This window comes from Corvus kubaryi, unplaced genomic scaffold (assembly GCF_017639235.1).
Source record: "Corvus kubaryi isolate FWS band 111438036 unplaced genomic scaffold, C.kubaryi_AGA036_p1.0 37357, whole genome shotgun sequence".
NCBI classification, from domain to species: Eukaryota; Metazoa; Chordata; class Aves; order Passeriformes; family Corvidae; genus Corvus; species Corvus kubaryi.
This window is the reverse complement of record NW_024581117.1, coordinates 658,741-802,919: the sequence shown is the minus strand read 5'-3', so window position 1 is coordinate 802,919 and position 144,179 is coordinate 658,741. Positions and strand designations below refer to the sequence as shown.

At 40.7% G+C, this 144,179-nt stretch overlaps 2 protein-coding genes across 4 annotated transcripts in view; both read left to right on the top strand.

Annotated features, from left to right (window-relative positions):
* Nucleotides 1-51,187: 51,187 nt before the first annotated feature.
* Nucleotides 51,188-125,804, top strand: SPIN1 (spindlin 1). 3 transcript variants are annotated; one of them, XM_042033691.1, is made up of 6 exons: nucleotides 51,188-51,263; nucleotides 103,882-104,106; nucleotides 112,216-112,264; nucleotides 117,485-117,738; nucleotides 118,709-118,942; nucleotides 121,648-125,804. In XM_042033691.1, the coding sequence occupies exons 2-6, from the start codon at nucleotides 104,055-104,057 to the stop codon at nucleotides 121,845-121,847; spliced, it is 789 nt and encodes a 262-aa protein (XP_041889625.1). In that variant the 5' UTR covers nucleotides 51,188-51,263; nucleotides 103,882-104,054; the 3' UTR covers nucleotides 121,848-125,804. The 3 variants fall into 3 exon arrangements, with proteins under 3 accessions (XP_041889625.1, XP_041889627.1, XP_041889626.1); XM_042033693.1 differs by having other exon boundaries at nucleotides 51,227-51,486; XM_042033692.1 differs by lacking the exon at nucleotides 51,188-51,263 and adding an exon at nucleotides 52,184-52,417.
* Nucleotides 125,805-138,412: 12,608 nt separating this feature from the next.
* The window catches only part of NXNL2 (nucleoredoxin like 2), a 6,917-nt gene continuing 1,150 nt past the window's right edge, over nucleotides 138,413-144,179 (top strand). The window contains exon 1 of the mRNA XM_042033665.1: nucleotides 138,413-138,870. Coding sequence (XP_041889599.1) covers nucleotides 138,569-138,870 — 302 coding nt within the window. The 5' untranslated portion in view covers nucleotides 138,413-138,568. The remainder of the gene's footprint in view (nucleotides 138,871-144,179) is intronic.

Below are 144,179 nucleotides of genomic sequence, written 5' to 3'. Positions count from 1 at the left end.
AACCACATAGAATCCTTTTAAGTTTCATTTTAACATAAAAAGCACCCTAACAAAACTCCTGATCTCAACAACTTCTCTTTTCACCAGTGTCAGTCAGGATGATTTTTTTTTAACCTGGCTCACCACAACTGTAAATTTCAAAACAGCTGTTTGGGGCTCCAAACCCAGTGTACAAAGTCCCTGCACTATGCTTCAGCGGATCATTTGTCTCCTTTCCTTTTTTGAGATCTCCTTTTATCCCTTAAACACATCAGGGTTTTGGCTTTCTTACCGTGTTGAATGGCCCATCTATGTTCAAAACCATCTCAGAACAGCTATTGTGTAATAGTTGTTTTCCACAAGGTTTTCACTAGGTTCTTTCCATTCTTATTTCTGTTTTCCTGCACCTAAAGCATGGATAAAAAGACATAGAAGCTAAAAACATCCTACTCATCCAATGTCTGCTCCACCCTCTAGCTAGAGAATAATCCCTCTATAGAGGGAAGAATATAGGCTTCTGTGGAAACTGTGCAGGGATTGTCTTAAATCGATCACGACAGTGAGTTTAAATAGGCTTCCAGACTTCATATTGAACAGCAGAAACGCATTCTTTTTCTGCTTTTGCAACCTCTACTCTGAAAATATGTACACTGGGAAACCTTCAGTCGAGTGATCGGAGCAAACTGTTAAAGCTTGAATGGCCACAGTCGTTGTGCAATGCCAAAACAAGGAGTCCTACTCATTCCTCCTGCACAAGTATTTGTGCAGCCATGCAATGAAGTCAATCCTGGAACTAGGTGACAGGAAGAAATGAGTAAAATTGTTATTTTTGACCTGCAAAAGTTCCTTATTTCTCTAACATTGTAGTCACACAGACAACTGTGCTGGAACAAGGGAGTGGGTGCAAGTCATGAGTTACTGAGAGTGGGACTGATTTTTCTGACAGAAGGACTGGCTTACATCAGGTTAAAGTATTAACTGAGCAGCAACTTAAGTGAATGAACTGATTCAGCACTTTTTGGAAGAGTCTTCAGCTGAATTACAGATAAGTATTTGATAGAAAATAATTGTGTGAATTGAACAGAAATATTAAAGAAATAATCATTGTAAAATGAGTTGATAAAGCACATATTCCTTATGCAAACAGTTCTTGGGTCAGGGCTGAAGAGATTTCCTGTTAAAGTCTTAGTAATATTTTGTAAGTGTCATTCAAATGGGTTGTTGCAGCTCTTGAGAATAGATAGTCTGAATTTCCACTGAGAGATTTCTGCTATTTATGGAAGAAGTTTAAAATTTATTTAGTCTGAATTATTCATCTCCTAATTGCCTTGGTTCTAATCATGTGTTGCCAGATATATTCAATGTTTCACCACCCTCCTGAAATGTCCCCAGAACACTGTATTTCCCAGCACTTATTCACTTAATCACTTATTCGCTTATTCCAACAATAGTTGGAATCAAATATCAGCATTAGAATCAACCAAGCTTTTATACAGAACCTTGTCCACTGAATATGGAAACTTAAAAGCCAGTCCTTTTTCCTTCAGTCTTTTGAGTTCAGTTGTTTAACTTCTTTTCTAGTGCTCTTGTATGTTTCTTTTCTATTCTGCTTTTAACCAGACAAACAACAGCCAAGTAAAGGATGAGTCTTCATACTTTTGCCTGAATGACTCCACTAATAAATGCCAAATAAGAATGCATACAGAGTTTGTAAGAAGAAGAAAGAATAAATGACCTTTCACTAGCTGCAGGGTCACAGTAAATATCCACAGATTTAACTGTATTTGTACATGAATCACAGTCAAATTCAGCTTAGCTCCTCTTAGCTGTATTAAGTCTGTAAGACTTAAAAGAATAAGCAGTAGAGGACCTGGTTACGTGGACAAGCTCAAAGCTCATTTTACTATTACAAGAGTATATCCAATTAGAAATTTAATCTAGTTTTACTTAGGTTCTTTGACTGCTTATGTTTAGTTGATTCTTTTGTCTGTTCCTGGCATTTTCAGCTTGGAGATGTGTCTTAGTGAATGTAACAAGTTACATACATTTTCTAAGATGCCATTTTCTATAACTGCTGGTTAATTAGTTGCTCAACACACATCTGTCTCGGTTTTGAAAGACAGGTGTCTGCTAAGGAAGGCAGAAGCCTCCCTTGAAGTGGCAGATATAACCCCTTTTTCCTCTAAGTTATTATATTTTTAAATCAAGGGCCTTTAGGCAAAGATGTGGGAAATAGGAATAACAGTTCTTTACTCTATATATATATATATATGTATATAACCAGTCAAACAAAACAACAACAACTATGGCCGTAACAGCAGTCACAAACCCAGTCCCAGCCTTCTCGGCTGTCAGGCTATTTCCCCTCGGGTGCAGTTCCGCTCGCAGCCGGCAGGGGCGCTGGCGGCTCCCGGTGAGCAGGGCAGGTGCGATGGTTCCCCCGCGGCTGCAGGGGGCGCTCCAGAGCGAGCTCGGGAAACACGCGGCACCAGTGCCCTGGGATCCCGGGGAAGGGATGGGACAAAGGCTTCACAAACCGCTGGGCAGCTGATCCCGGGCTCTCAGGAACAGCAGGCTGGAACGGCAGGCTGGAACGGCAGGGACGGACGCAAATCCCGGGTGGCAGGCGAGATGTATCCAGATGGGAGAACCCCACGGAGGCCCAGGCAGGCAGGGCGAGCAGGGCTACAGCGTAGCGAAAGCTCGAAGCAGCAGCGGGGCAGGGCAGCCACAGCTCGGCTTCCAGCAGGGCAGGGAAAGCGGCTTTTGGGGTCCCGGCATTGTTTCCAGCAGGAAGAAAGAATGGCCAAAAGAAAACAGCAGCTCCTTTCTCTGCAGCTTCTCTCTCCAGACGCTCAGAGCGAACTGACCCCACACCCAGCTGTAGACAAAGGAGTAGCCAGGCCCGCCCCACTCCCCTTTTTGTCTTTCTTAAGTACAGCTATTTGTCCCCTAGCAACATGCATATGGGAGAAAATTCCTTTAACAGGAAAAAACTAAGACTAAACTAAAACCCCAACAACATCTAAGATTCCAAACTGCCTCCCAGTGGTCAGAAAAAAAAAAACTTTTAAGAACTGCAAACAAATCCTTTTAACATCTGTCCATATCTCCCTAATAAACAGCTGTTTCAGACCAGCAAATTGAATAACTTTCAGGGTAAAGATGGACTTTAGCAAAGGATGTAAACAGCTCTTATGCAGAGATTTCAATAATCTTAAAATTCATATTTTTAAAACTTGGTCTATTTAATGCTAATACAACATCCAGAATCATATACTTGTGATATGATATCACCCAGATTCTGTCTGTATTGTTCATTAATGCAGTGGGTTTGGTTTGTAACCGGGCGGAAACACCAATTTAGTGTAGTGGTTTGGTCCAAAATACTCATTACTGTTTATCTTCTGTGAGATAAGAATTAGGAGAAATGCAAAGCAGGCACCAAACTTGAAAGAATATAAGGAAGTTTATTAACAGACCTAAAAGAAGAAAAAAAATCATACCACACCTTCAGAACACTTCTTCTCCCCCCACCTTCCTCCCTTCTCCCACTGACAATATAAAAAGACAACCCTTGAGATGTTCAGTCTGTTTATCACTTCCATAATAACCTTGTTCAGTCCATTTAGGAAGAGGAGTCTCTCTTGTCCATGCTATGAAAACATTATCACAATGAGACAGCCGCCCGGGTTGGTTCTCTGCTCGCATGTGAGTCCCTTCCCCAACTTGCAGCTTTTCCCACAACTGCTTTCGAGGGTCCGCTCTTGAAATTACTGGGGTACAATTTTAAGGTTGAGCCGTTCGAAACAAAAGTTCTCTTCACCCATCTCTGGGAGCATTTCATCTCTAAGGACAGAGGCCCTTCTCCTTCCCTGGGAGCAAAGGGTCTTCCTCATCTTCATCTTTAGGACTATCTCTGGGAACATCTCTAGGAACTGAGGTTTTCTCCTTTTCCATTTGGAGCAAAAGTCCTCATCACTTCCATCTCTCCCTGTTCAAACTTCTCATGAAATTACAGCTGCTTCAGCATCTGCCTATCTCAGCGCAGGTGCTTTTGCTCACAAGTTGAACGCTCCACCCCCCATGCCTTCATGAAATTACAACAGGTACTCTAATATAGCATGGCTTCACAACAGAATTTCAGCTTTAAGCACCTCCTCTTTCTCTTCCCTCAGGTTTTCAGCTCTTCACAGCACTAAAAGGGTTAATCTCACCTAGGCCTTGCAGCTGGAATGAAGCTTATCACTGTTGGTCATGTGACCTCTGCCAGACATGGTGCAGCTTTAGCTGAATCTTGGCCGAAGTGGAGAGGGGGGAAGCTGAGCCACTCTGACTGCCCACAGCCCTGCTGGGGGGGAGGGCGGGGGGGGTGATTCCGTGGCTGGAACAGGGCCCATCAGCTCCAGGATGGCCGTGGCCCGGCCCGGCCTGGCCCGAGCAGGGCTTGGGCTGGCCCCACTGGCCCCCGCACGGGGCCCGCAGCCACCTGTCCCAGCACGGGAAATGAGAGAGAGCTGTGGGGGAGGGTTGTCTATTCTTAAGTGTGGATCACAGAGGCGGTCACAATTTTAAGTGGCTTAAAGAATTGTCCATATTCAAACTGGCCAGCTGATAGGTTCTGTCAGGTCCCAGAGGAAGCTGTAAGCACCCCTTTGCAAGAACATCACTTCCGGGACTATGCTTGCTAACCCATGACAATTAACTTAACCTCAGCAAGTACAATGGTATCATTTCCATGGCTGTATACTCTTCTTGTGGATTTTTTGGTACCCATACAGTGCCATATAATTTCTAACCACTTTTTCCATATCCCAACTTGCTAGTTTGGGGTTTTTTTATTTCTCATTTGCAATTTTTCTATTAGTTTGTGAACAACAATATTGTGAGCAACATTGTTAGGCCATTAGCTATACACTCATCAATGCTGGAGTTCAATTTTCAGACCCAATTTACAAAAATAATCCTCACTTGTGCAGCTTCAGAAGAAAGAGGTTTTAGATTTCACTCACAAGTTCAACCCTTCAGATACAAACATTCACTGGTTACCATACATCACACAGGCAAAACTTAGCCAAATGAATGTGGACTGGGATATATAGGACCAGACACTCGAATAGTAAATGCCTGCACTTTGCAGCATTCCTTGTTGCCTACTAAACACCAGAAAAGTAAGTGAAATACAATGTAGAGAAAGACATCAAGTTGAATGGGAATGTGTTTCCAAGAAATTTTATCAGAAGAGTGACCTCTCACAGACACTGGATTATGTTTTCATCTGTTAAATCATGGACAGACCTATTAAACTAAATACATACTAGGCTGTTTATTCATTTTTGCAATCTTTTATTTTTAAAACATGAACACACAGGATCCTGAGAAAGGAAAACCCCAAAACAACACCAGGCTCAAAGCCAGGTTGGAGAATGACAAGGAAAGAAGAGAGAGAGATATCCATAAACTAAGGGTAAACTTTTTCCAAATGAGGTAGTACAGCTGTGGGTATAAGTGCACATTCCACTTGAATCCTTTTCATATGTGTTTTGAGCACAGCCCTTACTGCAAAACAATTTTTTTTTTTTGAATGCTGCATACCAACATGATACACAGCCTCTATTATCTAAATACTCCAGGGAACTGTTAGAACAATTCACGGACTGCTTGTTCTGAGTAACAGTTTTAATTGTTTTCAAATATTGTACTTGGGTTTTTATTCAACTTCTTAGTTATGTTTTGTGGACATGGAGGAATGGAACAGTTGCATAAATACTAAGCACATTTTTTTCACCACAGCTCTACTTGAGCCCACATTGGAACGGAACCCACATTAGGAACAGAACCAAAAAAAAGTTTATTTTGTAGGAAGATAACAAACCCCTTTTTCTTCTACTGTTTTATTAGTCTCATATATTTGAAATATCACAATTGTTCCATATGAAGTGAGGCTTTCTTATCCTTACTAAAACACCTTTCTTTTATCATGCCGAAGTCAGACACAGCCTTCTGCAGTTACAATGAGGAGAGGAACTTCAAGATGAAACTTGGGTGATTCTCCTTCTCACAAGATCAGCAGACGAAGACATGGCTTTGGGTCTTTTTTTTCAGACAGAAGCAGAACTTGGGCTGGAGGAGGGCATTGGCCGTGCCATCATACCTGCGGTACCTCACCCCTCCTTGATGGCTCTCAGATGCCACACCACCCACCTGCATCTTTCTGCAAACCCTTCAGCCTTTTGGGTTTTGGCATGAGAGGTATCTGGTGACAGAAAAAAGCTCCCCGGGAGTCAAGTGCTTTATGAAGGAGCATCCTCTCTTTGGCAGTGGGTTTACACACAGGAACTTGAACTGAGACAGTACTGTTCCCATCATCAGGAAGTCATGTTTATCCATGAATAAGTTAGTCTCCTTTTGGGTTTCTTCAGATGTGACTGACTTACTGGACCTGTGATTAAACAGAAAACAAGAACAAAATACACTGGCTGACACCTTAGATGGCAAGGAGAGTCACACATTACAAATTCATATTCCAGCACACACAAAGAGAGTCTTTAGGTCAACTGCTCTGTCCTGAATTATAAAAACAGTGAACGGGACAAACCACATGCCTACTGTCTTGAATTCTTCCCAGCCTCCCTCATTCAGTCTTTCAACACTGGGAAATGAGGACCCTCCTCTAGGAGACAGTAGTGGAGGAGTAAAGACCTGGCTGTGTTTGAGTCGCATGACCTGACAAGTGCCTGTACTTTCTGATGACAGGAGACAGGATGGTTCCCATCCTGTAACCACAGCTATCTCTTGATGGTGTTGCCTCCTCTACTTCTGAGAATGAGGAAGGGCTCTTTCTTGGCAAGGCTGAATGTACCTGTGGGGTTGAGTGAGGCTGGACAGAAGAGGAACTGTCTGTACATTTATTGTCCCTTTATAGTATGTGACCTGGAACACTGGGCAGCACTAGTAGGGAAAGAAAAAGACTGCAATCTTGTCAGCGCCTGGTAAATCCACTCTCAGTCCTGGTAATCACCCTGAGGTAAACGTTTTCTGTCTTGCAAAGGCATCACATGAGGAAAGACTGCTCCCTGCAAATCCAGACCTGAATTATCCATTCTTTTGTGTTTCTTTGCAGAGGACATGCTCAACATTACAACTCTGCCACTCGACTGTGTAGGTTAATTTTGTGCAGCTCTGTCTCCGGGTATTTTTGTGTTTTTTCTTCAGGTTTGTTGTGGTGCAGGGGGCACTCTGCATGCAATTCAGCTTACCAGAGCAATAGATCTCTGGAACTTTTAAGGATAGGGTGGAGGATGACTGGATAGTGAGTTATAAGTCATTCTCCACGTTAATTGCTCTATCTGAATGTTACATCGAAGGCTTCCCCACCAGTTTCCCTACAGGAGGAGATTCTCCATGCTGAGGAGAGACTAGGAGAAGAACGGCAGAGTATTCAGCAGCATGTTCAGCAACTGCTTTCTATTATGCCAGAGTTTAAAGGAATGTGAACAGTCTGCCGAAATCCTTCTCATGTGACCAAGATCACAGCAACAACCCAGAGCTAAATGAACAACCAAGCTCTTATATGCTAGTACAAAGGCCCAGCTAGAAGAGCATGCTGGAAGTCTAGTTTCAAATATGGTGAATAGGATTTTAATCTCTGCAGGTTGCTCAGCTGGCTGCTTTTCAACTATGGAAAAATATTTTAATTAAATTTCCACCTCACCATATTGAGTGTATTTTCCCTTTTCACTCAATATTTTTCATCAGATCCTTGAAAATTCATCTCTTTGCTCTCTATGAGCTTTAAAAAGCAGAAGGGAAAAATTGCTTCTTTGCCCTATGAAATTTTTGACTGTTGGTTGTTACTTGTATGTTCTATTATTTTGTATTGCAAAGTTAGGATAAGAATGGGTCTCACATACAACAAAACAGATGGGTATTTGAGCTGAATCATCAGAAAAATAAAAATCACAGCAATTGCCTGCAATGCAGAGATTTTGGAAAAGCTAAGGACATAATTATAGCTTCTTATAGAAAGGTCCAGATATAAATTATGCTGCAATAATTTCTGTCTCTAGAGGAAAAGCAGTGGTCTCCTGATTCAGGGCCTCTTAGTTTTTCACACTCAAATTGCTAAAGACAGGCATTTCAGTCATCTGTTTCTCTGCATTAAGCTATGTCTCCCTTTTGGATATAAATAGATTGCTTTATACCTTCAGGTGTCAAGCCAACTCACTACTGTTTTAAATCTGGCCTTGAAAATAAATGGTGTACCCCTATTAATTAAAAATATATTTTAGTAGACACTTTCCAATGTTTGTAACGGTGAAGTTATTTATCATGTTATGTTTGTTACCTGTCATGAAGGGAGAAGTCCTGTTTATGAATTACACATTTTGGTTGTTCTTTTATGTTTTTAATATGTGTATTTTATGCTAGTATTTTTTGAACATATATATTATGTAATATAATATATAATTTTATACTTAACCATGGTAGATATGCAAAACTAGAGCAAAGGTCTTCTGCGTTGGGGGATACTACAGATTTAAACTACACCTAACAGTCTGAGGACCACAAGGACTTAAGGGGACTGTATCTGTATGCCCTCTTCTATGAAGTGCATAATTGCAACGTAACAGCTCCCCTTTGAGATTAAAAAGTTTGTTTCTTATACCCCCAACCATCTGGTCAGAGCAAAAATGGTAAACAGTATCCTTAAATACGACAGATAAAGTGCTTACAAATTCTTAAAGCAAAAGGCACCATTTTCAAAGAAAATGTTCACAAAGTTCTTTACACTTTGCAGTTTGTTGCAACCAAAATGACACTTTTGTCTAAGCCAGAGAAAAACTCCATTTCACTTCGTTGCAAGCAGAAAGGAGTTCCTGAACTTTCTATGCAATGGTTTCCAGCACAGGATAGCATGGAGTTTCCTGGGCAATGATAGAACAGAGTAAACTGGGAACAAGAAGATCAGATCTCCAAAAGTGTCTTTTGCTGCTGGCTGCCTGCCTTTGGAATTCAGATTTTATCTGTCCTCAGAATGTGCTGAGTTCAACAAAGCAGAAACAAAACACAAAAGAGGAGAGGACTACAGTTGAAAGAAATCAAATAATAGATATTTAAATTAAGACTGTAAATGTTATCTTGCTGCAGGGAGAGTCAGTTATGTAGTTCCTTTTAGGAAAAGGGTCATCTCTTACTCTGAGATGGTAAAACAAGTTCAAGTGTCTTGTCAGCAACTGATTACAAAACAGTAATACATAATCCTAACCTCATGGTAGCTAACCAGCTATTTAAAGAACTGCTTACATTTTTAAACAAATCACTCTGTAAAAACAGTGTAAGTGGTGAGATAAGACTGTAGAAAACCTTATTGCAGGGTTGTTTTTTTCCGACAAACATGGATTTTCAATAAAATATTGCTCTTTTTGTGTGTAAAAGTATATTTATTTTTGGACTGAGCAGGGCAGAAGGCTGCCCTCCCAAGTATGAGTCAGACCACAGCAATTTTAAAAGTTATCATAGGTTCAAACAGGAAAAGTTTCAGATGACTACGATTTTCAGACACTTGTTTATGCTGCATATAAAGGTCATTTTAAAGTCTAACTACCCTTGGTAAGGTGGTGGTTTTTAAATTACTATTAGTGTTTCCTCAAACAAAGTATAATGGTAGATGAAAACTGGAGGCTAGCTGATGTATAGGGCTCCTCTTAAATCTGGCCTGGTGACCAGTAAGTTTTGCTTCAGGTCTGTATGGTCACATTGATCATTTCTTCTTCATTGTTTTGTGTGTTTGGTCAGACTGACGATTCAGAAATTAACAAACACACATCCGTGCTTCACCTCCTTTCTCACTGTGAAAGGCTTTTTGTAAGCTTCCTGCATCCAGGGCAGCAAGAGGATTTTAAGCATCTGATCACAGGTACAAATAGGATACTTTTTTAAATCAGAAAAATTAAATAGGATTAGGTTTGTTTGTTTTTATTTTTTTTTCTATTTTGAATCTTGTAGCTACAGGTGTTGTTACTACCATGCAAATTAGCAGTATGTCTCAGTAGTTGGACCTAACCTCAATTAACTATAGTAATGCAGGTACAACAGCATCTTTTTACTAGAATTGTGTGTTGCAATAGCTGCTTCCATGGTAGTGCAAGCTTTTAAAAAATAATTTGCAGCTATTTTCTTCTTAGCAAGTAAGTGCATTCATAGTTAGGATCTTTTGTCTTCTACAGAAAACTTGTATTTCTAATATTCTTAACCTGCATTGTAGTTGGCATCTTGTCATGCTGGAAGTGCTGTGGTTCCACTGATGTTAGTGAGAAGAGCAGAAGAAGGCTATGTGAGACAATGTGATAGGCTGACTGTGACTGCCAGCCTCCTACCAAACTCTCTCCCACTCCCCCTACTCAAGAGGACAGGTGAACAAAATACCAAGAAAAAGCCCATGGGTTGAGATAAGGACAGGGAGATCAGTCACCAATTACCAGCGTGGCCAAAACTGAATCAACCTGGGGAAAATTAATTTAATTTATTGCCAATTAAGAGTAGGGTAACAAGAAATAAAAACAACACTAAAACCACTTCCCCCACCTTCCTCTTCTTTGGGGGCTCATCTCCATTCCTTCATTCCTGACTCTATTCCTCCACACACAAAACACACACAAAAGCCGTGTAGAGAATGGGGAACAGGGGCTGTGGTCTGCTTGTCACTGAAACTGTGGGAAAAACAAAACCCCTCCAACAACATTTTTTATGTTAGAGAGTCAAGGCATTCCTTTATTCTCTAGCCAGGATGTTGTTCTGGCCAGGATGTACCACAGAAATCATCTCATCCACACATAGCCCATCACCTTTACTAGATTTTTCAGGTCTTTTTTACAGTCAAAACTCACAGAAATGAATTGATTCAGTGTTCATTGGTCTCAAGTTGTGTAGTTCTTAGTATTTGGTCTCCTATTGGATCCAGATTTCTTTGCTTCTGATGTTAATTAGATCTTCATTCCCTGATTTTCTTATCAGTCTTTTCCAGAGGAGATGTCCCCAACTCTGCCAGAGGCAGAGTCCGGAGTAGATGTTCCTAGATGGCCGCTGATGTTCTGTTGATGTTCTGTCGATGGCCATCTCTTGTTGGGGCTACTCCCAGTCTGTTGAAATGCTGAGCCCATCAGGCCTCACCTAGAGAAACAATGCCCTGGAAAGAAGCTTCGGTTCCCTTCCCCTGGGGCAAAGATGAACAAACCTGGCTAAAGTCATATATAAAAAATTTTTAAACTGGTATGTTTTCCAACATGCTCATTATGCTTTGCCACTTCTTTCTCATCATGCCCTTTTCTTGCTACAACAACAGGTCCCTTCCATGGGATACATACAGTCCTTCACAAACTTTTCCAATGTGGATCAAAGACTGCTGAAAGGGATATTCCATACCACAAAACAGTATATGGGGCGTGTTGGCTGGAGATGCTGATTGCTTCTTGGGAACAGTCTGGGCATAATTAAATTTTATTTTGATTCAATTATTAAACTGTTTTTATCTGAGCACGAGTTTTAGTGCTTTCTTCTCCTGATTCTCCCCTCCATGCCACAGAGAGTGCTGTAGGGGAGGGGGAAGCAAGGAAGCACCTGCATACTATTAGTTGCCAGCAAGGCTAAACCATGACAGGTGTCCCCCAGGGTCTGCAACGTGAATATCTGCTCCAGCACGCTCCTCCTCAGTGAGCTGCAGGGGGAGAGCCTGCACCACCACTGTCTTCACCACGGGCTGCAGGGCCTGGAGCACCTCCTGCCCTCTTTCTTCACTGACCTTGGTGGCTGCAGAGTCTCACATTTTTCTCTCTCCTCTCTCCCAGAGCTGCTGTGTATCATTTTTAACACTGTAATAAACTCTGTGTTATCACAGAGGTGTCACTAGTGTTGCTAACTGTATCAGGTATGGGCAGCTCTGGGTCTGTTTTGGAGCCTGCTGGTGCTTGCTCTGTCCAGCACCTGGGCAGCTCCTGCTTTTTTCACGAAGACCACTCCTGCAGTCTCCCTGCTGCCACCACCTTGCCATGAAAGCCCAACAGAGATCAATTATTCAGGCTTCAGCCACTGAAACCACCAGGTGCCACCAAAGTTACTCCAGGAAAGTTATTGAAAACTATCAGAATAGCTAAGGACTCTAACTCCCTGCATAAAAAGTAGTAGCATGCTTCTTAATTTCTCTGATAATAACGACAACAGTAATCCTTGCTATAGCAATAACCAGAGGGATATTAATGAGTTCTTCAGGCAAAAATAATAAAAATCAATGCAATTGCATACAAAGGGAGTCCATCTGATATTTAAAATCAATATCTTTTACCCAAGTGGTTGTATACAGTCTACCAGTTATGTGCTACTCCTTCAGATTTTAGCTTTCCTTTATATTTTGTTTCTTTCACAAGGGTGTGTAGGAGATCAATACATCAGGCCAGTTTTAGTCTTCAAAATAAAACTATAATAAACTGACACTGACTAATACACTTCACCAATGGCTAGCCTTATTTGCTCTCCCACTGCATTTTCAAAATTAGTTCTTGATAATTTTGTCTGAAATCAGCTGTAAATGAAGAGTTGATGCCATGCTGATAGCACTGATGGCTGTAGTTCTTCACTGCATTAGTAATTAAGGTTCAGCTCCTCTGGCTGGCAAGCCCCTTGATGAAGAGGAGAGAAGCTGAAATCAAAAGGGGACAACATGCTCCATCCTTATTTCAACACCTTTCATGGTGTTGTGCTCCTGGATCCTTCCAGCACAATAACAAAAGGGTGAGGCATCTCATCTTCACCCAGAATTTTTTATCTGATTTTGGGGGCTGGGTCTCACCAGGCAGCTTTCCTCTTTATTCTACAGAATTTTTCTGTTTTGGTGTCCAGGTGCTCATCTCCCAGGTTTTCTACCTGATCTACTGCTCAGGTGTATTCCTGCACCTTGGCTGTGCAACTGTATTGTAGGTCTCTTTGTAGCTTATCATTATTTATGTATTGATGCTTCATGGCGTTACAAGATGCTCACAGGTTGGTGCCAGTTATGTCATAGCAGTATTACAGTGTTAGAAAATGCTTACATACTGCTATAATATACCCTATTTTGATGTGGTTTTGGCTAGGTTAAATGCATGCAAATACTAATTACATTCTTTTTAGTGTAATTCTATTTTATGGGAAGCAACAGCCTTCTGCTTTTGCTACAATTTATTTCGTATTAAAGATTTGGCTTTCCTGCATTCAAAAATCAGCAAAGGCAAAAGAATTCTCTTTGCTGATTTCCACGTGAATTTAACCCCCAAGTATAATGAATCCTTGAACATACAAGTTTACCAGAGAAATGCTGTCAGGCACTTGCACTCTAACTGTTAATTGGGGATCTTTAACTGCAAAAGCATCATTTTGCTGTGTTGAAGCCCTTGCTCATGCCTCAAGGCCACCAAAAGATGTAGCATAGCATTTGACTTGCTGGGAGTTGTTATCATGCAGTGTAAAAGAATGTAAACAGCAAACCCAAGCGGCACAATGCAAGATAGTGTTTCTATCTACACTGCCTTCTCCAGCAACTCTTTTTCAATTCCCTTTATTTTAAAATATGATTTATATTCACTTGGGTTCCCATTATGCATGTTTATTTTAACAGCACCTCGACTACTCTCTGTTATTACCAGGACATTAAAACCCGAAGTATTTTACTGAAATGAGTTTCATACCAGCTATCAGTTACGTGATATTCCTTCAGCCTTCAGAATTCCTTTAAATTTCCTTTATATTATTAGGATGTATAGGAGACCAATTAGCTTCAGAGTTTCCACCACTAGAATTGACCTGTCTCGCAAGCACGAAAGTCTGTCTTACTTGTTTATCTATTTTTTTGGTATATTCCCATAACCAGCATCTTGTCTTGAAACTCAAAGTTCTTGGCAACTGCTTTGTTGTACATTTCATAGTAGGCAGAGCATGTAATTTTGTATGTCTGTTTAACAACTGCATGTGGTATGTGGCCTTCCAGAACAGCTGCATTTTTTACTGAGACCAAACAGCCTCTCCTACTAAAGCATTATCACAGAATCACAGAATCACAAAACACCCTGAGTTGGAAGAGACACACAAGGATCATCGAGTCCAGCTCCTGGCTCTGCACAGGACAGCCCCAAGAGTCACACTGTCACTGAAACAGCAAGAAAAACTAAAACTCTCAGACATCTTTTCAGTGTTAGAGAATTTAGGCATTACTTTATCCTGGCCAGGATGTTATTCTGGCCAAGATGTGCAATCGAAATTACTTCATCCACACATGCCCAGGTTGTGCAGAAAATCATTCCATCACACAGGGTTCTTTACCTGTTTTTTTATATATTTATGTATACAAACCCCAAAGAAATTCTCATTCATTGTCCCAAATTACACAATTCCTAGTATTCAATCTCCTATTGGTTATTGATCCCTTTGATGCTAATTTGGTCCTTATTCTTTGGTTCTCTTATCAATCTTTTCCCAGACCAGGTGACCGACCGCTCCAGTGGGTAATGTTCGCTAATGTTCCCTTCTCTCCTGTGTATACTCCTAGCCTGTTGATTTTAAGCTCATCAGACCTCGACCAGGCTCGGTGAACAAAGTCTTGAAGAGAAACTTTGATCCCCCTCCCCCTGGGCAAAGGCAAACAAACACCTGAATAAAGTTACCTAAAGAATTTTAAAAGTTTGTGTCATTTCCAACAACACCGTGTGTCCGACAGCATTGTCCAAACACTTCTTGAACTCTGTCAGGCTGGTGCTGTGACCACTTCCCTGGGGAGGCCATTATGGTTGACATCTAACATCATAAACTGTGAGATAACTAGGCAAGTTCATAATGCATCTGGTGAACAAATGGTCAAATTCACAGAGTTTTAGTAAATGGGGTTACACCAGGCTCGTGCTCAGTCACCACTGGGGTTCTGCAAAGCTCGATTTTATGGTCAGTGCTTTTCAATGTTTTTATAAATAATTTGGATGCAGAAGGAAAATGTACATAAGTAAGTTTGCCAGTGATACTAAATTAGGAGGAGCCATGGACTCCCTACAGGGCAGAGAGGCTGTACAGAGACATCTGGAGAGCTAGGCAGTCACCAGCCATTTGAAATTTAACAGGAGGTAGTGCCAGATTCTCTCCCTGGGGCAAGGTAATCCTGCTTATACATACAAATTGGGGGATGAGAGTCCAGAGGGCAGCCCTGCAGAAAGAGATGGTGGGTGGGGGGTGTCGGGCTGATGGTGAATTGAACACGAGCCAGCAGTGCCCTGGCAGCCAGGAGGGCCAACCTTGTCCTGGGGTTCATCAGGCACAGCACTGCCAGCCGGGCGAAGGAGGGGATTGTCCCACTCTGCTCTGCACTGGGGCAGCCTCACCTCGAGGGCTGGGGCCAGTTTTGGGCACCACAATATAAGAAGAGCATAAATCTATTAAGGAGTGCAGAGGAAGGTTACCAAGGTGGTGGAAGATCTCCAGGGCAAGATTTACAAGGAGCAGCTGAGGTCACTTGGTTTAATTAGCCTGGAGAAGAGAAGGCTGAGGGGTGATCCCATCGCAGTCTACAGCTTCCTTAAGGTGGGCAGTGCAGGGGATGTGCTGATCTCCCCTCTGGTGAGCAGCAGTCGAACACGAGGAAATGGAACAAAGCTGCATATATGATTTAGTGTTAGGTAGTCCTGCAGGGAGTTGGACTTAATGATCTTTATGGGTTCGTTCTAAATTGAGATTCTCTATGATTCTAGGGTTCTATAAGCTTCTCACAGGTTGTTAAAATTTAAACCCTGGAAGATGAACACTTCTTTCTAAACTCAATATTAGTTTTGAAAAACAAGGATGTGCCTTTCACTTACCAATTTAAGCCCCCTTAAATTTGGCCTCATGTTTATCACTGTTGCAATCAATACTGCTTCAGAAAAGACACCAGCCTGATAAACCACACTGCCACATTTAAACATGTATCTATGCTTCTACCTGCACACCAAGAGCTTCTTACAAAAAATCGGAGAAAGCTGCTCCAGGTGATAACAGCCACAAAAAATGCAAGTGACAAATCTTTTAAACTGAGAGGTGAGAGTAGCATTAATTTTATCAAGTAATCTCTTGTTTCTCAGCCAAAGATCTATTGTTTCTCAAAGACAAACTCTTCAATGCTAAGAAATACATTTGAGCACATTGAATAATTGTAATTTCACAACTTTCAAATACTATGCATCAACTAATTTCTCTTGTGAATTTTGTCTCCACATTAAGTCTGAGGGTTAAAGCAAGAGCTGGCTGATTCTTTTTTTCAGAAGAATATTTCTTGAAGAAATTTGGGTTTTTTTCAGCTGAAATTATTTTTCTTTTTAATAGGAAAAAAGATCACCTGAGGTGATTTCTTTATGATTATCTATGGAAACTACACTTATCAACTAGTCTGTATGCTTTTTTACAAGCCCATCTGTCGATTTTGTTATCCCAAACAAATTTTGGACCTGCTGGCTTATTCAAATTATTATTTAAATTTTAAAAACTGAATTTCTAAAAATTTTGTGAAAGCAATGACTGAAAACAGCAGAAGCAGCAGAAAAAGTTTACTGGTACTCCTTGGCCCGGATAAGACTCCACCATGATACAGAAAATAATCTCAACGACCCAGCTTTTCTTCTGTTCTGATGATGAGAGAAACTTGAGTCAGAGGTCCTGATTATCTGCATGTGCAAATAAAATCCACACATCCATTCATCAGATGCAATTCTTCTAAGCAGTAAAAAAAAAAGATGCTTTTTTTGGTTTGTGTTTTGTTTTGGTCTTTTTTTTTTCATTTTATTTTAAGCTGATTTTCATTTTTTGGAAGAAAAAACGATCAAACTTTTCCCCTTTCTTAAAACTAAAGAAAAAAAACATTGAAGCATAGGATGTAAAAGACTATGGGGTTTTTTTCCTAATGTTTTTATCAAAAAAAGTATTTCTGAAGTAGATAGAGAGTTTTTATTTCTACCTTCTGTCCTTGGAAATCTTATTTCTGTATTTCTTATGAACACTGAGACATATAATGAGTTTATGATTCTGCCAGTTAACAAGGGGCCTTCATATAGTCAACATAAAGACTAATTTTGTTCTCACAGGATTAATTAAGCTGATTTGAAGGAGCAGAAAATTTTGTTTTGTTTAACTTAGATTGCTAAAATGATGCTAATAATTTAAATGAGGATTCTCCTCACTCTTTAATTAGTTTATTTTCTTATGAAAGGAAACATTTAAAAATATTACCAAAGAGGGAAAAATGAAGTTCAGAACTACAGCCTCTTTGTCAAATGAAGAGTTTACGTTATGAATATATATAAATTCAGTACAGTGGAGTACCACCAGTTATGTGTCATGAATTTATGCAGTAATTTTGTTTCTGTCACATCACTCTAAGTTCCAGTCCTCCTGGTTCAGCAGCCTACTGATTGATTCAATTTTGTTTGCATGGGTCAAACATTTTGCTTAAAATTAAAGCAAAAAGAGAAAGCAACAAATTGAGAACAAAAGGGGAGAACAAAACAAAAGCAAAGTACAGAACGGAAGAGGGAGAAATAGAGCAAAGGTTTCTACAGGTGAGACCACAAGTCTCAGATTGGATGAAGTGCCTTTTCCCCAGAAGGAACTTACCACTTTGGCTGTTAAGTCAGCCTAATAAACTCCACCAGTCTTTTGTCCCTAGCATTGATAGAATCCTTCAGTATATGCCTTTGGCTACAAATATTGCTTGAAACAACAACATTTTTGGTAACTTGAAAGCTTCCAAAGTGGCTGACAACCTCTCAAAGCACAATTCTAGGAAACTATTTTTAAGAGGTTACTTATTGTTAGAGTAATCCTTCTGCCTATGTCTGGTCAAATAGGTTCAACTGTTTTGATCTCAAGTTGATCCTCCAAGCCATTCCACTGCTCCTTGCCATGCCACAGTTCTTTGCTAAATGCTCCTCCTTACCTTAACCTTCCTTTTGTACTTTGGTTGCTCAGTTCTGTGGACTGCTTAGACCCACAAACCACTCACACAGAATATCAGGATGTGGGGGAAAAAAAAGAGAGAAATAAATGGGGAGTGGCAAGTTTCTGGGGAGAATGGAAGTTGATTTACTCTTTTTTTAATTTGAGCAAAAAGACTGCAAAGCAAAAAAACCCACCAGATAACATCTGCACTTGCATCTTTGCATTTGTGTAAAGTTGTGGTTTAAGTTGAAACTACAAGAGGTCTCAAACAGAGTAAGTCTCCCATCCCAAAAAACCCAAATCTGTTTCAGAGCTAGAAGTGTGTAGACACCAAGTTTCACTGGTCAATGGTCACAGAACCAGATGAAACACAACTTTGAGAAAAAAAAAATCTTGCTGAGTTATCAGATCAGCCAGTAAGCTTAATAAGCTTTGGAAGAACAACTTCCTCATTGCATTTAATTTCTAATATTCAGGGAAAGATATTTTAGTCATTATTTGCAAATAAATAATTTTGTACCAAAGATACCTTACTGTGTCCTCAGTCTCTGACATAATTTTCCCCAAAACTTGTGAAGACTTGAATATCTGACCGGCTACTTCAGTCAAAATGGATCATAGAGTGGTTAGGATTACTGGACATTTGCAGTTTCTGAGCAAGAACCATTTTCTTCTTTTTCTATTTACACTGATATGCTTTGAAATGGATCACATTCTATGTACCGTCTCTCAATACTTCAAGGCAAATGTTTACTCATCTTAAAAATTTAGGCATGTATGTTTCCAAATTCTGCCACCTAGTATACTGCAATATATTTGGAGAAACTTTTCATAAAGATAGTTACTACAGGTTTGCCCTTGCTTTAGGTCTACAGTCCCAGACTGATGACAATGTTGGGATTGATAAATCTCCCATTGACTATGGTGGTGCAGGACTTGGTACTAGCTGAAGATGCTAGATTGGTTTAATTTTGTGAACTTAGTGTGAAATTTTGTCACATATAATTTTGAAATTCTCTTTAATCTTTGAACTGTATGACAAACTGCTATAATACTCACATATTATTTATGTATCAGTAGTTGTCAGTTGTATTTAGCTCTTTTTTGTTCTGCTCACAGTGATCCTTACAGTCATATTTCATCCATGAATTAGAAGATTAAGAGAAGGAATGTATGTGCATTTGCACAGGAGCATACACTGCTATTACTTTTCAGATAACTGCCATGATCTCCATTTGTTTCACAAATGGAAGAGCCCAAGACCTTTTCTGTCTTGGGGTGTGACTAATCAGGGAAGAATTCCCAGGAATTAAGTGGGATTATGTTGGCCTGTCATCTCTCCCCATCCCCCTACAGAAAATGATAATGAAACAAAACATTCTCTCCAGAAGTCTTTAACCTTCCTTTCTCAGACATTCCCATCTTAAAATAAAAATCCTCCAGATCACCCTACTTGATCACTCTTTCTCAAGAGATGTTGTTAGTTTGGGACAGGGAGTTAGTAGAAAGAGGAGCTCTGTAGTTTGAAAACCCCAAACTGATATTGATGAGTTCATGGTAATAACTTCACTGTAATCCTGTTTCCATCTAAAGCCCAAATTTCCAGACCCTGTCTGATTAAAATTTTCTGTTTAGAGCCAAAATTTCTGTATTTCCTTTAATCAAAATGCATTTGTTCTGGAACTATTTCCAAACTACAGTGGCCAGTGTCTTGTCCACAAAAACCTCTTCCATGGGTCACAGTGACAAAAAAGTCATCTCAGCTGTGGTCAAGATGCAAGGCTCAGTATGGCCCATGAATCAACCAACCTCAAAACAAGCCAACCAAATAAACAAACCACTGGGGGGTACAGGAATTATGCTCTATCTTTGGAATCTCAGCTTCCCTGATGGTCTCCATTTAGTTCACAGTTCTCTTTCTGAGGCTCACCAGCATGTGCCAGAGAGGCAGAGTGCACACAGACAGGATTCAGCTCCTTGATTTACATATTTTTAGAAAACTTTTTTCTGCAGACTCCACTGCGGCTGTATTTTCTTTCCTGGCTTTTTTGCTGTTGTTGTTGTTTTTTGGTTTTTTGGTTGTTTGCTTGCTTTTTTTTTTTTTAATATAATTAAGAGCAACAGTACACTCACTTAAAAGATCTGAATTAATTAATCAGCAATTAGGCTGACTCACTGAATAAAGCAAGCCACAGGCTTCACATAGAGAGTCCTGCATCTAATCTTGAAATGAGCTATTATGTCTTTAGATGTCTGTTGTCTCATATTTGTTCCAATGTTTAATTATATGTCCTGTTAAAAAAGCGGTTCCTGCATGAACTTTTCCTTATACCATCTGACAGCCATTGTATCTCATTACACCTTCACCTCCAAGACAAAAGTGGTACAGCTGCAGCTGTGAGAGTCAGTAGCATCCCCATGAATTCACACTCTTCCTCCTCTCAGAGGTTTCTTTTTTTTGTAGGACTGCAGCATTCCTGCAAAGGCATTTGCTGCTGAGTGTTTCATCCATGCTCTTGCAAAAGTGACGCTGTATTTCCTTGTATTTGCATAACTCATTTTGAAGAGTCATTAAATTTGCACACTGAAGACATGTAGGAAGTGGAGAAATAACTGTTGTGTGGAAGTAACTTTGCCTAATGAGAGCACTTTTCAATTAGATATGCTCCTCAAGTCTGTTGGGTACTTGTTGCCATTATATCCACTTGTAACTTTACCTCTCAAGATTGCAATTTTTCCTACTGCTGCTGTAATGAGACACAGCCTTTACTGCTTCTGTGTGTAAAGAAGCTCTTCCACAAGAGGTGTGTTGATGACTAACACTTCACGCTTGCTTTTCCTTGCAGCATTCTCCTCTAAATATTTCTGTACGCAGCAACTCAGAACAGTAATTTACTGCTACAACTTTGTCTGTCCCTCTCAGTTCTATTCTGCTTTTCTCCAGCACTCTATTCCAGTATTTGAGCTTTATCAATGTGATAATCTCATGCCTCACAAAAATCATAAACTTTTTTGATAGTGCAAAGTGGTCTTCACGGTACTTTCCAAACACTGCTGCTCCTTAACTTGTAAAAGCCACAGACACCTTATAAAAGAAAGAGATGAGAAAAAGATGAAAATTGGAAATTAAAAATTAACAAATATATTTATTTATTCAAGACACTAATAAACTTTTTGAGTTAAGGTTCAGGCTTGTTTAATATGCAATTTTTACTTCTCTTTAGGTTTTTCCATGTAGCTAAAACGTGGAATATGTGAAATAATTTTCCAGCTTACAAATGACTACTGCTACTAAGACCTTCTTATAAATGTAACCAGAAGATAAAAGAAACATTTAAACAGACTTCTCCTGAGTTTGGACAGTTCCTTACATTCTAATGACTTATCCATACTCAATGTAACGATTCCTAGAATATGATAACTTTTTAAAAAAATACTCATTAATTTTGTATGACATCATGAATGTGCTGTGTATGTATGCTATTCTTCAATGTATGCTCCACTTGGGAAACTCAAGGCTTCCTTTCTTTTTTCCCCCAAGTTTTTTTTTATGTCTCAAGTCTTCTCTTTTTTTTTTTTGTTTTTGTTTTTGGTGTTTTGTTTGTTTGTTTGTTTTTGTTTTGTTTCCAGGTTGTGCTGGTGCTCAGGGGAGTAAAGATCCAGTCTAACAATGAAGAATCATTAATCCTCATGATCCTCTTCTGGAAGAAGTGTACCTTCTCTCCTCCAGCTGGGAGAATTTGTTTAAAAGCAAGAGATCACATAGCAACCAAGTCACCAGGCAAGCAGTGATGCAGATCAAGTCACCCCGGCACACAGCCGGGTGCTGCTGTAGTGCCAGGTAGAATGAGGATAGTCTGCTGATCTCAGGTGTCTCTCCACAACATATTCAGGTGGGAGCATGGGTGAGAGCCTGGGAGTCTTCAGCTTACTGGGCGTCTCACCAGCAATCTATGTTTGACTGCTCCCAGTATTGTAAGTAAAATGCAATTGTCATTGTAAAGCTCTGGAAAGCCTACTTCAGTGATGGGAACTGTACCTGTGGCACGCTCTTGGAAAGAAAAGAGTGGAAATCATACTTAAATTCGTGGAATACTAAGCTGCCATCCATTACTAATCCTGCACCCGAAATGATTGCTAGAAGGCCCGAACAAAGGCAAGGTGTGATATGAGAATGCTGTCTAGCTCTGCCGATGGGAAAGCACACTGTACTAGGCTCATGGGTTTCTAACAAGCAGAAAGCAAGTCACTTGCAACAACACATTCTCATTCTAGTATTTCTACCTGGGGTCTGTATTCCCACCATACTGCTCAGGAAGCTGGCCAAACCAGAGCTGGCACCTCCCTTTCCTCTTTTACAGGCCTCACATACGGATACTATGGCTTCCATCTCTTTAGTCTCCTGTCCACAAGGCAGTGGATGGGGTCTCCTTTTCTTCCTAATACTTCCTAGCTCATTAGGAAGTTTTAGGGTTGAAGGAAACCAGAATTGTTCCAGGAAGTTAAATTATTTTCTTTACCTGCGCCAAAGACTAAACAACATTTTTAAGGACCACCAAATCATCGTGAATACAAATAAATCACTCTTTCTCTGAAGTCTTTATGTTGAAGGATAATGGCATCCTGTCAAAACAACAGCAGATTAAAAAGATAGACTCTTGGAGAAGGAACAGTGTATCTAGGAAGAAAACTTGTGTGTTCTGCTCATGCTGTCATCATCCTGCACCTAGTAAACTAGCAGCCATTTGTGAGTCTGGGGACTGAAGCACTCTATTCACATTGAAAAAATGTCTTATAATGGGCAGTGTATTTAAATAAATAACTTTCCAGGGCTTGATAGAACCATACTCAAGCACAAAAATCCATCCACTTGGACAAAAATTACTCAGTATGATAATTCTATTCACATATGCACAGGTATTCTTTACCAATGGCATTCTTGAATACAAAGGGTGATTATCAGAATTCCTGCTACATTTCCCTTCAATATTAATCCTTGTTCAATCTCCAGACTCTCACATCACACTTGAAACAAACTGCTGCCGTGGAAGGTCAGCAACCCAAATTTGCCTTTGTTTTCCCTCATAAATACAGGTATAAAATAGGATAAAATAGATATAAATCTAAAGCTTCATTAAAAATTTTAAATTATGTTGATAAATAATAATAGTCGTCATTATACATTAAATCCATAACCACATGAATTTACATGTGAGCTGAATATGTGTATGAGTTTTCTTTCCCTTATTTCTTTATATTTAATCTTATTTCTCTTTCCCTTCTATCATAAAATGCAAACAGTGAAATTCTCATCTTATTAAAAATTTTGGCAAAACTCCCAAGTCTGACATGGAGCCAGGATTTTACTTGGTAAATCTGGTTGACTACTTTCTTCCTTTTAATAGCATTACATTGTATCTTTTTTTTCTGTGTTGTTTTCATGCTATATACTTTTGTGAAAGCTTATATTTGAATTAGCTAGCATGCAGCTGTGAGTACCTGTTTATAGAAAAAAGAATCTGAGTATTATTTTGCCAGGTTTAAAATAGAAGACATGAGCTGCAGTCGTCCTTTGTGCTCCTCTGATTGATATTCAAAAGCATTTGAAACCTCTTTTGATTTCTCACAACAGTGTGAACTGTGTGTCTATTACTTTCAGCATATTTAATGCGAAATATCCTCAGCATTTTCCACCTAAATCCTGTACCTTACATTCATTTATAAGGATGCTTCTTTTTGTTAGGTCTTTTCAATTTCTCCACAATCCCAAGACATGCTCTGGAGTTAGTGACAAGGTACACTCAAACTCTTCTCATATAAAAGAATGGGCAAGGCTGTAACTAGAGATAAAGAATAGTCTTCACAAAAGCATTGATAGAATTATTCTGCTCAACAGCATGTATGTACCACATAAAAGGCAGAACAGTAGTAGGACCTGTGAAACAAATAGGAATATTTTAAGGTTCTAAACATTTTTAAAAGAGGAAGATGTCATTGGATCAAAGAGCAGGTAATTCAGGTCAGCATATACCTCTATGAATCTGCATCTCCTTGTGACTCTGATGGATTTCCAGATTTAATGACTATATACTAAGACTAGAATAACATTTGAATGGAGGATCGATAGTTTGATCCTTATGCTGTATGTTTTTTCACAACAAATCTGGCTTCAAGTGGCAAATGTTGCTTCTCTTCAAATTTATAATGGAAGCTGTATATTTGGGTTCTTTTCTTCTGTTTTCTGATGTTTGTGCAAAAACATACAAGGATTTTATTTCTATACTAGGCCCTCCTTTTTTATAAACAGCTACCTGTCTTTTCAGCATAGGTATAGATACAGATACAGATATCTGTATATATATATTGATATATATCTATATATATATATTATATTGATATATATCTGTATATATATAATATCAAGCCATAACACCTGTAGATATTTTTGAGTGAATCATGGTGAAGACAGTTGAAGAGTCAGACAAACAAAACCCCTTCTGAAAATATCAGTGACAGGGAGGCTCACAAAAGTTCTCTTCAGTGACTAATAGTGGAAATCTGCTTGACAACCATCCCAAGTGGAGACCAGCCTGTTCTCCCTGGAGCTACCCTTTACTACTTCATTCATGCCATTTCAGAATTGTCTAAAATGCATTGCAGTAACATTTTGTTGGCAGTTTAAATCACTTGCATCACTTTTCTGTTGTGTTTCAACATTAAAATTTTTCTCTATTTTTCCAAATATTTTTTACTGAACTGTAGAAAATTTGTCCGGGAAAATCCATTATGCTGTACCTAGCTTGTTCTTGGAAGACACATTTTTCTTTTGCAACCTTCTTCAGTGTTTATCTGATTCCACCACCTCCTTAATCAAGTTATTTCTGTGCTTACCTACATCCAAGTTTTTAATACTCCCCAAATAATACCTCATCTGCTGCAGTCTAAGTAAATTACATCTTGATTTCTCCCTTGTTTCTTTCACAGTGGCACTTGGCCATTTTGGACCTGTGTGAGACCATTCAAGCAGGAGTTTACATTCATGTCTCTACTTAAACATTAAGACACAAATGTGTCCATCACCCTAAGCTGCACTTAGCTATGCTTGTAGCTTCTGCTAGATTTCATACCTGGTTTCTCAAGTGGTGGAAATGGAATGAAGCAAAACTTTGCTTACAACATGTTTGACAGGAAAAGCAGAAGGTAGCACAGAGTGTGCAATATGCATAGCTGGATTTTGCAAATTAATCTTCAGATGTGGGTATCCATTTTCATGGAAAGGTGAATACATTGATAATAATGTAGGAGAGGAAGTCTGCCATACCAGTGGAGGAAAAAAATGACAAGGTTTAGCCCTGACTAACAGAACATGATGTTCACAGAATCAGGATTTCATGGACATCTTATTGTCTGACACTAGAAATTATATAAATTGTTTATAATTTTTTCTGTGAGTCCTTTTAATAAATTCAAATTTTACTGCAAAGTTAATTTCTCAATACTGATATATAAGTAACCTGCTGACATAAACATATCCCATGCAGAATAGAATCACATGGTAAGTAGCCTTATTGTTTGAGAAAAAAGTCCCTTCAGCTGGAAAAGGGACTGGGAAGTTGAGACTTCTGGGTTGTCTATACTTCTGAGTGTAATTTATTTGATAAAGGTGGGCTTTTCATCTTACTTTTGATGTCACACATCTCTCAGTAACCCCAAAAGACTTCAAACTTTGCACATCTGTAAACAGTATTTATGCACTATTCAAAACACATAATTTCTCAAATATACCACACAAAATTATATACACTGAATAAAAGAACTCCAATATTTGATACTTCAAATCAAACTTGGTCGATGTAAACACTTAAAATATAGGACAAAAGAGAAAGGCAGAGTATATATGTACAATGCCTGACTGGGATGGAGCTATTTTTCTCAGAGCAGCCCTTATAGTGTTAGGCTTTGCATTTGTGGTTAGGACTGTATTGAAAACACACCGGTGTTTTGGCTGCTGCTGAGCAGTGCGTGAACAGCACCAAGGTTTTCTCTCTGACAGCTTCAACTACCACCAAAGGAGGGTAGGCTGTGGGTGGGCAAAAATTTGCAAGGGACAGCAGTCTCGAATTGATAGAAGTAATACCCTGTATCATGCAAAGTTCTACTCAGCAATAAAACTGGGGAAAAGGAGAGGCAGCAGGTGACATTTGTCATTATGGTGCTGGTCTTTCAAAGCACCCCTACATAAGTTGAGGCCTAGCTTCCAAGGCAATGGACAGACATCTGCCTGACAATGGGAAGTAGTGAATAATTCCTCTTTTTTGCTTTGTTTCCATGTGCAGTTTCTGCTTTTCTGGTTAAACTGCCTTTATCTCAGACAATGAACTTTTCCATCCTATTTCCTCTTGCTGTGTTGTTGAGTACGAGTGCGAGAGCAGCTGAGAGGGCCTCTGGCAGCCATACAAGACAAAGTACAATGTAATTCAACTTGATCCCATTTATCCTTTTTCTGCAGTACTTAGAAAAGACACTGCATTTGTAACGCTTAATACTAATGTTGTATGAAAAAAATATTGTACCACACTTGTCAGAGACTGAAAATACTTCATGCCTCAAATATTGATATAAAGTTTTGCTCATTATAAAGAAGCTACAACTGAAGAAGCGTCCCTGAAGAGTGGGACTTTGAACTGAAAGCCAAACTGTTGATTAGATAAAGGGAAATGCATTGTTTAATCATCTCAGGCTGAGGGAACAGTATGCATCCACAAAATCCACAAAAACTCATCCCCGGCTGAGTTTGGGGTGGGGGGAGAGCACAGCTCACAGAAGCCAGGTTTACTCAGACTCCCCTCAACCAAGGGAGGAGGAGGAGGTTTTGGGTGCATGGTGCAGCCTCTGGTGAGAGGCAATAAACACCCATCCTCCGATCACACAAACTGGCCCAGCTGTGGAACCCCCAACCCCACAGGCCACATCCACGGGACATTCACGTGAGAGGTTTGGCCCCACAGGGCTGCACAGAGTCTGCTGTGAGAGAGTGCCTCCCACCCCAGGGGGACATGGCTGGACATGCCCACCCAGCCTGAGCATATAAACCCATCGGACTCGGTGCCTTCTGGGGGGACCTTCACCACCAAGAGAGCAGCTGGAGAGGACCAACGAACATGGCTGGGATCCACAGAGTGATGATATTTTCCTTATTCTGTCCCTGTCACTCTTTCTGTCCCCCCCATCTATCTTCTACTTCTTTCTTCCTTTCTTTCTTTCTTTCTCTCTCTCTCGTATTTACCATCAAATAAAATCCTTACTATTGTCCCTGGCATATGGTCTCGTTTGCACCTCAATTTGGGCAGAGGCATTTCTAAGAACCTTAAAACTGGATCATAACAACGCTGAATACAGCAAAGTGCCATTAGGACAGAGGAGCAAGAGATTTGATACATTGCTTATCACATCACCTGAACTGGTATTTATTTTCTGGGTCATGAAAGTAATTACACACCAAGAAGCAGTCCTGACAGCTTTCAAGGTAGGATGGTGGTAATTCAATATAATTGAATTTCTTTGCAAGCTTTTCAATAATTCACTTTTAGCACTAATTAATTTGAACAGACAAAATATAAACATGAGTTCTGAAGTAAATGAAAACCCTACTATCTTGATAAATTTCTGGTGTGGTTATAAAATCTGTTCCCAGTTGTGGTAAATAGTCAGAATTCTACAGTGTTGCTTTAAGACAGGGGAAGAATTGATGAGGCTGGTTGAGGAAAACATGAGCTGGGCCATTTGCTGGGCTATTTGCTTATCTTACATCTGGTTCAAGTAAGGCTTAGCAACAGAATGATGTCTGGAGTGGAGATGCTCAATGTTGTTTTGATGCCTTGAAGTGGCTACCTGAAAACAGAAGCTAGACAAGATTAAGAGAGTAAAAAAAGGTATTTATTTGAAGGGCCTACAAAGGTACACCTTGGGAGTAAAAAGCCTCCGAGGGGCTCCACCCAAGATGGACACTGGGTCATGGGTTCTTCACACTTTTATAAGTTTGGTTCATTTGCGTATCGGGGTTAATTCTCCAATTAAAATTTCAGTTAATTATGTAATTACCCCAAGTTTGTTAATCCTCTCAAAGGCTTTAGTTTACACATTTTGGGGCCTGGGACAACAAAGTGTCCTTGAAGTGCAAACCTAAAGAGGGTTTGTTATGTCTAACCAGCATGAGAGAACAGTTGTAAACAGGCCACATTAGGCAGTACCGGATTTGAAAATATAAAAGTTAAAACCTAAGGCATCAGTTTCAGTGAGGCACAGAAAAATACAGCACCCCTGTACCCTGTACAATATCACACTCCCTTCACCAGGAAAAAAAGCCCTGGTTCATTAACGAGATATGGTTGGGCACAAAGACCCTCTGAAGAAGGTCAGGCAACCTTTACTGCAATCTCAGTATGTGGAGGAGGACCAAAGTGTTTATTGCACCACTTCTGCCAATTATAAATCCTGACTAAAAGTAAGTGAGACCCTCATTAAGCCTCATTAACAGATTAATTTATCATCCTTTGGGATGCAAATGAAGGAGAACATGTGTTGTGCAATGCATGTATGACCAAAGCCGCCAAACATCACCTATAACATGTGATTGGGATGGACCAAAATTTATAGTATAAAAGGTGGGCTTCAGGGCAGAAAAGGCTGGAGTGGGAAAAACACATCTGGAGGGGGAAAAAACCTCTGGAGGAGGAAAACATCACTGGAGGGGAAAAATATTTCTGCCTGCTTGGCATCAACTGATAGACTATGTCTATCCTTTTCCTCCTCTCCTGAAAGGATGCCCTTAGGTGAGCTTTACACCTCCAACTGCATTGTAGCACACCTCAGAATATTCATTTTCATATATACACCACTATTAGAATATCTCTTATGGCACCTTCTGATGTGACACATACTAACACTCTGTACTTAGTGCATTTATCACTGGCAATCCTGAACGTGCTCTTCTGTTGCTTCAATAAACCTCATTACTGTGAATCTGGATTGTGCACAGAGTGCAACCAGACCTATAGTGCTGGACTGGTAAACTGCACCTGTGCTTCAACTTTTTTGACCTCAACCAGACTTACAGTGTTAATTGGTTAAAATCAGGCCAAACCCAGGCCCTCTGATCTCTGAAGGCCAACTGGAACTCAAGGGGTCTCATTTTCTGCTGAATTCCCAGCAGACTTAACATGAGACTGATGCCTAGGTTTTAACTTTTATATCTTCCTGATTCTGTACTGATTAGAGTGTAACTCTGAGGTTTGTTGTAGCTTGCTAATTTCTGCTCACTTGTGCTAGGTATACCTAACAAAGCCTCTCCGGGCCTGCTCTCCAAGGTCACCCAGACCATCCTAGGCCCAAAAAGTATAATCCAAAGAGCTTCTAAGGGAGGGCCAGCGGAGGGGAAATTACATCATTGAACTGAAGCTTTAATTGGAGAATTAACCCTGATATGCAAATGAACCAAACCCATAAAAGAGTGAAGAACTCATGACCTGTCGTCCATCTTGGGGTCCATTTTGGCAATAGCCTCTGGATCCCCAGGGTGTACCTTTGAAGGCCTTTCAAATAAATACCTATTTTATTCTTTTACTCCTGTCCAGTCTCTGTGTCTAGGAGGCCTCTTAAGGCATCAAGACTAGGTAATTTGGTGTTTGGGTCGTAATTTTGTCTCTTTGAAATACATGTAAGTTGACCTAAGTATAATTACAAAATTGTAATAGCATTTAGATCAGATTAGACCATGCTGGACTGATGTGCTTGGTGAGTTAAATACCCAAGTAAATAAATATATAAAAATTGTATGCTTTTCCTTTATATTATGTTTTTCCAAGTGCAACACTAGAAAACATCAAAATCAGGTATTTTTGTATTCAGAAATATGTAATTTCTTAGAATCTTGTCCAAAGCAACTATATTTTATATATACTTTTTGATCTTATTATGTATGACATTAAAAAGTGCTAGTGACCTCCACAATAAGATTGTCCATTATTTCCAAAATAGATGTAATTGCACCTAAGTAGAGATGACTATGTCTTGGAGCATGTATTTGCAAATTGTGCAAATCAGTCTTCAAAATTCGGTTAAATGTCTAAGAGCTAATTAACAATTCTTTACAGATAAACAAGGCTAATCCAATCCAAGAAAAACATATGTCTCATTTTTTACCACCTTGATTTATTTCTCAGGCTTCTTACCCAGAGTGGACTGATCATAATTAGGTCAAGTTATTACATGATTTTTTGCAGCACTACAGGCTGTTACAAATATTTGCTCTGGGATACAAGCATTTTTTCTTTCCTTTAAATTCACCATACTGTAATAAAAGACACATTGGTGAATGTATATTTATTCAAAATATTGACCAAAAAGATCTTTTTTTCCTTCTTCACCTCATGCAGTTTTGGAGTTAAATGAACCAGATACACAGCTGCTGTCAGAAGAAGCAGTCCAACCATTTATTTTTCTTATCTCCTCCCCACCCTTCCCAGTATGCTGATCCAAATAAAAAAATCCCATGTTGTATTTTGTACAGATCTGTTTTCAGTGAAAAGGCAGCTCCCACTCACCACACAACTTCACTGTCACTAGATCCAACACAGGGCAATCAGTTGGAGTGCACATCAAAAGGGTAAAGAAAGGCAGGACCAGGCAACAGCACTGCTTCAGCTTAATTTGAACCAGTCCTGAAGCGTCTTCTGAGAATGAAAGATGTGAATAGGATATTTCCCACTCTTTTTTTTTTCCTTTCTTTAAAGCTCAGATTAATTTTTCACTGCCTAGCAAAGTGACAGCTTGTACACTTGTCAGATTTATTGAGTTTATCAATAGTCTGTGGACATCCTGAGTGTAGAAGTTCTGTGATTTCACTGGTCATAAACTTTTGTTGTTGCGCAAGCACTTTCCAGGCCTTTATTTCCTTCCTGAGAAAATGGACTATGAACTGGATCCAATCATCTCTCCAGTCTTTCTCACTGACTATTTACTGAATATTTACTGAAACTATAACTGTTCTTTATTATGTTATCATAAAACAACTGCTGAATATAAAAATGGAATCAAGTAGCAGAATTGAGACCTTGTTTCTTAAATAAACCAAATTTCTCAGATCTCTCCATATTACAGATAGGCTGTTCCTCACTTGATGATTGATTCAGGCAATTAACTCTCCATAATTCAATAACAGTGCAAGAGTCTACAGTTACCTTTTCAGTTATTTTACTTTAAAAAAAAAGGCACAAAAAATAACTGTGAACTGATACAATTGTTTCTCATTAATACAATTATAAGAGTAGTTCTCTATTCTAGGGGTAAGAAGATTACTTTCCTGCAACATAGGAATTTGTTGGCCACATTATTCAGTCTACAGATTGAAAATTATTAATTATTAAGAGACACATTGATATAAAACTTACATTAGTTTGAAAAGGCGGTAAAGGTTCAGGATGTCAGCTGTGGAAATAGTACATCTTCTTGCTACTGGGGTGAAAATCCAATAAACCTAGACAGACACTTCTATGTCAATTTGATCTGGGAAACAATGAGGTGATGAGGATGTTTGCAGTGAGTACTCTTACGCAAAACAAATAATGATGCTGTCTCATGCCAAAACCTACTTTTTAAAAAACGCTTGCAAGATGAAGCTTTGATCTGCTACTAATGGAAGGGATTGGATACTATTGTTAACTCATAAAGTATCCTATTTACTACACAGTATAGATTACAAACAATATGTAAATGAAGGTAAGTTTAGGAGATAGAGGTGTATTTGAAGATGTTGTTTTTAAAGCTGTTACCAAAGATATGATCTCTCATTTATAATTTAGAATCATAGAATCATTTAGGTCAGAAAAGATCTTTAAGATCATTGAGTTCAACCATCAATGTGACACTAACAAGTCCACTACAAAACCATGTCCTTAACTGCCACATCTACATGTCTTTTAAATACCTCCAGAGACGGTGACTCAACCATTTTCCTGGGCAGCCTGTACCAGTGCTCAATAACTCCTTCAATGAAGAAATTTTCCCTCATATCCAATCTAAACATCCCCTGGCACAACTTGAAGACATTTCCTCCTGTTTCGTTACTTGTTACCTGGCAGAAGAGACCAACCCCCATCTAATTACAACCTCATTTCAGAGAGCAAAAAGATCACCCTTGAGCTTCCTTTCCTCCAGCATAAACACCCCCAGCTTCCTTAGCTGCTCCTCAGAGGACTTGGGATCTAGACCCTTCACCAGCTCTGTTGCCCTTCTCTGGACACTCTCCAGCACCACAGTGTTTCTCTTGGATTGAGGGGCCCAGAACTGAAAACGAGAATCAAGATGTGGCCTCCCCAGCGCTGAGTACAGGGGGACAATCACTGCCCTGGTCCTGCTGGCCACACTATTGCTGATACACACCAGGAAGTCACTGGCCTTCTTGGACACCTGGGCACAGCTGGCTCCTGTTCAGCCACTGTTGACCAGCACACCAACGTCCTTTTCCACTGAGCAGTTTTCCAGCCACTCTGCCCCCAGCCAGTAGCATTGCCTGGAGTTGTTGTGACCCAAGGGCAGGACCCACCATTTCACCTTGTTTAACCTCACACCACTGGCATCAGCCCACCAATCCAGCCTGCCCAGAATCCTCTGCAGAGCCTTTCTACCCCCAGCAGATCAATGTTCCCACCCAACTTTGTCGTCTTCAAACTGACTGAGGGGTGACTCGAACCCTCTGGTTCAGATCATCGATAAAAATGTTAAACACAACTGGCTCCAGTTCACAGGGCCAACACTGCTTGTGACTGGACACCAAATGTAATGGATGTAACTCCATTCAACACTCAGGCCATCCAACCAGTTTTCTACCTAGCAAAGAGCATGTCCATCCAATCCATGAAAGAGGATGTTTCTACAGGAGAATGCTCTGAGAAACAGTGTCAAAAGCCCAAGCAGGCAATATCCACAGACTTTCCCTCGTCCACTAAGCAGGTCATCTTGGCATAGAACATCAGCTTAACCATTTACTTTGTTCTTCCTAAGTCAAAGTTCTCTCCTGCTATAACTGTGACTTCTAGAATGCATAAACTACCTACTAAGTCATCTGGGCTTATTACACAGATCTTATTGTGTTAATTATGTACATGTATTTATACATAGATAAATTACATCACTATGATACCAATATTATGTACTAATAAATAGATCAGTTCATGCTAGATAACATATCTATTTCCAATGTACTGAGAAGTTCAGCAAAGCTTTATATTGTATAATCATAGTTTGTCTTTCTAGGCTAACTGGAAGTAAGAGGACCAGAAGACACTGGAAGAGTATCAGAGAAATAAGCTAAGATTTTCTGAAAGCAGAACTCAGAAGATAGCTTAAAAGCCAAAAAGCAAAAAAAAATTCTTTGCCTTACACAGGTTGTTAAACTTACTATTATAATGTCCACTTACATATTAAAGTTTAAGCAATTGTATGTAAATAATATGCAGATTAAAGGTATTGTATCACGTTATCCCGCAGTGGTAGGGAGGAGAAGAGAGATCTAGCAGGCAGGCATTGTGCAGCAAGATTCCTTTTAATTATTTTACAGCTCTTTTATAGACTTTTTTCTTCATAGTCTAATTGGTCAAAGGATCAGCCGCCCCTTGGGGTGATTGGCTAAAATCCTAAAACATCCATTGTCAAAATATTTTTCTACTGTACTATAAACGAGACTTTTCAAGGTTGCAGGTGTTCATAGCTTATAGAACTCTGCTACTATCTTTGTGAGAGAAAAATATCTCATGAGACTGGAAGAAGCAAGAGAAATTCTTGCTAGCAGCATATTTGCATCCACGGTATTGGAATGATGTTTCTCTTTCACTAAACTCTGTTCTTCAGAGGTACTCATCTGCAAATGCCCCAAGTTTTCAGCAGAATTTATTCTTGCAATTTAAGTATATCCAATGAAGTTATCTCCCCAGTAGGCTGACTCACTGTCACAGAATCTTAGAATAATTCAGACTGGAAGAGATTCCAAGGTAAGTTCCCAACCTTAACAGCACAATTTTCAGTGTTGAATTTACATATTTATTTTACATTGTATGCAGTAAAAGACTGTCTATTGCTGTTATATGTGACTTTCATATGTTTTCTTGGCAGCTGATGAATCTTTATTTACATACTATTCCTCAGAAGTCCTGGAAAAAAACCTCGTTTCTGGTAAAATCTTGTTTATGTAGAGCAGCTTTCTTAAACTGCTATAGGTCTCATCCTATGTCCAAGAATCAGTAAGAAATTGCTAAAAATTTTTTGTAAGCTAGCTTAAGATATTACAAAGAAAGAAATGTTAATTTTTAATTTTATTTGTGAAGCACAAATATATGATATTTGTAATGTGACTCTCTAACTCGCAAATGAACAATCAGCATATTTCATAGTACCTCACAATTAGATTAATGGCAGTGAATCCACCTTTGATCATCAGATAACATGAATTTGAATTGAATAGAAACAACATTTTTGAAATTTTTCACCTGAAACCACTTTGAGAATGATTTAAACCAGCCCATTATCCATGCTTTCTTAAAACAAATCTTGAATTAATATTTGCCAAATAACTTCAGCTTCTTACACTATGGACAAATCCACTTATTGCAAGTCACAACATATTTCTTTTTTACTTTCCTACCAGTAATCTGGTAATGGCAGGAAAAGAAAACAACAAACAAATAAACAAAGCTACAACACCCCCTTCTCCCCCAACCTAGAAGTTCAATCAAAAATAATGATCTCCATAGAGTGCATCCATTTACAAATCATCTTACGCACTTGGTTACAGAAGAGTCAAAGGAAAACTATTTTTGCCTCAGATTTCAAAATGGGCTACTGGTTGGAAAATGAAACCCATTATATTAATCGAGTGACTTGTTCAGGTATTCCTGGAGCTTATTCACTACAGATGCAAATTAGATTGACACATGCTTCAATAGAATGTCCTCAACTGAAACACAGTGGACAGCCACATTGAGTCCATTCATGTATTTCCTGCAAGTCCTGAGGGACGGCATCAAATGAGACCCTCAGACTTGCTAAAAAAATTTCATGTGGAACAAATCGTATGCCACTCACCAAGTTCAGTGTTCAGTCAGAAGAATAAAAAGATGGATCCACAGTCAAAGTGGTCTTATAGATGGGTTTTATTCATGATTCCCAGAACCTGACAACCTTCTCCACAGTTTGGACTCATCTGGATTACAGGTGAAGATTGATCTCAGAGCCAAGCTAAAGAGCTTTCAGGTTTTTTTCACCTGTAAGATAAAAGAGCTCATGCAAGGAACTGGCAAGATGCAGAATGAGCACTAGGGGCATTTTCATCCCTCTTTGCCATAGCCATATACACACGAAAGGAGAATATGAATGCTAAATATCTTAAAAAGCTGCATGCACTATAAAAGCAATTTGTAGTTATACTTAATACCCTTTAAATATTACCCTCCTAAAACACCATCAAAGCAGCTGATTAAGAAATTCAGGTCTTCTGATGTTGTTGGTTTTGTTAATATATGCTGCTTCCTGCATCTTGGAAAACTGAAATCTGACTTGTCTGCTTTGCTTCCTCAGGCTCTCTCATTGCTGTAAAACAGCACTGTAAAAGAATATAAAAGCAGAGGGAAATGGCAAAAACTTTCATATATGAAAGTGCTTTGTCTGTTGGGGAAGATGAAACAGGAAAGCCTTATAAATATGATTGCCTGACAAAAGATTTTGGGAATATGAAAAATATAAGCGACATCGAAATGAAAGCCGCTTTTGAAATACCAAGTCTTAGTTACTGAACAACTGGAAAACAATGGTATGGCCGACTGAAGGTAATCCCCTCTTGATGGAACAATACCCTCTGCTTGCAAGCAGGTCCAAGGGTCAGAGCAGACCCTACTAGCTCAGCAGAAGGGGTCCAAAGAGTAGTTTTTAGAAGTTAAGATGTAACACTCTATGGCAATATAAGAACTCTTATAGGCTGTATGTAAATGCTACAGGATTTGTATCTTGTATTAGATTGGTTAGTGACAATTAGAATATTCAGTATAGAAGATGATTTATTGTATTGTAACCAGGACTTCAGTATTCCACTCTTCGCACACTCTCACTCCACTCTTACTCTCTCTTACCACACTCTCTTACTGACACTCTTACTACACTCTCTCTCACTTCTTCACTCTCATTCCTCTCGCTCTCTCTCTCTCTTTACTTCCCCGCTTACTCTCTTGCTCTCCTGGGCCTGCTCCGAGCTGAGTCTGGCAGCTCTAAGCAGTGCCCCTGTACCCACGCCCTTTGCAATAAACCGCATGTTCCAAGATCTGACTATAGAGATCTCTCGTCTCCGTCTGTCTACGCCCGGTCCAGACTGAACCACAGCTCCCTACATTTGTCTTAAAGCCTTTGTAGGAGATTCAGTTTGGACAAAGCCATTGCTACTTTCTCTGTCCTTGCCTTAAGCTGCTTAAAGTCTGTGGATATCCTCTGCAAGCTCTCTGCCTGGGGTGGATTTTTATCCACAGAAAATCAAGATAGTAGAATCCAGGCTATTTTGTGTTCTGCCATTTTTGGGGAAAATCACCCAAATAAATACATGAGATTGTTGATTTCCATGGTGTTAAGAGTTGTATGAGGTGAACAACTGATTTGCAACATTACAGCTGTGACAACTTAGTATTATTTTGTTTCACGCAAAGGGAATATTCTCTCAGGTTTTCTCTGCAACAAATGCCTATGTGAAACAGCAACAAAACTTCAGCTGTTTCCAATCAGACAGGCCTGTCTCCTTTCTTGACCCAAATTTTCCAGACACACAAAACTACTATTTTTCTCTGTTGGTCTAAGTAACAAATATTTAAGGTGTTAATTTCAAATCCTTAAAAAATAATGCCTGCATTATGAGTCATGGAAGAACATCTCTCACTGTAAACAAGAAAAAACACTTTTTCATTGAAGATATGATTTACCTCTTACAGAATGACTGCTTGAACTCCCTATTTGAGACCTAGCTGATATGAGGGAAAAGCAGAAAGAGGCATTAGTTAATGTGGGTGGGGAAAATCAGCACCTGATACTGCTTTCAGGAAAAATGTCCAAAATCAACAAGTTCCTTGGAGCAAGCAGATAGTATTGGTTCACATAAAATTACAGCCTGTAAATGCTATACCATGAATAGTCCTGGTGTTACTGAAATATAGACAAAAAATGACTCAAAAGTGTGTTTTCAGTAGTGAGCTATTTTGGCTAGCTGGGTTGAAATGGCTGGCAGAGTAGAAGTGCAACAGAAAGGTGTATCTTTGTGTTTCAAAACTCATACATACCATGCTGAGACAAGTTTGCCATTTCTCAGGCAGCAGTAGATTTGCGAGGCAGGAATGCATTCCTCCACTGTTATTTGTGAAGCCATACTGTCTGAAAAAATGTAAATATTCATCTAGTGAGATTAAACTGAAGTAAAAGAGTATCTCTGGTGAAGTATTATCTGTCTCCCAAATTAGGAAAGTCATGCTATATACTCCTGACATACTAGGAACTTCTTATTTGCCTATCTCTTTTTCTATCTTCAACATCTCTCGGCTCTATTTTAACAGCCATGTGTAAAACATTAATATGTATCTTCTTTTGAAATGTACAGTAGCTTATATTCTTAGTGCCACTTTTAACTATGGTATCACTTAAATGTATTTATCATATGTGTCAATCCATTTGTGACTCACTGGAAGACTGAAGATTTCTGTAGGCCCTCTTGAAATTAAGTGTAAAGACCTCCACCACTGTCTTTACTGTTCATCTCATAACACCATGAGTTTCCCATCTTCCTCTTTCTTCTAACACAATCATAGATATTTTGTAATATTAAGTGAATTCAAAACAATTTTTCTTGCAGTATCACAAAATTGTTTTCTCCAACACACAACTATTTAATAGTGTGATGTTCATTTAACAATCTTAGCTATGTTACATATTTTAATTCTGGCATACTCTGGTTGTATAAACAAAAAGGTGCAGGGTACAAGCTGTCAGACTCTTTGCTTTGTAAGACTTTTCAAATTTGGTGATGGGTAGACTGGAGGACTGTGGCACCCACTTTTTGCACCTGATGAGTAAATTCCCTGTTTAAACTTGTCACACATGTCCTAAAACACTTTCTTTCGGATGGTTTTTGGTTTTATATTAATCTTTTATTATAATAATACTGCACACAGAATAGCTCTTACTTCCCCTTTTGAATCTCTTTCAGTAGTAGTCTGATTCTCAAGATGGCAAACCCATGTGAATATCCATTTATTCATGGAAATGGATTTGCTAATTACTATCTTTCCAAAGGTGATGCTTTATGCTCCTCAATTTATCTTTTTTTTATACACAAAATGATATGATTTTTCAATGTAAATATAAACATGAATAATTTCTATTTATTACCATGTGGCCTAATTTCCTCACAACACAATCAAAATTATAAGAAACAGCAAACAGACAGGACTGAGTGTAGAGCAAAACAGTAGAGTCATAGTTTTTAATTGATCAACAACATCTTGCTTTAATGAAGTCCTTGGCTTCATTGTTTCCACATGCCCCTCACCCTGGCCTTTTTTTTGCCTCATTCCCTCATTCTATTTCACCAGCAATACAAACAGCTACCATGTAACATGTACCATGTCGCACCACCACCTAAAAAAGGATAAGTCTTAACATTGCGAATCAACATCAAGATAATGTAGACACAAAATTCAGTCACAAAAGACTTTACTAAAAAAACCAAAGTTTTATCTGGTTTGCTCTCCAGTAAAAACCCCTAAACTGTAATATCTCTAAACTAAGAGTATCAATTTGGCAATTTGAAAACCAAACTTTTAAACGTCCAACAATCTGGTAAAGATTATGTCCTTTGCTGGCTTTGTTTTTAACAAGAGAGAGGGAAGGAGGGAGAGCCACAGCTCTCCATCAAGAACTATTAATGCCACAGTAAGTTACCACTCCTAATAAATAATACAGATTCGTGAAATTGGTTCTCTGTACATGGAACATGAGAAGGCAGCCAAGAGGCTGCTATACAATCTTTTGGTCCTGCCCTCAGGCTGCCAGACATTGCACAGACAAAATCAGGAATTCTGACTGTCAAGGTATGGAATAATACAGCAACAGCTGTATCTCTCTCCAAAGTGGTTATATTTTTTCTTAAAGACCCCTGGAGCATAAACTCTATCCACCCCCAGATTTGTAAGAGTAGGAGTACTTTCTAGACACTTGAAAAGACTGGAAAGGCATCGTGCTTGGCCATTGAAAATCTATTTCCAGTGTTTAAACACACAACAGATGCACTTTGTAGGCAATTCTACAGTTCTCATGCACTAGCCATGCAGACTTCAGGAGACAGGAAAATGAGGTGGCTTCCTCCTGCTTGACTACATGTATTTTGCACTGCAAAACAATCCAGGATGCACAGAAGGATACTCTCAGGTCTCATTCAGCTGGGATGTAATCTGGACCCAGTGAAATGTTTTTAAAGTTTCCCCACCTGGTTGTACTCAGTGCTCTTCAAATCTATCCAATCAAGTCTCATTATACCCTTCTCCAGTATTAGTCAGACCTGCTAATTTGGTGCTTGAAAGCTCTTTATCCATTAACCAACCCTGTGTGTATGTGTGTCTGTATGTGAAAAGGGTTTATTTTCAAGCTGATACTCTAGAGACATTACAATTCAGTCTTACTGCCAGCATACATCCTTCTTTTCTCTAAGTTAATAGCATAACAAAGTAGTCTTTCAATCAGACAAAAGGTCTCCATTCCATCCTTTAAATATAGTTTCATCCCTTTCTTCCATCCCATGTTCACTACTGAGTCACATTAATTAAACAATTAAAAATACTGAACACTATACAAATACAGAACTGTCAATTTACCAGTGGTTTTCTGCCCTTTTTGATTTAGAGATGTGTAGCTAATCCACATTTCTTTCACTGAATCTTCAGCAATATAGAACTACCTTAAGAAAATTTAAACCTTTCTGCACTGAAGGCAACATGACAAAAATATGAAATTATTCAGGCCTGCATGAGAATTGTCTGATTTTGTGCATTTACTAAAACCTGTTTATCACACAATTATGATGATTTTGAAGTTAAGGATTTGGGGACAATAAAATTCCCTATATTCTGGAAGTGTTAATAACAGGTTCTGGATGAAATTCACAAATAATTACAAACTCTAATTTAGATATTGTGTCTTCAATACACAGTGACTTCGAAATTATATGCTACCAGTAACAAAATAATTACTTAACATATGCGTATTTACTGCATTAGCACTGTATCTTTAAAAATGCCTGTATAATTAATTGCATTGCTTTTAATTTTCCTCTGTATCTCATGTTCCTTGATCAGTTGAGGTGAAGCTAAGTCCTTGGTTTCATGCAACTCAGAGCAGAAGGATGAAACTGGTTCCCACGCATATAATTAAAGAGTTGGTACAGAAGGGAAGACATCTTTTCTCTTCAACTAATGTGGTTGCCTATAGTTGAATGACTACTCCTCCTTGCTCCTAGAGTGAACACTTTAGAAGGATGCAGAAGAAAAGAACAGCTGTCTACAGAGCAAAAATTACATCCTATTTGAATTTATGGGAGACACCAGTTTAATGATCTGAAATATTTCTGAACAATATTTGTTTTCCTGTCTTTTTATACCATTAAAAAAAAAATTAGTACTGTTTCGACTTTACTAGAAAATTGTAGGGTGACATTTCCCTGATATTTCTTATTTATAGGAAAATAATGTTTCTGTCTCAAGCATTTTATATGAGTAGTTCTCAAAAGTTAAGAAAGCTCAGAATTGCCTCCACAGAGAAGGATGCTCAGCCCTGAAGCAGAATGAAGACATTAAATAATTAGAATTTTCTCAACAGGATAGTAGAGAAATTCTTAACATGTTCACAGAGAAAATTATGTGGGAGGGAACATCTGTAGTACACGAAGCAGAGCTAACTTCAGACTTAGACAGGGCTGCTCAGGGACTTACCCAGTTTTGAAAATCTCTGAAGATGGAAATTCCACAGTTTCTAGGCAGGTCATTCCAGGGTCTGATCCCTTTACCAGAAACAAGCTGTTGTTTATATTGAGTTAGAATTCTCGCTCCTGTAATTTATGACTGCTGTCTCTTGTCCTGTTGCTGTGTACCTCCGAGAAGTGTTTGGGTGGTAAAAACTACAGCACATCCAATCACCTTGAAGACTGCTTACAAGCGCAAGTTTAGATATCACATAATTAAAACAAAGCACATACAGATGGCAAAAAAGACCCCACTTGTGAAGGGAAACAACAGGTTCCCTGTAAATCATATTGAATTTACCCCACCTGCCAAAAGTGACTCTCCATTTTATAACTGTTCCCTCCTTTTTCCATTTCCATTATGAACAGCCAAAGCAAATTTTCAAGAAGGTGGTTACACTGCAATAGGCATACACTAGCATAAATAATCTGACAACTCATCACAGGCCTTACCTGAGTAAATAGGTATCTTGGAGATAGATTATGGGATCTGCCTCTGTCTCTGGTGAAATAAGAGACTTTAACCTCAAAATCCCTTTTGTGCTCATTCACCACCCCCATTTTACACAACACCACTGTTTGTTAGACAAGTTTAATTAATTATCATGCTAGAACATGCACTAATTTTTCAGCTACACTTTCACTGCAATTCAGACTTAATGGAGGAGCCTTAAGGGAGCTGTGTTCCAGTCAAGTGAACTAACAGACATTCTCATAAGAGGCCTCAGTTTATTTATTTGCAGTCTCATTTCCTCTTATATTCTTTTTTCAACATTCCCTTTTTCAACATTCCCTTTCCTACATAGATCTCTATATTTGAAATAATATTGCAACCCTGGCAGCAAAGCTTAAGATGAGACCTCATAAGAAGAAAAGGTTTATTTATTTTACAATAAAATCAATTTCACCCACACTGTCATATCCACACACTCAAAAGCGCACTCAAGAAGTGTGTCCCCAAGAGCTGTGTCATCTGTCAAGCATCAGGTGCCACTTAGTGTGCTGCCAGGTGTCTTTACAGGATTCAGATGCAAAGGGCAAGGTGCATGGACTATCAAGCCTCCTTTGTCACAAAAGCCACTACATTCCTAATGATCTGTTTATCCACTGGTTCCAACTACACTTAGCATCTGTGTGTCTACTTTTAAATTCTTTTAGCTATTTTCTCAGTTACTCTAAGCTCTCTGTAGCAACTTCAAGGGGAACTGAAAACTTCTGTTCTCTGTATTTTGTGTTGTCTGTCAGTGAGCACAAAGACAGAGGTAGCAATAATAAATAATCCATGTTACTTGTTTCCTCTGATTCACAAGTTGTCTGCAGAAGTAAGAAAGATTTATTTTCTACCTACCTGATTAAAAATGGTACCCTTGGATTCTCTGGAACCACAGGCAAAAAACCTTCAAGGATCACCTTCCTCTATCCTGCTACAATACATAAAAACCATGTCTTAAACCCCAAGATACTATCCTGTTGCAAAGATTCATGATTTCTGCAAGCAGTTAAGATTTCATTGAATGGTAAACTTTTTTGGGGGTTAACTCCAAACATCTCCTAACAGCAGGAGCTAATAAATTATTCTTTCTTTCCTAATGAAAGCAAATCCACTCCAGATCAAAAATAGGAAAAATTTACCTCAGATTTTTCAAACTATTTTTTTCCTGCAGTATCTTTGGGAAGTGATAGAGTCATTATCACTAAATGTATTTAGAAGACATGTAGGTGTGACACAGACATAGTTAATGGCAGACTTGGCTGTGCTAGGCTAGTGGCTAGACTTGATGAGCTTAATGGTATTTTCCAACCAAGATAATTATATGATACTATGTCAAAATCCAATATTTTTATTAAATTCAATTAGGGATTTTTAGTCCCCTTATATGAATGTTTGCTCCCAAGTTTGTTTTAGAAGGTATTTTTTTTACGTCTCCCCAGAAGAAACATATTAAGGCACAAAGGACAGTTATTTTGTGAAAATACTACTACTATTAAATGGATATCTCCATCCTTTATCAACTGGTTCAATGCTGATGAGCAGTGTTTGATCAGCGCAACACCACATTGTTTCCATGAAGACACACGATGGACACAATGGAGTGGATCACATTCTGCTAAGTACATATATAGAATTACTATATTTTGATGGTTTTGCTGTAGGAGGTACCTATTGAAATAGTTGTGAAGTTCTGCAGGTAAGTCTTCTATCCATTGTTCTGGTGCAATTTGGTTCCATTTGCTGTATGGTCTCTAGGAAGCCTGACCCCAATGAGTCTCACAAGGCTATGGGGAAATTAAGTTCCAGCTTTAAATATATTTTATGGGTTCTTATGGAATTTTCAAAGCAGAATGGTATAAAATAACTGTGTGAGCTATCACTTCATATGGTACTAATTGTATATAGGTTTTCTTAATTTTTTCTTGCCATGCTGAGCCTTTCAAACTACTCTTTCCTTGTGTTGATCTTATTTTGTTATTTTCTTTTCAGGTTCTGTTGCAAGTGCGCTGAGTAGAAAGTAATTGATGCTTTTATGCTTTTTTTAGATGGTTGCAGGTTTTATGAAGGTGGATGTGTTATGTCTAAGTGCACCTAGTAGTCCACAGGTTTCTATTTCTTTTCCTGTTCATCATCCTACTCAAAGCTTACTGGATAAGTATCACTATAAAAACAGACTAATTTTTATCCCTAGACCATCACAGATGAGACCACTATAATATTCATCCTACCAAGTATTGTACAGACTCCATCTTCAATATCAGCATGGAACAGAGTAAAGCCCACGTTTCTTTTTATACAATCTGTGCATAAGAATTAGCAAACACATCTGAACTGGAAGTGACATGACTGTAATTAAACCAAAAAAAAAAAGTAATGAAGATATTACCCATAAAAAGTGAATGAACAAATGAAAATAATAAATACAAAGTACAAGTTATGTAAATACTATGAAAAATTGAAACAGAATGAGATATTATGCTCATAATGCAACTTGAAAATACTTTTTAAGATTTCCTAATTAATACAACACTACTGGGAGGAAAATCACACAAGATTATCTACATTGTATTTTCTATCTTGTATAGAAATATATTTGCCTTTCTTAAAAACAGATGAGTACTTCAAAATTTTTCCTCTCCTTTCAGTACTAAATCTTTGAAAGAACAATCTTCCTATCTTCTTTGGAAGGTATTAATAAGTTGGGAAGACATGCCTTTTTTTCCAAGATTTGTCACAGGGGTTTTCTTTATTTTAATTCCTTCTGTGTACTTTTTCAATATTATTGTTTGGTTCCCCTGGAAATCTTTAAAGAACATTACACAGAGACTACATGTATCTCAAGTGCTTCCATACCTCCTTTAAAACAAAAATTTATCAGAATGGAAATGATTGGCACATATTTGTAAAATAAGTTGTTCATCAAACTTCTCATGTTTCCAAGTCCATATAATGGAAATGATGAAGAAAAGGTGTATTTTAGAGTAGGTATCTTCCTTTTCTGTCATAGAGATTTACTTTTTCTCCCTATATGGAAATCATAAAGAGGAAAAAATGCTATACTTTGTCCCACAAAAGGCTGACAACTACTTCTTTTTTATGTATGTGTTTGACAGTGAGCAGGGAAGATACAAGAGTGGGAGAAGAAGGGTTTAAATTTCTGCAACAGTAGTATGATCCATTTGACAATCTCTCTTCCTGTGACCAAAGTAAGTTTGTGAAGCAGGGTCTCATCTTACATGACAGAAATATTTATCTCTTCTAAAAGAATGTCAGGTTAATACCTGTCATTCTTCTCTCTGAGCACATTTATTAGACTTTTCCCCTTCAGTAGTTTATCATTCCTTGACACTTGGTAATAGATTATTCACTTATAAAAGGGATGTAACTACACCAGTAAAAATGAAGACTTTTGTTAATAGTAAGAAAACTGTAATCATGAATTGAGACTGGGCTATGAGAAAAATAATTAATTTTTCTACAAAAGCTTCCCTACCAAACCTCTCAAATTTCAGTTAGTTTTTGGATTTTGCTTCAAACTGAAGCTCTGGTTTAGTTTATTTTAAACATTTCTTTTTTTTTTTTTTTTTTTAACTTTTTATATGTGTTTCAATTCTAAGCAGTTTCATTATAAGCCAGTCCTAGAAATTAAACACATCGATCAGAAGTCACTCTCTCTCTGGTAGCACAGGATAGAAACCTCTGATAGATCTTGAGCTTCAGTTCTGTAGTAGTTGGAGATTCTCTTTAATATGAGCTTTATTCACCATGTTCTGATGTATGCATAGACTAATTTTAAAAAAGACAAGTTTTAATATAAATCACCAATATTTGAACTTTATTGTGGTTTTATTTAAATTGTTAGAAGATACATATTTGGTTCCTGTAGACATGATATTATACAAATATTGGAACTATGTCATTCAGTAAACACACTAGGAGGCCTCTGTTTCCCTTAATTTTAAATAAGGTCTCTATCAGCTTTGTAACAACTTGTTTGGAGTAGAAAAATTTACCACAGAATCAATTAAAGTTACCCTTTAATACAGCAATTAAGTCCCCCTAGTCCCTTAAAGAAAATTAAAACAACAGGCTGACTGATCCCAGTACTTGAGGATGTGGATTGAAAATCAGGCTCAGAGGCAAGATGTCATTTCCCCTTCAAATTCACATCAAGCAAAGGTTTTTCCACTTGGATTCCAAGAGTTCTTGATTCTACCATCAAGTCAATAGCCAATTTCTTTCTTCAGGACTTAAGCCTGATTCCTCTTAGGCTTGGAGGATGTTGGAAAAGAAAATGTTTCTGGAACTGGAGGGAACCTGGTTCCTACCCAAAGCATCCCAACAGCATTCAAAGCTTGTGGGAGATTTCAGCCATTCTATTCCCAGAGAAACTAGGCAGCATTTAGAGCATTCCAAAATTCTAAGAAGTTTTTGTACAACACTTTGTAAAAAACCAGGATACTTAATAACTGGATTAAGCTGCTTTTTGAGTTCACAATATGATGGCCTCAAATTCATGCCTCTTAAGATACAGGGAGCCAAATGAAGAGTGTTTATGGGTCTCCAGGAATTAAAGTTTATTTGTCTTATGTTGTAACAAAATGTCCCATTATATCACGTTATACTTGCCAAGCTCCAGTGGAAGGCTTTCCAGCCTAAAGGAACCAAAAAGCTAGGAGCACAAACAACAGCTCAGCAAGGCCACCAGAACTGTATAAAGAACTTGCAACCTGTGCTTTTTTTAGCAGGGATTTTTGAAATGCTCCCCCATCCTCTTTTTGTTTCCCTGGTTCATAGATGACAAGAAGGAGAAAATTTTAAAGGAATCCTTCTGAAGGATTACTCCTGCATTTGAAGAAATACTGCTGTGTCTCTACCATAAGTAAGAAAATTGAGTACAAAACATAGTATTTGGTTTTGCTTTTGTCAGCATCTGAGGGCCTGTATTGGTCACAAAGACTTTGCCTAGTCACAGGAAATGCTAATTAATTGTCAGGCAGCTGCACAATCTTGGGCTTCTCTGTACAGACAAGACCACCTACACCTCCTCAGAAAACCTGAATGGACATGAGAGCTCCAAGCTTGTGCCAAGGAATCCACAGATTCACAGTCTGGCTGAAGCAGGTCAGATCCAAAGCTGCAAGGGTTACACAGTTCAATTTCCACTGCTCTGCCTACAGTCAGGAGGAGCTCTTACAATTCAGCAGGAAGAACAAATGGCCTTGATGGGCAGTCAGTTTCAAGTGTTTCTAAATCAAGTGATCTCCCATTCCTCAGGGATCATCACACCTAAGACGGTGGAGGAAGGGATGGGCTGATAGCACTGATCATCCTTTTCTATGAGGGTTTTCCAAGGTAATGGCTCTCCCATTGTTCCCAAGAGAAGAAAACAACTACAGCAACCCTGACGCAGCCCATGATTAACAGTAGTTACAGTTTTCCTTTTCAATTGCTCCTCCCCCCTCCAACAGCATAACAAAACTATGACGTCTGCAGTGTGTGCAGGACTGAATGCAGTTCTTGCTCCTGGGACCGCAGTTATCTCTCCAGAAATTACTTTGTTGACTTCACGTGTGGTCTGACGACTTCAGGAACAAGACCTCGTTGAACTCAAACACTATTTCACTCAAAAACCAGCCACATCCCATTTCTGTTCTGTGGCCCATAAACTCAGAAACAAGCCCTGTGGTACAATGTGAAGGCTTGTGGGTGGGCTTGGTAACTGGAGTTACTGGCAATGCACATTTTGGTCTGGCTTCCTGGGTACTTAGAGGCATCTGAACTGAAGAAGTGTATATGGAATTGGTTCTTATACTTTATGGTCTGAATGGAAGCTTCAGACAGAGCTTAACAGAGAGATCTTCCCATTGTGACGAGGGTTCAGAAAAGACCCCCTTGCCTTCTGAACTCCTCAGAGAGAAGCCTAGGTGCGTTGGATCCAACCCTAGTCCCAGACTTAATCAACTATTCATGTCTAAAGGATTGCAGAGGTATGACTGAACCTGTATATGACTTTGTCCTGCAAGACTGAGGATGGCAAACCAAATACATTAACATGAAGAAAGTAAATCAGTTATTTTAATTGATGACAGTGATTAGGCTAAAAGACTGCAATCAGAACTGTAACTACTAGTAGACTGCATCATTTGTTAAATCAATAATTTTGAAGCTAGCTTAACAACTATTAAATGGAGATTGATGTTACTTATCCATACCAATGACCATGGGCAAAGTAACCACTCATGGGAGGAATCTCCACATGCACTCCTAGAAGGAGCATGTTGCAAGTCCCTGCTGTAAGAAGAGGGACTGGGCTTTCAAAGTATAAAGTCATTGACTGTCAAGTATATGTTTCTAGGCCAGATGTGTCAGATCAGCAGCCTTTAGCTCAGCACCTTTAAATCAATTACAGTATTCTCACTTGCTGGTTTCTTTATCAGGATCTTTGCAGCCTCCTCAGCAATATCAGCTGCTGTCAGAACATTGTTTTTCACATCCTCAGAATGTTTAGTTTTGGGATGAAGGACTCAAGCTGGTTTCAGCATTCTTTGAAACCAAAAGCAGCATGAGCCCTTCCTCTATCTATCACTGATAATTTTTACAAATAGGGTAAAGTTTGATCTGTTTTTTCCCCCACTTAGGCAGAGCATCCTGCTACAGTCAATGACACCTCAAAAGAACAAATACATCCTAGTACCATTAAATCCTCTCAGAAAAATAACACTGCAGCCGCTACTGCAAATATCTTTCCATGACGGAGTGTGCCCCACACCATATATTCAGATCTTGGTATTCCCTCTGTCTGAACAGTCATGCATGATTTGATGGGTGGACTGTTCAGCAGATGAGGAATTGGTAGGATGCTTGCATCCAGAGAATAGCGTTCAACAGCTCAGTGTTCAGATGGAGATTGGTGGCAAGTGGTGTCCCTCAAGGATCTCCAGGGGAACAAGTACTGTTTAACGTCTTCATCAGCATCACAGACAGTGAGATCAAGTGCACCCCTAGCAAATCTGCAGACGACACCAAATTGAGAGTTGCTACTGACACAACTAAGGGATAAGATACCATCCTTAAGGACCTGGACAAGCTCAACAAGCAGGCCCATGTGAATCTCATGAGGTTTAACAACACCAAGTTCAAGGTGCTGCACCTGGGTCAGGGCAACCCCCAGTATCAATCCAGACTGGGGGATGAACAGATGGAGAGCAGCCCTGGGGAGAAGGACTTGGGGGTGCTGGTGGATGAGAGGCTGAACATGACCCAGCCATGGGCACTCACAGCCCAGAGAGCCAAACGTGTCCTGGGCTGCATCCAAAGCAGCGTGGGCAGCAGGGGAGGGAGGGGATTCTGCCCCTCTGCTCTGCTCTGGTGAGACCCCACCTGGAACACTGCATCCAGCTCTGGGGTCCCAGCACACAGATGACATTGATCTGTTGGAGTGAGTCCAGAAGAGGGATACATAAATGATCAAAAGGATTAAGCACTTCTGCTATGAAGGAAGGCAAAAAGATTTGGGATGGTTCAGCCTGAGGAAGAGAAGGCACTAGAGAGGTCTTCAGTACTTAAGCAAAGGATGTAAGAAAGACAGGGACAGACTTTTTAGCAGTATCTGTAGCAACTGAACAAGGGACAGTGATTATACACTAAATGAGTGGGGACTTAGAGATGGTAGGAAGCAATTTTTTACGATGAGGGTGGTGAAACACTTGAACAGGTTCCCCAGAGAGGTGGTAGATTCCTGATCCCTGGAAACACTCAAGGTCAGATTGGATGGGACTCTGAGCAACCTGATCTAGATGAAGATGTCCCTGATCATTGCAGGGGCATTGGACTACATGATCTTTGAAGGTCCCTGCCAACATACACCATTCTATGACTCTACGCCTGTTTTAATTTCAGGAAAATTTAACCAATAATTGCCCATCTCAACAACTGTCTTGTCATATCTCAGTGATATGCAAAGCTGGTTAGAGATCTCACAATCCTACTGGGATGGCATGGCATTACCTGTACCCTCAGGTACAGGTAATTAACCTGTACCCTCATATTTGCCAATCTTTGTCCCCCACTTGATTGTTTCTCATTCTCTTTTCTCTCTCTCAGAAATTTATTTCTTTAAATTGCAAATGAATAATCTCTCAGAAGCTCAGGACTCTTTTGTCATAGGAATTACTGGGGATACAGTCCCTCTGATGAAATTAAGAGATGTGGAAGCAACAAAGGACTAACTGAAAATACGATTCTTCTCCTGTTCTGCAAATAAGAATTTTAAGTAAAGTATGTATGTTTGTACCTTCACATATCTGTATTTTATTTTCTGTCACAGGCACAGAATTCATGAATTATGTGATCTGTAAATGTGACTTGGGATCTTACCCTGTGCATTTGCTACTGTTGAACTAAGAAACCCCAAATGTCCATTCCTTGAACTAAATCTTCCCTTCCCCAAACTGACTTAATTTCTTGCCAAGCCTTGCTTCAGAAAAAGGTACGAGTTTGATTTGTTACGGCAGACCAGCTATTCACCTGCTTTCATTACTAAACAAATTTGTTAGAAGGTAACAATCTTACGGATGTTTCCCATTTTGCTGTCACCGTGACAGTATGAATGGATCTTAGATGTCTGTGCTTGAATGATTTACCAAAGCGATGGACTAGGATTTGATGATGCTGTATCATATTTTCAGCAACACATTTACAGATAATTTTACTTCCCCCCCCCCTGTGATTAATGCCTTAGCCACAGTCTCATCTCTAAATTTCTGGTATGGCTTACCAAATTTCTTCCTTGTGTCCCACTCCATCTAGATCATGCATACCTCATGAATTAGAAAATAGGATTAAGAAACGTACAACTTTTCTCCTAGATGTGCTGGCATCTGACACTAACAGTTGAAAAGATGACGCTTATCTATGGTCTGTCAATTGCTGAACAAGTCTTGATTACTTGCAAGTTTTCCATTTACTGCTCCCTCAGGTACTGTCTCTCAGCCTGCCAGGGACATGCAGGACAGCCCTTCAAGAGAGGGTAAGAATTTGCAACTACTGCTCTTGTTCAGCACAGGTTTTTGAAGGCTTCCCCACTTTTTTCATGTCCTTATTGCATAGATGAACATATTTTCAGGGAACCCTTTAAGTTTTGAAGGAATTACTCCTTCTTTCGCCCAGTAATGTTGCCTCTTTTAAAATGAGAAGACAATTTTCATACAAAATGCAGTTATTTGCTTGTATTATTTACAGATACTTTCCCTGCTCAGGTGAAATGCTAGTCGGCCTTCTGGCATCTGCACTACACTCTTGACCTTCTTCAGCACCAAACGTGACAGAGTTCAGGAAGTGTTTGGACAATGCTCTCAGGCACATGGCGTGACTCCTGGGGATGTCCCCTGGAGGGCCGGGAGTTGGACTCGATGATCCTTGTGGGTGCCTTCCAGCACAGGACATTCTATGATGGTTCCGTGACTCTCTGTACACACAGAAGGCTGAACGGTGACCTGGGGCACGTCTGGGGCACGTCTGGGGCACGCTGCGCGCCAGGCGCACTCCCAAGGCCGCGCACCCTCTCCATGGCGGGGCGGGTGGGGCTCCCCCGCGCCCGCCGCAGTCGGGGAGGCGCAGTGCGCCTGCGCGCCGGCGGGGGGGCGGCGCGGGGGAGGAGGGCGGGCCCCGGCCCTGTGTTTTGAACGGCGCGATGCGGGAGGCTCACTATTTGGCAGGAAGGTGAGGAGGCCTCTATCCTGGCGGAGGAGCTCGTGTAGGGAGAGGGGGATCCAAATGTGGCAGAGGCGAGCAGGAGGTAGAGGCGGCGGGGGGGGACAAGCGAGACGAGGGGAGCGGATGTGCCCGCCGCCGCTGCTGCCGCCGCCGCAGAGAAGCTGAGCGGCCCGGCCGGGAGGGGCTGAGCGGCAGCGCTGGCACCCTCGGGCGCCCGCCCCGCCGGCAGGTGAGCGACCGGGGCGAGGGAGGGGACGGGGGGAGCGCAGCCCGTCGCGCCGCCCTTGGCTTGGCCTGGCCCGGCCCAGTACCGGGCAGAGCCGGAGGGAGTCGCTGTAGGGGGACCGGTGCTCCCAGCCCGGCCGCGCCTCGCCTCCCTCGGGGCTCTCACATCGTGGATCCTCCCCGCACGGAAGCCGTAGGCGGCATCGGGGCCGCGGCGGCTCCGGTCTGGCGGTGTCGTCTCTGCTCTCCCTTCCCCCGCAAGCGCTCCGGCTGCTTGGCAACCCCCGCCGCCCTTCCGGCCTCCGCGGCTCTGCCGCCCTCCCCCGGCACGGCCCCGCGCCGCATCCAGCCGGAGGGGAGCGGTGCCCTCCCCCTTTCCCCGCTGCGGAGCTATTGTGTGCGGGCTGGGGCCCGCCGAGGGGCTGCTGGCGGATAAGCCTTTCCCGGGGGAGGTGGAGGCGGGAAAGCGGGACGAGGGGGGTGTGAGGGCGGCGGGGGAGTCGAGGCCGCGGGAGACAGCGCCGGCGCGGTGCGTGTGCGCGCCGCTCGCTCTGCGTTGCTGCGATCCTTTGTCTGCTGTGCCGCTTTCCCCCCCTCCCTCTCTCCTTTCCTCCCTCCTCCCTTCCCTCTCCCTCCCTGCGTTCCCCTCTCTCTCCCAGGCTCCAAGCGCTGCTGCAGCTGCAGGTTTGTAAATACTGGACCAACACACACACACTCATACAGGCACACACACACACAACATGGCTGACGCTCGCCCTGCTCCTCCACCAGGGTCTCCGCCTTCTCCCTCAGTCTCCGCTGCTTAGCCGCTCCTCCGTGTAGGCTTTTGTTTCTTCCCCCCCCCCCCCTCTTCTCTCGCCAAAAAAAAAAAAAAAAAAAAAAGAAAGGAAAAACAATTCACCCTCCTTATTTGCGCGCATGGCGGGATTTCAAGGGTAAGAATCCTCGCTTTGGAAGCTTTCTCCTTTCGTTTTGCTATTTACAACAAAATGAAACCTAAAATCAGAGGTGATTTGGGAACCTGGCAAGGCCTAGGGCGAGGGAGGAAGGGAGGGAAGGAGGGGGGAACTGGGTGAGTCCCGCTGAGAAAGGCTTGATTGGAATGTGCGTATCTTTTTCTCGTGTTGGGTGGGGGGAGGCTGATGCACCAAAGTGCTGGCTGAGGCGAAATACTGTGTTACACTTGGCGGAAATGAACTGGGGCCTTTTCTTTCAGGACATGATTCGGTATAAGGGGTCAACTCTGCACAATCCCATTGAGAAGATCTGAACTAGTTATGTCAGAATAGGCATTGTGTAGGTAAAACCCGTAGCATAGGCTTTTTGGCTTTTTTTGCGTTTCATATATCTCCTTGGTAGTATCTTAAACAGCTTGGAAAACATGGAATACAAAACTGGAATTTACACTTGTCAGGTCTTTGTTTTGCTAGCTTTGTGTCACAGATTAATATGCCCTTGTGATGACAGTAGTACAAATTGAAGTATTTCCTTTTTCCTAAAAGGAGTGCTTTTGGATTTTTTATTTTGGGTTTTTTTGTTGTTGTTACTGTTTGTTTATTTGGTTGGGGTTTTTTTTTTTTTTGTAAAAAAGGCATGGTAATGTGAAGTTGAGTGAGCTCCCAAATAAAAACAAGACAGCATGCTTTTGACCTCTTTAGTAGTGTAAGGCAAATGCTCAGTACCCTCCGCCTCGGTTATTCAGAGCACCCCCTTCTGGCTTTGATAAACATGGCTTATTTTTTTGCTGCTTGTGACGTAAAACCAAAGCACTTGAATGTAGTTCGAGCTTATCTAAAGTGATCTGCCATGGAACGATGTTATTTCTAGGTTGTAACTTAAGGGTGAATGCTGAAGGTGTGAAGACATGATGCTGTATATTTGCTTTCTAGATATGTTACTGTAATTTGAAGTAAATGTTTCATTTTTCTAGGATCATACTTAAAGACATGGTCTTTATTTATACACATGGATAGCCATGGTTTTTGAGCACTGCTCTTAAGTAACAAATGTCCTAGCTATGTCGTCTTTTGTCTACTTTGCTTTAGAAGCTTCTCGTGGGGAAGCATTGGAATGGCATAATCATGCAGCTTTTACTGAGATAGAAATATGGGAAATAAATATTGTATATTAATACTTCTTTCTGCTACTTTTTCTGTCCTCATTAATAAGCATTGATTAGCAGACATTGATTATGGAGAAAATAATATGCAGAAGGAGTTTACAATGACATAAAACTTAAGTCATCCAAGTTACAAGATCATTTTGGAATGTGTATCTACGTCATGGTTTCTGAGCCAACTGTGTTACTTCTAGATGGAAAAGTCCAAGCAAAAGTCTATAACCTGATACATCAGTAGATTCCTGCAGCAGTCAGTTACCTTTTTTTTTTACGTTTTTCAGTCTGAAGGCAATATTTTCTAAACTAGAATAGTTTACCAGTTATAGTTAATTTGCCATTCATTGTGATAACTACTGCATTTTGAAATTATGCTCACCTACTGAAAATGTGAAATACATTGAAGTGTGCAGCTCCTCCCTCAGAATAGGCCTTTGGATACTTGCGCCAATTCTTAGGCTGAAGAGCAAAATAAACAAAATAAAAACAAGCTATCCACAGCACATCTGTTTAAATAATGGATAACTTAAAAGTAGTCATTTTTAACTCTCCTACATTGCAGTACTGTTGCTAGAGCTAAATTTTATGCTGTAAAATTTGTCTCTATTTCATCATCTTTGTGAAGTTTCTTATCTATAGCATCTTTACTTTAGCTTGTCATTATGTTCTTTTCTATGACACTCTGAAGATTTCTGTCTTGGTTGTGTTTAGTCAAAAATCAGTATTGTGGGCCTTCATATCCCAAACGGAGCAGGTGTAGTTGAAGAACTTGCTAAATCTCTGCATCTTCACTAAGTGAAGACACTGCAGTGTTTTTGCCATTGTGAGTTATGCTAGGCTGTGTTCAACCAAATTAAAAGCATTGTTGAGGAATGGTTGGAGGATCAGGGACATGGGTCCCTGGAAGAGCTGTACAAGCAAACACCTTTTTAGCTTGACATCAGCAGGCCTCTTGCTAACTGCAGAAATCAGCAGGCCTCTTGCTAGCTGCAGAGAAAGGAAATCGTGAGAACAGAAATCATGAGAATAAAGAAAGAAGGCAAGGACACAAACGCAGTGTTCTTGACAATCCTGTTATAGATAAACAACAGGACGTGCTGACAAGATGTACTGGCCATGAGAGATGAGGAAGAACCCTGATTTCCCAAATCGCAACATTAGCAATACGTGCAAAATGCAGCTTTTTACCCAGCGTCAATAGAGAAGTGACAAGTAGGCATATTTGAGTGTATAAAAGCGAAGTCTGAATTTCAATAAACTGAAGCTTGCATTATCAATCACACTGATTGTCTGCATGTCTTCCCTCGCCGGAGTCAACATTAAAACCTGATACTAGTAAAACCTCTTTTCAAAAACTGTTTGGCAAATGAAACTGAGGAAAAAGAAGAGTCCAAGAAATATAGTCTCAGTGATCAGCTTGCTGTAAGAAGTTAGAAATTAACTATTTTTTTTTAATCAGTCATGCTTTTCAATGCATCTTTAAGTAAATCATGACTCAGTGTAGTTCTAAATATTTATGAAATTACCAAGGAAGATACAGTCCTAAAGGTAATAAACACTTTTAGTACATTCTTATTCTTCAGTATTTTATATTCTCCCAGTCTGAGCATTCTTTCATCCTCTTAGCCAGTATCTTTGCGATCAGATCTTTGCGATTTGTTGCCAGGCTGCGCTCTTTGACATGTTCAGATCTGTAAACCTCTGGCTGATGCAAGAGCTGTGTGTTAATGTAATGCATGATTTGCTTAATGTTTGACAAATGAAATATTTTTAGAAGGATTCTGCTTTCTGAAGCAAAACACAGTTTTTTTAACGTTTTTTTTGTTTGTTTCCTAAGAATGAACCCTTTGGCTGCAAACTTCTCATCATTCCATTTTGTTTCTTGTCTCATTTTCTTTCTTTCACCAGGTAGTAGAAAGATCAAACTTGACTTCTTGATGGTATGGCATGAGAATATATTTTCATAGGTGACTAAAACGAATTCAACAAACTGGTTTAGAAAACCATCTTTGAAAACTGTTCATTGAAGCTGAACCAAAAGAGAGAATGCTCTTACAGAAAGTTGTTTCCTGTTGTGTGGTTAGACAGCTTGTTAGTCATGACAAGTGTGAGAGAATTTTTTGGTTTGTTGTTTTTCTCATGTTCCTTCTCTTACTGCTCTTCAGAGGTCAGTGATTTCATGATGGAAGGGTGAATGCTGATCTTTCTTGACACTGGTTCTCCTAATGAGTATCTCCTGTATATCAAGATGTGTCCCACTGCCTGTCCAGATGCTATCTAGATGTCATCATGCCACCTGCCTTAAAAGAACAGGGAATCTGACTTTGCCTTATGAGCGTGTAGACTGCTTCCAACTACGTCTCTGACATGAATACATATTGGGATCCTTAAAACAGTGTAGTTACCTGGCTTGTATTTAGCTATGAACAGTTGATTCTAGAGACAAAGGGGCCTTGTCACTGATCCATTTCAAACAATGGTGAAATAATTTAATTTGGTCTAACTGCTTTCACCATGTGGTGGTTGAAGTTAACTTTCTGTTACTGAGTAAAATGTGAATTTGCTAATGACATACAGAATTCAGGAGGTGAATGGATTTGGCTTTCAGGTTGTGGAGGATGGTTCTACAAATCCAGGTTATATTTTTTTATTTCTTTCCTGTAATGTATGTTGTGAAACTGCTGTAAATCTATGTTACATGAGGTCTGGAATGACTGACTTGGAAACTTAACTGTTGTAAGAGTTCCACAAAATGAAATGTATAGAAAGAGTTGTGATTACATGTGGTGTCTACTAGTTGTAACTGTTACCTAATCATATTTTAATTTTTGCAGTTACTGCACCTTGGTTGAGATGTTCTTGAAATGTTTTTATGTATTTATAGTATTTTTGATAAGACTTATAGATCCCTAAGACTTGATTAGCTCTTTGATTGGGTTGGGTTTGGGGGTTTTTTTCAGTTGGTTGGCGGTTTTTTGTGTGATTTTTTTAGTGCTATTGTGGAATATTCCAATACGGTATTCAAGTTCTGCACCTACAAATACTGATGAGAGTAGGTGCTGTGGAGAGTAGTTCTGTGGATTTCAGTGATTTGGTAATGTCTCAGTTTGAAAGACAGGTGTCTGCTAAGGAAGGCAGGAGCCTACCTTGCAGTGGAAAATATGACCCCCTCTCCTCCAAATTATTATAACTTTGAAATTAAGGGGCTTTCAGGCAAAGATACGGAAAAAAGGAACAGCAGGTTTTTACTAGTGTGTGTATGTATAACAAGGCAAACAAGCACCAACAAACAAGAACAGAAAACCCGCTGTCAGTCTCCTCCCGCTCTTGAGGCGCTTTCCCCTTCAGTGCAGTTATGCTCACGTCCGGCAGGGGCGCTGCTGGCTCCGGGCAGGGCGGGGGTGATGAGTGCCCCGCGGCTGCAGGGGGCGCTGTGGCGTGGGCCCGGCCGTCTCTCTCCGTGTGCACAATGGCGGGCGCAGCCGCCGGGAACGGATGGAGAAGGGGCTTTCTTTATGAATCCCCAGGGGCAGCTGATCCTGGTGCACCCCTCTGGATAGCAAAAGGAGCTGTAGCAGGAACCTCAGGAGAAGCAAGCTGGGAAGGCAGGGCTGAGCAGCATCCTGGAGTGGTAGATGAGATGTATCTGAAACTCGGCAGCTATAGCTGCGACCGAGGGTCACCCCAGCAGGCAGGATGTGCGGGGGTACAGTGTAGCAAAGAAACCATGAAGCAGCGGCAGAAAACGGCAGGGGTGGGGCAGGGGCAACCTGGCTCCCCAGCAGGGCAAGGAAAAGGCTCCCTTGGAGGGGTAGGGGGCTCGAGGATCCTGGGGTTTTCCCCTGAGGCACCCCAGCAGATGGTGAAAGTCCTTTTTTTAGCGAGTAGGATGTTAATAAGGTCCCAGTTCAGTAGCTGCTCTCACAGGCAGAAGCTCACCCCACGACAGAAGAAGCGGGACCAGGCTGGGCTCTGGCGGGGATAGTGAACTCCTCCCCTCGAAACAGCAGCTCCGACCGTTCTCCTCAGAAGCCTGAAGAGCAAGAGGTGGCAAAGCATTGCGCTCAACTCTTTCCCCCAGCGCAGTTCTCAAGGCATCTCCGCTGTTCCAGGAGATTCCCCCCGCCCCCCCATAAGAGAGTATCGAGCCACACCCTTCCCGGGGCAACTTCTTTTGTTTCTCTTAAGTACCCGGTCGTTATTGTATCTTAGCAACATATGGGACAAAATTCCAGGAGAGGAAGAAACAAAAGGAAGAAATCCTGAACCCCAACAAGTAAATACTTGACTTACACTAAATGGGCGCCCAACTTCAGGCCTTCTGTTCCATATGGTATTTTTAACAAAATTGGACTGTATCAATTAGTTACTACTTTGTAATTTAGTAAGCTGCCCTAGATGATCTGTGCCATCATGCTAAGGTCTGTAAAATGTCACCATAGACTTCAAAAAAACCATAAACAAAAACAAAACAATCAAGCAAAACCCAACTGCCCAACTTCTTTTCCCATGAACTTCTTTTAATCCAATTTAAATGTAAAAGGGAACTTTGCTAGATTATGATTTCTTACCCTAGGTGGATAAGGACAGAAAGAGTCATTAGATGTCAGACTTTTGGTCTGTCTAATTATTAAAATCAAGTAATTATTTGTTTCAGAACTGTTTCAGTTTTTCCTATTTTAGTATTTGTGTTTCCTACATGGAAGTCTTCACTAGAATACGGAACCAAGACAACTCAAGTCCAGTATATTATCTTGTGGTTTCAGTTGAAATTTTTGAATAGAGAAATTTTCAGCTTTCTAGGTTTAATGTTTTGTGAGCTGAGTAGCATGAGAAAAGCCATGTTCTAGATTAGCTTCCTGGTGAAAAATCTGTAAAGTTTTGTTGATACACTTTTCTAGATACCTTGACAAACATAATGTTTGCTGAAGTCCACAGTTGTGCTTAGGGTTCTTTTAGTAAGCAAAGGTTAAGTACCTGCCATGGACTGAGAAGTATTATGTGTGTTCTGCTGCATATCTGTGACTTATTTCTGGTTTTAATTGTGCCCTTAAAAGTGTCTGCAGATTAGACCATCTTTCTTCAATTTTCTAGGAATGATAAAAGTTAGTAAAAATAATGCTTCAAATATGGAGCTTGTATAACTCATAAAATTATACTTGGAAAAGAGTTGACTGATTCTGGATAATTGCTTGCCTGTCATGTTTAATAACCATATATGTTTTAGACAACGAGATAAACATTACAGTGAAACTAGAATGGGGGCAAACATGTTAGAGATCAATTTATTCCTTCTTTCTCAAAAAGTTCCAGTTGCAGAGACCTTTGTTAAATGGATGTAATTACCTTTTTCTTCAGAAATCCCCTTCAGAAGTTCTTTGTCTTAATGGTGAAAGATGGCCTACAAACCCATTAATTGGTTGTTTAGGTGTCATTGGAACTGCAAATGAGATATTGTGATGCTGAGATTTTGTGAGATATGATAGGCCAAAATCTGTACTCTGACAAGTATGTCTTCAAAACCACTTTAACATTAGATTCTGACTTTGATGTGCCTTCATAGAAATCTGTTCTTGAGTGCTTTTAGGGTTAAGGGTTTGGTATACCTGGAAACCACAGGGTGTTGCATATTCTTACAGTTTTATGTTGATAGGGAGAGTGCTGGCCTCTGGGTCATCTCTCCCTACTGCTGAAGGGAGGAGTGAATAAGCACAGAAATCTCCTTTAATCCCTACCTACACTGCAGGAGTACATCTCAGGTGAATTACATCTCTGTTTTCTACACCTCCATTTTGTCAGTAAAGCATACATACTGTTAGGTGCCAGACAGAAGATGAGAGGGCAAGCAGACCTTCCTACGTGTTCAAGCTGGGGGGAGTTTCACTCCTGCCTTCAGTTATACCTGTGTTTACACACCTGTGGCTTGTGTGGAAAGAGATGAGACAGGTTAATGTTACTTCATGCCACTAGAGACATATGTCTGTATTGATAGTGGATGAAAAGTACATTTTCAAATGCTGTAACCTTGGTGACAGTGACATTTCTAACCAGCAGTGAAATAGGCATTGCATTGCAGATAGTTTTAGGCTAGAGGCTTGAAGAACCAAATTTACATGGATTTATTTGAGGCAGGCTTTTTCTTTTGCTCCTAGGTATAATTTAATTGAAGAAGGAAAAGTGATGGTGTGAATAAACATCCTAGTTTTTGCTTGTGCTTAAGCTTCTAATCACATTTCTAGGAGAGTTTATATTTGGGTGGAGGTGGTGAAATATGAAGCTAGCGTCAGCAAAAAATGCAGAGGTGTGGTTGTTCTTGTGTTTACTTTGATTATCTCTAGGACAGACTTCTAGAAAGCCTCACCTGATTTTATGGGGAAGGATATTCTTCTTCCTGAGATCCTGTTGGCTGGAAGATACCTCATTTTTTCCCTTCTTCAATTTCTATTTTTCCCCTTCTCTGCTGCCCAGCTGAGTAGATTCAACTTTGTTTGAAGCACCACAAGACAATTTAGTCCTCTCTGCAAATAAGCATGTGCATTTTCAAAAGGGAAGAGGGATGTGTGTTTTCTGGAAGGATTGTTGTTGTTATTACCAATACCCAAGGTTGATGCAGAATCTCAGGAAATACACTTTCATGTTTATTGATGAATCTAATTCAGATCAGATATAAAACTTTCTGGAGAGAAAATGAGATTATAAAGCAAAAAAACCGACTACATTTACCTGTTGCTGCTACTGTAAGTTCTGCCTCCAAGTTCTATCGTAATTAATTTACTTTCTCATTTCATTTGCATTTGTGCAGCATGCACAGTGGAGTAGTTTCAGAGCAGCATTTTTGAATACAATTTACCACCAAAGTTGAAGAAAGGAAAGCAGGTCTACTGTGGGTCAAACCATGGTATGGTAGGGAACAAGTAGTTCCAAGGTGATTGTCATTCTGGAAGCCTTGACTTCCCTTCTTGCCATCATTTTGTTACCTCTCTGCAACTAGAGAATGAGGACAACGTAGTGTTTTAAGTCAGCTATACTCAAACACATGCAGATGTCTTAAAGTTTATTTTTTCACAGTCCAGTAAATAACTTTCCAGAGTAACTTGAAATAGTTTATCATCCTCTTAAATACTTCAGATCTACTAATTAGTTTCATGAGAATGCAGATAGCATACTAAAATCAGAGCTAATATTTTATGCATTTTTCTTCTGTGGTTTTTAACAAATACAAGTGGTATGAGGATCGGTGTGTTCTGATGTCTCTGCAGCTTTTAGGAAGAGTTACTGGTTTCACAGTTTAACTTTCCGCTCTGTTTTACTCCTTCCCAACACATGCACACACACATATGCAGGATGTGTTGGTTTTTTTCACCAAAAATGTGAAAGAACTGTACACAAGCAAAGAAGATACCATGTTATGTCACAGTTATGATGGTTCTCATCTTAGAAAAGAACGTATGATTGGTGGTTTAGTGAGTTACCATTGTCTTTACTGATGAATCCAGTGTTGACTGCAGTATTTAAATTAATATTGCAAATATCTGATGTAAGTTTTCTACAGCTGATTTCTCTTCTTTTAAAGTAATAGTGTTTGTTCTTTCACTGACCCTCCAGAGTTAGAGAAACCAGTGTAGTTACCTGCAGTTAGAGGTTACATAATACAATGCTGAATTTTGTTTTCAGTGACTTGCTGTTATGCAGATTGCAACTTTGACATCTGTTGTAGCTATTTACCATTTAAATGTGATAATCTCTTTAGGCAAAGATTTTTAACAGTGAGTGAATATTCTGCAGTTGATCTGGAAAAACTTAAGATCTCATTTTTAGTTAGTAGCTATAGCAAGAGACCTGCCATTCTTAACAGCAAGTGTTTTCATTTGAGTGCTTTATGTTTTCACTGTAAACACTTATGTGAATGCATTTGAGAACTGATTTAATACAAGTTAAAATGGCTGAATGTGAAGAAAATAGGTAAGACAAATTCGGTTTAGGACTGACTACTCAGCTTTTTTGAACTGTACATTAAAGCCAACAGATCATTTTCCCTGAATCCTTTTTTCAGTTCTGTTTTTTTGGGGTTTTTTCCCCCGATCATTGCAAAGATAGGATGAAAAATGCTATTGATTTGAATTGTGTAACTATGTCTATAAGCTTTTTTTAAAACCAGGTGTGTAGTGAGAAATTTTCCTATGTTTGGAATATGAGTTTAGTATCTCTCGATCAATGTGATCATGCTTCAGTTTGGAAAAAACAGAATTGTTTGCTCCTTCATTGTAGTAATCCCTAAAGAATTAATCCATTTTCTTCTGAGTAGAAGGGGCCACAGTTTATAAATAATTTCGCTCTAATTATTCTTCCTACTGTCAGATGATTTAAGAAAGAGAGCTACGTTTTTATTAGAATAGAGGCAGTCAGTGTTTATGTTCAGTGGAAACCCAAGTTAACATCTGATTCATTAAAAACTGTCTGTTATGATTGTAACTACTGTGATGTTGGTTATGGGAGAAGTTTAGATGCATGTGTCTCAAATTTATGAATAAAAGATCTTGTAGCAAATCTTGTAATAGTTTTGGTTGTATAGAAAGCTGTAATGTAGGTAAATATTTTCTAACGTCATCTTTTTCCAGTGTTTCCTGGTCCTGCTTTTTTTTTTTTTTTTTTTTTTTTTCTCCAAGTGCTGAATTACTAATTATTTGTCAATATCCTCACTGGATACTTAGGCTGGGGTTCATAACAATTAAATTTTGACTTTCTAATCAATGCTGTGAATAACAGCTTGTTTTAATAAGAACTTCGAATGTTTATGTGCTTTGTTTAAATTTAAAATTGGTGGATGGTTGCTGTGTTGCACAAGTATAAAGTATTGATACATTGATTACTTGGCTTACTCTCACACACACAGTTTTTAGTGTATTATGGCCCTCTACTCCAAACTGGGGACCTATCACAGCTTGTCTTGAAGATATGTCAAGAGTAAAGTTTTAAAACAGCTGGAGAAACTGTACATAATAAGAATAATTGCTAAAGTGTGAACCTCTGAATGCAGGAACAAGATATCTCCTTTACTGTGGACCTTTACTCATAAAGTTGTAGAGGCATGCTGCATTAGAGAGAAAAAAATTTCAGGTATATCTGCAAAATTGGTCTTGTAAAACTGTTTGGTGTCACAAATTCATACATTTGGTTTAGGAGAATTTATTATGCCTAGGTTTAATTTAGTGTTGCAGTGGCATCTTGCTGACTTCGGTGAGGGGAAGACATGCAGACAATCAGTGTGATTGATAAAGCAAACTTCGTTTATTGGTAATACAGAGGCAGTTATATAGTATGAGTATACATGCTTGTCAGTTCTTGATTGGTTAAAACTTATGAGAGCGCATTCTTGTTTCTACATAATTGGGTTAGATAAAAGACTGCATTGGCAAGCTTCTACTATTTATGTTTTAACTTGAGAAATCAAAGTTCTTCCTCCCCTCTCATGGTCAGTACATCTTATCAGCACAGCACTGTACCTCCTTAAAACTCCCTTTTGGTTCTCAGGCTTGTTTCTCATGCAGGCTTTTCTCATGCAGGCATTTGCTTGTACAGCTCTTTTATTGATCTGTACCCTACAGCTCTATCAATGATCCATGTCCCTGATCCTCTAACCATTCTTCAACATTGGCATCTTCTCAGGGTACTCAAAAACAGGGTACTCAAAAAAAGAGTAATTTGGTACTTACGATGCACAGACTAAAAAGTTTGCAAGTGGTCCATCAAATGGAGATCATCCCCCTGCCCCTAAAAACTGTATGTGACTTACATTCCCTCAATGTTTGAAGGTGTGTGTAGCAGCACTGCTAGCCTGGATTGTTGAGAAGTGGTTGTTGTGCACTTAAACTGATGCTTAGATCAGCCAGGCTTCTCAAGGGTTGTAAACCCCAGAGTTTGATTTGCAATGATTAATCAGTCTAGGAGACTTAAAAGTGCAGTAACTTACCACTCCATTACCTTCTAACAGCAGGGGTAGGTATGTTTGCCCTAGGCTTGCTCTTCCAGAATGTTGGAGTGATCCTTTTGGCTTTGTGGCAATGCTTCTTTGACTAGCAGAACAGAAATTAAACTTAGTCTTCTGACGAAGGCTGGCCAAAGTATATTCCTTGGGGAGACACGAGCAGAGAACAGAGAAATTCCTTACTTTTTTAAATACATATTTTCCTCTACGGTTTCCAGAGACCTCTTGTGAATGTTTTCAAACCAAATTGAGTAAACTTGCTTAGAATTGTAATAAATTATTTGGGTCGCTTCTGTCTGTAAGAGCATGACTAAGAACAAAATAATTGCATTGTGAAACTTAAAGTTCACTTGCATTTACCATAGGGTGGTAGCAAGTGTAGTGATTGTGCAGTGCTGATGTGATATCCTGGGCAGCTGTTATTTTTGTGCATATATATTTATTTATTTAATTCAGGGGGAGAGCAAGATAGTTACCTACCAGGAAGGAAAGTTCTAGAACCACTCTGTGGTTTGGAATGGACCTTAAAGAACACTTAATTCTGACTCTCCTGCCATGGACAGGGACACCTTCCATCAGACCAGGATGCTCAAAGCATCGTACAGCCTGGCCTTGAACACTTCCAGAGATGAGGCATCCACAGCTTCTCTGGGCAGCTTGCTCCAGTGTCTTACCAGCTACACAGTAAAAAGTTTTTTCCTAATGTCTAATCTAAACCTGTTCTCTCTTACTTGGAAGCCACTCCATCATGTCCTGTTGCTACTTGCCTTGGTAAAAAGTCTTTCTCTAGCCTTCTTGTAGGTCCTCTTCAGGTACTGAAAGGCTGCTGTAAGGTTTCCCCAAAGCCTTCTATTTTCCAGGCAGAACAATCCCACCTCTCAACCTGACTTTGTAGAGATGTGTTCCAGCCCTGTGATCATCAACTGAGAAGCTAACCTGGTTCATATTTGCCATGATGCAAAAGTGTGCAACTTCGGGCAATTACACAAGCTTGTGACAGCTTGTTACTGTTCTGTCTGTGCAGGTTCTTGCCCTGTGGTTAAATGCAAAGTTGTTTGCAGTGGCAGGGTCTTTAGTTAAAGAGGGCTCCATCAGTCACAGAAGTGATTCTTTTGCAAGGAGGTGCTTACAGCTTCCTCCAGACCCAATAGAACCAACCAACTGGCTAGTCTGAATATTGGCAACTTTTTAAAGCCACTTAAGAAGCTTGACACGCCTCTGTGATCTACATTTAAGAATGAACAAAGCCCGGGAAAGCCTCTCTTGCTTCCAGCTTTCAGACAGGTAACTGGGAACCCGCGGTGCGGCCAGCAGGGCCAGGCTGGGCCCTGCTCGGCACAGCCCAGCCGGGTCAGCCGTGGTGCGGCTTGGCTGAGATCTCAGCCGCTTCTGCTCACTGGACGCCTGGCGCAGCCCCTCAGTGCAGGCCAGGCCAGCCTCCCACAGCCCTGCTCCATGCGGGCGGCCCCGCGGTACAGCCAGGCCAGGCCGGCCCTCACCCAGTGCGGCCGAAATTCATCTCAGGCCGCTGCCCGGCAAAGAGCAGGTGACCAACAGCGATAAGGGAATTCCAGCTGCAGGGCCCAGGTGAGATTAATCCTTTTAGTGTTTTAAGATTCCTCCAGAACAGATGAAGCCTGCAGACATCAATCCTCTCCCAAGTCAAAAGAAAGGGAAAGGTGAAGGCACGTGAAAAAAACACCATAAAGACACCAAAGTCAGTGAAGAAGAAAAACCTGAAACCCCAAGAGAGGAGAAGGAGGAGATGCTTCAAGCTTAGAAGCTGAAATTCTGCTGTAAAGCTATGGTGATGGACTATGATACATTAGAGTACCTGTTGTAATTTCATAAAAGCAATGGGGGGTGGAGTGTTCAAACTGCAATTGTGAGCAAAAGTATCTGTGCTGAAACCAGCAAATGTTGAAGTAGCTGTGATTTGATGAGAAGCATGAACAGAGAGAGATGAAAGTGATGAAGACCCTTGCTCCCAGGGAAGAAGAAGACCTCTGTTCCTAGAGATGAAGATGCTCCCAGACATAGGTGAAGAGAACCTTTGCTTCTGAACAGCTCAACCTTAAAATGGTACCCCAGTAGCTCAAGATTGGACCCTCAAAAGCAGTTGTGGGGAAAGCTGTAAGTCGAAGGAAGGGACTTTCACCTGTGAGCAGAGAACCAACCTGGGCGGCTGTCTTGCTGTGACATTGAAGCCATGACAGAACTGTTTCTTGTGGAGATGTCTCAAGGGTTGTCTTTTTATGTTGTCAGTGGGAGAAGGGAGAAAGATGGGGGGAAGAGAAGAGTTCTGAAGGTTTAGTCTGACTTTTTTCTTTCTTTTAGGTATGTTAATAAACTTCTTTATATTCTTTTAAGTTCTGTGCCTGCTTTGCTTTCTCCTAATTCTTATCTCACAGAAGGAGAATAAGTAAGTAATGGATATTTTGAACCAAATCACTACAACACACAAGGTTAAATCAGCAAGTATTTTTGCATTGCCTGTAAGAGAATGCTTTGAAAAGAAATCACTGTATTTCAGAGTTGTGGTATATTGTGCAAAGCCGTAGCAAGAATTTTAGCTATGTAGTGAAAAGAAGTAATATCTTAATGTTACTAAGTATATTGTAAACTTTGTCACTGTTTTTAAAGCTGTTTGGCTAAACTTTGGTAGCTGATGATGATTCCATAGTAGAATGACGGAATAATACTGATATTGAACACTGTCTTCTGTTAGCATAGGCAAATCATTCAAGAATAAAAGAGGTTGTACTTATCTATGCTGCTTGAGACAAGAGTAGAGAAGAGCTATAAGAAAAGTCTTTTAAAATGCACTATATGTTTCTTTGTTGTTCTCATACTAAGGTGTGGATAATGTTGCAGTAGTGGGCAAATTTTTTTATTTTCAAAATTAGTTTTGCTCTGCCATCTGTATGCATAGGAAAACATACATTTGTTCTTAGCCATTAGAAAGAAAATAGACTAGAATTTTTTTTTTATATAAGAACCACAGCATGAATTAGTGTGGAACTTTAAGTTTGTGTTGACAAGCCTATTTTGTTTGTTGGGTTTTTTTGTTTGGTTGGTTGGGTTTTTTTTAAGGAAGATCTTGTAAGCTCATTTGGCGTGAGTCAGTTCTCTTATTCTTTCATTAGCTTGATTCCTAATCAGTAGAACAGCCAACAGTTTTTAATACCAGACTGAAGAAATTTTTTTTGCATTTTTGTGCTCAATTTTTGGAATTTATTTTTTGAACCAAGAGAGAAGCAAGAAATTCTTCAAAGGGCAAACATATATCAAAATGTCAGTGAGTCCTTATCCAAATATTTAATGTGATTGTAATATTGCCTATGTGTGAAGCAGATCAAATAAGAAACTATTACATTTTAATCAGTTTAATTTTAGTAAAACGCTCTACTTTTGTGCAGCTTCACTGTTGATAAGCTGTAAAAAGCCACACTAAGCCTGCAAGGTTTTCTGAAATGAATTTCTGGAGAACTTAACTTTCTTTTGTTTTATGGGTTATTTATTTATGAATGCTTAAAGTGGCAGTCCTACAGTTTTCCTTTATGCTGAAAGTTCATGTGAATTTCAGAAACCTAATTGTATTTAGTGTGAGAATAAACTTAAAAACTGGAGTTAATTGAGCTTTTTTTATTTTGTTTCTGCACTCTGGATATGGCATGTGTATGCCATTTTCTACTTTCTTTTGCTTCATGAATCTCATTTTTCTTTAATTTATCACTGGTTTTGTCAATGGTTTTTGTTTGTTTTTTTTTTTTCCCACCTGTGCATGTTGATAACTAGCGGTTCCTTTTCAGGCAAAATCCTATGCCTATTTTTAATTGCAATCAACAGCTGATGTCTGGCTTAGGGACTGTGTAGTGTTATCACTGCTGCTTACCTGTAATCAACCCATATAACTTCAAAGAAGGTTTTGATCAGAGGTTCCCAATCTCTTTCCAGTTGATTCAAAGGCTCAGACAATGGAGAAGCCTTGGTCTGTGAACTATTGAGCTGGGCCAGCCAAGATGATCATCTTTTGCAGGTGCAACTGTTCTTTACGAGAAGATTGAGAGCTTTTGAAACCTCTGGACAGAGCTGGGTTAATTCCCACACAACAATACTGGGCTGAATGTTCCATTAGTTTCACTAATGCCTTTTATATGGAAAAAATAGAATGAAAAATAGATAAAGCATGATTAAAGTACACTTTTCTTCTGTTGAAAGTGAAGGCATTCCCTTTATCCTTCTTTGTGAATTTTTTAAATTCCACAGGTAGGAAGACCAGTTGGTCTTTGGTTCGTTTGTTTGGTAGGAGAGGGGGATGATGACATGATTATGTACATCTGTACTTCCAGTGCTGTTGCAAAGACTGCTCAGTGTATCGTGTACATACAAGTATTACAGATGTTAAGCAAGTTCCTGAGTTGAGACCTGTTAAAAATTTGCTGATTATAGATGTGGTTTTTTATGTTGCTTTCACTCCAGTGACTTCTATTCCTGATAGTTAAATGAAGGTGCAAGTCGAAAGGTTGTGGAGCTGTGGACAATTAAATAGTCACAAGTTTTACTGAAGCATGGTATGTCTGATTATTTACAGAATTTTCAGCCAAAGGATGATTTTCACAGAACAGTTTAAACAGAAGTATCTGCCACTAATGGGTTGGAATGATGAAAATTTGTCTATAACTATTTAAAGGGGATTTCTCACTTTACTTGATGCTAGTGTAAGCTCAATAGAACTGGTGATCTTTTAGTGCATTGTAGGAAACAGATGTTAAAGGCTATAGTGAATTGTCCCCCTCTTGGATTGTTTTGCTTATTAGGAGTAACAAGGCACATTTTACTGCTGATTGCCTGAGGGTTGAGAGGTGTCCATTCTATCACTGCTATTAAAACTTGTGAAGGCAAAATGGAGACATTCTTCTTGTTGAAGGTCATTGCGTTAATTTGTCTGTGTTGATCATGCAGGTGTTGAGGTATACTTGTAAAATGAGGTGAGTTTATAGGTGCTTGTGTATACCTGATTGTCTGTCTGGAAATTTGTTGTTACTTCATCATTTATTCATTGCATTTAAAAAAAAAAAACACTATATTTTTGCTCCATAAGGATCTGTAACTGAAGGCAAAATCTTTAATATCTTAGAAGTTTTTTTCTAAAATACAGTGAAGTATTGTGACAGTTGTATCAGAAAGGACATTGTTTTCCTCAGTCAGCTAAACTTCTTCAGATGGAAACATGTCTTAATTTAACCTATACATATGGAAGCTGTAAATATAAATAAAAAATTGTAGTTGTGCACTCAGAGGTAATTTTTTTTAGGAAGATTAGTTTCTTGAGCTGTAGAAGGTGCTTATAGGTAATGACTTGTTACATGATCTCCTGAGTTCTGATAAACTATGCTTATTATGTCCTTGGGTTAGTTTTCATTAAAGTTCCATTAGTAATTTGAAAGATACAATGAAAGCATGCTTACACGGAATAATTTTAGGCAGTGTATTTTAAAAATAAAAATATAAAGTCTAGATAAATGATAAATAGAAAATATAAGACTTGGAAAAATTTGCTTTAGCTGTACTAAATTTAGCCTACCATCAAGTAAACAACAGAAGGAGATGATAATTTTCAGGACTTTTAAGGCCTAGTTCTCTAAAGTGATATTTTATTATACATGTGACATCCTGAATGAGTATGCTTGAGATCGCTCAAAAAATTGATTTCTGGTTTCAGGCCCTATGCGGTCCAGGAGAGCTCAATGGGCCCCATTTTGGACCAGTGTTTATAGGGTCACAAGAGAGTGGGCTTTAGTCATAACAGTGTTTGATCCTGTCCACAGTTTGGGTCAACCCTTTCTTTCAAAGTGTGAGAATGGGAATGTTATGCCATTTAGGCTAGAGAGGAATTTTCCAGGGCTGGTCACGAGAAAAACAGAAGCTTGTTAGGAGTTCCTAAGAGGTGACTGTTTTTTGATAAGCTCAAAAAGAGCTGAGCCCAGGTGGTGGTTTCAAGGATGAGGCCTGATAAGTGTTTTCTCAGATCCCACTGCAGCCTGGAAAGGAGTCGGGGGGAACGCACCACCACATACAGGAAGGGGGAAAGCCCTTACTATCCGTCTTTGAAGCCTTCGCTGTACAGAATAATACTAGAGTAGTCGGAAAAGCTGTAGATGAATACTGTAGACATAAGTTAGGAAAACTGTTGTTTTGGTTTTATTTAAGTTGGTAACTTGTTTTTTAAAAGCTACTAAAAGAAAATGCTGATAAAACTAAATCACAGAATTCTAGAATATGCTGAGCTGGAAGGGATCCATCAGGATCATCATGTCCAACCCCTGGCCCTCCACAGGACCATCCCCAAGAATCACACCATGTGCATGAAAGAGTTGTCCAAATGCTTCTTGAACTGGACAGACTTGGTGCTGTGACCATTCCCTGCAGAGCCTGTTACAGTGCCCAGCCACTCTCTGGGTGAAAAACCTTTTCCTGATATCCATCCTAAGCCTCCCCTGACTTCATGCCATTTACTCAAGATCTGTCATTGGGCATGAGAGTGAAGAGGTTGGTACCTTCCCCTCTGCTTCCCCTCATGAGGAAGCTGCAGACTGCAGTGAGGTCTCCCCCAGGCGGAACAGACCAAATGACTTCAGCCACTCCTTATTAGGCTTCCCTTCTAGACCCCTTCACCTTCCTTGTGGCTCTCTTTTGGATGCTCTCCAATAGCTTCATGTCTTTTTTTAATATTGTGGCACCCAAAACTGCGCACAGCACTCAAGGTGAGGCTACTCCAGTGCAGAGCAGAGTGGGACAATCCCCTTCCTTTCCTGGCTGGCGATGCTGTGCCTGATGCACCCCAGGACAGGGTTGGCCATCCTGGGTGCCAGGGCACTGCTGACTCATATTCAACTTCCTTTGGACCAGGGCCCCCAGGTCCCTTTCCGTAATGCTGCTCTCCAGCCTCTTGTTCCTCAGTCTGTACACATGTCCAGAGTTGCTCCAGGTGCAGAAGTTGGCACTTGCCCTTGTTAAACTTTATGGGGTTGGTGATCACCCGCCTCTCTAATTTGTCAAGATGTCTCTCAATCCTCAAGGGGATGAACATCTCCCAATTTAGTGTCCTTGGCAAACTTACTTAGTATCCCTTTGAGTCCTGCATCCAAGTCATTAATGAAGATGCTGAAGAGAACTGGGCTGAGGCTAAAACCTTGAGTTCAGTTTAGTTAGTTTAGAGGTTTAATGAGAGGTTTTTTGGCATAGCAGGATTTTTATGGTATAAGGCCACATGGATCTTAAAAGTCACAGAATTTGAAGGGACCTTAAGGATTATCTTGTTCCAGCCCACCGGCCATGGACAGTGACACCTGCCACCAGACCAGGATGCTCAAAGCATCCTACAGCCTGGCCTTGAACACTTCCAAAAAGATAGAGCATCTACAGCTTTTCTGAGCAGCCTATTGGCAGTGCCTCACCGCCTGCATAGTAAAGAATTTCTTCCTGATACCTAATCTAAACTTACCCGGTTCTACTTGGAAGCCACTCCCTCACATCCTGTTGCTACTTGCCTTGGTAAAAAGCCTTTCTCCAGCCTTCTTGTAGGTCCTCTTCAGGTACCGAAAGGCTGCTGTAAGGTTGCCCCAGAGCCTTCTCTTTTCCAGGTGGAACAACTCCAACTCTTTCAACCTGACCTTGCAGCTTAGCGGCCTTCCTCTGGGCTTGTTCCAACAGGTCACATCTGTCATGTCTCTGCTGGGGGCCAAAGCTTTGGATGCAGTATTCCAGGTGCAGCCTTGTGAGAGTGGACTAGAGAGGCAGTATCACCTTCCCAGACTTGCTGGCTGTGCTGCTTTTGATGCAGCCCAGGATGTTACTGGTTTTCTGGGCTGCAAACACACATTACTGAGTCATGTCGATCTGCTGATCATCCACCAACACCCCCAAGTCCTTCTCTGGGTGCACTTCAACTGATTATCTGCCCAATGTCTGTATTTGTGCTTGAGATTGCCTCAATCCAAGTACAGCAGCTTGCACTTGTCCTTCTTGAGCTTCATGAGTTTCTCACAGATCCACCTCTTAAGCCTGTCCAGGTCCCTCTGGATGGCATCATTTCCCTCCAGCGTGTAGACTGTACCACACAGCTTGGTGTCTTCAGCAAATTTGATAAGGGTGCACTTGATCCCACTGGTGATGTTGCTGACAAAGATGACAAACAATTCAGGTCCCAGTACTGACCCCTCCAGACACCACTTGTCACTTGGATGTTGAGCTGTTGGCCACAACTCTTTTGAGTGCTACCCTCTGCCTCTGCGTCCCCTTGGAGTGGATCCCACTCAGCCCGGTCAGCTCCGGACGCAGTCGGCTGCGGGGGCCAGCCTCCGGACTCCGGGAGACCAGAGGTCTGGCTCGTGGGTCCTTCCACAGGACCGCTGGGATGGAGGCAAGCGGTGGAAGGAGGAGGCAGACTCAGAACTGGGTTAAATCTGGGAAGTTTATTGAGCCTCGGACATGAGGTCCCACCTCCCAGAGATGCCCAGTTCGGAGCGTGCTCCGAAGGCATCTGTAGGAGGATTTATGGGTGGGTGGTAACATGGGAGGGAACCAATCGGAGAAGGGAAGGGTGTGGTGAACAGGTTGAAAGGCGTATCAGGGAACCAACCATGGGAGAGGAAGGGAGGGATCTTTTTTCCCCTAGCCAATCACACAATGCTCCTGCCAGAACTTTCTAGAAGCCTGGGAGGGGTGCCAGCATGATTGGCAAGGGCCAGGGAGGGGACAAAGGTGGGAAATGGGGTAATTGGCAGAAAATTGGGAGGATACAAACTGGGTAGATACAAAGGTACAAAACTCAAGGGGAGACCCGGACTGAACCAAAGCAAAACACACTCCCAGATCTCCCCCTTTTTTGTTTTTTATGATGACTCAAATTTGGGTTGGGGACAATATTCAGAGTCTGCAAGTCCCCAAACCACTGCGACTCTGGGGCCATGGGCTCGTGCTCTGATTCCAGGAGAGCTTCGGCCTGGCCAATGTCCACGGGGGAGGGGGAGCTCACAATCAATTTAAACAGCAGTCTTCTGAGAAGTCCGAACATAATCAGGGTAACCAAAAGGACGAAAAACAAAAGCAGTCCGGTCCGGAGAATAGACACTGCCCATCCTGATAGTCCCCATCCGTTGAGGATGCTGCCGAGCCAATCACCCGTCTCGCGTTGGATCTGCGATACCATGGCCTGCATCTTGTCGAGAGTCTTGTGGATGTTCTCCGCTCTAGATGACAAGTTTAGGCAGCACAGCCCTTCGAACTCCTCACACCGGTGGTCATGGAGGAGGAGTAGGAAGTCGATAGCGGCCCTGTTTTGTAAGGTGGCTTGTCTGTCTTGTTCGTCTTTTAGGAGGTCACTCAGGGCACTTGAAGTAAGGTTCGCTTGTTTGACGACCCAACATTCCAAATGACCTAATTCCCCTAACACTTTGGCTGCAGCCACCCACGGCAATAATGTGGTGATTGCAACCCCTTTTGGTCTGGCCCAATGAACAACTTCCGAGTCACAATTTTGGTCCAGATTTGAAAGTTCACATTTTCGAATTGCCTATTCTGAAGTCCTGTTTCTTTTCCTTTCCCAATCATGCACTAGAGTTTGGTTGGGCATCAACAGTGTCAAGCGGCCAATGGTACAAGGGCCTCCTAACAGGCAAGAAGGGATGCCTGCCCACGCCCTGTCACCGCAGATGAAGAACAGTCTTCGGGGTAACCCTTTTGGGTGTGACCTATGTGGGTTGTCGGTGGTCACCCCGCTGACGGCCAGGCACCATTTGTCTGCCCCATAGTCACGACGGTTTGGGGCTATGTTTTTAAAAGCCTCCCGATCCGGGGACAACCCGAATTGAAACTGGACACAGTAGTGAGCCGGATAGGATCCCAAGAGATCCAGCTCTTGGGGCTCACTAGTAGTCTTTGGGAGCAGGGGCAGCCACTTTTCCAGGGGGTTATCGGTGTTGCGTTTCCCCCTGCGGTGCCAGCTGAAAGGAGGCCGTCTCCGATAGGGTACCCGGGGACGGTGCAGGTTGACAGGTGGCTTAGCGACAGTAGCCTTACTTGCGGGCGTCGTCAGAGCCTGCGTGGCTTTGAGCTTTTCAAGGAGAGATGTAAGCTCCTCTCGCCCAAGAGGGATCCCTACCAGACATGTAGCCATCGGGTTTTGGGCCGCGGCTGTGGACAAACATATGTGGTTCTGGCCCATGGTTTGTGCCAGGACCGACCATACGTTTGTTGCCGGCTGGGGAACGATCCACAGTGACACAGGCCAGGGAAGCAGCTGCAAGATGATGATCAGATGCAGGCTTCTGGTGATGGTTCGGACCGATGGTGCAGGATCCATCTCCGGTGTCTCCAACTAAAACAAACTTAGAGAGAACATTATTAAAACAAGGGCCTAACTGGGGTAAAGTTGGGGTCCAGAGGGCATGGGGTCAGCCTATCCCGGTCTTAGGGGTTGCTTGACTTCCCTTTCCGGCGGGATGGGAGACACACGGTTTCACCCATCTCGATGGGATCCACCTAGGGCCCTCGGGGGTGGATATGCAAGCATATCCCTTCCCCCACGTGATTAACTCATGGGGGCCCTGTATCTCCCGAGTCTCCGGGTCTTTAATCCACACCGGAGGCTTTTCTTTCATTTGCAGCTGCCGAGACCCTCCAAAGTGCCGCACAATCGGTGGGTTCAGGTTCTCAAAGGCACAGTTAAGGAAATTCAACGTGAACAGTGCCCTTGAGAGCCTGACAACCGGGGAGTCTAGTTTTTCTGGGGACCTTTGACGCTGTAACATCCTTTTGATGTTTTGATGAGCCCTTTCCACGATGGCTTGGCCTGTTGGGGAATAGGGGATGCCCGTTTTATGTTCTATTCCCCATTGCTGCAGGAAGCTCCTGAACTCCTTAGAACAATACGCAGGGCCACTGTCTGTTTTTATGACCTTGGGGATGCCCAGGGTAGCAAATGCCTGCACTAAGTGCCTTCTGACATCGCTAACCTTTTCCCCTGCGTGGGCAGAAGTAAAGACGGCTCCGGAGAAGGTGTCCACTGACACATGTACATACTTCATCCTGCCGAGTGAAGCGACATGCGTCACGTCCATCTGCCACACCTCGCAACTGTTGAGTCCACGGGGATTAATGCCGGTGCCAATGGCGGGAAGAGCTAACTGATGACATTCTGGACACGCGGCCACAATCGCTCTGGCCTGGTCATGCTTCAGGTTGAACTGCTGGACCAGGGCAGGGGCGTTTTGATGAAACTGCCGATGGCTGATTTTGGCCTGCTCAAATATATCCGGGAGCGGGGCCATCACGGCTGGCGCAGCGAGGGCATCTGCCCGCCTGTTGCCCTCTGCAATGAACCCGGGCAGGTCCGTGTGTGACCTGACGTGCATCACGTAATAGGGTTGCTCTCGGTGGGAGACTAGATTGACCAATTTTGAGAGCAACTCATATAAAGCTGTGTTGGAGACCTCTTGCAAGATGGCATACTCGGCTCTGGAGACTACTCCTGCAACATATGCGGAGTAGGTTACTAAATTTAGGGGTTTGGGAAACCTTTCAAAAGCCCTGACGACTGCGTCTAACTCAGCGACTTGAGATGATCCTTCCACCTCTTTAATATCCGCCTCCCACCGCTGAGTTTGGGGGTTTTTCCAAGTCATAACAGACTTCTGAGAAGCCCCAGACGCGTCAGTGAAAACGGTCAAGGCCTTTAATGGTTCCTTACTCCGAACACTCTTTGTACTCAACTCAAATTGAATTTCCGAATTAAAAATTTTGTGGGCCGGCCTATGTAAAGAAATTTGGCCCGTGTAACCCTCCAGAGCAAATTGCAAGGCTTCACAATCCTGAAGCAGGCTCTCCAACATTGCTTTAGTAATTTGGCCCGTCTGCATCCTGATTGGTACGTGGATGCAGTCAAAGTCACGTCCCGGTAACTCTCTGATCCGGACTCTAGCTTTCTGGATCAGTTCAGCCATCAGCTCTTGTGGCCGTGTCATCCTCTTGGACCTGTTGTGACTGAGGAAAACCCACTCAATTATCAAGAGAGGATCCCTCCGGTCCTGGTCCTTCTTGCTCTTCCTGTTGTCTTCCCATTGGAAGACGACCCCGTGTAGGTGTGGCAGATTGCCCAGGATGATGAATCTAAACGGCAAGTCAGGCCTGTACCTGCTTGCCTGCCTGGTGGACATCAGGTGTTGCACCTTCTCCAAGGCTGTCTGTGCCTCTGGGGTAAGTGTCCGGGGAGAACTAAGCTCCTCTCCCCCTTTCAACAAATCGAAAAGGGGGGCTAGGTCTTGATTAGACAGACCCAGCCACGGCCTTACCCAGTTTAAAGATCCACACAGTTTGTGGACATCCACCAATGTCTTTATATTTGTTTGGATTGCCAAGTTTTGTGGCACAATGGTCCGCTTGGTAATTTCAAGGCCCAGGTATTTCCAAGGTGGCATCCTTTGAATTTTATCTTGCTGGAGCTCGAACCCTGCAGCAACCAATGCTCCGATTGTCAGGTCAAGCACATTCGCCAGCATGTCATCATCGGGGGCACACACGAGAACATCATCCATGTAATGAAGGATGATGGCCTCCTTTGTGGCTGCACATACTGGGGCAAGCAAGGAAGAGACATACCACTGGCAGATGGTCGGGCTGTTCTTCATGCCCTGTGGCAGCACCTTCCAATGGTATCTCTTTCTTGGGGCTCCTCGGTTGATGACCGGAACTGAGAAGGCAAAACGTGGGGCGTCGTCAGGGTGTAGAGGAATTTGGAAGAAACAATCCTTAGTATCAATTACAGCCAAATTCCAATTTTGGGGAAGCATCGTCGGGGACAGCATCCCTGGTTGGAGAGAGCCCATGTCCTCAATCTCATTATTAATTTGGCGAAGGTCCTGGAGGAGCCGCCATTTGTCTTTGTTAGGTTTTTTAATTACAAAGACAGGGGAATTCCAAGGGCTGTTGGTCTTCACTATATTCCCCTTCTTAAGCTGCTCCTCCACGAGCTTCTCGAGCGCCTCCAATTTCTCGCCATAGAGCGGCCACTGTTCTACCCAAACTGGGCAGTCCGTTTTCCAAGTCAAATTTCTGGGTAGGGCGCTCCTCAGTGACCGCTGCGCAAAAATTCTGTGGGGGGTCAGGAATCTCAATAGTGACTCCCCACTGCTGCATGAGATCTCTCCCCAAGAGGGGTTCCTTGTAATCAAGTACGAACAGACGTATATTGGCCAATTGTCCGCTCGGCCCCTTAATTTGTTCGATGCTTCTAGATTGTTTTGCCAATTGGATGCCCCCAACACCTTGTACGTGCCCTGCCACGTTCTGCAGTTCCCAATGTGCCGGCCATTCCCATGTGGGAATGATCGTCACATCCGCCCCTGTGTCCAGAAGCCCCTTGAGGTGAAGGACTTCTTCCCCTCTGTTGATTTTGCAGTCCACCCTCGGCTTCCCTGTTCCTATTACATGGGTGGCACACACTGTTGGGTGTGGCCCTCCTGCAGGGATAGCCTGGGCGACCATCTGCCCTCTGGGCAGAAACAGAGGTGGACGGACACAGCGCAGCCAGAGAACGGGTCCTTCGGGACTAGATGTCATTAGCCCCGGAGCAACTTCGATCTCTGGTGGTGTGCAGTTAACATCTCCGACGATGACATACCTGTCTGGGCTCTGGTCTCTCACCCCCAGCTCACCACCGGTGCTCACCGGTGCGGCATGCCACTCGCTGTCCTTCAGGAGGAGTGGTGTCAACAGCTGCAATCTGAAAGAGTTGTCGGAGAAAGAAGTCAAGTCAGGCTGAATTGTCACATCCGGTAGATCTGTTTTATCACACCCTGCCCTTCCCAGCCCCTCCTCCCCCTCGTGTCCCGTCCCTTTTTTATCTTCACGCGGGGTGGGCGCGCGCTCCCCACTCAGTTTTTTTGAGACTCGTTTACGAGTCCCCCCAACCCCTGCTCCTTCTTAAACTGTTGGAATTCCCGCTTGAGCGGGCAGTCTTTGGTCCAGTGTCCAGGCTGGCTGCAGAGGAAGCAGGTGTTCCGGGTCTGCTGTTGTGGCTGCCTCCGGGCGTTCTTCGATGGAGGTCGGACACCTTGGCCTGTGGTTCTCCTCTGGTCCGCAGCAGGGCGTGGTGTAGCTGCTCCCACAGAAGCCATTCCTCGGGGTCGTTGCTTGTCTGAGCCGGCAGGTTGCAGGTGCGGCGCTTTCGCAGCGCAGACTTCTAGCATGGCTTGTTGTTCGCGGAGGGTCCAGAGAGAGGCTCAGGATGGCTGCTTTACATTGGGGATTCGCATTGGCCATTACCATCTCCACGATGACCTCCTCTCTGGCCGCCGGCTGCCTGACCTGCAACTCTACGGCTCGGGTTAGTCTCTCGACAAATCTGAGGAATGATTCCGTGGGCTGCTGTCGGACCCGCGAGTAGCTCTCCACAGGTGCGTCCGGCCTCAGGCCAAGGAATGCCTTACCGGCCAGTTCCTTGACCCGCTGCAGCACCTCTAAGGGCAGACCCTGAGCCTGCTTCAGCGCCAGTGCCCATTCCCCCTCGCCGCTCAGATGGTCCATTGTCAATGCCTGATTATCGGCATCAACAGCCGTATCGGATCCCTGCAATAGCACTGGAAGGAGTTGGCGGAGCTCCCTTTCCCATGCCGATTTCCAGAGCAGAAACTCTGCCGAGGAAAGTAAGCATGAGAAAAGTTGACGCAGATCAAAAGGCATCATTACCGCTCCGGAGAGATTTGCCTGTAAAAGGCTGCGAAAATATTCGCTCTCCCTCCCAAACTCCTTCTGCGCTTTGCAGAGCTCCTTAATTGTTTGATGGGAGAGGGGTTCCCAACTGGCATGGGTCATTCCCCCTCTCCGGGACCTCTGATAAATAACCGGAGTGACTGAAGGGATGGGGTCCAGTTCCGGGTTCCGGTCCTCAGGCCCCCCCCCCTCCGGCCACTCACCATGGGAACCTGAGGGCCAACCGTGGGAACCGGAGGTAGGGGCGTGGGAACCGGAAGCGGGAAGTGGGTGGCGACCAGACACGGACCTACGACAACCCCCCGGGGCGGAGCAAGGGGGCGTACACCGAAGTGGGGTGGGAGGAGTAGCAAGGGCGGACCCAACTTGGGAGTAGGAGGGATCAGGGTAGGGGAGGAGTTGGGATGGGAGGGGTTAGAAAGTGGGAGGAAAGGGTTTCGGGATGGGGAAGGAGAGGGAGGGCAAGAGGGGGTCTCTGCCATGCGACGCCCGCCATCTTGTCCTCCTTGGGTAGTTAAGCCATTTTCTGAATCTTCCGTTAGGCTAAAACGAACTTGGGGTCTTAGAACTGGGGAAGTCGGGGAACGGGGCGAGTCCCGGGCAGTCTGGCCAGGACTGTCTGGGCGGGGGGACCGGGAATCCCGAGGAGAGCCAGGGAGTCAATAGCAACCCTGCGCAGCGTCGCGGTTTGCTCTCTTCAGGATGCCCGGTTTAGGGGACACGGGCTTAGGAGAAGACTTAGGGGTAGCAACTGGGGAACCCGGGGTTGGCTGTCCTTCCCTCTCCCTTTTTTTGTTTAAAGCCGACTGAATTTGCAAATATAACAAAGAAAACCTACCTAAATCTTTTTTTTTAGCCAATTGTGATTCTGCCAATTTTGCTCCCACGGCGTTCCAAAAGGGAACGCTTAAAACCGAATTTTGGGAGCAATGAGGGAAGTGCAAGAACAGCCAACAAACAAACCTTTTTAAACATCCCTTAGAAAAACGTTTCCCCCCACCCTCTAGGAGTCCCACAACTTGGATATATACCCCCTTCTGTGCTGTGGACAGTTTAGCGCCCATATCCACAGCACAACATCTGAAGCCGAAGAATAAACCCTGGACACTAAATCCCAACCGGAGGCAAGTGACACACCCGCCCCGGGGCTGCACAGCCTCGCAGCTCCTCAGGAGCCAGGGACCGTAGAGGTCCCGAAAAGCCTTTACCGGCTTTGAAGTAGATTCCCCCCCCCCCCAGGGGAAAATACTTACCCCTTAGTGTCCAGGCGGGCTCCAGACGACCAATCCTCTACCGAGGACGACTCTGCCAGCGCAGGCGGAGCTACCGTCCTCTCCCCCAGGAGCGCAGCTCCCTAAAATGGAGCATGCTACAACTGGGGTAGCTAGACGTCCCAAGGACAGGCTCAGAGAGCCGACCAGTCCGTTCCGCGGGGTCCGATGGAGCGGGGGGCCCCGCAATGGGCGCCAAGCTGCCTCTGCGTCCCCTTGGAGTGGATCCCACTCAGCCCGGTCAGCTCCGGACGCAGTCGGCTGCGGGGGCCAGCCTCCGGACTCCGGGAGACCAGAGGTCTGGCTCGTGGGTCCTTCCACAGGACCGCTGGGATGGAGGCAAGCGGTGGAAGGAGGAGGCAGACTCAGAACTGGGTTAAATCTGGGAAGTTTATTGAGCCTCGGACACGAGGTCCCACCTCCCAGAGATGCCCAGTTCGGAGCGCGCTCCGAAGGCATCTGTAGGAGGACTTATGGGTGGGTGGTAACATGGGAGGGAACCAATCGGAGAAGGGAAGGGTGTGGTGAACAGGTTGAAAGGCGTATCAGGGAACCAACCATGGGAGAGGAAGGGAGGGATCTTTTTCCCCTAGCCAATGACACAGTGCCCCTGCCAGAACTTTCTAGAAGCCTGGGAGGGGTGCCAGCATGATTGGCAAGGGCCAGGGAGGGGACAAAGGTGGGAAATGGGGTAATTGGCAGAAAATTGGGAGGATACAAACTGGGTAGATACAAAGGTACAAAACTCAAGGGGAGACCCGGACTGAACCAAAGCAAAACACACTCCCAGAACCCTCCAGCCAGTTTCTTACTCATGAAGCTGTCTACTCTGTCAAATCACGTCTCTTGAGTTTAAAGATGAGGATGTTGTGCAGGACGGTATCTAATACTTTGCAGAAGTCCAGGTAGATGACGTTAATCACTTTTCCACCAACACTGCAGAGGGCTACCAGATTTGTCAGTCACGGTTTGCCCTTAGTTAATGTCTGCTGTTGAAATGAAAATGACCCTCTAGTGTTACTCAGAAAAGCCAGTATAATGTTTTTCTTAAACCATTAATGAAGATGTTGACGAGAACTAGACATTATGAAGTGAACTGTATGGTGTGATAAATTCATGTTGCTTTGAGGGCCAGGATTATTTTACTCTGTGAGGTCACTGGACTACCTGCACGTTAGTAGAACTGAGTGTTACGGCTTGTGTCATGGTTTATCCCCATCCAGCAACCAAGCCCCGTGCAGCTGCTGACTCCCACACCAGCAGGGTCAGGGAGAGAATTGGAATGGTAAAAGACAGAGAACTTAGGGACTGAGATAAAGACAGTTTTATAGGGAAAGCAAAAGCCATGCAAACAAAGCAAAACACAGAATTAATTACTGTTTCCTATGGGCAGGTAGAGATGCTCAGCCATATCCAGGAGAGCAGGGCCCCATCACACGTAAGGGTTACTTGGGAAGACAAACTCCATCATTCCAAATGTCCCCCAACCCTTCCTTTTTCCCCCCACCTTTATATCCTGAGCATGATGTCACATGGTATGGAATATCCTTTTGGTCAGTTGGGGTTACCTGTCCTGGTGGTGTCCTGTCCTGGCCTCCCCTGCACCCCCAGTCTCTCACCAGTGTGGCAGTGTGTAAAGCATAAAAGGCCCTGGCCCTGTGTAAGCCCTGCTTGGCAATAACAAAACCATTGCTATATTATCGAACCCTGTGTTCAGCAGAAATCCAAAACACAGCCCCATACCAGCCACTGTGAAGAAAATTAACTCTACCCCAGCCAAACCTAGCACAAGGTGTTAGAGAAGAAATAAAATTCACCAGCTTATCAGGGAAGTTATTCTGTGTCCTAGGAAATTAGAGGAAGAGAAGTCAGGTTTCTTTTCAACCAAATATTTCTCTTAAAGCAGGGACATTTGCTAAATCTCCAGCTCTTGACAATAGAGAAGAACATGAAGAAGATGCTGAGTTGCTGGAAAATTTGGCCAAATATGCAGTGCATTATTCACAGCTGGAAAATTTGGCCTCTGACATGATACTGAGAATGTCTGAAGCATTTCTAATACATGCTCTACAGAGTAGAAAAAGTCTTGTTTTAACTGTGATAAAAGATACTATTGGAAATAAAAAAACTAAGAATGATGACTGTTTTTGCTCTGAAAACTTCTTTAGCTGCAGAAAACAGCAAAGAAACTCTGGTGTAGTTAGTAGTCATAGTATAGATATGTAACTATATTTCAGTAAAGCAAAGAGTAGTAAGCAAGTCAGAAAGAAGAATTTCATATGATTGCTTCCTGTAAAAGGGAAACTATCATCTGTGTACTTAGGAAAGGAATATATCTCCTATAGATCATAAGCTCATAATCAGCTTTAAGTATTCTGCTGGCTTTAACAGCAAAATGGCTTTGTGCTCCTTACCTAGAAATATTGGTTATCTTACTAATTCTATATATCTTCAGATTGTCTCTTGCTTAATGTATGCAAAGCATATAGTCTTTCATAAGTGCTAATTGCATTTTGGATTCAGCTATTGTAGACAGTTTTTTCTGGGCTTAAGAGTTGTTCCACCTTTTAAAGCCATCAGTTGAAGAGATCACTTGAATTAACCAGTGTGTATTTCTTCCTCTTGCTGTACACTGACTGCACGGATGCATGTGCTTGCATTGCATTCTGACCAGTATTAAGTTTTAGTTTGTTGTGTTCCTGATAGGTGATGAATGGTGATAAAAGTAACAACTCTTTTTAGTTGCATATTAACTCATCAAGGAAGAAAGGCTGGTGAAGTTAAGCATACTGAAGTGTTTAGTGGGATTTTGCCTCTTAATATTAATTTCAGTTGATTTGCAGGTTTTGGTAAAATTACTTACTTTAAAGTGCAAGGAAATTTGAAAAATGCTTTTAAGTCCTGTACTGCCTTTTTTGTTCTGAAAGTTGTGACTAGTAATGCAAGATCAAGTGTGTAATCCGTTGACTTTTATGTACTGTAATGGAAAATAGTGTTTTCATATAAAGTACAAAAGCAATAGAATAGCTTAAGTAATACTTCAAATAATATTTAAAAAAACATTTTCTCTATTAGACTTCAGGAAATTACAGTGTATGGGCTTATGTGTGCCCTGCACGTTGCTGTTGACTGGCTAAAACTTTTGAATACATAACTGAAAATAATGTATGACATGACTGGTCAAATACCAATTTTCTGACGAACATGTTTGATTCATTACTTCACTGCGATGAGTGTTTGTGAACTAAGAGCTACAAGTATTTTAGAAATGTAGCGGGTTCAGTTTGTAAATCAGGCAGAAACACCAATTAAGTGTAGTGATTTGGTTCAAAATATCCATTACTTACTTATTCTCCTTCTGTGAGATAAGAATTAGGAGAAAGCAAAGCAGGCACAGAACTTAAAAGAATATAAAGAAGTTTATTAACATACCTAAAAGAAAGAAAAAAGTCAAACTAAACCTTCAGAACACTTCTCCTCCCCCCATCTTTCTCCCTTCTCCCACTGACAACGTAAAAAGACAACCCTTGAGATTTTTTCGGTCCGTTTGCCACCTCTATAATAATCTCTTTCTTCAGTTCACTTAGGGAGAGGAGTCTCTTCTTGTTCATGCTATGGAGACATCTCCACAAGAAACAGTTCTGTCATGGCTTCAATGTCACAGCAAGACAGCCGCCCAGGTTGGTTCTCTGCTCACAGGTGAAAGTCCCTTCCTTCGACTTACAGCTTTCCCCACAACTGCTTTTCAAGGGTCCAGTCTTTGCTACTGGGGTACCGTCTTAAGGTTGAGCTGTTCAGAAGCAAAGGTTCTCTTCACCTATGTCTGGGAGCATCTTCATCTCTAGGAACAGAGGTCTTCTTCTTCCCTGGGAGCAAGGGTCTTCATCACTTTCATCTCTCTCTGTTCATGCTTCTCATCAAATCACAGCTACTTCAACATTTGCTGGTTTCAGCACAGATACTTTTGCTCACAATTGCAGTTTGAACACTCCACCCCCCATTGCTTTTATGAAATTACAACAGGTACTCTAATGTATCATAGTCCATCACCATAGCTTTACAGCAGAATTTCAGCTTCTAAGCTTGAAGCATCTCCTCTTTCTCCTCTCGGGGTTTTCAGGTTTTTCTTCTTCACTGACTTTGGTGTCTTCATGGTGTTTTTTTCACGTGCCTTCACCTTTCCCTTTCTTTTGACTTGGGAGAGGATTGATGTCTGCAGGCTTCATCTGTTCTGGAGGGAACTTACAACACTAAAAGGATTAATCTCCCCCGGGCCCCGCCGCTGGAATTTGCCTTTTGCTGTTGGTCACATGGTATTTGCCGGGTAGTGGCCTCAGATGCAGCAGCCTCAAAGTGAATTTTTGGCTGTGCTGGGTGGGGCTCGCTGAGCCGCGCCGCAGGGCCGCCTGCATGGAGCAGGGCTGCAGGTGGAACAGGGCCGCACGGCTCCAGGATGGCTGTCTCCTGGCTGGCCCAGCCCGAGCAGGGCCCGGCCCAGCCCCATTGGGCTGCACAGGCCCCCCAGTTACCTGTCCCAAGAGCCAGAAGCAAGAGGGGCTTTCCCTGTTCGTTCTTAAATGTGGATCACAGAGGCATGTCAAGCTTCTTAAGTGGCTTAACAAAGTTGCCAATATTCAAACTAGCCAGTTGGTTGGTTCTGTCCAGTCATAGAGGAAGCTGTAAGCACCTCTTTGCAAGAGAATCATTTCCGTGACTGATGGAGCCCTCTTTACTAAGAACCCAAACTATACTAAACCATGACAAGAAAGTATAGTGACAGGCTGCTTAGGGAAGTGGTGGACTTGGCATTCCTGGAAGTGTGAAAGAAATGACTGGACGTAGCATTTAGTGCTATGGTCCAGCTGACAAGCAAGATGGTTTTCTGCCAAAGGACAGTTAAGATTTTGGAGGTGTTTTCTGACCATAATGATTCTGTGGGGTTTTTTCATTATTAGCTGATGAACTGAATATTTGCTATAGCCCTTTTATTAATTTGGATGGCCTAATTAATTACAAATCAGAGATCCTTGGGTGAAAGCCAGAAGGGGACCATTGGTTCTAAGACTTCATAATGAAACATCAGTCTACCAACAAAATGGTGAAAATCGCAGTGTGTAGCTGGTCAGAATATGCTGGTGTAAACTGAGGGATTAATATGGCTTCCTTTTATTGCATTTTGAACTAGTAAAATGAAAGTATTTGGGGAGTGCTTCTAAGAAGGCACATAAGAATTTTGTGGTGCTGCTTATTTGCAGTTCCTTTTGACTACTTGTGGTCGTCATTAGTGCTTGTACTTCTTACTCTGGATGTATGCTTCAAAATCTTTAAAGAAAATTCATAATGAAACTTCAATCAAAATTTCTTAAGTTTCTTTATGATGGTATAGTTAGGAAAAACAGTGATTATTTTTCTGCAGAAAGAAACAGTATTGTTCTTGATTAAGTATGTCAAACTTTGTATCGAAGACATGAAATTGATGAGTATAAAGAGTATGTCTTTGTTAAGGACATAGTTTGTTTTAATTGGAAAAATAATTAGTGAACTGCTAATGAATCAGTTCAACTCATAAGAAATAAGCATTGAACAATTCTTGTTTATGCATACTTAGCCAAAGACCCACTGCATTTGGCAACAGTGCTCCATATATCTCCATGTTTTCTATCCAGCATTGTGTGGGCTGGATAGGATTGTAACTGTAGTTTGTGGTGTTATTTGTTGCACTGCTGAAGACAACCACTGAGACTTGTTTGGTTTTTGTTCAGCAATCTGCTTCGTGCTAATGGTTTTGATGCTGACTGAAATAGAGTTTTTCAGAGGTGATGGCTAAAAGTTTTATTTATGACAAGTAGCCCTCAGTGAAAAACCAGAAACCACAGAGAAGTATGTACTGTTAGTTTTGGTTGGTTTTGCAAACAGCCTAGGACAAAAAAAAAGTGCTGCAGTGATCCCAAGATTATTGGCATGAGGAACTACATTAAAAAAGTTGAGCAGCTGATTGAACTGGTCATGGTCAAATGACTGAAGGACTTCTTCTGTGAATCAGTGGTAGAATGACGTAAATGCAAGAAAGACCAAAGGCTGAAGTCAGGGAGATAAAGCAGAGAGTGTAAGGCAGTGCTTGAGAAAGTAAGGTATTTTGGAAGAAGGGAGAGAATTCTTTGCTTACTTTAGTTCAGTATTTCAGAGTGGCAGACAGCTTTAGAAACTACAGAGTGACTAGTGATTTTGAGAGGTAAAGAGACCCAGCCAGTCTGGAAGGGTAACCAGTGTATGGTAAATGTGGGCAGAGCCAGGCAAGCCTAGGTGCTACCAGTGGCACTGACTTGTTAACCTGATACCCTTGATAAAAGCATTTGAATGTGTGTATGTGGTATCACTAGCCACTGCTGTTGTGTTCATGTTAAGACTTACCTCATCTCTTAAATGGTCATTATGCTTGTACTTAAAATGTTGTGAAATGTGAGAAGAGCAGAGCTCTAATGAACATGGAAATAATGAATTGTGCTTTTATAAAGAAAGCTATGCAATTAGAATGAAGCAAGTGTAAGGGGTGCTCAACTTTGCCTTTAATATTTGTTGAACTCGTATTAAATAGCAATGCATCATGGCAAGCTCAAAAGATCCTACTAAGAAAGGTGCTAATACTGATTTACATGATTTGGAGAAAAATTTTCCTTGAGTTCTGTAGAACAAGTCTTTAAAATGTAAAAGTAATTTAGAAGCCTTTTTTCACTTATGAAGCAGGGTCTGTAGGCAAAAGCTTGAGCTTTGCTATTTGTAGGGATTTGATCTCTGAGTTGTATTTTCCTTAAATGTAATCTTTAGATCAGGTTCAAGTATTTTAGATTGTTTTCAGGATGCGCTGTATTGTACACTGCTGCTTTGTTTTGTGTTTAGTTTTCATATTCTTTGAGCAATTTTTTTTTATTGCTCTGAAATAAGAAATCTAAAATCAAAACATTGCTGTCTTGGAGTTTCAACAGCTTGGGCAACAGCAGTTCCTGTTTCAGGTCTGATGTTTGATCGTGGGCTGTGTTTTATTTACAGTGTTCTTAGCACAGAGTGTGCTGAAATAAAATCGGGAAAATTGTCTCGTAGTTTTAACATACATGTTGTGAAGCAAGGTTCTTTATCTGTTACTTGATCAAAAACATGCTGTTGGGTTTCTACTTTCATTTAACAGCCCTTCCTTTCTTAAAAAAATGTGAAGTCACCACTTCAGGTAATTTTTAATGTGCAAAGTGATTCTGATACAACCCAAATGTAAGGACTTAAAAGAGCACAGTTGCCTGTCCAGACCTTAGAAGGAACTTGCCATAAAATAAGCCTGCACAGTGGCAGCTTAAGGTGGCAGAGAAGGGAGGAAGTTGTGACAGGAAGATGCCAATTCTGGGCCTGGAGGAGGCAAAATCTGGTTAGTGCATCCTGATTAATGCATCCAGACAAAAATTCCTACTATAGCAAAGTGTGTGAAAGGAAGCAACTGCTCATACACTTATCCTTGGTCAAACACCGATGACTCCAAGTTATGGGGATATGTGCCATGGATATGTGCAACTTGGGACTGTGTAGGTGGTACCCCCAGAAGAATGACTTGGGGATGCCCGCCACCAAGAAGCCCAGGGTGAAGAAGGACCAGTGGGGCACCACTGCATCCCTCTCTCTGTCTCCCTTCCCCCCTCTCCAGAGTTGTACTCAGTCCAGTGGAGAAATAGCAGATGGGCCCAATGGATTGATGTGTTTGCATGAGAACCTTCTGTATGAGGAATTTCTTGTATTTTGCATGAGAACTTTTTATGTTGAAGGTACATACCCTCAGTAACTGGATCAGGTATGAACTGAGAGAATTTAACTTGCAAGTCCAAAAAAGTGTCAAAAAGGTCTTTAGATACGTTATTATTAAAGGAACAAGGTGTATGTGAAATGTTAAATCTTAATAAAACTGAATGTTTTATCACTGTTCACAGTGCAATGGCATCTATTGAAGAAGCCCAAGGCAAAATTAAATAAATTGCTACCAATCACTCCAAACCCAAGACAGTCTTCTAGGAGTTAGCCCCAGTTCCTGGATGATGTCAGTACTCTGATCCTTGGGACTCAGAGGGTAGGGGAAGTGGCTAATGAGACTTAGGTTGATGATTGCCATTGGATATGCATTTTTAATGATTGGGATAGCTATTGTACACTGTATGATTGTTTATGTTATTGCTTCTGTCTTTTCTCCTACTGTTGCTTCATACTCATCACCCTTGTGGACAACCTGAACTGAGGAACTAAGTCCCCAGAGGACAGTGTTTGAGCCATGGGGTGGTGTAAGGACTTAACACAGTTTCCTGACTCAAGCTGTCAAGGCCACAGAAGGTACTTGCCTCTAAGATAAGACGTCACAGTGGAAACTTCAGACTGGGGACAGAAGGGAAGAATTTGCAACAGGAAGGTGCTAATCCTAGGTCTGGTGGAGATGAGATCTGGTTAGCACATCCTGATTAATGCATTGAGACAAAAATTCCCACTGTAGCAAAGTATATGGGAAGCAATTGCTCATATACATATCACCAGTCAAAGAAAGATCACCCCAAGTTAGGGGAATACTCTTCTGTATTCTCCCTCCCTTCCATGTTAACAGTTTTGGCACATTTAAACTTAGGATCTTTAATTCTTCATCTTTATTCTATGATCTTAATTTTGCACTTGTCCTAATTTTGGCTAGGACAGGGTTAATTTCATCACCATTGCCAGGAGGGAGGTAGAGCCTGAAGCTGTGTGAGCAGGGCCAGGTTGTTTTATACCGGCCACGTCATCACTAGGGGCTGTGGCTTTATATTGGAGAAGAAGGGAACATGATGCCGAATGGCTGTTATTTTGTTTTGTTTTTCCAGGAGAGCAAAGCAGCAAACAGAATGGTGTGGTGCCATGGTGTGGGCAGTCCAGCTGGAGGATATGTCCATTGTTGTTTTTGTCTCAGGCCTGGGGGAGGAGCATGGGTGCCGACAATTTGTGTGCAACTGTTTTTCGTTGTCTCATGGAAGAAGATGGTAGCTGTGGTAATGTCTGCAATATTCTCCTTGTCTCAGGAATCTGTGTGTCACTGGACACAGTAACACTGGAGCAGTTGGACTTCTATAAGCATTTTTTGCATGTGATCGCCCTCTTTTATACACTGTTGCTGTTAATATTGTTGCTACTACTGTTTGTGTTCTTTAGCTCATTGCTGTTTTTCTAGTGAATTGTTGTCTCAATCCGTAATCTGTCTTTTTGTCCCTTTCTCATTGGAGTGGTTGGGAAAAAGGAAGTGGCAGTTTGGAGCTTAATTTCCAGCTGAGTTTGAGCTACAAGAGCCTTCAAAAAGAAATCTTTTCATGAGAAGAATTTCTGTGCATTGTCTCACAGTTCTGTGAACTTATAGAGTAGGATTTCCTTACAATAACTGCATATCAGAGTTTCCTACACAGGGATTTCTTCAAGTACGTGGACAGTTAATGGCAAGTTGATAATGGAGCTTTTTACAGGTTATGTTGAGATTCTTACCTGTATGCAAGTAACTGATAATTCCATGTCTCTAATGGATCAGGCTTCAACTTCTGGTTTTGTTTGCTAGGTTTCTTTAGGCAATTTGTAGTAAGGGCTGTTTTTTTCCTGCCCCGTTATAAAAAAGAAAAACTAGACTGGTACAGCATGGGCCTTTGTAACCCTGAAGGTAAAAAAAAGTGGTTTTGTGATCATACATACTTATTCTTTTGACTCGTGTTCAAGTGTGTTGAAGATACTACCTTCCACACAAAAGGATCTACAGAGGAAGCAAGCCAGATGCTCTTTTTAAGGAGTATCTAAATGGCAGATGAAAACAGTAGTATTCTTGATGCCAGAATTCAGCATTCATGTTGGATAGAGAACTTCTACTATGTCTTGAGGGACAGCATAAAATATCAAGCCAGTCAGATGAGAATCAAGATGACATTATCTTAATCTGTAGTTGCCCAGAAAGTCTGAAAAAATCCTTTGTTTGCAGTAGGATTTAGACACACTTTAGAAAGTGACCCCTTGGTATATTTCAAAAGAGTAAGCATTGGATTCTAGATAGCTAAACTTTCAGGAAAGTACTTCTTGCTGTCTGGAAAAACCTTGATTCCTAAAGCTGAACTTCAATAATCAATTTCAGTGATGTGGCACTAGTTAGGTCTATTGACTCTTATCTTGGGCTGGAAAACATTTGGGAAGTCTCATATTTCACAGACACTTTTTCACCTTCAGATTTTGCTCATTTTAAAACTAAAATACATATATGTGTATATATATATATATATATATATATATGACTGTTTTAAGACAAATGCTGTATCCTTCATTGCATAGTGCTTAGAATTCTGAAATTGATCTCTCTCCCAGTAATCCAGGGCTTTTCAAGGAGCATCTGTTCCTCCCATCAAGTATGATATAGTGTGTTCTTCCTGTGATTTAAAGCAGTTGTCCTACCTGGTAGGGTAGAGTAATCTAACATGATTACTCTGTGTTTTGGATTTGTGTTTGGTCTTTCTCAATAGAAAGGGAAAGGTCCTATTTCTTTCGGGTTTTTTGTTTTTCATGCTATTGCTGGATGGGTGCTCTAATGCAGACAAGAAGACACTTATTTTTTGTACCTTGAATCTCCCACAGTGATGGGGGATATTACAAATACGTGTGCATGCAATTTATGTAAACATAAGAGTAATGTAGGCACTAAAAATTATTTATAAGCTTGGAGGAAGTAGCATCTTTTTGTCATTTAGCCTCTAACTTTTTTTTTTTTTAAATCAGAACTATCTGCATTCTAACATGGGGGCTGAGAATCCTGTGCCCTCCTAACCTCTTCAGTGGTGTTTCAAAAAATTAGTCTTGCAAGGTAATACTCTGATCCTATAATATATATATTATATAAGGTGTTAATTAAGTCTCTGAAATTAAAATAGATAAGTTTGTTTAAAGTACTGTTTTATAGTTACAGCCCTAATGAAGTTTTTACTGCTGCCTTTACAATGTAGCTCAAATATACACCATCAGAGTTTATTTCAAATTATACCCATTGTAAATCTTAAGTGCTGAATTGGATTAAGTAAGACAGGCTGCTTTAATAATATGGCATGAGGAAAACATAATGGAAGTAAAGCACAAACTATACTGGGGTCCCTAACAGCTTCATTTTGCTAATTCAAAAAATAAAAAAATAAGCCTGGATAGGAAACATTGGAAATTACACTTTTAGGATTTCTCTCTGGCTGTTCTTTCCATTCATGTTTATTTTTCATGTGTGTAAGAACTTTTGAATGCAGTATTCACAGGTTACCATCTACATGTGATCTTGTAAGACTATACAAATGTTTCAAGTTAGTGAAATTGAACTAGAACAAAATAAATCCACCTTTCACCTTGATCACTGTTTCCAACTTTAAGAGAGCTATGGTAAGGATGTGCTAAAAGATAATAGGTTTAGTGAAACTGTTGCCTGAGATAGCAGCCTTCTGAAATAATAGTATCCTTTGTAAAGCTGCCTATCTAATTCTGAGCATTTGGGATAATTCTTCAATATAACTACTGTTGATAGTTACTGTTCTTCTATAGTGATACCAGATTTTTCTTAGGATTCCTAAGTTATGTCAGCTTCCCTGGTTTCACTCTTTTCTTCATAACTGTGGTGGTTTAACACCAGCTGGAAATTATACTCCAAATACGCCACATCTCTTCTCCCTGCACTTCTAGTAAGAGAGCAGGGACAAAGGCAGACACTATGGGTTGAGATAACAATTATTGCAAGCAAACAGGAGTGGAATAGGAAACACACAGTAAGAGCAGAGATATTGATAACAAAAGTATAGAAAATGAGAAGGTGCTTTACACACAAAAAGAGGTGTTAACTACCATGACTTAGCTTTGCCTGGCTGCCAGGACAAAGACAAGATGGCAGCTGTTCCCACACTCAGTGCCATGTGGTTTCCCATGGTGGCAGGGTTACCAAGGTGGTTTCCAGGCTGGCAGGGTGCTCCTCACAGCCAGCTCTCCTTGTCCCCAAGCCCAAGACAACAGAAAACAATGTTGGACAAACCCTCAAAAGCAAGACCATCCATGTCACAGTGCACCACTGCATCATTCCTCCTGGCTACTTGTTGAACCGGTGATGCTGGTTTTGACCTCTCCACTCAGCTCCGCTGGACTCTGCTGTGCTTGGCACCCAGAGCCACAGTCTCCTGAGGTGACAGCGATTGAAACACGGACCAAGCAGTGATACTGCAAGGACATTTATTAGTAAAAGACACTGATACTTACACTGTTTTAGCTTCTGCATAACAATTTCCACTTGTTCTGTCTACATGTTAGCTAATGCTTAGCAAGCTACAATGTTACTTCTTCTTTTATGCTGTTGCTTATCACAGCAGGATGTTCCATAATCGTCAGCAGAGTGTTCCATTCTTTGCAGAAGAATGTGATTTCTGCAGTTCTTATTTCTCATGACTCCTACTGGACCAACTTCATTAAGTCAGCTGTGCTGTTTATGTCATTTAACTCATTCTGCTCTGCAACACTTCCCCCTTTCTGTTCTACGTACAGCACACGTTGAACTGCATTACTAACCATTCATTGCATACATTGCAATAAGCAAGGCACAATCATAAAAAGGCACAAAAATATTCCCAATACATAAATTCCCAATTGCAATAGCCTCTCAGCCCAGCCGTAGATATTCAAATACTGGAGCAGTTGCCCCAGCCAGTCTGTTCCGTCATCCCATTGCAGTTTCTTAACATTTTCCTCTGATTTCTGAATGCTGGCATGTATAGATTGAGAATCATAAGATAAATTCATACAGCACATTCCTTCAATAATCCAGATATCCATGACGATGGGCTAACAACAAAAAATCAATGGCAGCACAATTTTGCAAAGTAGCATGGTGTACAGAATCAACATCTGCCAAAACACCAGAAAGAGCAGTGGAAGTTGCATTAGTTTCTGGGTCAGCCAACAGCCAAGCTTTTGCAAGGTTGTAAGGGCTTTGGCTGCTGCAACACCTGGAACAAGAAATGAAGCAGTCCCAACAAGTGGGGGATTCCAAAACTGTGCATTTGGGTCACAAATCTTTGGTAAATTCATGAAGTGCACGCCTCTGTTGGTCCCAGTCTGCCTTATGTGTATGATTTATAATCATGGTTAGATTAGGAGTTAACATTGTGAGGCAGCCAATAGTGCAAGGTCTGCTGATCACTCACGAAGGCAAAGCAGGCCAAGCACATCACCACAAACCAAAAATATCCCTCGAGGCAGTTTACATGGGAGAGAATCTGAGGGTGCATAGTACACTGAGCCATTGGATATTACAGTTTGATTGCACCGCAGAGAGCTACTGTGGTGTAACAATTGACTTGGGGAAACATCCAGAGTCATCTTGTAGTAGGGGTCACTATTATACTTCTTCCCTAATTGTCTGTAGTTGAAGTATATGCAGACATCTGCCTTAATCAATCCCAGAATTTCAAGTTCCTGTTGTTCTGAAGGGGCAAGGGGTAAATGATCCCAAAGGGGTAAAAAGGTCCCAAGTATCGAAATTATCCATACATGATACCATGGAGGTATTGCAGGATATGTGGGGCTCCCTACCATGGGCTTTTGTCATGATCACTGTGGGTCATCTACAGGAATTCCTACTAGACATCTATGGAAGGGTGCCTGGGGTGTGGCCATTGATAAGCATAGTGCTGATTGGTTCAAAGCCTTAGCAAGAGTGAGCCACACATTACCTCGTGGTGATGGGGGGATGGTAGCCTCTCCCCAAGCACCCTCCTCCTTTAAGCATAAAATTAGCAAAAGGAAGGGCCCATCACATTTGGGGCACCAGTCCCTTTCCCACACATACTGGTGTGGGAGTAGACCATATTTCCACCCACACACAGAGCGCTATACAATTCCCAAAGGAATAGCACAGGGGATCACATCTAGGGCACTTTGCTCAGCGACGCTGTGCCTTGCAAAACCACCTTTTATGACAGCTGGTGCCTTCACAAAATGCCCACGCCTGATGACTAGGATCGGCACACTCTAAACACAGAATAGGATTATTTTCTAATTGTAGATACTGCTCTTCACATTCTCCCTGAACCCATCTGATGTCATCTTGTTCCTTCTCAAGATGGTGTGCTAGTTACAGGTCAGTGTACCCATATCTTTCACAGTAAGTGCTAAGGTCCACAGGAAACCAAGGGTCTGGGAGATTTGGGAGTTGACGACGCTGAGGCAGCACAAGGATTATAAGGCTTCACCAGTCAAGCTGGTATCCAGTGGAGTCCCATTCCTATGGAAACACAAGCATAACCTCTTCCCCAGGTTATCAGGGCATAAGGACCTCATATTTGGTTACTTTCTGGATCCTCGAGAAGAACCTGGGCTTTTTCTACAGTATCTATGCATTCCTTCATAGCTGTAATATGCTTTACTATAGGTGTTATAGGGTTGTCTCCATAAAAGTTGTAAACATTTAAAGCTTTGGCTAAATGATTCCGTGGCGTTTCCCTGAGCATTCCCTCTTTCTGTTGCAGCAGTAAGGTTTTCAAAGTAGTGTGGGTGTGCTCTACAATGGCCTGACCTATTGGCGAATGAGGAATGCCCGTGACGTGAAAGACCCCATCGTTGAAAGGAGGAGTGTAGCTTCTGAGAAATGTAAGCAGGGCCATTATCAGTTTTTACTTGTCCAGGCACCCCCAAAGCCGCAAATGCCTGTAAAAAGTGATGACAAATGTCCCAGGAGGCCTCGCCTGTATGGCAGGAAGCATGAACTGCTCCAGAAAATGTGTCAACAGACACATGCACATACTTCATGCGACCAAACTCAGGAAAGTGTGTAACATCAGTTTGTCAAATATCCAGGCTTAGTAGGCCTCTGGGGTTGACTCCTGTTGTCACAGAGGCAAAATTATGGCGCTGGCAATCTGGGCAAAAAAGCAATAATATCTTGAGCTTGGCGCTGAGTTAAAGCAAAGGTCTTTTTGCAGTGCTTTTGCATTTTGATGAAAGAAAGCATGACTAAGGCCTGCCTGTTCGTATGTATTGGGGTCTATCACAACAGGTGGTGAGCAGGTTAGCTTGCCAATTGCCTTCTGCCAATTCTCCAGGAAGAGTGGTGTGTGACCGAGTATGAGTAATAAAATATGGAGAGACCCATTGATCTAATAAGCGAATCAGCTCGCATAAATGTTCTGCCAACATAGGGTTGGTAGGGTTGTGTAAAAGAGAGGCTTCTGCTCTTTCTACGAGACCTGCAAGGTATGCAGAGTCTGTAACCAGATTGAAGGATTCTGGCCATTTCCAGGAAGCTCTTACAGCTGCAGTGAGTTCAACAACTTGAGGGGACCCAGGGACAGTTGAGATATCTGAATCCCATTGGCCTGTAGTCGGGTTTTGCCAAACTAAACCAGACTTCTGTGTCTTTCTTCATCCATCGGAAAAAACTGTTAGGGCTGAAAATGGTGCTTCAGAGTGCTTGAGTTTAAGCACGGGAACAAATCCTGTGACAAATAATTTGTGTGCTGGTGAATGCACTAAAACCTGCCCAAGGAGAGCAGCCGGGGCAATCTGAAAAATTTCAGCAGTTGGTTGAAGCTATAGTAGGTATGTAGCAGTACAAGGGACAAAAATTGCCATGGGTTCCTGTCCTGCAAGGGCACAGGAGTGCTTCTGTACTTTCATTATTAATTGTGCAAACATCTCATATTGCACGATGACAGTCTTAGACATTGCATGAGGAAGAAACAGGCACTCCAGAACTAGTAGGGGATCAGTCAGATGGTCATCCCACTGAAACAACAGTCCATGCGGTTGTTGGCTGGGGTTCAAAATAATAGTCAAAATAGGTAATTCTGGATCACAGCGAGCCACTTGGCATGCAGCAATTGCTGATGCCACATGTTGTAGGGCCATATGCCCCTCAGGTGTAAGAGTCCAGGGTAATGCAATATGGGTGTCACCTTTTAGTAACTCAAACAGTGGTTGAAGGTCTTCATTGGTGATGCCAAGCGGAGGCCATACCCAGTTGACAGGTACCTAACTACTTTTGCAGGTCATTCAACGTGTTGACCTGTGTTTGCAAGCTGATAGCTTGAGGTCTCGCGGTTTGCTCTGTGATGCACCATCCCAGGTACTGCCAGGGTGGAAAGGTGTTGTACCTTTTCTGAAGCAATTCTTAGTCCATGAGAATGCGTGTTCCTGCATGTCATTTAACTCATTCTGCTCTGCAACACTAAGGGAATGTTTTTGCCATTTGTTTCCAGTCATGCTCACCTCAGCTTTCAGTAGAGTCAGCTGTTGGGATCCCCCTGTCACCCCAGAAATAGAGATGGATTCCGCCTCTATATATCTTGGTGGCATCAGGGTACATGGTGTGTTGATGCCAACTAAAGCCTTATATTCTTATGGGTCTGGTGTGCCAGGCCATCAGATCCACATTCCAGTAGACCTGATTATTCCTTTCCCTGCCTCCTGTTTAGAGGCAGGGCGTCTCTAGGTCTGGTCATTGTTATTTCTTGTAAATATGACCTGGAGGTCCCTTCAGGAGGATCAGAAATAACATCAGCCTTTTTAATCTCTCTGAGGACTTGCCCAAGGGAAACGGGGCAGTATTTTTTCCCAGAGTTTCATGTGGTGGTTATCCTTCCCCTCAACACAGGTACCTGTGCTGCTACAGCAGAGATGGGTTTTCCATCACACTTCCTTATGTATTCTCAGTTGTCATGCAGGTAGAACCACAGATTACCTTGTGGTGTGTACCCTCTCTCTCAAGCTGGGGAGCACCTGCTCCCTAATAGCAGAAACTCTTACATGTACTGGCAGGGCATGGGACATTTCCTCCTTAAACTTTTGGTAGTCCTTTTTAAATTGTTGGTCCTCTTTTAATTTCCCTGTTAAATTGCTGTTAAGTCCTTGGACAGTCATTTCACAGATGAGATGCAGGCCTGTATTGGGATGGAGATAGTATCTTCATATAGCTGGAGTTTGTTAGCCAAATTGTTCACTTTTTTTTCTCCTTCCTTATATGACTTCTCTGCCAGTGAGTTGGCATGTGACCCCAGCACGCTCTGTAGGAACTTCTGCCACATGTTTTGTGTACACTGGATGTCATCTCTATTTATAGGGGACTACTTATTATTTGAATCCTTACAGATTACCTTCAGCACAACTAATTCTCCGAAGTACTGGATGCCTTGTGTCCATGGTGTTCCACTTGTGTTGATGTACTAAAAGATGCATCCATGCAGAGATTCCTCTCTATCAGACTTGACAGGAGTTACTTCCAGAGGCTGAGAGTTTCTGGTCTTTTCTAAATCTCCTGGTCAATGCCTGCATCCTAGGACAGGGATCCTAATTGCTTGGCTTCACTGGGCCTAGTGTTGCACCATTTGCCATGATATCCTAGCAGCAAGCAGCCAGGTCAGTAGGGGCTCACCAGGGTGGTAGCTGTAATCTTTTTGTGCATCTCAGAGCTCACCCATGGATAGGGATCAGGTGATTATGTCTGGCCGTGTCTCTTCCTCTGGTTTTGAGGGTCCTGTTTCTTCTTCATCCCTCACTATGCTAATTGATTTGTTCTTGAATTTTTTCTTCAGAACAGCAACTCCTACTGGCATGGGTTTTTTCTCTGGTTCAGCTGCACTTTGAGTGGCCTTGGTGCCTGTTGGTCTGCTTTCCTCTCCTCCCCCTGAAAGTGCTGTGCAGTGTCTGATTAGTAGTAGCCAGGGCCCAGCATGTTGCATAACTTCGTGCCTCTCTGGAGCTGTCACAGCATTTTTCTTTCAAATATTTTGCCACTTGTATCAAGGTCCTGTATTTTTCAGGGATGAACTTCTAAACCACTGGAACAGCATACTCCTTTAAAAGCTGGCTCATTTTCTGCCCCATACTATACTACTCATGACTGTTCAGCTCCAGGGCAGTTCTCTGAACAACTTCCCTGGATGTCTCTATCCTGACTTGAAACATGGCGTAGACTTCTTATTCTAAATTTCATTTATTCTAGACTGTATTGAAGAAATTTGGCAGACACTGCAATTGGAATACACTTTCTTTAACATCCAGATGGAATTCAAGATTCTCAAAAACTGTTGTAGCAGACCCGAAGGAGGAGAAAGGGGTTGAAAGGCTGAGAAAAATCATTGTCTCCTGGCCTCCCTACAGGATGGGTACTGTTATTAATGAATCCTCAGAGGTAGCAGCCACGGCCACGATGGCTGAACAGCACTGAACACAACATCCCAAATGACCCTCATTGCCACGGATGTTGTCATGTCATAAACTGATACCACACATTACAGCAACACAGCAATCCTGATCCTTCTCCCTACTCTGAAAAAATAGCATCATGAGGAGCATGTATGGGAATATATACAGGGTTAAATATCACCCCTCCATGAACAGATAGAGCAGCTGTAGCTAGGGAGTTCTGTACCTAATACGCAGGTTTTTAGATCAAAGTTGTCTTTACCCCTTTCATGGCTCACCATAGGCACCAGCTGAATGTGGTGGTTTGACACCAGCCACAAATTAAACTCCAAATAAGCCTCTCCCCTTCCTCCTGACCAAGGAAGAGACTATGGGTTGAGGTTACAATTTAGTGAAAGCAAACAGCAGTGGAATAAGAAATGCACAGTAATGGCAGCAATATTAATAACAAAAATGTACTAGAAGAGAAGGTGCTTTATACACAAAAATGGGTGTGCACCACCTCCATGTAGTTCTGTGTGGCAGCCAGGACAAAGACGATGGCAGGCACTCCCTGCAGTACCATGTGGTTTCCTCAGACAAAGACAAGATGGCAGGCACTCCCCATAGTTGGCTCTCCCTGTCCCTCAAGCCTGAGACAACAGAAAACAGTGACAGTCCCCTGAAAGCAAGATCATTCACATCATACCGCTGCCACTGCTTTGTTCCCCATGGCTGTTTCCCACCCCAGCACCACTGCTTTTGCCCTTTTCACTCTGCTAGGGTTCGGTTCCCAGCAGCACCACAGCTTTTCACCATTCCACTGGGCTCAGCTGTGTTCACCACCCAGAGCTGCACGCTCCTGAGGGACAGGAATGGATGAGGAGTGGCAAGAGAGGGCAGGGTCCACTCAGCTGATCCCAGCAACCTCTCTGAGGAAGAGAGGTGAACAAAATGGTGTCATTTCTGGGGATTACTCATCTTTTCTTTCCCCCAAGGCTGTTCCCCACAGTGATGATGTAGGCACTGTAGAATAGCAATATAAGCCATGCCCATCAGTTCTGAGCTCCACCCCCTCCCTACAACCACAAGAACTTACTAGCAAACCTTTTAATATTGTTTTTCATTATGGTAAATAACTTGCCCACTTGTTTATGCTAAAATATTTTAGTAAATAATTAGAAATTGCAGTGTGCTGCTTCTTGAATTTTGAAGACATCTTGTCAACTAAACACAGTTTGCACAAATTTCAGATTCTTCTAGGCTTCTGCTACAGTTTCATCACTGTGGCATTGTAATATGGAGTTAACTTCAAATTCTGTGAGTTTATTTCTGTCATGAGTGGTTCGTGTTGGAAGGGGCCTTTAAAGAACATCTTGTCTAACTGCCCTGCCATGGGCAGGGACTTCTTTCTGTAGACCAGGTCAAAGCCCCATACAGCCAGTACCTGTGCAATGGTACATGTGTCTTTATGTATGTGCACACACAGTTGTGTGTCAGTGCTGCTTGTTTCTGTACAATTGTAGATAGCACCTCTCTGGGCAGAGACGAAACTTCAGAGGCCGTCGTAGTGGAGAGGTAGTTATACCCTGGTTTGGGGTCTTCCAGGTCATAGACATGATTCTGAAATGTATTTTTTCCATGGTTATCAGCTGCAAATCACTTTTATCTTCAGACTTCATGTACTGTAACTGTACTTTCTTCTCAGACATCAGATCTTATTACCTACAAAAATCCTAGTATAAAATAAAAGAAGTTCCTAATAACTAATATTCTGGTTAAGCTGGTAGAATATTTCAAAACAAATTTGGAATTTGAGCTGCTGAATTCTTGAACCACAGGAAAGCATTTGGAGTTTTTTATTAGGGAAGGAAAAAAACAGTAACAAGATAAAACTGGCGTATTTTTATTCCCTCCATTATTTAGAGATATCTTTGGGAAGGCAGGTGCAGAAGACTTGCATAGAATGATCCTTTCTGCTCGTATAATAAGGATTAGGGAGTCTAAATAACAGACATGCTTCATCCAACTTGTTAGTGCTGGAACAAACTATGCTACTGCTCCACCTGAAACATGTACCAGTAGCTCTGAGCTGTGTTACGGAAATCACAATGTTACTTACCAAGGAAGCTAGTTGTTGCATTTCAGTTTAGAATGACTCCTTCCCCAGAACATTCTTGTGAAGTGCTGGTCCTCCCCTGAGCATCTAGCAGTGGAAGTTCTCAGTGAGTTGCCTGCAGGAGAAGTGTTGTAGATAGTGAAGTAAAAATGTTGAAGCCCACCAGGTGGTGCCAGAAGGCCTAATCACTGGTGGCTCTGACAGCTGGAACAGACCTGAGAAGGTGAGACTGCCACTTTTGTCAGAAACTGTACAATCCGAATACAAGCAACACATGCCATTACCCTTCCTCTGCTTCCAAACTTTTACCTATAAAGCATTTCCTCAGCAAATTACTTCCTTCTGTGTTCACGATGGTAAAATTTAAATACACTGTTTAGGAGTTAGGCACTTAAAATTGTGGGCTTGGTGTCAGCTTTAATTATCACTAGTTTTGTGCTGCTCACATCCCTCTTCAGTGGATAGTAGAACCATGAAGCTTTCACAAAAATGCTGTAAACAACATTGTGCTGTGTGTTGCAGTGAAATGCATGCAGTTTTATGGAAATAGAGACATGAATGTTAGCTAAATTTATGCTAGAGAATTATCTCAGGTGGTTACTTTTATTTTCATGGAGTTAAAAGCTCATACAACATTTTAATGTTTCTAAACAACTAAGTTTATAGAGAGGGTTAAGATGTTTCACAGTGAAAACTGAAAGATGTTTTTTCCATCATTTCCCTTTATACTGCAAAAATTATTTTTTCATCACTTTACTTTTTCTGTCTTTTTGTCATGTCTTTCTGCCTGTTTTGATAGAATGATTCTACTATTCTCATATAAAACTGGTATGATTGACAGTTTGTAATGCTAGTGTTTTTATAACACTTAATAGTCTCTGAAACACTCCACAATAATTAGGCCACTATCAGACAAAGGAGTCATCTAATTTCCACTTTTTTTTTTTTTTTCCTAAAGTATACTTTTGTGTGGAAAGGCTTGTAAAAGCAGATGAGCAGCACATGTGGGCTGGTGAGTAGCAGCTCACAAGTCAAAACTTGTCTGTTTTTTAAGTGAAACCTGCAGCTGCACTGATGGTGACCTGTGCTGTTGGGTGTTGGGGAAATGGGTGTCTGACAAGTAGGCAGTGGCACTTCTCTTCTGAAAGTTACTGGCAGTCTGTACTAGTCTAGCTTGCTTTGGATGTGTCACTTTGTATCCAAAAAACCCCTACTTATGTTGGATTTACTGTATCGGCTGCTATCAACAGAAAACCTCTAAAAAGTTGATTGTTTCATAGGTCATCTTACGTATAGCCAAACAAGAAGTATCTGCTCTTTCTTAACAGCTTATTGCAACTCTGAGTGCATCAGATGCATGTTTTGATTTTGTGTTTCCTACCTTTATATGAAACATGACATTTCTTGGGACTTGAAATAGAAGAGTTTTCATTTTGTGAGTCAGGTTTTTTTCTTGATGATTTTCCATATTAGGAGATCAAGATATTTGCATAATGGCATTAAGTCTGATGTTTTGTCATTTATCACATTTAAGAACCCTAAATTTTACAGGGATTGGTGTATTTTTAATCAAGTAAGTAAGACTTATTTACATATTTTTAAAAATTCAAAGTGTTCTTAAAGTATATCAATTTATTTTCAGAAAATCAGGTTCTATGCCTCCTTATTATTATCTTCAGAACTGTCACTATGCAACTGATATGTAAATTGAATTCAGAATGCTGGTTTTAGGAAAGCACAACTTAATTCTTCAGTAAGGTTTTGAACTAGTAACAGTTACTGGCTTAGTTTCTAGAAAGTCAGTTTACACTGCTGGATCGGGTTTTAACTTCAGTAGCCTTGTGTCCATCCATAGCTTCAGAGAGCACAGTGAAGCACTTTATTATTAAGTGCTAGCAAACAAATTGTAACTTTAAAAGGATTAGAAATAAATTTTCTGTTTCTGAAGCATGATTTCAAATTTGGGGCATAGTAATGATTGGGGATATTCTATTATGAAAAATTAACTGGTAGAAAACAATATATTTTGTGATGTCTTAATTATTTTTGTACACAACTACATAAGCAATGCAATCAAAATACCTAGTACTTTTTATTTTTACTATGAATTGGAAATCCTGGGAGGGGGAAGTGTATAATACAGGTGTTACATGAATAGCAGTTCAACAGCTTATTGTAAAAGGGTGTATTATTTTCTAAATTTGAAGAATTTTCCCATTTTGTGTATTTGTGGAGGTGGTGATGATGGTTCGGTTTATGTTTTGGAGGGATTTTTTGTTTAGTTTTGTGGGTTTTTTTAGATCAGAAGATATAATACAAGATTACAGTTACTTCTGAACTAATAGCTTTTCTGGAGGAAAATAGTTGATCTCTTGAATGTTTGTGCTGTACCTGTGAGACTGAGTATAGTAGTATATTACAGCAGTGCTAAGAATTCAGAGTTGGTTTTTCATAATCTGTGATGCTTCTGTATTAATGTGTTTTAATCCATAGGAAAATGAGTCTGAGTTCCGTAGAAAAAGATCATCCTTATGCTGTTTCCAGTAAAGTAGTTAAGCAAGCTAATTGCTTCCTATTAGAATATTGTTGAATATGGTTGCCCTGGTATCATTTAGCACTGTTGGGTATATACTGGTAAATTTCAGGAAGAGATGAAATGTAGAAAAACTAGTAAGTTTCTGTAAATATTTTTTTTAATTTCATAAGTTCTTAAGAATTCCTGACTGTGAATGTCTTAAGTTAGTTCTTTCTAAAAACTGCAGATGACTGAATGTTTGTCTCCCTGTTGCCACTTTTTCCTAGGTGTATTGCTCTTAGTTGCTGTATTGTTCCTAGAAGTCAATGGGTACAATTCATGAAAGAATTTTCAAGTGTTAGATGTAAATGCATTTTTCTGTGTAACAGTTTTACCATACCTCAAGGTATGCTAAAACCTGTATGTTCCCTTATTCAGTAAGGGACAAGCTTAAGCTACAATTTTTCCTCTGCTGGATCACTAGTTAAGGGCATTCTTCTGGTTTTAACCCCTGTATGAAAATTGACAACAGCTTCCAAAACTGAAGTAAAAGAGAGAAGACAGTGCTGTCTCACAGAATAGAGAGGCCATGTCTCTCTCACAGGTGAGCAGTGACATTTCTTAAGGAAATTATCTGATCTCACTTGCCTTAGTTGTGGGCAACACTGAAGTAGTGAACAAATGTGTCTGGCCCAAAAATGTTACTCTGAAATAAGTTCACCTATAATGCTTTGATTTTTTTCACACGGTCAAAAATTTCTGTAATTAATTCTTGAAAAGGGCATTAAAAGGTTGTTCTCAGTTGCCTCCCTCATCTAGAGGAATGTGATGACAAAATGCTTTAGGAATTTGATGAGCTTAGGTAGAGAGAATTGCCAGAAACTTAAACAGATTTATGAATCATCAGATCTGTGAACTGTCGACCTACTCAACAAATTGCTGGCTTGAGCAGTCATTGCAGTGGAATCAGTATTTTTAAAACCTTTCGTGTTGCATTTTTTTCAACAAGGCTTTTTTAAACTTCTGTGAAGCAAAGTTATTCTGCTATGTGAGTGGGAGCACATTATTTCTAACCAATGGAAAGAGTTGATTTGTGCTTTACCCTGGTAAAGGTAGTACAGTTTCTTCTAAGTTAGTAGTCATTCTCCCGTATGTTAAGCTCAATGGTTTTTAAGAAGCTTTTTTCTCTATGTAATTGACATAGTGATGTGGTGGAACTTTACTGTAACTAGGACATAAAAGTAGCAGCCCTTGTGTTTGTTTGGCCATATACTGCTGAATGTTTTCAGAATAACAGAATGTGAAGGAATATCCTATTGCGTATGAAAACAAGCATTAAAGTGAGACTTGGTTAAGATAGAATATTTTTGTTTCACGCTACTTACACTCCACCTGTTTTGTTTTTCAGAGTACTGTAATTGAAAGTGCATCTTCTACATTTGAGGAAGGAGAAGTTCTTGATTGAATGGTGGATTATAAGTGGTTGTCTCATCCTAAGACTAATAAGATATCCTGGAAGTTGAAACGAACTGGATTTTCACCCTAGTCCAGCAGCTTTGCTGCTCACTTAAACACAGATGAATGAAGACCCCATTTGGAAAATCACCAGGTCAGCGGTCCAGAGCTGATGCAGGTGAGGTGTTCTTTATGGTGCTTTTCTTTGCTTTTAATGGATAAAAAGTGTTCTTATTTTATTGACTTTTTAAATATGTAAATGATTTTCTGCAGATGTTAATTATTTTCCCACAGAAGATTCTGGAATACAACTTGAAAATGTCATTCTTGTTTTAAAAGAAAATTTGCTTTTGTTCTAGAAGATCATGGATTGAAAAAACAAATGTAAATTTAGCAGTACAGATCTGACCTTACTATTTTGTGTTGTGTCAAAAGTTATTAACCAGTGACCTTTGTGGGGAAAACAACATATTTTTTATCACCAACCATTGTGAATTGGAGTGTTTATGAAATTCTTGAGAAACCAACCAACTGACAATGTAATTGGGAAAGCTCAGTTAATTTTTAAAATACCCAAGCAATAGAATAGACCATTCTGGTGCTTTCAAATACTTGTCTGATTCATTAAAAATTGAAACAACTGATACTGGAGGATTTCACCCTTTGGAAAATTTCAAGCTTGTATTTTACCTGGGACTGTGTTAAAATGTGCTATCACTTATTTGAAACATGTACTGATTCCAAAGGTAATACAGTTACCTTTCAAGTAACAATTACAGGTTTCAAAGGAGAGATCCAGTACGAAGTTACACTTGGTTAAGTGACCAAATTGAGACAGTGATGAGTGGAATTTCTCAGGTGTCAGTATTGGGAGCAGCATTGTTTAACATCTTATTCAGTGGTAGGGACAGTGGGAATTGGGTGCACTCTCAGCAAGTTTGCTGATGACACCAAGCTGTGTGTTGCCATTAGCATGCTGGAGGGAAGGGGTGCCATCCACAGGACCCTGGAGAAGATTGAGAGGTTTATACCTTGCGATGTTTGACAAAGCCAGGTGCCAGGTGGTGCATCTGTGTCAGGGCAATTCCAAGCACAAATACAGCCTGGACAAAGAATGGATTGAGAGCAGCCTCAACAAGAAGGACTCCGGGGTGTTGGCAAATGAGAAGCTCGGCGTTACCCATCAGGGTACACTCACAGCCCAGATAGGCTCGCAGATCCTGGGCTGCATCAAAAGCAGCATGACCAGCAGGTTGAGGGAGGTGTTATTGCCTCTCTAGTCCACTCCAGTGAGACACCATCCAGCTCTGGGGTCCCTAACATAAGAATGATGTAGACCAGTTGGAGTGAGTCCAAAGGAGGGCCGTGAAGACGATACGAGGCCTGGAGCACCTCTCCTATGAGCAGAGGTTGCAGGAGCTGCGGTTGTTCAGCCTGGAGAGAGAGAAGGCTCCAGGGTGACCTAATTATGGCCTGCAGTACCTGAAGGGGACTTGAAACTGGAGAGGAACTATTTACAAGCTCATAATGAATGACAGGACAAGGGGAAATGGCTTCAAACTGAAAGAGAATAGGTCCAGAGGATGGCCATGAGTGACCAAAGGACTGGAGCTCCTGTCATATGAGAAAAGGCTGAGAGTTGTTGTTCAGCCTGGAGAAGAGGCTCCAGGCAGTACAACTTTTTAATTTTTAAGTGGGGCTTATGAGAAAGACAGAGAGAGGCTATTTTCCAAGGCCTTCAGTGACAGTACATGGGGTAATTGTCTTAAACAGAAAGAGAGTACAGTTAGGTTTGAGTATACAGAAGAAATTTTTTATGATGTATATGGTGAAACACAGGAACAGGTTACCTATATATGAGTGACTCCTTGTTGGAAATGTTTATGGTCATGTTCAAAGGGATATTAAGCAACCGGATCTAGTGAAAAGTCCCTTCCCCCATCTTAGGACTGAACCCTTAAGAGGGTCTGTGAGATTACCTAGAACAGCTGTAAAAAAAGAAAATTAAGAAGTAACTTTTAAATAGGATTTACTGAGCTTTACAGCATTATGAATACAAATTTATTGCCTTCCTTTTTTAAAGATGGTTGCCACTTGCCAAGGAACTTTATGAACCACAATAGTCTTCCAGAGTAGCTACATCCTAAGTAGAAATTGGGATTTTAAGTCTTGCTTATAAAATTGCTATCATCTGGGATTGGATAATAAAGCAGTAATGTAGTCTTACTCAGAAGGAAAAAAGAGTAAAAGAAAAAGATACAGTAAAAGAAAAAGATACAAAGAAAGAGTGGAAATAGTCTTTGTATTTTATATTGGATAATGTTAATATTGTAAAATCATAACATTTCTGGTCTCTAGGAGGACTGCAAAAAACAATCTGGAGGTAGAGATAAACCAGTGGTAATGTCAGGTATTCATACAGGGCAAAATTTAATGCATTAACAAAACATTTTTCAACTGGCCTTGATTTCATCGTGTTGTAGAGACTTACCAATCAGTGACACTACAGGTTGGTAGCATGTTTAACAAAGCTGATTTTCAGCTGTCCTGTTTGTTTGCCTAGGAAGGAAGTGCTTTTATGTGTTGTGAAGTGGGTGTAAAGGAAGAGGTACATGTTATTTATAATAACTAGGCTTTTGAAGTCTCTCTCTCTGGCAAATATACTTTGTACATAGTTCCTTTTTGGGAAACAAAGGGTAGGATTGAAGGTGGAGAAAAGAAGGAAAGCTAGAGTTGTAATTTTTACACAACAGAAGAGTACATGGCTACAGACTCTAGGAGTTTGTCAAAGCATAGAGTTGCTTTCCACGATACAGTTTGAGTGAATCAGACAAGGTACTCTTGGTGATGTGCCTGCCTGTCTCTAATTAGTGTATTGCTGTCCCAAATATAGGAGAAATACAGATTTTAAAAAAAATTAATATACAGTATAATTGATTGTAAGATGTGATTACCCCTGTGTTAACACAATTGAGCCTTTTAAATCTAATGATCACCTGTTTAATGCTGTGTAAGTTAAAGACATGGTCATCTGGAGTCTTAGCAGTGTTCTCCTGGTACAGAATCCTACCAAACTGCATGATGGTCAGGAGCAATTGTAATGCCTTTACTGGGTGGTTTGAAAACATAAAAGTACTTTCTTAGTAAAGAAAACTTTTAACATATATATGAACATATAACTATCAAGTTATATATGAGCATTTGTAGTTTTTTCACCCTTAAAAGCAAGTGTAAATTGTTTTAGTATTGTCTTTACGAACTAAGAAAAGATATCATGGATGTGAATTGCTTAGAATTGCAGTGAAGTCTTTCTGCAGAGTTAGAATTTGGTTTATGTCTCTACTTCTGACCTACTTCAATTGAAAGACCTCCCTTCTTCAAACTCTTTTAAGTTGAGGTTGAGCAGTACTGGCTGTGAATCAGCACACTGAAGTGTTTGTTAGGTCCCTGAAAGTAATTCTGAAAGAGTCTCCAGATACAGAGTGGAATTACTGCTGTTCCCACGGAAGATTCTGGGATGCAACTTAAAAACATGTAGGTTTTGCTGCGTGTTGTAAACATGGGATGTATTCAGAGAAGTAAAATATTGTTGCTGTTTTTTGAAGAGCCTGTCTGATTTCCATGAATTGCATGGAGGGTACCAACTCATGTCACAATAGCAAAAACATTGCCAGTAGCTTTCTCCCATCCTTCTTCCTATTCTCCTATAGCCCCAGCTGAAATAATATGCGTATTTCCCTTGAAGCCAACATCCTGAATGATTATTTTAGTCTTGTTATACCCTATTTCTTTATCTTTGCCCGGAGTAAAGTAGAAATATTCAGAAACATGGTTTCTAGTTTTGCTGTTGAATTTTAAGGGTTTGTTGAGAATGAACGAGCCTCAGAAAATGCAAGAGACCATATGACAATTGAATACTTAATTCTGTTGCTCTTGTCTGGAAGCTGGAGTTTGTGTTCACTTTCTATTACAAAAAATATGTTTCTGTGCTCTAATGTCATAAAATAATAAAATAGTTTGATATGGATGGGACCTTTTGAAGGTCATCTTGTACAACTCCTGCAATTAGTGGGGACATGTTCAACTAGATCAAGTTGCTTTGAGCCCCATCCAACCTGCTCTTGGACACTTCCAGGGATGGGGCAACCACCACCCCTGGGCAACCTGAGCTAGTGTTTACCACACTCAGTGTAAAAAATCTTCTTTCTTATATCTAATCTTCTCCATTTTAAAATCATTACCCCATATCCTGTTGTAACAGGTCCTGCTAAGAAATGTGTCCCCATCTTTCTTCTAGGCCCCCTTCACATACTGGAAGGCTGCAATAAGGTATCATCAGAGCCATCTCTTCTTCAGGCCAAACAATCGCAACTCTCAGCCTTTCCTCCTTCAGGAGGTACTCCAGCCCTTCAGCCATCTTCATGGCTTTCCTCTGACCTCATTCCAGCAGGTCTGTTCAGTGCTGAGGACCCCAAAGCTGGATGCAGTGTTCCAGGTGGGGTCTCACCAGAGCAGAGCAGAGGGGCAGAATCCCCTCCCTCCCCTGCTGCCCACGCTGCTTTGGATGCAGCCCAGGACACGTTTGGCTCTCTGGGCTGTGAGTGCCCATGGCTGGGTCATGTCCCGCTGCTCCGTTCTTACGGACCAAGAAAGATTCAGGAGGCGGATAATTCTGATTTTGACCTTCTCACTAGAATATGTTAAACATAAGGATTCTGCGCTGTTCTGTCCCCTGTCCAGAGAGGCTTTAAAGGACAGAAACTCTTGTTGCAGTTTTTGCAATTGTATAGCCAAGCAATTCAGTAGTGTAACCTAATACATCCTTAAAAGCAGTTTACATCTCCTTGAGACCTGTCTGAATTCACACAGTGCAAATTAGGAGGGCAAATTGTGGCAGATAGGCATCTGGTTGGTACAAGGGTGCATTTAACTTAGGATCTTCAAATACTTGCTATTGATATTTGTATTAAACATCCAAATGCCGTTACTTCACGTTTTAAACTGGGAGCTCTCTTAAGATACTGCCTGACTTAAGATGATGAGTAGTACTTAGTCTGTGTTGTCTTTGGTATAGAGCTCATTACGTCAGTGAACAAGCTGAATCTTTGATCAAAGATATGAAGATCCCGAGGTGAGAAGTTAGTAAACAGCAAAATCCCATTCCTGGAGGTCATCATGGCTTCTCCTCTCTACTTATGGCAAACGCTGTAGTAAATCTTCCTTCTGTGTAGGTCTAGTGCTTCTGTTCTTGACTTTGGAAGGTAAATGCTTCATACCTCCTTTCTTACTCCCAGGTTCCCAAGTCCTTGAGCAGAGGGCAGAAAGCAAATTCTTGTGCTGCAGCATTCTGTTGTTTCATTGTGTTTTTACTTGAGCTAATTTAGCCAAAATCTTACTTTTCTCTCATTAGCCAGAAATGTAAAATGTAGACTACATGTATTCATCTTCTGGTGATGAAGTTTCTCTATTTTGTAAGGACAGTTCTTGGATTTTAAGAAATTACTTCATTTTAATAAAACACCACCATATTTTTAATAAAATGTGTTTTATTATATTGCGTATTAGTAGAACACAGCCACCTTATATACAGAGAGGTAACTGACAGTATGCGTAGACAGCTTTTTTTATAGGGTGTAATAAAGTCCTAAAGTCTTACAGGTTTCCAGTCAAACTTTTGTGATGCTGGTTTTGTTTTTCCAGCTAAGTTCTTACAAATACTCAGTTTAATTATTTGGTTTTGTAACAGTCAAAAATGTAAGTAGGATCTTTACTGCAGTAATTGACACACAGGGCTTAATTTTTAAAATGGAACATTTCAGATATCATTGCTGTTGAAAGTACAGGTTCTTGAAGATCTGATGCAAGCTTGATTATACTAAATAGAAGATTATTTTAATTATTTATTAATTATATGAATTCTGCCATTTCTGTAGCTTTGTATATACCCTCTTAAAGTTTTCATATAAAAATGAAAATAGTAGAATATTCATGAAGACTTGGAACGTTAATGATACTGTCAGTGCTTGGCTCCTGTGTGATTCTGTTAATATAGTGAAAGTTTTCAATACATATATAATTCCAGTTATGCTTGGAACATGCATAACTGAATTTAAAAGAATTGGTTTGTTTAGGCCTATGGAGAAATTAAAACATTTCTCTGTAGGTGTTCATTCAAGCAGTCCTAGTTGAGATTCTAGGCATGTTTGTATATAAACACAAGGCATTAAGAGTTACACACAGGTCAGTCCAGCATTGTGACCAGATTGTTTTAGATACAGCAAACAAGAAGCAAAAAATCCAAAAAGCCCAAAACAAGCTACTGTGAAGAAATTTAAATCCATAGCATTCAAAACCATTACAGTGAGCAAGACAGGCAGAAATCAGGATCAAGCCAGGTATCTTCTGGCCATGTAGTCACCATCAGCCATCATTTTAACAGGGGCTGTTTCAGTCAGCCCTAGGAAATGATTCCTTATGCACGTGGCCATTGGCTGTAATCTGAGGTGCAGTTTTCATTCTAAGAACTAATTTTGATTTTTTTAGCTGTGCACATCCCCTTTTATATACGTTATCTTTTAAAATTGTTTTTCTGTCATTTTGTTCTTGCGTATTTCCTCTGCTGAATTCTTCATGGGTGCTCGTGAGTGGCTTTCTAACAACCAGCAGAAGCCTGATTTCCCATTTACTCATTTCATCTTATTAAAAGCTTTCCATTTTTCACATTCATCCCAAATTATCACTGGGTAGAGTCCAGTGTTCTTCCGTCTGTAAAAATCTTGTTTATTGTTAGATTTTTATGTGCTCTGTTGGGTAGTGCTGGTCTGGCTAACTCAGGAAGATGTGTATTTGCATCTCCTTTTATTAACTGAAGGATGAAAGTTTAAAACAGCCTGTTGATTCCCTATTGTTGCTGATTGACCATGTCAACTATTGTCCCTGTTGTGTTTAATTCAACTTTCGTTTTAATAGTTGCTGTCAGTCACTCTTTATGTTCATCACTGAGCTTTTGTGTTGGGTTTGCATGGCAAGGTACCAGGAGGGTGCAAGGGTAACTTCTTTGAGAAGCAGCGAGAAGCTTCTCTTGTGTCCAACAGAGCCAATGCCAGCTGCCTCCAAGATGGACCCGCCATTGGCTGAGCCAAACAGTGATGATGGAAATGCCACTGGAATACTGTATTTACGAATGGGGGAAAGATTCTGCCCCGCAGCAATTGCAGGAGAGGAGTGAAACTGTGTGAGAGTAGCAGCCCTGCAAACACCAAGGTCAGTGCAGAAGGAAGGGGAAGGAGGTGCTCCAGGGACTGGAGCTGAGGTTCCCGTGCAGCCTGTGGTGATGCTCATGGTGAAGCAGCTGTGCTCCTGCAGTCCACTGGGGGACCCTGCACTGGGGCAAGTGGATGTGATGGAAGGAATCTGTGAACCTGCAGGAAGTCTGCACTGGAGCAGATTTCCTGGCAGGACCTGTGGCCCCATGAGAGAAGAGCCCACACTGGAGCAGGTTTGCTGTCCGGAATTGTGACCCTGTGGGGGACCCACTACAGAGCAGCCTGGTCCAGAAGGATGGCACACTGTGGAAGAGAGCCATGCTGGAGCTGTTTGTGAAGAACTGTAGCCCCTGAGAAGGGTTCACGTTGGAGAAGTTCGGAGGACTGTCTGCTCTGGGAGGGACCCCACACTGCAGCAGGGGAAGTGAGAGGCGTCCTCCACCTGAGGAGGGAGAGCTAACCCTAACCCTGAGAAGAAAGAAAGAAGTAGCAGACACGTGTGATTAACTGACTGCACTTTCATTCCCCGTCCCCTTGTGCTACCTGGGAGAGAGGAAGTAGAAAAAAATTGGGAGTGAAGTTAGACCCAAGAAAAAGGGAGAGCTGAGGGGAAGGTATTTTTAAGATTTGGCATTATTTATCTTACTCTGACTTGATTGGTAATAAATTAATACTCCCCGAGTCAAGCCTGGTTTGCCTGTGAGGATAATTGGTGAGTAATGCCTCTCTGTCCCTCTCTTGAGCCAGGAACCTTTGGTTGTCTTTTCTCTCCCCTGTCCAGCTGAGAGAAGAGATAGAGCATCTTTGGTGGGCACCTGGCATCCAGCCAAGGTCAGCTCACCACAGCTTCATGTGCACATAGTCCATGTCTATCTCTCTAGAGCCTTTTCCCATTTTAGCAGGTCACTGATCAGTCATAACATGAAGTGTTGGGATTCTTTACATTTTGACATTTAATATGAAGGCTTTAATGTAAGTTTTTAAATTATTTTTCAATAATTCCAACATCTTTTATATTGTAGGTCATGCAGGAGTGTCTGCCAGCATGATGAAGAAAAGAACTTCCCACAAGTAAGTTGTTAATGTATTTACTAAAGAATAGCTCTCAGTAACTGGAAGTACTGTTCTAGAAATATATCTGTATTGTTCCACTCAGTTTGTTCTTAAAAATTGTGGAATAATATTCAGTCTGTATATGTGTGTAGAGTCAGACTTTTAATTCTTTCAGGAGGGTAGTAGGAAAGAAAGCCCCAGAGATGAAGTTTTAAACATTGTTTTGACTGTTAACATTATATCTTTCTTGCATACAATTTTGAAATTCTTTCTGGAATCTGTAGAGAAGGTCTTTCAAGCCTGAAGTTAGCCACATCTACTGTAGGATGTCTGTTCTCTGGCACAGAGTTCATGCAGTCACCAGGTCAAAAAACCTGCAAATCATGCTTAGTAAGAACCCAGTTGGTAAGGAATCTTACATATATCTAATCATGTATGCACTGTAACCGTAGTGGTGGAAAAGATTTTTCATTTTTTAAAAATAAAGAATGTACTGAAATACTTCTGTAAGGAAGCTGCTGTTAGTATGTGAAGGAAGGATACCTGCTTTTGCTACACTTTCATGGCATGTATTTTTCCATCTACAACATTTTAAATAGTAGCAGCTGAACACTGGTGAGTAGCTGTGTGAAAGTACCTTGATAGTAGCAGCTGAACACTGGTGAGTAGCTGTGTGAAAGTAACCTTGATATAATTGGTCTTAGTGTCATACAGCAAGATTCCATATCTGGCTATATGTGGTGAGAGAAATCTAAGCTGGGTAAGTGGGAAACTTAAAATGTTTCTAGCTGTTTGTAAGTGTAAAGTCATATAGTGTGCATCAATCACAAGCAATTTGTTTGGCAGGTATATTTTCCACAGTTAATGTAGTTAATCACTGTTAACAGTATTAGCTGTTTCCCAGAGACAACACCTGATGTAAAACTACTCTGATGCCTTCCACCAGCTCATCATTATCCATTCTTGTCTATCTTCATAGAAGGCAAAGACAAACATTTATTTGTCTAGGGGCAGGTAGAGTTGGTTAAAATTTAATTTCTCTTGTTCTCTTTCAACCGCTCAGAGAAAGGAGTGTATGATGGGAAGACTATCAGAGGTGGGTTGCCTTTTGTACTTGAGGGTGGCTAGATTTGTCTTTATTGTTGTGTTAATATACACTTATTTAAATAACTAAATAGGCTGTAAATTTATTAGCATAAAGGCTTTTGTGGGACATAAGAAGTTTTGATCCTAAGTGACATAATTTTGAGGTATTTAACTTAAGCATTCAGCTTAGTTTTATGTTAATTTAGCCTAGTTCAATTGTTTATTATTTAGTTAAGGTTTTTTGTACCAAGCCAAGATGAATTCTTGTTTGCTGCTTACTGACTTGTCTGAGAATGAGGTAGAGTAGTAGAATATTGTTTATAGTTTACTGTAAATTACTAGGATATGAATATGATGTAATACTATATGCTGATACTACTCTGAGCCAATACAATAGACCATGAGTTAGTAATGTATACTTTTGTCACTGATTTAGCTATTTATTTAGTTACCTCTTCATTTAAGGAAAAAGAAAAAGAAGCCTACTGGCACTCAAAGACTGTTGAGATTTTAAACAAGCTTCAGAAGGTTTGCAGCAGAGGATGGAACAAGGCATGACTCAATAAATTGAGGATGTGATAGAACGAGCAGTGTGGATGAGCCTTCTGAACTCTTTAAATGGTAGTTAAGTGTTGAGCCTTTTGGAGATGGTTCCCATGGTTATAGGACAGTTCTTCCAAGTGCTCTGTCAGTGGGTAGTGATGATCTCTGCCAATATGAGGCTGACCTCACTGGCATCAGATCAGTCAGTAAACTAACAGATGTCATTCTTTCCACCCTTAGTTTATAAGGAAAGTACAGGAACTAGCACAAGTACAAAACGATCCTTTCTTCATAGGCTCTCCAGACTTCTTGTAGTCGGCAATTCAGAGACTTTGAGGCGTAGGTTATACCTGCAATTTAACTACAAGTGAACTTAAACATTTTGAAATTTTGATACCACTTTAAGGTAACATACTCTTGGCTTCTACAACATCTAGAGCTGAAATTCACAACTGAATGATTTTTTTTACTTTTGAAGGAGTACAGAAAGTACATTAAAACTTCTGTCTTAATTAATTTGCCTCATAGTCTGAATATCATGAAAAGTAGCTAATAACAATTCTCCAATCACCATTCTGTTGTTAGTGATAGATATTAATAAGATCACCGTTTTATTAAGTTTTATGTACTATTTTTAGTAACTTTTCTGTTTCGTACCATGAAAGATTTGAAAGTATACTGACTACTGCTGCTGTACTGCTTCTATAATGTTTTATAGTTTTCATTCCAGTTTTTCACAGTTGTGCGTGTTTTGCATATCTGAGAGATGTGGTTTTCTTTCATCCTCCTGGGTTTTTTTTTTCATGTGGTGTTTTTCTGAGATGACATGGTTGGGATAAAAAACAATCAACAATGAAGCCTAAATGGGTAACTTTATAGGTTACTGGGCATTGCCATTCCCATTTTTCTAAAAGCTAGTTTGTGTTTTAAGCACAACTCTCTGGTAATGGCTGATTTTTCTGCTACCAGTCCTCTGCTGTTCTACACTATGTTGGTTTCCCTGGTAGCAGTTGCCAAATAAAAGTTTGTGCAAGGACCATATAAGCGCAGCTTTAAAAGCTGGGCAGATTTCCTTCTCACTGTGTAGTCTTCAGAACGTTTCCAAAGTATCTGGTTCTGATAATGAAACTTTTTCACACTAGGTTTTACTTAACAGCTTACAGCCTGCAAGATAAAGAAGAGGATCAGAAACTTTAGGGAATCGAAGGACCATTTACAAGGAGGATGTGTCTGATGTGTCAAGAACTATTTCCAGGACTTGCTATTTTCTGTTTTTCCTGGCTTCATGTCTTACATGTCTAATTGCTTTCAAATATCCAAGAGTAAATCTCTGTGGAAATTTTAAAGATTATTGTAATGAAAGAGAAGGAAAAAATTGTGTTGGACCTTCTGGATAGAGCATCATAGAAGGTCATTTGTGTAACTTGATTTATCACAAAAATGCCACTCTTTCGAGGAAAGGAGAGTTGGTTACTTGGTTGTCTTGAATGGAAGTGCATTCATAACTTATTGATAGTTAGAAACTTTTGCTTACTTTCTTACCACATATTCAGATGCGAGAAGTAGATTTTCCTTGGTAATATACTAGTTCGAATATCTCATTTCTTAGCAGTATGAACCACTTCAAATGAGAAGTGAGCAGCTGTTCAGTAATGCAACCTTCAAACAAAAATTTGTACTGCAAGTGCACCCAGTGGGTACTTGACTTGTAATTAAATTTCTAATGCTCTTTGTTCTATGAGGCATTTTAAACATAGTTAACTGTTTGAATTCAGTTATGTTGTCTTCTTCCATCTTTTTTTAGAATGAGTGTGGAGCTTCCTGCCTTATTGTTCCAAATTAAATATTAAAGTGGATTATGCTTTGTAGGCAGAAACTAAAGTTGACTGTGAGGTTGAATATCGATAACATTTCAAAGATGAAATGATGAGCAACATAAACTGCTTAAACTAGACAGAGCAATGTCAGTTTTAACTTCTTTTATCTCTGGTTGGTTTTATTCCCTTCAGAATGAAGCAGTGTTTCATTAGAACTAAATAAATGAATTGAATACAAAACAAACTCAATTTTATTGTGCTGAGAACCAGATCTCTGATCGTATTTTGTAATAGTAAGCTGTTACTGACACTTACTACAATTAGAAATACATATACGTACTTGAGCAGAACTAGAATTTGAAAACACATTCTAGTTTTTGCATAAAATTAGAACTAGCTTTGTGGGAGAGTCTCTCTTTACAGAAACTCCAACCTCTTCCAGTTATCTGTGCTGTCAAAGTTAGGAATGCAGAACTGATCTTTGAAAACCTCAAATGATAGCAAAAGTGAAATTTGAAAACACCCTTGCTAATATCTTCAAGGTGAATTAAAGTCTGGAGGTGGGACAAGTGCTGAAGTAATTGTAGATCTTGTTTTTAATAGTTATGATTACAGTTGTGATACAGCATTAAATGTTCCAATATCATATTGTGAGTGTATTATTCTGAAATACTGCTTCCAGGATTTCAGTGGTATGATTGTTATCTGTATTTTTTGAATCATATAGGGACTTCTGTGAGAGCATTCATTATTCTTGGAGACCTTTTTCTTTGATCACTATCTCTAGTCTAGGGAAGAATATTGCCTTCTGCAACTGGTCATCTTTTAGATACTGCTTTTAAGCTAGTTGTGTGCATATATTACTGCCATTGAAATGATGTGTGCTACAAGTAGTAGTCCAAAAAATGATTTTACAACTAGTTGACATCCAGGAGAATTTTGTATATTGTCATAATGTCCCTTAGTTTCTTCCATTTGTATTCAAAATTGTCAATTTGTGTTTTTAATAGCTGGATAAAGCAAAACTTCTGTAACACTTTCAGTGATTTGAAACTGTTAATGGCTTACATTACAGTTCATCAGAATAGCAACTGTTACTCACCAGAGGGAATTTCCGTGCCAATTCCATGAAAGTATCAGAAGGACAAAAATGTTATATAATCTGTCTTCCACATAGAGGAGTATCCCTTCTATGGCCATTTACATTACAAGCAATTTTTCATTTTCAATACTAAATACGGGAATGTTGTTGCTGCCATGCGTCTTTAAAACTACTTGGAGTCAAAATTACCTATAAATGAAGGAGCCTAAATTTCTTTAGGTGAAAACAGGTTTGTTTTAGGGAAAACAAACATTTTGAAAGAATTTGAGTCAGCCACATAATGCTTCCACTGAACTTCTTCCTTCTGGGAAGGAGTTGTTTACTGTTCTGCAGAGAGCAACAAGGTTGTAATACTGCCAGGTAACCTTGTGCTCTGGGAATTGATCAGGTGAGTTTTACTTTTGACATTCGGTGTAGCAAGGGGTAGAATAGTTACTTTGGCTTAAGCAAATTAGTTTTAGAATTTACTGCTAGGAATCTAAACTTACACAGCACGTCAAAAATGTATCACTACTCTTAATTGTGTTCTTCTTTTTCACAATTAAGTGTGATAAGTTTTATGCCCTAATTTGAATAAGGTGTGCTAAGCTATAAAATATATTGTTATGTAAAAGCATACAACTATTTTCTGAAGTAGAATTTTGAATATGTATGTACTTGTTTAATATTAATGTTTGTATCTGTGTACAGAAAACATAGAAACAATGTGGGACCAAGCAAACCTATTTCTCAGCCACGAAGAAATATTGTAGGCTGCAGGATACAGCATGGATGGAAAGAAGGGAGTGGACCTGTAACACAATGGAAGGGCACAGTTCTTGATCAAGTTCCTGTAAATCCCTCGCTGTATCTCATAAAGTATGATGGATTTGATTGTGTATATGGACTAGAACTTCACAAAGATGAAAGAGTTTCAGCTCTTGAAGTTCTTCCAGACAGAGTTGGTAAGTGTTTAGGGTTTTTCTCCTAAATAAATACACATATTGGCTGACATTTATCACTAAATGTTTTCCACTAATGCCTGCAGACTTCCCCCAAGATAACGTGACCATGTAAATGTTACTGTTCAATTTAATTTTTGTTTCATGGCAGGTAATCTAAATGCTTTAATTATTTTTTCTATTCCACGAAGTTTTGATGATGTGAGTTAGTGCAGTTGCTGTCTTCTGTCTTTAAATAGTAGGCAGAACATTCTTTAGTTTTTAGATTAACATTGATATTTCTGTTAAAATTCCAACTCTAAGCCATCTAGACTGTATTGTCTATTTTGTGGGTCTAACAGTACTAAGGTCACATTTTTTCTTGTACTACCCCCATGTACTTATAATAATGGCAGGAAGACATTTTCTAAGTGAATTAACCTGATTAGTAATAATGCTTTTTCTTTTTCAGAATTAGCACTGGATTATTAAACTGCAGGTTTTTCAATCCACCAAGTTTGATATCTACTCAAGTAAACACTAGTTTGTAAACAGAAAAAGCTGTTGCTTCTTCTAACTGCAAAGGAATTGGTAGCAGTCTGTAGGGTGGCATTAGGAGGAACCAAACCCCAAAGTTCAATTAACAAAATCATAGAACTGTTCTGAGCTATGCCTTTTGTTTCTCCTGTCTGCCTCTCCCTGTCCAGTGCCTAGTTAAAGTTCAGAGTCTCTGCTGCTGTAGCCTTGACTGATCTCTCATTAGCTTGCATTATGATTGTTTATTCACAGGGAGTACAGTAATTCGTTATTTTAACAATGTTCTGAAGTTCTGTAGTTCTGCAGCAGTAGTAAACTCTCTGGAATGAACAGTTCGTTCTGTGTATGAATTTACTAACTGATGATCAGATTTGTGCATTGATCAGCATAAAGATTATTTTTTACAAAGATATATATCTGTGCTTTTGAATGAATTTATGAAATGCTGTCATTTCAGCTTCGTCTCGAATTAGTGATGCCCACCTGGCAGACACAATGATTGGGAAAGCTGTGGAACATATGTTTGAGACAGAGGATGGCTCAAAAGATGAGTGGAGGGGGATGGTTTTGGCTCGAGCTCCTATTATGAACACATGGTTTTATATTACCTACGAGAAAGATCCTGTCTTGTACATGTACCAGCTCTTAGATGATTATAAAGAAGGTGACCTTCGCATTATGCCTGATTCAAGTAAGTAGGCCAGTTACTGTTTTCTTCTGGCAGCTTTTCTTATTAAAGATTTAGCTGTGGTTTATTTATGGACAGGAGAGCTGACAAACAAGCATCATGTTCATTATTCCCTTCAATTTTTTTTTTGAGGTATCACAGCTAACAAATATAGTAGTACAAGACAGAACATAAGAATATCTGTGTTAACTGCTGAAATATTTAACTTTTCTTAGCAATGACATATGGAGGGAAATACTTCTTCATAATTATTCTTAATTCTGCTAGAAATATGGGTGTACTACTGTGGAAGACTTTATGTTTGGGTTTTTTAGTGGAAGCTGACAAACCAGAAGTCTTTCAATGTTGTTTTCTTATGGACATATCACGTCTTACGGAGTTGGCTCTTGATTTGTGTCTCTGAAGCAGTTCTTGTGGGAATGAATAATATTTTGGGTCCAAGTAATACAGTAAGAACAATGTCACTGAGCTATGTGTCTTCAGTGTGAAAAACTTCTTCAGTAGTTGCTTGTGAGAAAGAAGTACTCATTCTTTGAAAATGTATTTTCTCTCACATTTTGTAACACTAGCAAGAAAAAGATTTCAGCATATTAGGGATATTTTGAATGGGAAGTCTCCTTTCTTCTTCAGGACTTCCGTTAATTTAGAAGGATTTTCACAGAATCAATATTGTTCTAGAGATTTAGATAGTCAATACAAAAAAAGAAGGGGGGAAGCTTATAAAGAATACTTTGGGTTTACTTCTGTGTAACAAAACAGCCTTTCTGACAGAAGCCATCTGGGATTTAAAGAAAATTAATTGTAACTAAGACACATGCAAAGCATTATGTAGTCAACCACTACAGTTACTCAATTAATGATCTGTTGAGTTCGAGATAGTCTTCTTTCAGAGGCACCACTGGTAACGATCTACTGGCAGAATAAAAAAGTGGCACTTATTTGCATAACCTCTGTGTTAATGATCTATGTTTAGATTACCCTCTTCTCTCCACCTAGCAAAAAGCAACATCTCTGGTACTTTTAAAGAGTGAACCACGGATGTTAATGGCAAAAAAGTGACCTTTCTCTTCTTAAAGAAATAAAGCAAGCTCTTTCAGATTTGAATGTTACAATAACTTGTTCTTTGTCTTAACCACTAAAAAGGACTAGGAATATATTTTAAGTCTGCTTTTCTTTCTTCCACCTTGAGGGTAGGAAAGTCTTACATGCTTTCTTTCCATTTAAAAACTAGTTGCTTTTAGTGCACTTTACCCTCTGTGCTCACCACAAGATTATTGACTGCTTACTGATTTTCTAAACACTTCTAAGTATTTGCTTCCTTCCCTGAATGTGAATGCTTTCCAGTTATTTTGAATTATGTCCTTGAGTCAACAATTGGATGTTACTATTTTGGAGTAGTATTTTTCAAATCAGATTTTAGAATATCTGCGAGTACTTCTGTAAATTTGGTGGAACTTGCCATAATATTATAAATAAAATTTCTGGGGTACTGTCTCTTCTCAAATATAGGTTCTGAACATGCAAGGAGACCAAATAATAGATAACTTTTTTTCTTTCTAAGGGGAAAATGTATTGCTGGATCTGATACTAAAACTTTGCCTACACTTCTAAGTCAAAATGCAGGAATTGAACTTGCATCTTTGCCAAGAAAACCTCTTCATGTAAAACTGATACTAAGAGGATAATAACTATGTGTGACAATGCATTTATAGAGGAACTGAAACACAAATTAAAAAAGAAACTTCTTATGTTCATGGAAGAATTTTTAAGCAAGCCAATTAGTTCATTCTCTGTTGTGGTTTTTTTTGTCTCCTTTGAGAGTTCTTTCACAGCTCTCAAAACTGAAAATAAAATGGGTAGAATCTGTAAGGGATTCTTAATGCAAACTTGGAACAAGGTCATTAATTTAAAAGCTTATGATTTCCAGAATAAAAGCCACATCAGATCTTACAATTGCTTTAGATAGTTTTTCAGTGGAATACAAACTACAAGTTTATCTAAATCAGGAACCAAAGAAGAGGAGCTGAGAAAGACGATGTGGTTAGCTTCCGTAAAGTACTTTTTACCCTTTATTCTGCTTGTTCTGTGATTGGCTTGTAGCCGATCACTTGGCATGTTACAATCACACTGTTCATTATTCGGATTTAGCATAGGGATTGTCTGGGTAGGTTTTGACAGAGAGGAAAATAATACAATCAGACTTTACCAATAGCATTATTCAAATATGGAGTCAAAAGCCCCTTTTAATAACAAGTTTACACCTACTACCATTTCAGAAAATATGCTTTTGTTGCAGTCCCATACACGCATTAAACGTTTGAATAATGTGTGTGGAAAGAGAGAAGTTAAGTTAGGCTAGCTTTCTGCTAAGGAGGTCCAATGCCTTTTTCTGCTCATGGCTTAAATTAGTTGTCTACAGACATTTTCTACAACTTGTACATAAATCTTCCTGTCACAGATTTACTTCTCTTACCAATCAAACTGCTATTTTTGTCTTAATAAAACTGAAGACAGTATTGCTTGAAATTTTTTTCTGCTACTACTTTCTAGAAGCATGGCAATTGTTAGGTGTTTGTCTGAACTAAATTTATTAATCTGTTTGCAACTTTTCATTGTTTTGTATGAGTTTTAAAGAAGACTCTGCAGTTCTCTTCCATGTTGCAAAATTTTGTTAATGTCTACTAAAGCACACTGGGTTTATGTTACAGATGATTCACCTCCTGCAGAACGGGAACCGGGTGAAGTTGTGGACAGCCTGGTAGGCAAACAAGTGGAATATGCCAAAGAAGATGGCTCGAAAAGGACTGGCATGGTCATTCATCAAGTTGAAGCCAAACCATCTGTCTATTTCATCAAGTTTGATGATGATTTCCATATTTATGTCTACGATTTGGTGAAGACATCCTAGACGTCCTCATGAACTTTTGCCAAATTTGTGGAACTATTAAATGTAAAATTTGTAGACACAAAGACTTGACTGCTTTCCAGTTTAACGAAAGCTTAAATGTCCCTGCGAACCCACAATCTCTGCCAGCAAAACTGTTTTGTTCTGAGTAATACAAACATGACACATTTTGTGTAAGAGAGCTCCTTTTCTTGAAGGAAGTTAATATGTTAGGGCAGGAGGGAGTTAAAAGCAAAGAACAGCTGCAAATTCAAGCTGTGTAAAGTTGATCTAGTATTGTAATCATTAAATTTTTTCATAGATTTTGACTTTTTCTTCAATCTTGCACTCACTTGTTCAACTGCCACATGCAAGTGTAGTTTGATATTTTGATACGCCTTCTTTTGTAACATTAAATTTAATTTCTTGGATACTGGCAGTCCTTGTTTTCAGGGTTGGGACAGAGGTGACTTCTGTGAAAGGTTTAAACAGTTTGTGTAGCATCAAGGAGTGCCTAACCCATGTAACATCAATCTGCTGTGTTTCTACACTTTATTTCAAATTTAGCTTTTTAAGAACTTTCAGTGTGTGGAAATGCTTGTGCATTTTTTACTAGTCACAGGGCAGTAGGATATCGTGTTTGGATTACGCACCTTTCAGTGAAGAGGCTTTAAACTATAAAATTACATTTAATCTGTATAACCACTTAATTAGAATATGCAGGTTAATGGCCCATATTTACAAGTTGTAGGAACCAGTAAAATACATGCAACAAGGCTGCCTTCAATCCTATATGTTGTACTTCTTTCTTTCTTTGTTATACACATTTCTTAGCAAAACCCAAGTGCTTGGTGCCACAACTTTAACAGTACATATGCTACTTCAGACAACTTTAGACTACGCATTGGCATCAGTAGTCTTTCATTTAATATCAAAACCTAGCAACCTGAATTGTTTGTGTGTGGACTTAGAAGCCTAACAGTAGTTAATATTTTACATGGCAAATACAATCTCATGCCAGGAGAGTGGGAGGGGGTGTCCTTTTACAGTGAAGATATAACTTTAGAGAAGGAGAAGCATTTGTTGCCTTCTGCTCAGTCTGTTGCATTCCTTTGTGTTGGTTTACTTTTAATCATTTTGGTTCAAGAAGGCATCTTCCCAGTTTATTTTTCTTCTGGCTTTTCCACATAAGGAGTGTCTGGACAAATCTACAGTTTAAACCTGTTGTTGCCTTTTGTGGTGTACATTGTACTTGCTTTGAGGTATGCTGTTAACTTGAATTTCATTCTATGAACACTAGAGTTCTGCATGCCAGTGGTGTACTATCTAATGGAAGCTATAGGCAGTCTCAGTGGTTCAGTCATCTGCATTAGATTGTGGATGTAAATAGCAGCCCACAACTGCAAAATCCTTTCATGGTTATAATCTTGCAAGGTAGTTGTAAATGAAAATTAGGGTTTGTTAAGTGTGGCAGCTTTTAAAAATAACAGAATTGGAACAACAATCCAGCACAGCAACAAGGTTGTCATGTTACATTAAGGCAGAGCTCCGCAGGAACTGCTTCACAGAAGTACAGCATGTGAAGGCAGTTAACACTTGTTGATGGAAGGAACAAATACCCTGATATCCAACCGTGTGCCATTAGTGGAAGAATGCAGGAGAGGTGCTGTTAATCAGAGGACAGAGGTGCAGATTACCTCTGGTGTGGGTATTCTTGATATTGAAGACTCAGTGGTTTAAGCCCCTTTCTGTCCATTTTTTTGCCTGATTTCATATTTTAGCCTTAAGGCTTGTGCCTCATTATGCTGTTGAATGGTAATAAATACTCTCCGTATAAATATGATACCTTAATTCTTTGTCCATTGCTACTATATTGCATTATGTCCAGTATTTCATCATGGGCAACCAAAGGCAGGCTATTGTCTTTCAGTGAATAGCTTCTCAATGCAGTCCTTATGCAGTAAGTACCTGAGTCGTAAATGTTTCTTGTGTTTGAACAAAGTGAGCAGATTTGCAACACAGTGTTTTCATCCTGCAGATCTGTTGTGTTTTCTATTGACTCTTAAGAGTCCTGCATGTAAATCTCAAAGCTGAGCCTGGCTCCATGAGCCCAAGTCGATATTTGTGGCACAGGAATGAGTGAGTGTATTAATTATACACGAGATACATGAATAACCTAGTACGCTGAACTTGGGGCTATATATCTGAGGAATAAGAGGTTTGTTTTGGAATATCTGAGGTTTAGGTCTACTGGAACACTTTTAGCATTAGGCTTGCATTTGTGGGTTTTCTGCAAGCCTATTGAATACACTATGTATTCTGACAATTAGACTATAATCTACAAACTGTAAATTTCACGGTTGTTTTTCGATGTCCCCGTTGTCTGTTGCGTGGGTATTTTCTTTTCATTTTTTTCTTTTCTTTTTTTTTTTTTTTTTTTTTTTTTTTTTTTTTTTTTTTTTTTTTTTGATAGCTTAAACCACCGTTTTGAGGCTTGAGACTAATTCCACTCCCTGCCCATCTGCTTTGGGCTTTGTTTTAGGCTCATGTTTCAGATCTGCATGCAGTGCTTGCGTTACCCTGGTAACTAAATGTTGGTTCCTTGTTATAGGGGTTCAACATTACTTTCCAAAATCACATAAGGCTTGTGATGGCACAAGCCATGGATCTTTGTATAGAAGTTATTCACCTTTCACATTTACCTGCTGTAGTATTGTTGTATATTGTGTGTGTGCGTGTGTGTGATGTCAGGCTGCCATGTAAAACTTCTTAAAAGGGAAAAAAAAAAAAAACAAATGCAGACCATCCTTTTTTGCATGCTTAGAGGGTTAGAACATTCAATGTAACAAACTAAAGTTGCATGTTAAAATGTTTAGGTTTTTGTTTTGTTCTGTTTTTATTTTGTGTTCAGTTTTTTGTGAATTTGCTTATTGTGCTGTTTTAATGGTTGTTAGTAGGATTAAATGCACCGGTGAGACGAGCATAGTGCCAACGGAAGGTAATTTTCCAGTTGTATGTGTCATACAGCATTTGAAGGGACCATGTATTCTGTTAAAGAAAAAATAAAATTCCAGTTGAATAGCAGAACACTACATTCTTCTTCTTTCTTTTGAGTGCCAAACCCTAAACTATGTTGGAGTAGAGATGGGGAAAACCCTTTTTGTCACAATAGGTAGAAGCATTATTGAAATGGATTGTTTAAACATAGGGGCTTTATGTTCAGAGAGAATTTACTAGCTGTGTCAGGGAAAAGATTATGGTAAAAACAGTTTCTGGTTCCTTGAAAATGCTGTGCTTTTTGTATTTTACATCATTAGTGCAATTTGGATGGTTCTTGGTATGTGTATAGTTCAGAGGTCTTCGTGTTCACATTTTTAAATTAGGTAATGAATTCATCTTTAGAGCTTGGTTTCTTTATTTTTATTTTATTTTGAACAATGTAGACAGTTCCCTGTTCTCTGCATTTAGAAGTATAAACACTTTAAATCTGTTACTTAATTCTGTAAGTAATTTTTATAATTATGATGTAACTCTATCCTTAAAACATTTAAAATAAACCCTTTATGTGCAACTTATGCCTGTAAACTTTGTTCTCATGAGCAAAATGTAGTGATGTCATTTCAGATTATGAAGAAGCAATTTCTTCATTTTTCTGATTGAAATGATTTATTATTTTAATGTTGAGCCATGTATGCTGGTATAATACTTGCCCTATGAAATACGTTTGCTTGCAAAGCCAAATCTTTATTCTTTTTTCCTAATAAGTGCTGGTAAGATGGAACTTGGCTAAGGTTAAAGCATACTGTTAAATTGTATTTAATTAACACAGAAAACTCCCCTCCAGGGGCTGTGCAGGTCTGTGAGGTGTCTCTATTTCCAGACCACACTAAATATGTCGGCAGTGGGGAACAGTGCAGAAACATTTGGCATTGTTTTGGTGATACATTCATTTGCTTTGAATTAAAACAATTTAAAATTTAATGAAGTGTATTTTACTGGTGATAAAAAACAAAGTTGATGCAAATTGGAGGTGATGAGCAGAGAAGGTAACATCACCATGTTGTAGATTTTCTAAAGTCCTGTAAGTTGTTGTGAAGACTTGATGTGGTTAAATTACTAAAGCAAACTTCCCATGTTGAACAGATTTTCTTTATTACTACCTCTTTTCTGATAATAAAGGGTGCATGGCACTTAAAAGACATGGTAGAGTGGTGGACTTTGTAGTGTTAGGTTAACGGTTGGACTCAATGATCTGAAGGATCTCTTCATCCTAAATGATTCTGTGATTCTACAACATGTTTTTGTCACCAAGCTCATTTAGTTGTATACCGCAGAACATGGAGTATGCCAGCATACATACCCAAGCCTCTTCGCTTAGTTCAGCTTCCAGTTCATTGTATCCCATTGCCTCTGACACTTCTCCCATTAAAGATTTATATTGTGTACATCTGTGATTAGGGAGTGTCTAAGACATTGCTGTAGCAGGAGTATCACCTGCAAAAAGCAGGTGTTTATCTCTGTGACCTGGCTGTTAAATCATAGTTAAAAATAGATACACTAACATGTTGTGACTAACACCTGAACCTGTTCTGTATTACCGCTGATAAACCAACCTCAGTTTGGTGGCAGCTTCCTCTGTATAGAGAAAAAGAGAAGCCTTATAAAAGCAAAGATATGTTTATTGCTATCACTGCAGTAATGAACTCACCCCTGAGAGCTGGTTACTTATGAGCTCACTTACAAGCAGCTTAAATGTCAGTGCTTTGTTGACAGTAATGTCCCTCAGATTTAAGAGGGTGGTAGCGGTCCTACTCAGAGCTATTGCTTTAATACTACTGTACTGTATTTTCACATCTGTCAGGTTCCTCGTCCATATGAACAGGTTATATTTTCAGAAAAAAAAACCTGCTCTTTGCTTGATGAGTTACTTATTTTGACATATTTTTTTATATTCATGCTGTAAGCAGTGGAATCATTGATGACTTCAGGGGACTCCGTGGTTTTCTGGAAAGGATAAAGTTCAGTAAGGATATTTTGGAGGAGGCTGGGCTGCTGCAATTTAAGATCATTGAGGTCTAAAAGAAGTAAGAATAGGTCGAGGAAATTCTAGGTATGTTCTTTCATCCTCAAGCTCTGGAAAATAAAAGATTTTTGCTGTTTTACACACTTAGAAGCATTTTTTTACAAACTAACTCGTTTTTCTTTCTCTAAGTTCCTGCCTTAGCATGTTACATCACTTAACCTCTTTGCCAGTATCAGTATCTTACCATTTTAATTCATTTCAGGATTTGTAGCCAGGTGAAATTATCAAGTTACTAAGCATTTTTTTCAGGCTCTGCTCTTCCCACTACCTTGTGAGTTTCCTTATTTCTCTTTCAAAGAGAGTGCAGAGCTGCATATGCAAAATATACACCTGTGTGTGTACAACAGAAAGCAGCTGAGGTCTCAGCAGTGTAAGTAAGGTGGTGTCAACACTTCCCTATTCTACTTAGATGTCCATTACAGATCTCTGCACATTTTCTTTCTGAAATCAGTTACGATTAACTTAACTTGTATGCAGCTTGTGTAAATGATCTTGCAGCCTGACAGTTTAAAAACCTCTGTGTTTTGACACTGGTTCCATCCACCCCCATGCAATTAATCCTTAAATTTATTTCCATGGAGTCTGACCTTTACAAGCCCTTTTTAAATATTTTGATTCCATTGTTCTTCAGATCTATAGATTGATCTGTTCAAAGATTACTTAAAAATGAACATGGACATCTGCACATTTACTTTGATTTGCATAGTCTTGTTACTTCCTGAGATGTTCCACCCAGATCTGACATGTGAGAGGCATATTTTTGTTAATAAAAAATATATCAACACAACTTTATACTACTTTAAGCATACATTCATGTTGATCAAAGTGAATCCCTGTAAACAGCCACTGAGGAGAGAGGACTTATTTTTCTCTTTTCTTTTATGGGAGATTGCTCAGTGTCAGGACAGCACTCATCTGGGATTTGGGCTGCTGCATTTTAGTCCTGCTGCACTAACTAGCTACACATGGTGTATTCAGCTTTGAAATGGATGGGAGGATGACTGACTAAATTATCTTCATAAAGATCTTTACCACTGGAGCCATGCACTTGGAACACTGGTTGTCATACTTTCCATAAAAGCTGTCAGTAATTTATTTGATTTTGCAACACTGTTTACTAACTCCTAGCTATTTTTAGCTTACTGAGGCAGATGTCTAACTTAAACTTCCATTAATCTAATGAATTTAAAAACATACTAACCTTTTAAGGTATAAGAACAAAATAAATCAGCACAACGGCAGAAGCACTAGACAAGATTAAGTGATTCAAAAGTTATACTTAAAAGTGTTGAAAGAATGGCAACAGCAATTTTTACAAGCAACTTTTTGTTACGTTGCCACACATTTCATTATGGCCAGTTGAAACTATCTTGCTGGGAATCCTCAATATTCCCTAGCATTTTTCATTTCATTCAGGTTTACGCCTTAAAAGGATGTCATTCTTCCTGACATGAAATTCTCTTCTATTAGTCCAGCTCAGTGTATTGTCTCCTCAAAAGCTGGCAGACAAAAAATAAAAAGGGGAGTTACAGTGCAGTTTTCTGAAAAAGCAAGACAGAAAATCTAACTACTCTGATTCAGAACTTCTGATGGTAGGAGGAAAAAAAAATCCAAACAATAAAGGATCCATTATCTACTGACTGGGAACTGAGAATAAGAGTTCATTCCAAAAGAAGTGGAAGGAAGATTAAACAGGAGGATGCCCATAATATGTGAGAAATGCAATGTATGAAGTTTCACCAAAGAGAAAATACTGATTAATTACAATGGGTAGTGCTTTCTAATACTGTAAATCCAAACATTATCCTGGCCTTTAACTTGATGTTACAAGACTAGCAGTGTACATAGAAGTTTCTTAGCATTTTGGCTTCTACAAATTTAGTATAACACATGGAAACTGTTGTATTTAAAATATAATCAAATTAGACAGGTAAATGGCCTAAAGTAACACCATGTTCTCCAAATTCTGAATTTTTAGTTCAGCTAATACCACTCTTGCAGATTACAAAACTACAACTACCTAAATTTACTGCTAATTGTTATTATCTAATCATACTCCTCTGGATAAAACAAAAGCATTAAATGGAGATGTGAATTGCTTCAAATTTTTAAAGAATACACTTCTGTGTGGAAAGAAGAAAATATTTGAAGAGTGCTAAAAAACCTCACTGCAGAAAGTCTGTGATGCACTTCATGCTTTGTTTTGAGATGCTCCTCTGTGGAGAATAAATATTTTTTTGCACTCAGTGTAGGTTCAAGATTGCAAAGATAAGTGATGCTGATATCTGTGTCCTTTTGAGACAATTATTAAAAAACAGAAGTAGGCACTGTGCTGCCAAAGGCAGAAATTTGAATTCTTCAGACATCTGCTTTTCTGTAAACTACTTGGTTATATCACTAAAAGCATTTTGGAAATAACAAATGCAATTTCAAAGTTTGATTTGGTTTTCTTACTGGGATTCATCACTTCTCTTGAATAGTAAAGGTGCAGAGTCACCACCAGAGAAAATCATGCCATGGAGTGAAGAAGTGATCTGGCCAACTGACTTTCTTTTTCTGTCTTTTGGGATGGTACTGAGACAGCAGCCTCCTGCAAGGTATAGCAGCAACTGAACCTACTTTTTGCTGGCCTTTGGACTAGACCTGTAAGGGTATAAATACTTAGTTCTGAAGCAGTAATCCTTTATTAACTGGATCATACTATGGTTGGTCCTGTCCCATGCTCTAGTGCTCTCATTGCAATGTGATTAACAGCACATAAGGAAGATTGTGTCTTGATGCTCCGGTACTGGGGGAGTCCTGTCTGACCTCAAGTCTGTTACTTGTGTTTGAGATCCAGGGCCATCTCACAGGAAGAATTTGTGTCACAGCCAATTGGAAATGCGGAGTGAAATGTGGTCTTACTGTCAACATGGAAGACTTATTCCCTGAGTCTTCTTTAGTACGTAACTGTTTATGGAGACAACAGGTTAACCTTCTGGTGACAGCTGACATGTAGCATTGAGGTCCTTGCATCCTGGACCTGACTTTCTGCATCTTCACCATGTGCTGTTTGCAGTGATCTGTTTCTGTGGCTTAGCCCCCGAACCATCCCTGGAACAGTCATTTTTCAGAGTTAGCAGCCTTATAATTTCTTGAATATGAAGATGATTCTGTTCAAATAATTACTCTTCTGAATTGTTTCAACCATAGGAAAAGTTTTAGGATGAAGTTACTGGGATGCAAGAATTTAAAGCCAGGGGTATTGGGTGTACATGTCAAGTGTTGGTCGTAGAGAGGTTGTAGGGGGGGCTTCTGAGAAAACAGATGGTGCTCACCTTGTGTAGGACACAGCCAGCCCCAACAGTCCCACTGCAGGACACTGCTGATGACATCAGCCAAGCTACTAGTGTTGCCTCTGGAAAGCATATTAGAGAAAGGGTTCAAAATGCTGCAAGACAGCTGTGAGAGAAAAGTGAGATTATGTGAGAGCAACAGCCCTGCAGACACCAAGGTCAGGACAAAAGAAGGGGCAGAAGGTGCTCCAGTCACTGGAAGAGAGTGTTCTCCAGCAGCCTTTGGTCCAGTCCACAGTGAGGCAGCTGTGCCCCTGCAGCACATGGAGTACCACTGAAGGGCAGAGATCCACACTGCAGTCATGGGAGGACCCTGTGCTGCAGCAGGTGGACATGCCCTGAAGGAATCTGCAGTCTGTGGAAAGTCCATCCTGAATCTGACTCCAAGCAGTACCCATGGCACTGTGGAAAGAGCCCACACCGGAGCAGTTTTTCTGGCAGAAACAGCAGCCTGATGGGGACCCAACACTGGTGCAATCTGTTCCTGAAGGACTGCAGCCCTGGTCCACACTGGAGCAGGGGGAAAAGTGAAAAAGTGAGAGGAGGAATGAGGAGCAATGGACATCAACTAAAACTCGAGAAGTTCTAGTTCAACATGAGGGAGAACTTTATGCTGAGGATGGCAGAGCACTGGCACAGACTGCCCAGGAATGTCATGGAGTCTCCCTGTCTGGAGACATTCCAAACCCACATGGATGCATTCCTGTCTCACCTGCTCTAGCTGACTGGCCTTGGCAGGGGTGTTGGACTGGATGATCCCTAGAGGTCCCTTCCAAGTCTTACCAGTTTTGTGGTTACATGAAGGAGCAGCAGAGATGGAATTTTATGAACAGATCACAACCCCTATTTTCCTCCTGCACCAGCTGGGCAGGAGGCGGAGGTAGAAAATTCAGGAGTGAAGTTGAGCTTGGGAAAAAGAAGGGTGGGAGGAATCTATTTTTGGCTTGGTCTTTCTTTGTTACCATCCTCCTCTTATTTTTAATTGGCAAAGAATTAATTTTTCCCAGAAATCTGTCCTACCTGCAATGGTAGTTAGATACTTAAATGTGGTACTTAAATAATGAGGTGTCTTCATCTCAACTGATGAATTTTCTCATCATTTTTCTCCCCCAGTTCTATTGAGGAGGGGGACTGAGAGAGCAACTGGGTGGGCTTCTGGCAGTCATGCAAGGTTAACCCACCACAATAGCATAGGGATCTATTCTATTCAACAACCTTGTGTGGGATTTTTCCTTTCCTTGCCCAAGATGATTTTCTATGTAACTGAAAATCATAGAATTATAAAATGTCTTGGATTGGAAGAGACCATAAATTCATCTAGTTCCAAACCCCCAGCATGAAAGTCAGTGTTCATGAGGCAGAGAAACTAGCATGTGAATCCTGAGTCTTTCACATCTGTCATTCTCTCAAGTTAATTGTCATTTCAGAGCTCTGAAATACAGTTACTGTTTGTTTAACTCATAGTCAACCAAAGGAACTGGCCTTACCTTCTTAGGCTACTTGTTGTGGATTTTGTAGTGGAGTTTTCAGCCTATGATAATGATTTAGTGACATTGCTTTCTCAATTATTTCTATGATTCTAATGGTTTTAAAATTAGAACACATGATACTACAGGCTAGAGAATGTTATTTTTCTGAGTATGTGCAGGGGAAAGGTCTTTGGGATTTTACAGTGGTTAGATAAAACATGTACAATATAAATGACAGTGAATCCCAGCCTTAAAATAACATTCCCTTTATTCAAACAGCAAAAACCAGAGATTTCTTATGAAAAGGAGCATGCTAGACAGAAAACTCTTAGGCTTTTGCAGGCTGCCTGCAAACTCCTGAGACAAGTGACTGCAGTGAGGTCAACGTGCTCTGCCAAAACTCTTATTAGGAGCTCCTGCTAGCAGCTGCAGCATAGCTACATTGGCAACTTGGTTATTGGCAGAAAAATATTCCAGTTTCAGCACTGTAAAACTTATATTGGCTCCCTAGGACCTGGTCCTGTTTTTGCTAATAAAGGATCACCTGAAATATGTGGTTTAATTAAATCATTCAGTCAATCTAGCTACAAGAGAGGCTGCCAACAAGGTGGGCAGGATTAGATGCATGCTGTCCCTTCCATGACTGAAGACTCTTATTCAAGTTTTGCCAGAAGAGGTTGTGCAGATGCCAATTACTTTTGTATGTGGCTATCAAATTACTTAAAGCAACTGAAACTGCTGATAAAATTCTGGAGTCCCTCCTTGTAGCAGAGTGCTTGTGACAATCTGGCCTTTTTCTGCAATCAAAAGCTCTGACAAAAAAACCAAAATTAGGTGGTGGTTGCTAGCAACTGTAGAGGACTAGCTGGATTCTGCAGAAAGATTCAAGCAGCCTTACATTTCTCGAAAGGCACATAAATGCAGGATCTAGTATTGGATGACTCATCTAGTCAGAGGTGTCTTCAGGCAAAAAATACCCAAACCAAACCCCTAAATGTCCACTTTGTTACACTAAACTGCCAAAGGGCAAGAGTGAAGTGAAAAGTGTGTCTGAACTCAAATGAACTAGAGCAGAATTTTACTAGCTTTTTCCATTTCTGCAGGTGCAAGTGTTGTTCCTTGTTGCCATGAGCTGCTGCTGTATTAGATGACACCGCGTTGTTTCCCTGGCGTACCTGTTTGGAAGTCAGAAATGTTACAGCACTGATATTTAGACTATCTAGCGCTTGGTAATTTGAGATACACTACTCAGGATAACGTTAAATGCAAAGGATCATTGAATCAGGCTTTTTATACTGCAAGGATAAGTTCATATACCTTTGCTAATTTCAAAATCTGTAGAATGGAAAGAATGTACCCTAGTGCTCCACTTCCTATAACAGACTTTTTGCATAGCAGGAATCTATTAATAGGTTGCAGTATTTCCGGGTTAAAAGAAAAAAATATTCCTTGCAAACTCTCAATTCTACCTAATTTATAAGCATTTATAAGGGCATTCTTTCACTCTTTCCACATGTGCTATTAATCTACATTAATAATGCATATTAAACTGGGACACAGAGTTAATGTTGCAAACATTTATTTAAAAATTGTTATTGTAGAACCACAGTACATCCTGATTTGGAAGGGACCCACAAGGATCATTGAGTCTAACTGCTGGCCCTGCACAGGATATCCTGTCCTGTGCCTGAGAGCATTGTCCAAACACTTCTTGAACTCTGTCAGGCTGGTGCTGCTTTTCAGACCGCTTCCCTGGGGAGCCTGTTCCAGTGACAGCCACTCTCTGGGGTAAGAGCTTTTTCTTTATATCCAACCTAAACCTCCCCTGACACAACTTCAGGCCATTCCTGCAATGAGGTCTCCCCTAAGTGTCTCTGGGCTGAACAGACCAAGTGACCTCAGCTGCTCCTCATACGGGCTCCCCTCAAGGCCCTTCATCACCCTTGTTGCCCTCCTTTGCATGCTAATAGCTTAATGTCTTTTCTATACTGTGGCATCCAAAACTGCACACTGGACCCGGAGTGAGGCCTCGCCAGTGCAGTTTTCTCTAATAATTGTTGCCTCCTATTGGTAAAAATCTGTTGCTTCAAAAAAGGAAAAAAAAGAAAAGAAAAGGAGGTATACCTTACAGTATCTTCTGTACTAAAATGTTGGTTACTTGGTAGCTGCTAAAGCTCTCATTCAGTCCTGATGATGATGGATGTCTTTGTGGTAAGAATGCTAAGCTACATCCCAGTATCTCTTACGGAGGAAAAGTTAGATTCCCTAACAGGTAGCCCTTGATATCTTCTACAATTAGCGCTAGAGTTTAAACAAAATTAATAAAATTGTAATTAAAAAAACCTGTGTGGTCCTTATTTGGTTAATTTTCCTACTTGAGAAAAGATAGTGTTATTCTTTTGTGTTCGGAGGTTACGTAGGGGAAGCAGTTCCAAGAACAATCATGAAGGAACATTCACTAGGTACCTGTATCACTGCTGACTATGTCATAATGAGCTGTGTTTGGGTCTCCTGAACCCAGCTGACGAAAAGGTGTTCCAAATGCATCAGCTCTAAGGAATGCTATGAATAGCCAATAACTACTTTAGCTGGCAGGTTGTGTATGACAAAATTTAATTTTTTTGGCTCAATAATTCTTTGTGCACTGACTTCTTTCCCCAGCTCATTGGTTAATGTGTTGGGTTGAGACCAAGAGACTTGCTACTCCTTTTTGTTCACTGTGTACATTGTGGAAAGTAACTTTGCCTGCCTTCTCACCAATAACTCAGATTATAACTCTCTCCTGTAAAGCACATAGTTATGTATTATGAAAATGAATTTTAAAAGCCCCAGCTATTTAATAAAATTTTATCAATGATTGCGACTTATTTAACTATTTAATCCACTGGTATGTCTCCTTTATTCTATGTGTTCTTGTCTCCTTTGGGGTCTGATTTTCTGTCTGGCTAGTATGCACACATAATGGGATTCACTGAGGCCAGTTGCTAGCATGATTTCTTCAGGGATTGCACTACATACAGTATTGCCAAACCAGAGTTTATCTTGATTAGTTTTGTGACTTACATGTTTTCATCAGGGTATAATTAAATAGACGATGTGCTAATGATCAACTGAACCAACAAGGCCTCACCCACATCACACTCTCCTTTGAGTGAATTTAGTCAGCTTTTGCCTTATGGCTTCTCACTGGATGACTATACGGCCTGCCAACATCAAATGTTGGCAGGTATGCATTTCCTACAGAATGCTTAAGAATTATAAACAGACTGAAACTTGGTGTTTTATAACTTTTCACTTAAAAATCCAGTATCATGCATGTAACACAAGTTTTAAGAGACTGTTTATTGCAAACGTCTATTGGATCAAATTCTTTACGAAGACCAGTGCTGGCTATGAAGAAGGTACATGAAGGAGAGAGCAAAGGGTATGTTCCTTAAAGACCTAGACAGGCTTTCAGAACCTTCTCACACTTCACCTTTTGTATGGCTTATAGGGACATTAACTCTGCCACTACAGGGGTATGGAATTACATTGCTTTGAGCACATACTGTATTTTCTTATATTATTTTGGAGTCAGCAAGTCTGAATATTTTTTACTTCCAGTACATTTCTTCTGCATCTCTTTCTCAGCATGCTGCCCTATATCACTGAAAACATGACTTTATGATTCAGGCTCTTCATATTTTTTTTTAATTCTTAATTGTGTGTAAAAATCTAGAGATGTAATTAACTTCAGTGTTAATTTTAGAAATACAAGGAAAGTAGGATCATCTTTGCAATGTGAGCACAAATAAACTAGAAGTCTTGTGCTTAGATTAAAAAACAGGACTAAATACTGTTACTTTAAAATAATATAGTAAATTCAATAATAAAAAGCTCTTTTCTAGCAAAACCATAAATGCAATTTTTTGTGGTGGGAAGTTTTTATTTAATTTTATCCTGGAATTCCCCAGAGGCTTCCACTTCATGAGCATTGTTTGCAGGATTTCTGGTAGTGTCATGTCAGAGCTACCACACTACCTTGAGGCAGGACCACGGATTCTGTATAAAGAAGCTCCATTATTTTCATTCCCAGTGGAGATTAGGGGATGGAATTAATCACCATAGTGTTAACAACTCTAACAACAACATGTTGTTGTTAAAAGTTGTTATTGTAGAACCACAGTACATCCTGAAATGTCCTAGAAGACATTTCTAACTGAAACAGGTCTTAGTCCCTTTGGTATGAATCATAAAGTGAAACATTTCTTACTGGTCCATGCTGGTGTCATGGAGAACTGTCTCTGTAGTCAAATCAAAGGGAGGTGCAAGACAAGATTGTCCGTGGTATGCAGCATTATCAGTGAATCTTTGATGCCTTCACAGGGTTGATCACATTAAGCTTCCGGAGGGAAGGTATCTGATTTCTCATGCTTAGTAGCTGTTCCTCAAATAGCTTCAAGAAGTTTAATGTCACTGTCATGTACATCCAGCTCTTCTCCCTGTGGAGATGTAGGCAGCTATGAGCTTTTTCCTCCATGCCTAGAGATCTCAAAGACAATCTCAGCATGTTCTTTTCTCATGGCACAGCACTGGTTCTGCCTAACCAGCTTTCTAACCTGTACAGATGAAACAGCTGGAAGTTCCTTGGGTCATTGCTTTAGTTCATAATACCTGAGAAAATACACTTCCACCACAGATTGCAGGAGAAATTGATAGTAATATCAATAATGTATGTACGGTAGCCTGAACTTGTGTGGAAACTTTTTTCCATGTTTTGGTGATTCTACAGGCTCCAAAGGCTATGACTCCGTCCTGTTTCACAACTGTCTCGCAAAGCAGACGATATGGCACATCAAAGACTCAGGTAAGCCTAATTTCTCACCTGTACTATTTTAAGAACAGGCAAACTTCACAGCTCCTTTTGTCTTCTACTTTTGACATCAGGAGGCATTCTGAAGGGGGAACTGCACAAAACAGCACTTAAGATTTGGAGAAAGGATTGATGGGAGATATGACAGATGGGAGGACTACGTTGTTTTAATGTCACTTCTGTATTGGAAGCAGATGAGTATCTGGGTTTGAAAACAGCATAGCTTAACTCTCTGTGAAAATGGAGAAATACTGTATTGAATAAAAGCCACTTCTTTAACACCTAAACAATTCTTTTAGGTTTTCCAGTAGAATATCAGAATTGTAGTAACATATTAGTCCAGATATAGTTGGATGTAAATAAAAATGCCTGCTTTATAAAGATTAATGTAAAAGAATCTCTTCAAAAATAATGATGACTGAACTATTTTCTTTTAAATGTGTGAACTTTTGCACAAGAAGCAAATGGTATTTTAATTAGCAGTATATCTTAATAATAAAAGGCAAAAAGGGTAAGAGAAATGGCAGGGATGCATCTCCCAATCCAAAGTGACCCTGCAACTAGTTCTGATGAGCCTACTAAAACACCCATAAGATTGCTGTGTTACTTCTGAGGTTCATCTTTGGGCATTCTCTCACACGTTCAAATATTTAAAATGATACCTTGTTTTTTTCCACTCACGACAGAACGTAAATTAACAAAAATTTTGTGTCAAGTCAATGGAAAAAAAGCATGTTTCAAAAAGACCTCAAAAGAAAATACACGTGTCGGAGAATACTTGTGCTTGGTCCATTCCTATACAAATTCAAATTGGAATTCTTGACTTCAAGTATCACTGTTCTTACTGTTCATACTATATGGTCAGAAGATGATCAGATGTAGAAATTGGACTTTAATTTCACTATGAACTTGGTTGCAATTTACCCAACCAAGCACTCGTCATGACCAATATCCATTCCATTCTAGTGTTCAGTATTTAAAATATAATATATACTCATCACAATTTTATCTTTTCCATAAGTAAAACTGACAGATTTTTGGAGAGGCTGCAGATTAAAACAGGAGAACAACTGAAGAGTAAAAACCTAGAATGCATTTGTGCACACAGTTTTAATGTGAAATATTTTTAAGCTAGCTTCATTAGACACTTGAAGTAGCCATTATAAACACTAGAATTTATTTTGGGGGATACTGATAATTTTTTTAAGATAAATTCTCTTTTTAATTGGGTATTGTGCAAGTCAGGAAAAGGAGACAATGTATCAGGTTTGATTATCACCCTATCGTGACCCTTTAATTAAACTGTAATTTAATACCCCTGCTGCCAAATCATCTTTCATATCCGTTTTTGCAGGTTGCTTTAGGCAGAAAAAAGATATGTTTGTAATATAATTTTTATTAATTCCTAACTCAATATCAGCTGGAGGAAAAAAGCATTATTCAACCCAAACACATTATAAGTGCACTGGAATAAAATGAGAATTCCTCTTATCTACTTGGACAGAGAATAGACAGCCCCTTCTATCCACAATTCAGATAATTCTCCATGCTAAAAATAAAAAGTGCTGGACATCTGATAATAAAAAGTTTATTGCCAAAACTGACCAAGACTTGTGATGAGACCTTCAGGGGAGAGACGGTGAGCTCCTTGGCAAGCTGAAGGGGCCCGGCGCACGCGATTACTGTTTACATTTATTGGAAGTTCGACATCTTCAGCAAGTCTTGCTTCGACAGAAAGCCGACTCGGCGCTCCGAGGAGCAGGGAGAAGGGGCCGCGTCTCCTCGGCTGCCCCGGGGCTGGGCGGGCCCGGGCGGTGGCGGGGCTATAAAGGCAGCGGCGGCGGGGCCATGGGCGGGTGGCGGTGTCGCGGTGTGTCGCTGAGCCGCTGCCCCGGCCGAGCTGGCAGCAGGGGCAAGGAGGGTGGGTGCGGAGTGCGGGGCCGCGCCTGGGGAGCGCTCGGGCTCGCAGCCCCCGCCGTGCCCGTCGCGGGTCCGGCGGTGCCAGCATGGTGGATGTGTTCAGCGGGCGGCTCCTGGTCAGCAAGGATGGCCGCAGCGTGGACCCCGAGGAGGCCCTGCAGAACAAGGTCGTGGGCTTGTACTTCTCTGCCGGCTGGTGCTCGCCGTGCCGCGACTTCACCCCCGTCCTCTGCGACTTCTACACGGAGCTGTTGGAGGAGACCGACCCCCCAGCCCCCTTCGAGGTCGTCTTCATCTCCTCCGACCACAGCGCCGAGGAGATGGTGGGCTACATGCACGCCATGCACGGAGACTGGCTGGCCCTGCCCTTCCACGACCCCTACAAGCAGTGAGTACCGACGGCCATCGCCGCCCGGGCGGTCCGGCCCCTCGGGGAGCGCACGGCCGGCACCCCTGCCCCCGAAGAGGGCGGGCGGGGGCGCACCTGAACAGCCGTGTGCGGTAACAAGGAAGTCCCTGATATAAAGGCTCCCCGGGACCTCCACCTCTGCCCCTTAGCCCGCGCCTGCCTTCCCGCTGAAGTCCCTGGAGCCCAGGCTGCAGCCTCTCCCGGCCGTGCCCCGCCCCGAGCCGCGGCTGCTGCAGGCTGCCGCACGCTGTGACAGCTTGCTCACTTGGCTTTAGCCCGTCCCGTATGTAAAAGAACGCGGTTTTGCGCACTTCATTTGGAAACTAAAAGATCTTTGAAGAAGAGTTAGTTAAGACGCCAAGTGTTGACGAGATGACATGAATAGTGAGGTAAAATTAGAAGAGGATCAAGTGATTGCTTTTCAGCACGGCGGTATTTGTTACGAAGGTTGTTCTGCATTGTCTAGGTTAGTGCTCTGGGAAAAAGGCAAGACTTGTAACTGAACTACTTGAAGCAGAGCAGAGCAAACTGTGAAGAATTTCAGACAGACACAACATCAGCTGGAGTTTAGCGGTGGCATATTGCACACCTGGTAGCTGGGGTGTAAAATTCCTGTGCTGCTCAGTTTCCAAAGAGACATTCCTGTAGGCAGCTTACTCATGAAAACAGCAAAAGGAAAGGACCTGACTGTGTGTAAGTAACGGGGTGAAGGATAATACCAAGAAGTGTTTTGATGACCTAGGTCAAGGGTGCAGACTCATTTGGTAGACTTACAGGAATCTGATTTATCTCCTATAAGAATAGACTGGGATTACAGGAGCACAAGTAAGATATTCAGGGTTACTGACATTCCTGTACTGTAACTGGAGACTTGAAATACACGTAAATACTGGTAAAGGGATTTTTTCCCCCCCTCTTTAAATAAGTAGATTGTGGAAAATTTTTTTTCTATCAAAGTCAAGGAGGTAATGCAAATTTTAAATGTAGATTGGGTAAAAAAACTTGCAGCTAAATTAATTTTTCTAATAAAGAACTCTATTCTAGTGCTTCTAGTAATTTCTAGCTTTCCTTTTAACTCTAGATCCATCCCAGTGTTCTACTAACACCCTAGTGTGTAACACCCCAGCAGCTCACTGAACAGGAAGCACCTTTGCTAATCTTGTTTTTTCAGTGCACTTTGACAACCTCAAGAGCAAATGACTTGAAGCCAGGAACAATTTCGTCCTTTCTTGGCTCATTCCTGGATGTCAGCTGGCAATTGATGTTAGGCCTTTTTAATGACAGTTTCCACTGGCTTAAATATTGCTTTCTGTAGTTCTCCACAATCTTCCCAGGCAGTAATTGTATTTGATATCTACTAATCATAATAGAATGCAGGCAAGTTTCCTGATGGAAATGTAGCACTTGAAGTCCCTGTACCCAGCCAGCTGTTCAGCATGGCCCACAGAAATGCGCTTACAGCTTCATCCTCTGTGGATTAGAGGTCTATTTCTGACTGCTCTTGCTCAAGTCATGCAGAGTGGAGGCAAAGAGATAGTTTAATTGGCTTTTCTGTGGCATCCTGTAATGTCTTTCAGAGTACTGTAGAGAAGCATGGCTTGTCCTGCCAGATGACTGTGAGATCACAGTGGCTTACTGAAGAACAAAGTGCAGAGGGATATGAAAAGGCAATGTTTTTGAAGTTGTGTTTGTTGCGTGTAACAATAAAGGGCTGTGTGGAGCTGTTCAAGGTGCCTAGGTTGGATTAACTGGTAGTTTGGGGTCAGGGGTACTGGTGAATCATTGTAGACTTAGAGCAGATGGATGTGTATTCACTAAATCAAACTATAATTCTGGCTAGATACTAGTTCTAATTAATATAATTTTTAAAATTGGATTTAAAAAATAATAATTTTGTTATTAATATTTATTAACGTATTAATATTTTTAAAGTTCCACTGCAATTAATTGAATTGGTTATTGGTGTTTTGGATGTCTCAAGAAAGCATTTCTGTATGTCCAGTGAGGTTAAAATATCCTAGCTGGTGGCTTCAGTGTTTAAGATACATAATTGCAGCGTAGATTGATGTCTCTTCTAGACACAGCAGAGGCAATTTTAAGTATGCCATCTAAAATGCTTTTCAACAACGGAAGCATGGATCTTCTTGGTGATGAATTTTGTCTTAAGAAATAGCCAGCATTCCTACTTGTAGTGTATGAAGTGTAACACTGCACTGTTATGCCTACCTTCAGAGAAGCAAAATACTGAATTCAAAGCAGGATCTCCAGACTCTTCTATGCTGTCAGTCCCAGCGGTGGGACTACTTCATGTGGTCTGTGGCATGACTAATAGGAAATATTGCTCCTGATTCTTTTGCTGTCTGCAGGGTAATATAAATTTATTTGTTGCCTGACAGGATTTTGGTTCTTGAAGTGGGGTGTAAAGAAAGTCTGGTAGGAAGTGAGCACTTGGAAGAGAAAGAGGGTAATAGAGAGGAAAAGCAGGTGTAGGACAGAACATGTCAACAGCAAGTGCTGGTAAATAGGACTGATGTTTTAATAATGGTACACAAAGACATACTGCTGTGTTTGTACTGAACCCTGTGGTGGAAGGCACCATTCTTTGTGAGGGTGCCTGCTGTGCGCAGTAGATCTTGCAGGCTTCCAGGTAGGCAGGTGTTTACTGAGTCCGTGGTCTGTACAGCTCAGTAAAAATTAGAATCACAGACAATGCCTGAAAAAGGAAAATAAAAAGAAGCTTTATGTATGAGGGTGGGTTGGCTCGGGCAGAAACATTGGGGAGGATGAGGTGTTAAAAAACAAAGGCAGAAGAATGTTAAGCGTCTGAGCGGTTAAGAGCGATTGCTTAGTTCTTACACTTTTTAGACTGCTATTGCAAAATCTCAGCAGACACTTTAAAATTGAATCCCAGCCATCTGACGTGCATGCTTACGCGACTAAGATTTAACAATGCCGAAATTTCACAGCTAAAAGAAAACACTTACAGCTGTGTAGTACAGGTCATACTGCTAGAAGCAGATGAGCAAGATGTCCATCACTTTCAAGTGACAGCATTTCCAAGTGAAAGCTGTTATAATTCAAATGTTGTCAGATACCCCATTACACATGTGTATAAAATTTACCATCTGTGTTCCCATGATTATATTAAATCTGCCCTGTGTTGTCTACATCTCAAGAACCCTCTTGCCTATAGAACTTAAACCCTTACACAAAAATACTCACTTGTCTTGCGAGTCAGCCTGGGTAGGCAGTCAGGCCCAAGACAGCTGCTGGGTCACTCCCTGCCCCCATGGAATGGGGTAGAGAATGTGAACAGTGAAAATGAGAACACTTAGGGGTTGAAATAAAGACAGTTTAATACATAAAGCAAAGGTGAAGATACACAGGCAAAGCAAGATATGGAATTCATTCACTACTTGCCATTCACTGACAGATGTTTAACAGTTTCCACCACAGCGGGGCTTCATCATGTAATGGTTCCATGGGAAGGAAAATAGGAAAATGTCCTGGCTCTGAATGCTCGTCCCTTCCCCCTTCTTTCTTCAGCTTTTACAGTGTTTTATGGTATGGAACATCCTTTGATCATTTGAGATCAGCTGTCCCAGCTGTGTCTCCTCACAGATTCTTGTGAACCACCAGCCCACTCACTGGTGTGGTAGCATGAGAAACAGAAAAGGCACTGGTACTGTGTAAGCACTGCTCAGAAATAGCCGAAACACTGGTGTGTTATCAGTGCTGTTTTGGTACCCACCATGCGAGCTGCTGTGAAGAAAACTAGCTCCCAGCTATTGTCAGTATTATCTACAAATATAAAATCTGTGCTCTCAGAAACTTTCATCCAGCCTTCTCATAAGAATCAAAAGATCTAGCAATAGCTATGACTTCCAGTTTCCCTCAATCTTAATGTCATATTTTTGGTATTTCACGTGCAAATGTAGGTTGACCTTTTGTCTTCAAGCCTTGATGGTCAAGGTCTGATACCTCAAAGGATTTGGCTAAAAGATTCCCTGTGTTTGTACAAAGGTTACTCAGGCTTCTATAGCTATCTTATTTTTTATAGCTTCCCCTTCTGCTTTCTCTGTTTGCATGTTAGATTTTTCTAGTCAGTAAGACACAGTATACACCTTTACTCTTAAGTGGGAGTAGCCAAGCAACTAACAATGTCATTATTTAAATCACTGTATTTTACTGTAGGAGAGTTGAATTTGCCTTTGAAGGACATGATATTTCTGTTTATGGATTAATGATATAATGAGTTGTTGTCGGAGTTAGTCCCATGGCATGTGTGTGTCGTTCGTACAGGTGAGCCATGGGATTTTACATCCCTATCGGAGAAAATGATCTTAATAAGTTTTAAGAAGTCATTTTTGTAATCACCTGTCACATGTACACAGTGATTAAGAAGTGTTGTCTGCAGAACTCTTTCTGAGCCTTCTTCAGGTCCCCCCATCTTGCAATTCGCACACAAATTTGTGCATGATTCAGTCTGGTTTGATACAAACAACCTTCAGCCCTAAGGCTGTTTGAACAAAGTGCTGTGTTGGGCTGGATGTATGCATCCCCTTAGGAAAGCAAAGTGTAAGATTCCTGTCTCCATAGAAAATTACCTTCAGTCTCCTAGTGTTTTGTCTCTGATTGCTACAATTGTGTTTATTGTGCACTGAACCAATAAAAAAAGTCTTCCACCCATCTTGTTTGTCATTCAGGTGGTATGAGGTGATAGTAGTTTTACATGGCTTCTACTGAACTTGCTTTGGAATGTTTTGTTTTCTCCTGTTTTAGAAGATTTCAGAAAGGTCTATGGGGATTGTTGGTTGATTGCTTGTATTTCACAATTCACTGAGAAAGCAAACCTGTTTCCATACCTTATTATAGCTGCTTCCATAGTTTTCCTGCATTACTGCTCAGCCAATGTAACGGCAGAGCAGTGTCCTCCACCTGTTTATTTTTATTGTCTTAAGGAAAAATACAGAAGGAAGGTACATTTCAGGAATGCCTTGTCTGGGTCAGTATGTCACTTAAGTCTTATTTTCTATATTTTTGACTCCTTCTTTTTCCCCCCAGGAAATCACTGAGAATGTCTATATATTAGTGTCATGTATTTTTAACAACATCTACATTCTTTTTCTCCTCAAATTTCTTTGGCATTTGAACTTCATACAGCAAATGCTCTTGCTTGTGGTGATGGCGCTCAGGCAGGATATTTCCACTTAGTATTTAAAATATGTTTTGAGAGAGATGTTGTTAATATTTTGGAATCTGGATATTCTGTTATTGCTTGTTTTGTG

Bases quoted from the DNA above. Each gene is read 5' to 3' on its own strand.
- SPIN1 (XM_042033691.1), top strand. From the start codon at position 104,055: ATGAAGACCCCATTTGGAAAATCACCAGGTCAGCGGTCCAGAGCTGAT. The intron at 112,265-117,484 runs GTAAGTTGTTAA...ATCTGTGTACAG, and splicing joins AAGAAAAGAACTTCCCACAA to AAAACATAGAAACAATGTGG. The intron at 118,943-121,647 runs GTAAGTAGGCCA...TTTATGTTACAG, and splicing joins TCGCATTATGCCTGATTCAA to ATGATTCACCTCCTGCAGAA.